This window comes from Chiloscyllium punctatum, chromosome 25 (genome assembly GCF_047496795.1).
Source record: "Chiloscyllium punctatum isolate Juve2018m chromosome 25, sChiPun1.3, whole genome shotgun sequence".
Classification (NCBI taxonomy): Eukaryota; Metazoa; Chordata; class Chondrichthyes; order Orectolobiformes; family Hemiscylliidae; genus Chiloscyllium; species Chiloscyllium punctatum.
The window spans coordinates 64,955,540-65,099,718 of record NC_092763.1 but is presented as its reverse complement, the minus strand read 5'-3'; the positions used below and the strand labels follow the sequence as shown (position 1 = coordinate 65,099,718).

The 144,179-nt window shown below is 40.9% G+C and overlaps 1 protein-coding gene and 1 non-coding gene across 3 annotated transcripts; one reads left to right on the top strand and one right to left on the bottom strand.

Moving 5' to 3' along the window:
• The first annotated feature begins 69,637 nt into the window (after positions 1–69,637).
• LOC140496014 (sestrin-1-like) lies at positions 69,638–125,883 on the top strand. 2 transcript variants are annotated; one of them, XM_072595442.1, is made up of 11 exons: positions 69,659–69,823; positions 106,758–106,820; positions 108,427–108,492; positions 110,344–110,544; positions 113,885–114,067; positions 114,855–115,088; positions 116,977–117,121; positions 118,774–118,892; positions 120,704–120,894; positions 122,314–122,458; positions 124,083–125,883. In XM_072595442.1, the coding sequence occupies exons 4-11, from the start codon at positions 110,353–110,355 to the stop codon at positions 124,170–124,172; spliced, it is 1,299 nt and encodes a 432-aa protein (XP_072451543.1). In that variant the 5' UTR covers positions 69,659–69,823; positions 106,758–106,820; positions 108,427–108,492; positions 110,344–110,352; the 3' UTR covers positions 124,173–125,883. The 2 variants fall into 2 exon arrangements, with proteins under 2 accessions (XP_072451542.1, XP_072451543.1); XM_072595441.1 differs by lacking the exon at positions 106,758–106,820 and having other exon boundaries at positions 69,638–69,823.
• trnas-uga (transfer RNA serine (anticodon UGA)) lies at positions 87,255–87,336 on the bottom strand. Its single transcript has one exon. It is a non-coding gene; the product is annotated as a tRNA-Ser (tRNA).
• Positions 125,884–144,179: the final 18,296 nt, after the last annotated feature.

Here is a 144,179-nt window from a genome sequence, read left to right as displayed (position 1 = left end):
AGGGGGGATAGGACAGTGTCGAGGTAGGTAGAGATGAGTTCAGTGGGGCAGGAGCATTCTGAGACAATGGGTCAGCCAGGGTGGTCAGGCTTGTGGATCTTGGGAAGGAGGTAGAACCGGGCAGTGCGGGGTTCCCGGACCGTGAGGTTAGAAGCTGTGGGTGGGAAATCTCCTGAGGTGATGAGCTTCTATATGGTCTGGAAGATGATGGTTTGGGTTTGGTGATGGGGGGGGGGGGGAAGGTGGGGTCATGGTCGAGGGAGCAGTAGGAAGAGGTGTCCCTGAGTTGGCGTCTGGCTTCAGCGGTGTAGAGGTCAGTGCGCCAGACTACCACTGCGTCCCCTTTATCTGCTGGCTTGATGGTGAGTTCGGGATTGGAGCAGAGGGAGTGGAGGGCAGCACGTTGTGAGGGTGAGAGGTTAGAGTGGGGGAGGGGGGGTAGACAGGTTGAGGCGGTTAATGTCCTGGCGGCAGTTGGAAATGAAGAGGTCGAGGGCAGGTAATAGGCCAGCGCGGGGTGTCCAGGTGGATGCAGTGTGTTGGAGGTTGGCGAAGGGGTCCTCGGAAGATAGACGGGAGTTCTGATTGTAAAAGCAAGCTCGGAGGCGGAGGCGGCAGAAGAAGTGTTCAACGTCACGGCCTGTATTAAATTCATTGATGTGTGGGTGGAGGGGGATGAAGGTGAGTCCTTTGCTGAGGACTGATTGTTCATCCTCAGTGAGGGGGAGGTCTGGGGAGATGATGAAAACTCGGCAGGGCTGGGAGCTGGGATCTAGTGTGGGTCTGAGAGTAGGGGCGGAGCCTGTAACTGGAATTGGTGTGGTGGTGGGGGGAATGGGGTGGAGTCATGAGCAGGGGTGGTGTTCCGCTCAGGGTTCTGGGGGGCGGGGATGGTGATAGTGGGGGGCATGTCAGCAGAATGCAGGTGAGTGGCGTTGGTGGGGACGGAAGTGGTGGCAAAGCTGTTGGCACATGGTGCAGGCGTGAGACTGACAGTGATTGACAGCATGGTGATGTGTGGCAACATCCCACCACCCCATTAACTGAAGACTGATGACAACCATGACAAGCTTCCTGGCTTTGAGTTTGTACGAAAGGTTAAATCAAGGCAGAGGTACTGTGTGTCTGTTTGCTCTTGCTGAGGGGACAAGATAGTAAAAAAATACAAGCCAGGACCAGATAGGAATGCTGCCTGTTTCCGGGTAGACACTAAGTGAGTGAGGGTTAAGACAGCAAGCAAGCAGCGTTGAGATGTAACTGACTCCAATCCATAAGGTTGGTTGTGTTCCTGCAGCAAAGTGTCCTTGCAGCATCATTCCAATAATAGTTATGAGTGTGCCCAAAAGTGCAGCACTGAAAGGCAAAAACATACAGTAGGTGGATCTGAGATGTGCCATGATGGTACAGAGAAGCTGGCATGTGTCAGATGCCAGTATCCATGGACTTAGGGTGCATGAGACTGCTGCCCATGGAGCGTGCCCTTATATGATGATAAATAGTGTCCAAGATGGCAGTCTGGAGGAGCAAGCAGGAAGTTGGAGTCTCCAGATACCTGCTCTGAATCCCATGTCAGGAATTGTCACTGTCTAGTTTCTATCTGGTGGGTGATGGAAAGGAGAGTGCACATTAATGAGGTGACATAAAGTAATAATGAGGATGGTAATAGGTGATAGCCCACATTAATAGATCTCACTGCTCACTAGTGAGAATCTCATCCAAACATCCACAATTTTTTTGGAAAATGCAACTTGCTGCTCCTGACCTTGAGATAGACCTCTCTCCACTTCTGCTGCAATTTCTTCCAAATTCTCACCGTATCGTATTTCATTCAGGATCTGGGAAAATAGCCTCCCTAGCTTGCCCTCAAAAGCTCTGTCAATAATGAATTTAAGAGCACAGCAGATGCTATGAACATTCTGCGGATCCTGTTGATTGGGCATCACCAGGTTGGCTCTGACACAGTGAATGAGGAGACGTTCCTTCACAGAATTGTTGAGTCAATTAACATTGGATTTCCAGCAGTAGCACTTAGTGTTGCCATTGCTATTATTGGGGCAGGCTGATGGAAAAAGTAAACTTGAGTAGGCAACAATTGGTCCAAGAGTCAGCAGCTCCTGTCATGATGTGGGTGATATGAATACCCTTGTGGAGGATACTCAAACAGGTGCCACTATCAGGGATAAGGGTGTTACCCTGAGATCATGTGTTTGCCCTTCTGACAAAATTGGGTATTTCTTAAGAAAGGGCTAGTTTGTGAGCAGTAATTCAGGGGGGCCCCACTGGTGTTTACCTTTCCTACGCCTTCTTTGTCATTCACATCTTTCCAGGTGTTGGTGTTCCTGCTACCACTGGCATCGAAATGACCGAGTAGACAGAACAGCAACTGCCCATGGCTGCAGTAGAACTCCTCTTTGAACTTATTTGTTGTGGCTAGGATTAAGTTGTATACAATGATGACCGGATATGCTGCTGATAAAAGAGTGCCTTCAGAATTCCTTATCCCAGGCATTACAGTAAGGATCAATAGGCATTAATTTATCCTTGGGAATGGTGGTTGCTGAATTGGCTGACTACTTTATTCTTTAGCTCCAACTCCATAGAGCTCTGCCATTGTTCAGACTTAAGCTTCCATTTTGTTCTTTGAGCTAACCTTCTCCTACTTATTCTATCTCACTCAAGGCAGTAATGTCAATGTTATGGGTGTTAGAATTCCCAAGCTATGATAGCACTACAATATTCAAGTCTGTTCTTGCTGTTATGACCAAGAGGGTCCTCATTTTCCAGGTTCCAACTTCCAATTATAATGGCTGGAAGAAAGCTGTGCACGGGATCTTTAATATGGAATGTCCATCACAATCTGAATACGACTGGTCCTGGTGGGGCAAGGTCTTTATCCAATGCCAAGAATGGCTGAGAGAATTAGAGACCAGGCTCTGCAGGTTGACAGGGGCTGACACACAGACTGACTGAGCTATCGGGAGAGGCTGAAAAGGCTGTGGCTGCTTTCCCTGAAGCGTCGGAGGCTGAGGGGTGACATTATAAAGGTTATAAAGTCATGAGGGGCATGGATAGGGTAAATAGACAAGATCTTTACCCTGGGGTGGAGGGGGGGAGTCTAGGACTAGAGGGCATAGGTTTAGGGTGAGAGGGGAAAAATTTATAAGGGACCTAAGGGGCAACTTTTTCACACAGAGGATGGTACGTGTATGGAATGAGCTGCCAGAGGAAGTGGTAGAAGCTTGTACAATTACAACATTTAAAAGGCATTGGATGGGTATATGAATAGGAAGGGTTTGGAGGGACATGGGCCAGGTGCTGGCAGGTGGGACTAGATTGGGTTGGGATATCTGGTTGGGATAGATGAGTTGGACTGAAAGCTCTGTTTCCGATCTGTACATCTCTATGACTCCATGACATGCACACGTCGTTGCCCTTAGCCACCAGCTCTCTGATCCCAGGACTCCACAATCCTCTTGCTTGTGGATTGGCAACAGAGAGTGTGCTGTGCATCAAGCAGCCCTTGTAAGATCAGGAAAGATTCAGTGCTACCACAACAGCAGGCTGCATGCTTCACAAATGGCTAATCAGTCTGTCCTACTGTGCAAACACCACTTTAATTCCTAATGTTACATTTCCACCTCTGAGCCTCCTCTCCCCTGCTGTTCTAACTGACCAGCTTTCCTCGCTGCTCCTGACTCTGAAGCAACTCCCCTCTGCTGCTTATTGCTTTAATAGGTTATATGAACAGAATAGTGACTGGCTGCTTTCAAGAGAATCCCCTGTCTCCTGTTTAAAATGGTAGACAACAATATGTCTTATGAACATTTTAAGTATTGTATCTGCTGAAATAACCAATAGTAATTTCTAGTTGATACAGAATAATAGATAAGAAATATCTACAAACTGGAACAAACTGAAAGGCTATCGCTTTTGGAGAAAATAGTAGATACTTCAGAAATTAAACACATAAATTCAGCTGTATTTTATAGTTAGAATAAAAATTTGGGGAATGATTTATAGGTTGGAATCCAAATTAAATAGATTATATTGAGAACAATGGCAGCGAACAGGAACTCCAGATTTAATGGATGGATTCAGATGATTTATGTTAAGAATTAATAGTCACTCTACAATTTACAGTATTTAAATAGTCTGTCCATTTCCCCATTGCCTGTGAACAGCCCTTATCTGTTATCAAGTGCATGACCAAAGCACAGGCCTGCAAGTGAACACTTATCTCTTTCCTGTGCCTGTAGACAGGCTTCAAGATGCCCTGTTTGTATGTAATAAAGTGCAATTAGTTTGGGAGGTGCTGTAAGCAGAACCCATTGGCCTTTTTGTTATTAAAGTAGGTTATTTCATGAAAACAAGTTCTTGAGGTTGGTTTAGGGGATGACAATAGTGATTAATTAGGCTGCATTTTGTAGCTTTTGTGAAAAAGCCTCTGTTTATGAGAAGAACCTTCCTTTTGCGTCATACATATAATTAACCTTTTTTGCACTGCAACTAGACAGTGTCAAAAGAATAGAAGTTTTCAAGTATTGCATGCATTATTATTGCAGTATGGATCATTACTCAACAGGGACAATCTCAGGAAAGCAGGAATGACAATGGAATTCTTCCACTTGACCTACACAGTCACCTACATTTTAGCAATCTGCATGTACAAGCACTCTTTTGGACAGAAGAAAGCACATGTTGAAATTATTTCTCACATTGAGCAAAACATGGACAATATTCAAGCTTAGGTGGGTACGTGGCAAGTAATATTGAGCCACAGAAATCTTAGGCAATGACCACCGTCGTGAAGGGATAATCTAGCTCCAGAAACTAATGCAACATACTGTGGATACTGGGAGTGTAAAATCACAAACAGAAACTCATCAGGTCCGACAGCAGCAATGAAAAGATGAAAAAAATTAAAAATAAATGAAAAGAGAAAAAAAAATGTAATATGATTATTCTTCAGAAATGAATACAATCTAGCTTTGGTATTCAATGCTGTTACCACTACTGAAACCTCCTCCATCAATTTCATGGAGGTTATATATGTAACATAAATATTGAGGCTACAATGTCAGATGCTGGAGATCCTGTGGTGAGTAACACAACTTCTCATTCCCCAAAGCCTGTCCACTATCTGCAAGGCATAAGTCAAAAGTGTGATGGAATATTCCCTACTTGCTTGGATGAGTGCAGTGACAACAGTACAAAAAAGCTTGGCACCATCTCGGATAAAACAGCCCACTTGATCCAGCACAGATAGTCATTCTCTCTTCGCCATCATAGCTGCAGTTTGCATCATCTACAAGCTGCACTGCAACAACTCATTAAGGTATCTTTGACAGCCTTTTCAAACCTGTGACCTCTACTATGTGGAAGAATAGGGTCAGCAGACTCAAAGGAATACTTATTTAGTGTCATAGACTCTCCAAAAGCCAGTCAGTTAGTCCCTCACCCCTTACCTTTACCTCTATCCCTGTAACCTTTTTCTCTTCAAATAATTATCCTATTTTCTTTGAAATCCACACTTGAATCTGTCTCTCCCACCCTTTCATGTAATGAATTTCAGATCATAATTTTCCTCACTGTGTAATGAGGTTTTGTGTTGTAGCTTTGCATTCTTTTTCCATTTACTTACATTAGTATCCAATGGGAATGCCCAAAAAATCTTTTCTCAATCTTTTCTTATTCCCAACTGTATCTCATAACTGAAGTTCCTTGGCACTGCCACCATTCTTGTAAGTAATTTTTGTACTCTCTCAAGTGCCTTCACTTTCTTCATCATATGTGGTGCCCAGAATTGAACACAACACTCCAGTTGAAAGTAAATCAGTGTTTTCTAAAGGTTTATCATAACTTCCCCACTTTTGTACTTTATAACTTTACCGATAATATTCATGAATTCATGTGCTTAAACTACCAATTGTCTTTGCCATTCTCAATAATTTGTGCACATATACTTCCAGGTCCTGCAGATTGTGCACATTCTTTAGAACTGTACCCTTTATTTATATTGTCCTTCCTTGCTCTTCCTCCCAAATGCATCATTTCACAATTCTCTGTAAATTCTCTGCAAGCTACATATCAATCTAACATGGAAAAATACTGCTATTCCTTCAAAATCCTGGAACTCCCTCCCTAACTGAACGCACCATACAGACTGCATTGGCTTGAGAATGCACCACTTTCTCAACGGGGATTAAAGAGGGCAATAATTCCAGTCTTGCTGGTGACATCCTTCTTTCATCAAAGACTGCAGAACAATGTATCCAATACAAGAACGTGGGATTTAAATGTAATGCATAAAGCCAGACATTGAGCTGTGCTATGGCTGTTGCATAACACTCTGGCAGTCAGCTATTCTGTACTACTTTGGCAGTAATGGACAAGTCCACAGCCTTAATTCCTCATGGAGTGAATTCTAAATCCCAGCAATCTAATTTGTGTGTGAGGTGTAATGACCAGTCCCTGGTTCCCCAATTTGTTACAGTTCCAGAAGGAAGTTCTCAAACTGTTAAATGCAATGTTAAAATAAGTATGAACTGGCTTCCCTTGGCTATTCATCCAGGATCTTGTTGGTTCCAACCAGGTTAATTTAAAAAGGGTCCTTTCCCTTGTGGATATCTTTCTCTCAAACCCAAATTGAATTATGTTTTTAATGGAGTCAATTTAACCAGGCTTTCTTGAATTAACAAAAAAAGTAGTATTAATTACGAAACGTGAGAAGTAGTCATGCAATACACATACACAAAGATTAGAAATAAGAAGTGACTCCGAAAGGATAAATTTTGAACAGAAGGAGACATATGGACCTGTCTCTGAATTGTTCATGAAGAATATACAGTTGAATACTGTGAATGTTGCAGTGCATAATGCCTGTAGAGTTCATTTGGTACAGTTGATTTTGCGATTCTTGGCTTTGTAAGTTGATTGAAACTTTTTCATCTTGATTCCTTTCGTCAGCGACTGATTGGCAGCACTCAGAATTCCTTTACCTGTACGGCAGGCATTTTTAGGTGGTCGTTCTCACAACTGTAAACCTTACAGTTACACTTATTCTCACACCAGGATATCAAGCCACTAGTACTCACAGATTAGTGTTGAATTTCAGTGTTTGTGTATTCCTGGAAGGCCAAAACATAAAAATTCTGCAGAAATGTGTGACTGAATGTAAATCTGCAGTCATTTTATGGTTGTAGCAGTCTTTGTTTAAAAACACCTTTTAGAAATAAAAGTCCACAATATCCATGGTATTTCTGCTCCTCCATCATGACAAAGGGTTGTCAAGATTCCCAGGAGAGGACAATGACAAACAGGCTGTCCTCTTGAATATGTCCCAATGGCTAGATACACATTGGTATATACAGAAGCTGAAGGCCAGTACCCAATCATCTTGTCCCAGACATACGGTGCATAGAATATCAAAGACCAGAAAAGCAAAGAACATAGTAAAGCTTTGTGCTTTCTGTAGCTCCATTTTCCCTTTACAATGCTGAATAATCCCCAAATTCTTTGAAAGGACATACATAGGTAGATAAGTCAATAAGTATGGAAAAATATAATACTGTAGATGCCAGAAATCTGAAATAAAATCAGAAGATGCTAAAAATATCCAGCAAGTCTGGCAGCATCTGTGGAGAGAAAAATAACGTTCATACTTTGGTTCATGATAACTGATCTGATGAGAGGCCATTAACTTAACAGATCTGCTGAGTTTCACCAACAATTCCTGTTTTTGGAATTAATTGAGAATTCAGTTGGATGAATAGTTAGCGTAATTCTGGTCCATAAGCTTTATTACAGTGGAATTGGCAAGATATTGAACTGCATCCTGAACTCCCCTTCTAAGCTTGATTCCATTCTCCTCTACCAGGACCACAAATGGCCACAGTTTCCCCTTGTCACATGTAAATGCCAAAGGGGCACAGATCATAAAGAAAATAAGGACAGGAGTAGGTCATTCAGTAAATCAAGCCTGTTCCATCATTTATTTAGAACATGACTGATCGTAGGATCCCTGCAGTGCAAGAAAAGGCTATTCTGCCAATTGAGTCCACAACAGCCCTCCAAAGATCACCAAACTCAGACCCTCACCATATCTCCATAACCCCATATTTACCAAGGCTAATCCATCTAGCCTGCACATCTGTGGATCGAGGGAGAAAACCAGAGTACCTGGAGGAAACCCACACAGACATGGGGAGAATGTGCAAACTCTGCACAGTCGCCCAAGGCTGGAATCAAACCTCAGTCCTTGGTGCTGTGAGATAGCAATGCTAACCATTGAGCCACCCTGAACCTCAACTCCATTTTCCCACTTTCCCTGCATATCCTCTAATACATTTATCTAACAATGACTAAGAAAGCTCAGCCTTGAAAATTTCAATCAACCAAGCCTTTTAGGGAAAGGTAGTTCTGGACTTTAGTATAAAAATATCATCTTTAATTTCACTGATAAGTAACCTAGCTCCAATTTTAAAGTTATTTTCCTTTGCATTAGATTCACCCAAAGACAAAATATTTTCTCTGTACCTAACTATCAACTCCTTTTGTCGTTTTAGCATCTCAGTTAGAACACTTCTCAGTATTTGAAGCACAAGGGAATGCAAAATACATTGAAAACATGATCCAGATTTAGCTTTTGATTATCCTTTGGCTTCATCAACAATTCTAATGCAGCAGCCTATTTATTAAAAAGTAGCCACAGAATATTGATTAAATCTCCAGTTATAAAATATAGCTATAACTCTGTCAAGTAGCATCAGCAGCAGCATTTAAAACCATGATGTCTTTATGAAATAACCACTTCCCACTCCAAACTGAACCTTGGTGGCAAATTCTGATGGAAATTCATTACCTCTCTCCTTTACAACACTTCTTGATTTAATCTTTTATTTTTCTAGCCTCACTGCCTTTATGAGATTCCCTCTTTGACTCCTTCAAAGCTACAAAACTTCATTTCTTTGCATTCTCTATCATCATTGCATTGGCATCAATGTCAAGTTTAAGACTCATTGATTCTTTCTTGGAACTCTTTGATGTCAATTAAAGTGTTGTGACTGCAGATTTGTGCAACACAAGTCTGCCATTCTACAAGACATAATTAAAACAGTAGACAAATAACAAGGAATTTTAGTAAGGGTGATCCAACAGTGGGAGCAATAGGAAGGACAGAAAAGCATGCAAAATTTATTTTAGTGTTGGCTGCAAAACCTAGAACCTAGAGTTTCTAGGTTTATCGGGTCCTTCTTCTAGTTGTATTAAAACCATATTAACAGAGCTGTTGATTAATCATAACTAGCAATTTCTGTCAATTATCTACAACAGCAGTAAGTAGAATGCATTTGGGACAGTTTTGGGGAATGGTGCTCAAGAGTTCTGCTTTTGTTTTGGATAGTTGCAGACATCAATCCATTATTTAAGACGTTGAAGGAGCGGGTGGGGTGAGGTAGGAAAATGTAGTATAATTGCAAAAGGAAAATGTTTCCTTTGTTGTAAGATGTTTTGTTGCCGTTCATATCAAATAAACATCCATTCAGATCAAATAAGCTTCAGTTGAGACATTTTGGTGCGGTTACGTGCAAAGCTGAAATATCATTGCAATGTGTGAGAGATCATTTGTGGACAGAGGGTTTAAGCATAGATATGGATTTGTTGGCCATTATTGCTGCCTGAAGCTCAATTTACAGGCAACTGCCACCTTTGCCCCAGAGAGTTACGTGAAGCTTCACTGTCCTTATAATAGAAACTACAGTGTGCAATCAAAGCCATACTGAGGCAGGTCCTGAAGAAGGGTTATACCCAAAATGTTGACTTCTCCATCTTCTGATGCTGCCTGGTTTGCTGTGTTTTTCCAGCCTCCTGCTTGTCTACTTTGGATTCCAGCATCTGTCATTGTTTTGGCTCATACTGAGGCAGGAACAAGGTGTAGGTTAGACACCTGGCTGGCAGAATAATGACCCATTTAATCAAATCAACCACCCCATCAGAAAATTGCAGAAAGGGAATTTAGGAAGTGGAATGCAGCCTGTCATCACAGGGAGTGAAGAGTTGGCTAGAAGATGGGAAATTGCCAGAGCCGTTTTAGAAAAGCAATCTGTCACAGGTTTCCTCTAACTGAGGTTACATTTAGAATGACCATGACGACAAGTAATCTAAACACAGGCTTATTACCTGAAGAAACATGTGAATGTTGCAGTTAATTGGATAAATATTGAGACGGTAGTAAATGTTGAGAGTTTTGCCACCAATACCTTCTGGGTATATGTTTCTCCAGGGCCCATATGGTCTAGCATGGATGAGGATAGCAATCTTCTGGTCTAACTAGAATAGTTTCCTGTACTATACATGCTATAATTTATTGCATACCTGCAATTATTTAGATGTTCCAAGGATATTGTATCTATTATTACTGAAAATGTTGGGAGGACCTGTTCTTAGTTCCGACTCCATAAAATCCTTGATTCCTCTTTCCATCAGCCCTCTCAATATCATCACAGCAGATGGTGCTTATGGCACTCAATCAATATTCATCCTTTCAGGCTTACATGCTACTGTAAAGAAATTGAAAGGCAGGTAGATCAGCTGTTAATGTTAATGTTAGAAGAGGACCATAGACCCTTCATGCAGGGCCGCAAGAGCAGTTTCTAAGTGAAAGTTTTGTCAAATAAACCAGCCTTTCTAGCTGTGCCTTGGCCTGACCCATTTTATGCTCCATCTTACACTGCTTCTCCTCAGATGCTTATCAGAATCACCGAGTTTCTGGCTAAAGAAATCCCTTGCTTAATTCATCACTGTACCAAAGATTGTCTGATTGGCAAATACTGCCCGTGATGAATTGAGATGCTTTCAGATGAATAAAGAACTTTTAATTTTCTTTTAATGGAATACCATTTATGGCTTTCATATTTACAGACCAGCCTAACCCATTACAAGATCTTTAGAATAGAGTGGTGCTTTCTCCACCCTGGATGCTCCCTGCCTCCATTCCTGATGAAGGGCTTTTGCCCGATTTTCCTGGTCCTCGGATGCTGCTTGACCTGCTGTGCTTTTCCAGCAGCACTCTAATCTAAACTCTGGTTTTCAGCATCTGCAGTCCTCACTTCTGCCCATTACAAGATCTTGTCTGCCTTTTGGAGTCCCCCAGTAAATGAAATAGCTCCTTCATGAAGCTGCATCATTCAAGGTAGGTTTCTTTTATTCATTCATGGGACACGGATGTCGCTGGCTGGCCAGCGTTTATTGCCTAACCTCAGTTGCCCTTGAGAAGGTGGTGGTGAGCTGCCTTCTTTAACCACTGCAGTCCATATGCTGTATGTAGACCCACAATTTCATTAGGGAGAGAATTCCAGGATTTTGACCCAGTGACAGTGAAGGAACTGTGACATATTTTCAAGTCAGGATGGTAATTAGTTTGGAGGAGAACTTGCAGGTGGTAGTGGCCTCAAGCATTTGCTGCCCTTGTCCTTCTAGATGGAAGTGGTTGTGGGTTTGGATCATGCTGTCTCAGGATCTTTGGTGAATTTCTGCAGGGCATCTTGTACATAGTACACACTGCTGCTATTGAGCATCAGTCGTGGAGAGAGTGGAAGCTTGGGGATGTGGTGCTGCCAAGCGTGCTGCCTTGTCCTGGACAGTGTCAAGCTTCTTGAGTATTTTTGGAGCAGCACCCATCTAGGTAAGTGGGAAGTATTCCATCACATTCCTGACTTAAGCCTTGTAGATGGTGGAGGAGTCAAGATGTGAGTTACTTGGTGCAGTATTCCCTGTCTCTGACATGCTGTTGTAGCCACTGGTTTTACGTGGCGAGCCCAGTTGAATTTATGATTAATGGTAACTCACAGACATTGACAATGGAAGATTCATTGATGGTAACATCATTGAATGTCAAGGAATCTTAGTTAGATTGTCTCTTATTGAAGATGGTCATTGCCTGGCATTTGTGTGGGGCAAATGTTACTTGCCACTTGTCAGCCCAAGTCAGGATATTGTGCAGATCTTGTTGCATTTGAACATGGACTGCTTTAGTATCTGAGGAGTCATGAATAGTGCTCAGCATTGTGCAATCATCAGTGAACATCAGCACCTCTGCTCTTATGATGGAGGGAAGATCATTGGAGCTGAAGATCATTGGGTCTAGGACACTACCCTGAGGAACTCCTGCAGAAAGTCCTGGAGCAGAGATGACTGACTGCCAACAAGCATCTTCTTATGTGCCAGTTTTGACTCCAACCAATGGAGAGTTTGCCCCTGATTCCCACTGATCTGTGTTTTGCTAAGGCTCCTTGATGCCACATTTGGTTATCGAGTCATAGAGTTGTACAGCATGGAAACAGACCCATTTGTCCAACTCATCCATGTGGACTAAATATAGTAAGTAATCTAGTCCCATTTGCCAGCATTTGGCTCATATCCCTCTAAACCCTTTGTATTCACGTGCTCACCCAGATATGTACCAATCCGCTGACACTATCACCTCCAGTCTGGAATTCAGCTCTCCCGTCCACATTTGAATTAAGGCTATAATTAAATCAAGAACTGAGTGGTCCTGAACTGGGAACCCAAACTGGGCTTCACAGAACAACGTTTTTCTGAGCAAGTACTGCTTGATAGCACTGTTGGTGACACCCTCCATCACTTTACTGATGGGCAGTAATTAACTGGGTTGCATAATAAAGCAGCATTATCCTTTAGTTAGGTAGTTGTCTTGGACAGATTCAATAAACCATCTGTTTTCTTTCTGGACCTCAACTTCACATTTATTTACTCCTTGATCACCATTCCTCCAAAATATACCCTTTGATTCTCTCATTAGATTACAGCCTGTAGCTCAATCTAATGTATTTATAATTCTACAGTAGAAATATTGAGGAAAACTCCAAGCATAGAAATTATCTGGGTCAGAGAGATGGTGGAGACAAGATTTTAACAGTAGTATGTCAATATAGGCTGTGTATAATCTCATCTCTCATCAAGACAGCACTTTTACTAAATTTATCCTCTATGCAATCTGCCAGGACTTCTCAATTAGAGTCTAGCAGGAGACTTGCTGCTAGGTTTCCATAAATCCATGTATAAACTTGGTAAGTTTTAATATTTTGGTTCTCAAAAGATTAAGTTACTTCCTGAAAATCCAGGAGCCTTTAATAGAGCAGGCTTAATCATGAATGAGCTACATCTATATTGTCTGCTTTGACTTGGAATTACCTGCCAGAACACAACCTGGAAGTTGCATTCCTAATCCCTGATCTTTCCTAAATCCATTCCACTGAAATCAATTAATGCTCACGTTTTCTTCTAATCTTAAAAATCACACAGGTTATAGTCCAACAGGTTTATTTGGAAGCAGCAGCTTTCGGAGCACTGCTCTGCAACCACCTGATGGAGCAGTGCTCCGAAAGCTAGTTTCAGTTATCCGTGGTTTACCGCAGCCCGCACATATTATAGGGAACCTTCCAGAACCAGGGGGCTGCCAGGAAGGTAAACTTTCCATTGAAATGAATAGGTTTGCACCTATCCGCGGTTTCAGGCTTCCACAGAATGTCTTGGAATGTATCCCCCGTGGATAAAGGAGGGACTACTGTACAAGAGCTACATATTATAGAAAAAAACTTCCCCGTATGTAAGTAGATCGCTATTCCTTCAGTGTCATTGGGTCAAAATCCTGGAAATCCACCAAAAGCCTCCTCCTCCTCCCCAAATAGTGGAGCAGATCAGTTAGCCCTGGTGACTGGATAGCTGGTGTGTAATGCAGAGTGAAGCTAACAACTTGGGTTCAATTCCCATACTGGCTGATGTCACCATGTCAGACTCTCCTTCTCAACCTCTCCCCTTATCTGAGTTATGGTGATCCTCAGATTGGACCATTAGCATTGTCTTTTGCTAAGAAAAAGGTAACCCTATGAGGACTTTACAAGAGTGATTAAAGAAGGCATCGCACCACTACCTTCTGAAGGGCAACTAGAAATGGGTAATAAATGCTAGCCCAGTCACCAACATCCACGAGTGAATAGAAAAATAAACATTTTCTCAGATTCTTGTGAAGGTCCTCTGAAGCTGCCAATAACAATCTGTTGGCGTGTTTACACATTTTCAGATAACGTCATACATCTATAAGAATTGCAATTGACCTTTACTCATAACACAAAGCATATTTTTGTGATAAAATAGTCTTTGAAACTAATGTTATCTCCTTGCCTCTTTTAGATTTTTGTTTTACGTGTGGGAATCCATATTTCCAAAAAAAGACGATCAAATTTATGCTCTGTCGTTTATACATACGAGAGGAAAGTATAGGCTTAAGAAGATTTTTTTAAAAATTAGTTTGCAAAAGTTGTCAGGCAGCGGAACTTCAAAAAACGAGTTCAACTTTTGCTGATTTTCGCACAGTCAGTTTGTGGCAATAGTGTTCAGTCTCCTTTTTGCGTATGCATGCACAACTTCTGGTTCCTGGCTCCTAGCTCTCTCATTGCTCAGGCGCTCACATCACACCACCTTGTTGCTGGGCAGAAGAAAAAAGCAACAACACAGAGCCAAAAATAACTGCAGAAGAAACATTTCCTTTTTTCAAAAAAAAACGCATTTTTCACACTTCCACAAAGACAATATACAAATGTGTCTTGTCACTAACTCCAGTTAACTATGATTTCTTCAATTCATCTTTTGAGCCTTCAATCATTCTGCATTCGGTAGCAGTAGTTAGATCAGATAGGAAAAAAAACCTGACCTCGAAACCCCACCCCCGCAGTGCTCTGATTGGTCCTAAGGTGTCTTTGTGTTTTTACCTCTGCTGTTTCAGCTCTGTTTATGATTTTTGGAGTCACACACGAACTGAACAGATTCACAATAACTACCCTTCTACCTTGCATGATAAAAGCAAAAGTGAGAAAAGGTTCTTTCAGCAGGGGGCTGAACTGAAAACCAATGGTGTTAATCTGTCAAGGCACACAATGTACCAATTTAGCATCTAGGTGAACTTGCACCATATCTGCAAGACTTCATCCAACTGCTAAATTCGTCGGACCACTTTTTCTGAGGCATACCGGGGCAGATCCCTAAAATAGGCACTATATGCTCAGTGGTTAACACAGCTGCTTCACAGTACCAGAGACTGGGGTGTGATTCCACCTTCCGGCGACTGACTGACTGGAGTTTGCACATTCGCCCTGTGTCTGTATGGCTTTCCTCCAACAGTCCAAAAATGTGCAGATTAGGTGCCCATAGTGTCCAAGCATGTGTAGGCTGGGTGGATTAGCTTTGGGGAATACAGGGTTACAGAGATTGTGTGTGTGTGTGTGTGTGGGGGGGGGGAGGGGGTAGTGGGGAGCTGTTTAAGTAGTAGCTCTTCAGAGGGTCCATATAGATTCAATGGGTCACATAGCCTGCTTCCACACGGTCGGGATTCTATATTATTTTGCTATATAAATTAGAGGCGCGGGTTGATGGATCCCTTCTTTGTTGACAGTGGGGTCAGTCCCACTTAGAATTCTTCAGCACCCTTAAAGTCCTCACCTGCAGGGAGTTACTTTACTTCTGAAAAGTAAGTTCCTCGAAAGTAGGAAGGCTTAGCCACTTTCACAGGAATCACAATCACTTCCAGGCCTCTGTCCTCACCCTGACCTCCATTGTAACTCACTTCCCTGCCAATCCCTTCCTTACCTGAGAGCTGCAGGAATTGGAAGGGTAACCAACACAGGTACCCTCTGCAAGTTACTGATCAGGACCAAAGATCAATTTCCATGCAAAGTGCACTGGTTAGTGCAGCATCAAATCTGGGGTCAAAATAGGCCCATTCTGAAAGCTAACCCCAGAAGTTTGTTATATTTCATTTTTGTTTCATTAGTCACCATCACACAAAAAAGAAAATCCGAGGTAGTAATGACGTTAAGAAACCAATTGTATACCACCTTCTCAAGAACAGTTAAGTATTGACATTAAACACAGGCTACCCCCAGCAAAGCTCACATCCCAAGAAAGAATTAAAAAATCATTTGTCCGTATTGCATTTACATTGATTTTATGTAAACCTGCACTATGCCTGTGTATTGGTGATTAATGGATAGGATCCAATTGTAACCAAACTTCCGTGCTAGGTTAGGACATGCTGTGAAATAGTTTATTCATAATGAGAAACTGAAAGACACTAAATATATCCCATGTTTTAGAAAGACCTAATACTTAAATTTGGAGAAAAACTGGTCTCTATTCCTCAGCAGTGTCTTGATGTAGTTGACACCATCCATGAGCAACAAGTGGTTGCTTGATGCAGTGGATACTGCAAATACTAAGAATTTGCAAGAGCTGTCCAGAGGTCATACGATAATTTTGGGGATCGTTCATTTTATGCTGTGAATCTCCCTGCAGTGAACTGATGACCAACTCAATCATGATATTCATGGTGATAGTCTTCCATTGTGTGAGACTATGGTTTGTGTCATGGGTGTTTAACTCTGTGTAGCTAGTTGGCCCCCACTCAGGTGCCCTACTCTGCCGTGGAAGTCTGCCATATTTGCTGCTGAGTCAGTCAGTAGGCTGAGAAGGTATACGGTGTACTGGTCTCTATTTTCTCTGACCCCTTTTCTTAGCCAAATGAGCTTTTTGCCTCATTTTTCCTCATCAGATGCCCTTCCTTACAGTCAGATTCAACAGGTCATGGCCAATAGCATCAGTCACCCTGTTGGCAGTCTGCCAAGGTGTACCAGTTTATATCTTGCTTACAGTTATCTTTTCCCAGGAGGCCATGATCCAGTGGCCAAGTCATGTACAAAAGTCATGCGGCCATAAACAATGTGGAGGAGTCAGTGCAGACACTATTAGCTGAGTCTCAATATTATGCTGATGGAATTAGCACTCCCCAGGACTCCTATTGTAGTGACCCTGTCCCACCAAGAGATACCAAGGCTCCAGAGAAAGTGGAAACTGTTCAGCTTTTACTCTCTCTGACATAGGTTGGCCAGATCTCACTACTGTGGAGGATTGCACTGAGGATACAAGTTTGATAGACTTGGAGTATTGTGTTCTCACTCAGCTTGTTGTTGTTCCACATTCACTCAGCTTGGACATAGCAGCTGCAACTGTGGTGATGCATGTGTTAATTTCAGCAGCAAGTCACAGATTGCTTGCGACCACGGTGCTTAGATATGTGAAGCTATCAATAACTTCCAGCATCACATCGTAAACCATGGCAACATTGTATCTTCCTGATGCTGATGATCAAGCTAAACTGGTGAGATATGACTAGCTTGTGGATCAGTTTAATACCAACAGCATGAGGTTTGATCTCCATTCTGGCTAAGGCAGACTTGAACCCTGCTTTCACATTAAGTGATTAATAACTGTCAAATGTACCACAATATGAGATCAGTAGTTTGCTAGTACGATAACTGTTATTCCTTGATGAGCAAATACAAATCTCCAAAGTCAAGTGATCACCTTCTCATTTCTTGAGCTAAAGGTGATTAGTCCACCACTTAATCTGTAGAAGGGACACTTCTTGGGAATGTGCAGTGTTGTTTGTGCCTCTTTACAAGTCCATAAGTGTTTTGTATTGGGCACGAATGGTGGAAATTGGCTGCACAGGGGCCATGGCTAGTCCTGAACCCATTGAGCAAGGACCACCCTTAATGTGGTAATGATATGCCTGCCGTTCAATAGATGGGATTTATTACAAGGCACTGACTGTGTATCACATTCCTTGATCCAGAGGATACATGCTGGTGAATCATGTTCCAGACTGTTGCTCCATGTGGAATACTGAGATGGACCGTAGATAAGTCAATCAGGTCATCGTAGAGTATTAAATGTAATGCAGTTTGGAGTGGTTTAGGCCAGATGTGGGCTTTCGTCAGTCTGCGGATGTGTGGGAGTGATGTTTGTGAGGACAGGAAGCCAGGGCAGTTGTGTTGAGCAGGGCCTCCCGTTATGATGCACATTTTTGTATTCGATTGAGATGTAAACAAGATGTGCACCTGCTGTCCTGTGTCGGATAGGTGCTTGGTACTCTGGTGCAGAATAGGTTAGTGCAAGTGATTACTGAATAATTCACAGATTCATTCTATTTAGTAAGTGGCCAATTAATTAATAGGAAAAGTATTTTAATGGTGCAGAGTAATTAATGTAGTGGAAAATAAAATGCTTTCACTTTTGAACAAGCAGCGGCAATGTTAAGTGGTCCCAATGGGTATTTGTGTGATGGCGAGTGGCATTGCTTCTAATGTCCAACAGGAGATTTGAGCTTAACCTCTATATAGGCATCCCCAATGCCATGAGTGTGTAAGTGGTGGTAGGGAGGAGGGGATGGGAATGGTAACTATCTTGTTAATCAGCCACTCCTCAAAAGAGTCTCCGAGTCAGATAACAAGTTTAATGCTGCTTTAGATGGCGATGATTAATATTTTGCAATGAACTCATCTCGATTGAGAGCTAGCTTTGGAATGCTCAATTTTATTTCATTTTATACTCTTAAAACTAATAGAGAGGAGGTTTGTCAACCCATCAGTCAATGATATACATGAATGCAAGTCTTAAAAATCTAGTCTGTTCTTCTGGTCTTTGCCAACTACTCAGTTAATGCTCATCATCCTCTTCTTCAGCAGCACCCTGGAAGGGAGAGGCAGAGAAAGCCATGAACAAACCTTACAACAGCTGTCAATGATCTGGTCTCTCACACTGCGCTAATGCCCTAGGATCGAGTTCCTTGGCAGTTCTGTCAATCTCGCACCATAAATCCAGCTGGAAAGCAAGGACTGATTAGGAATAGTCAACATGGCTTTGTGCGTGGGAAATCATGTCTCACAAACTTGATTGAGTTCTTTGAAGGAGTAGCAAAGAGGATTGATGAGGGCAGAACAGTAGATATGATCTATATGGACTTCAGTAGGGCGTTCGACAAAGTTCCCTATGGGAGACTGGTTAGCAAGGTTAGATCTCATGGAATGCAGGGAGAACTAGCCATTTGGATACAGAACTGGCTCAAAGGTAGAGGACAGAGGGTGGTGGTTGTTTTTCAGACTGGAGGCCTGTGACCAGTGGAGTGCCACAAAGATTAGTGTTGGGTCCATTACTTTTCGTCATTTATATAAATGATTTGGATGTGAGCATAAGAGGTATAGTTAGTAAGTTTGCAGATGACACCAAAATTGGAGGTGTTGTGGCATTGAAGAAGGTTACCTCAGATTACAATGGGATCTTGACCAGATGGGCCAATGGGCTGAGAAGTGGCAGATGGAGTTTAATTCAGATAAATGCGAGGTGCTGCATTTTGGGAAAGCAAATCTTAGCAGGACTTAATGGTAAGGTCCTGGGGAGTGTTGCTGAACAAAGAGACCTTGGAGTGCAGGTTCATAGCTCCTTGAAAGTGAAGTCGCAGGTAGACAGGATTGTGAAGAAGGCGTTTGGTATGATTTCCTTTATTGGTCAGAGTATTGAGTACAGGAGTTGGGAGTTCATGTTGTGGCTGTACAGGACATTGGTTAGGCCACTGTTGGAATATTGCATGCAATTCTAGTCTCTTTCCTATTGGAAAGATGTTGTGAAACTTGAAAGGGTTCAGAAAAGATTTACAAGTATGTTGCCAGGTTTGGAGGACTTGAGCTATAGGGAGAGGTTGAGTAGGCTAGGGGTATTTTCTCTGGAGCGTCAGAGGCTGAGGGGTGACCTTATAGAGGTTTATAAAATCATGAGGGGCATTGATAGGATAAATAGACAAAGTCTTTTACCTGGTGTTGAGGAGTCCAGAACTAGAGGGCATAGGTTTAAGGTGAGAGGGGAAAGATATAAAAGAGACTTAAGGGGCAACTTCTTCATGCAGAGGGTGGTACATGTATGAAATGAGCTGCCAGAGGAAGTGGTGGAGGCTGGTACAATTGCAACATTTAAAAGGCATCTGAATGGGTATATGATTAGGAAGATTTGGAGGGATTATGGGCCAGGTGCTGGTAGGTGGGACTAGATTGGGTTAGGATATCTGGTCGGCATGGACGAGTTGGACCGAAGGGTCTGTTTTCGTGCTGTACATCACTATAACTCTATGACTTTATAAACTGAGACGCTTGCTCCCTCATATGTCTGATTTGTTTTGTGGGGCCAGGAGTGAAGCTTCCATTCCATTGGTTCAGTAGGGACTCAACATACCTGTAGAGGCCAATGCTCCAAACAAGTTCATCTGCACTGAACTTGTTACACATGGGAGGAAATGAGCATATGATCAGGGTTGGTGAAGCCCACATTGCCGGCTTTCTAATTGTAGGGAGGCACTGAGTTCAGGGAATGGTCAAGTACCAGCAATGTACCTATAGTAGTGTTTACATCCACTGCTCCATCCAAAATAGGTGCTCACCCACTGACCCTGGAAACTGGTTGGACTATCACTGGAGTACAGCAGTGGATGCCATCCCCTGTAAGTAAGAAAGTAGGGATAATAGGTAGTTATTTAAGCTGGCTGGACATGACCAGTGGTGTCTCACAATGATCTGTTGGTGCCTCAATTATGCACATTATTTTTTGTTATTCATTCATGGGATGCGGGCATCTCTAGCTAATCCGGTATTTATTGTCCAGGGGACAGTTGAGAATCAACCACATTGCTGTAGATCTGGAGTCATATGTAGGCCAGATCAAGTAAGGATGTCAGATTTCCTACCCTCAAGGGCATTAGAGAACCAGACAGGTCTTTTTCCTGACAATCAGCAATGATTCATAATCATCATTAGATGACTTATTTCCCAGATTATTATTGAATTCAAATTCCGCCATTTGCCATGGCAGGATTTAAACCTGGATCCCCAGGACATTACCTGGGTCTCCGAATTAATAGTCTACCGATAATATCACTAAGCCATTCACTATCCTGATTGATGACTTGAAAAATGGCATAAAGTCATATAGGAGAAAGTGAGGACTGCAGATGCTGGAGATCAGAGCTGAAAAAGTGTTGCTGGAAAAGCGCAGCAGGTCAGGCAGCATCCAAGGAGCTGGAGAATCGACGTTTCGGGCATGAGCCCTTCTTCAGGAATGAGGAGAGTGTGCCAAGCGGGCTAAGATAAAAGGTAGTGAGGAGGGATTTAGGGTAGGGGCATTGGAAATGCAATAGGTGGAAGGAGGTTAGGGTGATAGGCTGGAGAGGGGTTGGGGGCGGAGAGGTCAGGAAGAAGATTGCAGGAAAGGAAGGTGGTGCTGAGTTCGAGGGTTGGGACTGAGACAAGGTGGGGGAGGGGAAATGAGGAAACTGGAGAAATCTGAGTTCATCCCTTGTGGTTGGAGGGTTCCTAGGCGGAAGATGAGGCGCTCTTCCTCCAGCCGTCATGTTGCTATGGTCTGGCGATGGAGGAGTCCAAGGACAAGCATGTCCTTGGTGGAGTGGGAGGGGGAGTTGAAGTGTTGAGCCACGGGGTGGCCCACCACTAGGGATATATTTCCCTCCCCTCCCCTATCAGCGTTCCGAAAAGACCACTCCCTCCGTGACTCCCTTGTCACGTCCACACCCCCCACCAACCCAACCTCCACTCCCAGCACCTTCCCCTGCAACCGCAAGAAATGCAAAACTTGCACCCACACCTCCCCCCTTACTTCCCTCCAAGGCCCCAAGGCCATACCCGCCATATCAGCCATCCATATCCATATCCGCCACAAATTCACCTGCATCTCCACACACATCATTTACTGCATCCGCTGCACCCGATGTGGCCTCCTGTATATTGGTGAGACAGGCCGCCTACTTGCGGAACATTTCAGAGAACACCTCTGGGACACCCAGACCAACCAACCCAACCACCCCATGGCTCAACACTTCAACTCCCCCTCCCACTCCACCAAGGACATGCTCTCACACTCCAGCCTATCATCCTCACCTTAACCTCCTTCCACCTATCGCATTTCTAATGCCCCTCCCCCAAGTCCCTCCTCCCTATCTTTTATCTTAGCCTGCTTGGCACACTCTCCTCATTCCTGAAGAAGGGCTCATGCCCGAAACGTCAATTCTCCTGCTCCTTGGATTCTGCCTGACCTGCTGTGCTTTTCCATAAAGTCATATATCCAAATTTGCTGATGACTCAAAGTGGAGACAGCATTGTAGACAGTGTAGATGATAGCTTAAAATGACAAAGAGATATTGATAAACTAAGTGAATGGACAAAACTGTGGCAGCTGGTATCTAACATGAGCAAGTGTGAGGTTATCCATTCTGGACAGGAAAAGAACAGATCAGGTTTCTTTCTAACTAATGAAGATAATTACAATGGATGTCCAAAGAGACTTGGGGCTTCAGGTGCATAGATCTTCTAAATGTCACAAACAGGTGCAGAAAATAATGAAGAAAGCTAATGGGATGCTGGCCTTTATATCGAGAGGACCAGAATACAAGGTTGCAGAAGTTATGCTGCAGTTATACTCCACCCCTATTTTCCAGAAATGGCATTGTCTGTAAAACCAGAATCTTATTGTCACCAATGTTTATGCATGTTGATCTAGACATTGGATTGTGGCAGCACAAAAATAGTAGTGGGGTATCCAATATGGCATGTGACAAACACATTAGAGAAAACAGCACATGCTAAGTTTGTAGGGGTCCCTCACAGCTGTCTGAAACACATGCCTGAAACCAGGGCTTGTTCAATTTCCTGAGTAAATCTCGTACATAACCTCCTTTTTGGGACTGGGATTGCAGCTGACAACAGCATGCAAGCTGTGAAGAATTTCTTCAACATAAAGCAACCCAACCTGCAACAGGAAGAATTTGCATTTATATAGCAACAACAAAATTCTGGTTAGATGCCACTTGGAGTACTGTGTGCAGATCTGGGCACCATCCCTTAGAAATGATGTAATGTAAAACATAGGTTTACAAGAATGATATCTGGACTTCAGAGATTAAGTTATGAGGAGAGTTTATACAAGTTAGACTTATTATCTGTAGAATTTAGAGAGTTAAGCAGTGATTTTATCAAAGTCTTCAATATAGTAACAGGAAAAAACAGGATAGATAAACTATTTCCACTGGTCGGTGATTCTAGAACTTGGGGGCATTGTCTGAGAATTAGGGACAAACTGATCAGGAGAGAGGTTAGAAGGCATTTCTACACACAAAGGAAAAGTCATTTGGAACTCCCTTCCATAAATGGAAGTAGATAATGGATCAGTTGTTAACTTTAAATCTAAGATATCTAAGATATACATTTGTATTAAGAAAAGTATGAGTCAAAGACAGATGTATGGAGTTAGGCCGCAAGTCAGCCATGATCTCATTGAATAGTAGAACATGCTCAAGGGACTGAATGGCCTACACCTTTCCAATGTGATCATGGCTCAAGAAATATTAGTTCTCTTTAACCGTTGTCATGGCTTAAGCGAAGAGCACACATCTTCTGGCAGAGAAGTTGGTCAAACTGACCCTGATCTAGACCTCTACTGTCGATTGTGCCCTTAATATACTCAGGCGAGAAGTTCAGATCTGTCTCCTCTTCCAAATGTTTTCTCTACACAGAGCAATCTCTTGCCAGGTAGCAACATAACCAAATCAAGAACTCACCATCAGAACTATTCGATATTGCATCCCTTAATGCAGCATGTTACCTTTATGAACTAACGAATGGTCAATTTAATACATCTGTCAAAGGATGATATCTAAGACTGGTGGTGAGATTTGATTACAATCTCTAATTGTTCAACTCGGTGAAGTTCTGCACAATAAAACTTGACTGATTCATGAAACTGTTGCTTATTTGATAAATTAACCCAGTGTTTCTGGAATTTTGTTTTCATTACTGCCAAAATTTAACGTAACAGTTTAATTAAAAAGGAATGGTCCTTCAGATTTCATGAAAAATTCTCCACAGAATATTCAAAATTTTCAACAGGCTTCTTCTCACCCTTTTCACCTTTCTGTCTGTCTGTCCGTCCGTCTGTCTGTCTATCCGTCCGTCTGTCTGTCTGTTTTTGTCTCTCTCAAAGCATTTGAAAAAAATTCTACCAACTATTTAGTGACATATAGCTCTTTCTACACCTGGCTTCAGACTTGATGATGTTTCTTACCATGAGAGTGATTTGTTGCATTTAAAGGAACAGAAACACCTAACAGAAATAGCGCAGAGTAAAACTGCTATTTTCATTTTCCTTTCTTGTAACTTTCCATTTTAGCAGCATAGCAACATCTGAGGGGAAAAGGCAAAGAAAGTAAAGTCTGAGGAAATTTCATTTCATTGAGTGAGTCACCCACTTTGTGACCTAACCTCCACAAGCAAAATGAACATAAATGACTTATTGAATCTTATTCGTGTTAATTGTGTCCTCACTAAGGCAATTTTCTTTTAATCAAAAACAGAGAAGTACTTAGTTCTAATGAAGAGTCTACAGTGTAAACATCATCTTTTTTTCTCTTTTAAGGTATTGATTGCCCATTGTTCCTGTGTTTACTGTCTCTGTTCCAGGTTTCCAACTATTTAATTGTTTTCTTCCCCCAGAGGAAAGCATCAATTTTTCTTCAAACAAATGCAGTCTTAAGAATCTCACATATAGGCTTGTCATTTATTATTATTTTAATTATAGAAAAACGTTCTTCCAATAATTCTCTATCTCTATGAGATGCCAATTTCCTTCCTCATATCTTTCTAGCTTAGAAGGCATTGATTTGTGTAAAGTTAAAAATCACACAACACCAGGTTATAGTCCAACGCCAGCATCTCCAAATCTTGACTTGTGTAGGCTCTGTAGTCATTGACATCCTCATGGTTCTGCATGCTATACACCATGCTTATTTTCCAGAAGTACTAATATCTGCAAAAATAGTGCCTAATGTTTATGCATGTTGATCTGGACATTGGATTGTGGTAGTGCAAAAACAGCAGTGAGTTATCCAATATGGCATGTGACAAACATGTCAGGGAAAGTAGCACATGATAAGTTTGTAGGATCCCTCATAGCTGTCTAGAACACATGCCTGAAACCAGTGCTAGTTCAATTTCCTGAGCGAATCTCATATCTAAGTTCCTTTCTGGTATTGGATCACAACTGACAACAGTATGCAAGCTGTGAAGAATTTCTTCAATATAAAGCAACCGAATCTGCAACAAAGACAATTTGCACTTAGATAGTAACAACAAAATTTCATAGGACCAATCATCAAACACAACCTGATAACAAGTGACTTTATATTGAATCAGGTGATCAATAATTTGGATAAAATGTTAAGTTTCGGGGAACATCGTTAAAAAGGAGATAGAGAGGTAATGACTTAGAAAGGGAATTCCAGGATTTAAGAACGAAGCAGTAGACTGTTTAGGTGGAATTGGTGGAGTGAGGAAAATTGGGTTGCGCCAGGTGGGGGGTTTGTGGGGCTGGAAGTGATGACAGGAAAAGGGTCTGACCCATGAAGGGATTTGAACACCAGAATAAGAATTTTTAAATTGAGATGTTGCCAGACCAAGGGTGAGCACAGAGGTCATGAGTGTGCAAGGTTTGCTGCAGTTTGAGTTTTGAAGAGTCTGTAAAATGTGAGATTACAATATCAAGTCGAGAGGTGAGAAAGTTACGGATGAGGGTTTCAGCAACAGATGTACAGAGGCAAAAGAAGTATGGCAATGTAATGCAGATTGAAGTAGGCATTCCTTATACTGTACCAAATATGCAGCATTGTGTGATTATGTGTGATTATGTGATTATGTACCACTACACAAAATAAAAGATATGGTCTAACAAAACTGACTTCAGTCTGGGATCTGACTGGTTTTGTAGTAGCATAAGCTCAGATCACAGCAGTTGTTGGAGTTGAAGGTGAAGGTGGCAAAGAAAAAGAAAATTTGTGGTGGAGAAGAGAAGCAGTCCTTAAAGGGACAACATGAAGCTTTCATGAGAAAGATATTAATTAAAGAATACAAGGACCTAACGGAAATAGAATACATTGATAGGTTGAGGCTGAAAATTGGCTAGTGGAGGATACAATGTTTATATTCTCAGGCACCAAAGTCCAACAAACCTACAGAGACCAGCATCTGACATTCAACCGTCTGGTCCAGGTGGTGGTGGGCCTGGAGGTGAAGTAGCAACTTAAGGCCTCCTTCTTGTCTTTGCCTGGATTAGCAGCGAGGCCTAAACTGAACACTCCTGCCCTGCCTTCATGTGCTCTATTAATGACCATTGAAGCACCAACTATAGGCCTATTTCTGGCTGGATCTCAGATCCTAGATCCAGGCTGTCTGAAAAAGAATGCAATGTGTACAACCAAGGGACTGCACATAGGTCGAGGAGGGAGAGTGGCAGGAGTCCGAACTGAGGGCCACCCATTGCCTTTGCTTCTGACTCCAGAGTGTGAATGTGTTCCCAACAACAGTCATGGCCTTTATCAAGGCTAGTTGAGTTTGATAGCTGCTGGCCATTGATTTCTCAGTCAAGATACTAGTCCTAGCCGTAAGGCCAACAGTGACCAATTAGATGTCTGATTGCAGGAGGTTTGGACAGGCCTTCAGAACCTAATAGACCATGATTGCTCCCAGCTAATCTCTCCCACTTTTGGATCTAGCCCATAATGCAAAAGAGAGGAGTGGCATAACGGAAGTTGGAAGATTTTGTAATTTACATAGGTGGTTGAATGAAAGGGGAAATGAAAAGATGTGGGAACAGATCAGGCTACTGAGATTCAGACAATTGCACATCAGAAGAACAAAAATAAACATGGGCTGCAAAATTTTGTTTTTGTGTTGCAATTTCTATGCCTCGTAACAACAGTCCACTTTGTCACTACAAATTTTTAAATCACATCCACATTAAAGAAATCAAAGATTACAGACTCAGGTTGCAGTGACTATAGTAGAAAGATTAAAGTTTACTATTTGATATAATGATTTTCAGACCTGTACCACATACTTTGATTAAAAATATGATGCCACTAACTCAGCTTACTGAACAGATGAGTCCAAATGGTCAAAGAACATAATGGTACGGTCCTGGGAAGTCTGTTGAACAAAGATAACTTAGAGTGCAGGGTTCATAGTTCCTTGAAAGTAGAGTCACAGGTGGATAGGATAGTGAAGAACGTGTCTGGTTATGATCAGTGTATTAAGTGTAGGAGTTGAGAGGACATGTTGTGACTGTACAGGACATTGGTTAGGCTGGTCTCCCTGCTATAGGAAGGATGTTGTGAAACTTGAAAGTGTTTAGAAAAGATTCATAAGGGTGTTGCCAGGTTTGGAAGGTTTGAGCTATAGGGAGAGGCTGAATAGAATGGGGCTATTTTCCCTGGAACGTCAGAGGCTGAGGGGTGACTTTATAGAGGTTTATAAAATCATGAGGGGCATGGATAGGATAAATAGACAAGATCTTTTCCCTGGTGTTGGGGAGTCCAAAACTAGAGGGCAGAGGTTTAAAGTGAGAGAGGAAAGATTTAAAAGGGACCTAAGGGACAACTGTTTCACAGTGAGGGTGGTGCATGTATGGAATGAGCTGCCAGAGAAAGTGATAGAGGCTGGTATAATTACAACATTTAAAAGACATCTGGATGGGTATATGAATAGAAGGGGTTTGGAGGGATATGGTCCAAGTGCTGGCAAATGGGACTAGGTTCATGTGGCATATGTGGTCAGCATGGACGAGTTGGACCGAAGGGTCTGACTCTTTTACTCTAATGTGTGAACCTGAAGCCATTCTTCATTAAGAAAAAGAATATGTCATCTGCAGGAGTTCAGCATTATGAGTTAATGAGCAAGAATTGTTAAAAAAAATGCCTCTAGCATTTTTATCATTTAGGGTCAATTGAACCATGTATCAGTTGCAATTTAAATGGAGGATAGGTATTGATACATGGATTTTAAATCCCATAAATTTAATAATTCCGAGCTTAATACAGACAAACAAATCTTACATTAAAAATTCAGCGTGTTAACAAAAGGTCACAGGACTTAGCTAGTGAGGGCAACCAGCTGTTATTTTGCAACCTAGTCTCAATGCAGAAACTTAATCCCTCAATCAGATACATGGCAACTTTATGCCAATCAAAATGGATGAAGATATTTATGAAGTCAGTTCGTTCTTGTACAACAGATATCTCCTACACAATTAAAACAAAATACTGAGGATGCTAGAAGTCTGAAGCAAACAAGAAGCTGTTGGTAAAACTCAACAGGTCTTCGGAGAGCGAAGCACTGTTCATGTTGACTCTGTTCCACACTGGACATGAAATGTTAACTCTGTGGCCTCATTTGCATGAGGCTAATCATCTTACGTGATTCTATCATGGCAACCATCAGAATACCTCTGCACAGTGCTGCTATATAAAATGCACATTGACCACAAGCCTGCAACACATTTAATAGTTATCCTACACTCCTTAATTATAATGTGGCAAGACTGTGGCTATTATCATTCAAATCAAAAAGAATTTTATAAATGTTTGCCCATTGGGAGGTTGGTTTGTTTCAGTATTTTCTTTCAGTATAGAATGACCTGATGCTATTCCAGTTAAGTAAGAGAGCCGCATAGAGTCTACATTCCTACTAGCCACTAGATAGTGGGCAAAACTGGTCAAGGCGATTATTTTTTCTCCTCACTTTCATGAGAACTACCTAACATCCTCTCACACCTGCTCCAGAACAATACCATGAAGGCCACAAATTCACAGAACAAACTGGGTGTGCTATATGCAATTTGCCAGCTGCAAATGCAGACTGAGGTGGGGACCATGCAGATTTTGCATGTGCATCTTGTGTGTATGACTGTAACCTTGGCCTGAACAGTTCCAGTGTTACTCACTGTCCTCCAAGCTTCTGAAATGAGGGGCAGTATTATTTACTAATGTGTCAGTCTGCACTTCTTAAAGACAGGTTGTATCTGAAAGGGAAGCTGGACAAAAACTTTGCTATGAGGTGATTTACTATAAAAGGAACACCATGGTAGACAAATCATATATGATCAAATACAGCTTGACTAAAAACAGGTCATAGGACTTTGTTGGTAAAGTGGGCGGCACGGTGGCACAGTGGTTAGCACTGCTGCCTCACAGCGCCGGAGACCCGGGTTCAATTCCCGCCTCAGGCGACTGACTGTGTGGAGTTTGCACGTTCTCCCCGTGTCTGCGTGGGTTTCCTCCGGGTGCTCTGGTTTCCTCCCACAATCCAAAAATATGCAGGTCAGGTGAATTGGCCATGCTAAATTGCCCGTAGCCTTAGGCAAGGGGTATATGTAGATGTACATGTAGGGGTATGGGTGGGTTACGCTTCGGCGGGGCGGTGTGGACTTGTTGGGCTGAAGGGCCTGTTTCCACACTGTAAGTAATCTAATCTAATATCGTGCAGTTATTTTGCAACCAGGCCTCAAGACAGAAGACTAGACTCAGTCACATACATGGCAAGTTGACGCTCATCAAAACTGGATCAAACTTCACCAAAAGATTTGGTTTAATTGATGTCAGTTTTATTTTTTGACTCAGCAATTCATTTTGTTCTTGTCAATGTTTGTCAACCACTTAAGACAACTTGCTCTTGCTAGTTATTGAACCGCAGGCCAGTTTCAAAATGGACTTCTTTATAGCTGCCATCAAGAGATCTCTGTTGGATGAGATGCTCTCAAGGGAAGGGTAGGCAAATGGTTCCAAAGTGCACAGTTGATGCAGTCTTGATAGTCTTGCAAGTGAACATGGGGGTCAACACCTCACACCTCATCCAGAGAACCTGACAGCAGATCCACAAGAAATCTAATGATCTCACGTAGTCGATCAAGGTCATTAAATGTATCTTCAACCTAGTGCTTCACCCAAGTCCATATTCTGCTCAATGTTCAACACTCCCATCACTCAATATACAGCACTGTCTAGCTGCAGGTCTTATGACTCATCACATTCTGTTTGCAATTCTATCCTAGACTCCAAGAGATGTGTTGTACCCACATTTGAGATTGTGCCTGCAAATGTCAGATCAAGTGATGCGGCCTCTATCCTGATGCTGCACAATGCAACCCATGCCAGTTAGGCTGTATGGCTATATGTTCAGTAGAATTTTGTGGCTTTTGAACTGTGAACTTGAGGGGAGGAACCAAAGCCACTTGTGAACAAACACATAATTTGCTGTAATCTGTATGATAATGAATTATCTTTGAATCTGAAGGATGGGAATGGGTTTGGGTGAGTTACTCTTCAGAGGGTCGGTGTGGACTTGATGGGCTGAAGGGCCTGTTTCCATATTGTAGGGAATCTAATCTAATCATAATAAAAATCCACTGGAGACATAACTAGTGAAAGAGCTGTACATGTGTCGTTATATCTATCCAATAAGCCATTGTGGTAGAAGGTGGAAAAACCAACAAAAATCTTTGCTAAAGTAAACCAGCTGATTTTTGCAATTATAAGAAAAGATAAATTGATTATGTATAAAAAGTTATCTGAAAAGCACCAAAGTATTCAAAACAATTGTTTGGATACTAAACCTTCTACAGTAAATATATGATTGTATGATATTAGCATTAGATTGTGCACTTGTAACTTTCTTTTGACAAAATTGCTCAGCATCTTTAATTTAAATCAAGGTGTGATATGAAGTGTTAATTGTTACCAAGAGCTAGAGGGAGAACTTAAAGAAACAAAGAATAATTTCCAATAGCTAAAAAATAATAGCCTGACAAGGCTTGTTGCTGGTTACCCCAATCATTTCTGAAAGTTTACGTGTTTCAAAGTTATGACAGAAATGAGAATTTAGGATTCATTCAGGAAAATGATCCAAGATATGAAGTTACAAATGAGAGATGAGGATGTTGCCAGGGTTGGAGGGTTTGAGCTATAGGGAGAGGCTGAATAGGCTGTGGCTGTTTTCCCAGGAGCATCAGAGGCTGAGGAGTGACTTTATAGAGGTTTATAAAATCATGAGGGGCATGAATAGGGTAATGACAAGGTCTTTTCCCTGGGGTGAGGGAGTCCAGAACAAGAGGTCATAGGTTTAGGGTGAGGGGGAAAGATTTAAAAGGGACCTGAGGGGCAACCTTTTCACACAGAGGGTGGTACGTGAATGGAATGAGCTGCCAGAGGAAGTAGTGGAGTCTGGTACAATTGTAACATTTAAAAGGTATCTGGATGGGTACATGAATAGAAAGGGTTTAGAGAGATATGGGCCAAGTGCTGGCAAATTGAACTAGATTAGGTTAGGATATCTGGGCGCATTGACGAGTTGGACTGAAGTGTCTGTTTCCGTGCTGTGCATCTCTATGACTCTACGACCCCATGAGTGTCTCTTGTAACTTAAACTAAGTCAGAATGGTTACAGACTTCCTCAAAAAATTTCAAGAAAGTAGCCTATAGCCTAAGTTTTCAAGTTGTTTTAAGCAGGTGTAAAGTGAATATTCCAGAAGAGATACAGGTGGCCCAACCACTTAGTGTCAAACAAAACAGAGTTTATTTGCAAGATTGCTGAATGAAACAAAAACAAAAGAGAACAGAATACAGAATAACTTAATTTATCCAAAAAACCACCAGATTATCCCAACTTAATGATGCTGTTCCAAATACATGCAACAATCCCCATAAATACCCCTTGGCAAAAAAAGATAAAATCAAACACAGGGAGAGGGGGGAATCAGTATGGATCTGCTTCTTTGGGTTCAGCAGCTTCTCAACTCTGCTTGCTAAAACCAAATCAAGCCAGAGAAAAGATGAGCTGGGAGAACTGGCCACTCCCCTTTCATTGTTTTTCAGTGTTTTCTTTTAAACTTAAAAGCTTCTTCAAGTAGATCAACCCCAGGCCTTTCGAAACCTGTGTCTTTGCGACCTCGTGAAAAGAAACAAGGACAACATAGACTTGTTAAAGGAGCAACCCCATCACAACAGTGAAAATAGGAGTTGGGGTAGGCCATTTGACCAATTGACTCTGGTCTGCCATTCAACATGTGGAGACTGGTACAATTGCAACATTTAAAAGACATCTGAATAAGAAGAGTTTGGAGGGATATGGGCCAGATATTGGCAGGTGGGACTAGATTGGGTTGGGATAGCTTGTTGGCATGGACGGGTTGGACCAACGGTCTGTTTCCATGCTGTACATCTCTATCATACTATAACTCTATGATCATGGCTGATCCACTACCTCAATGCCATACTCCTACTCTCTCCCCTTACTCTTAACATCTTTAGCCTCTCAAAATCCATTCTTTCCTTAAACATATCGAGGGGTTTCACCTCCACAGCATTCTCTGGTATAGGTTCATCATCCTCTAAATGAATATATTCCTCTTCATCTCAGTTCAAAACAGCCTATCACATTTTCCTGAGACCATGAACTCTTGTTCTAGATGTCCCTCCCACGTCCAGGACAGGTGAAACATCATCTCTGCATCCAGTCTGCCCAGCCTTGTCAGAATGTCAATCTTTTCATTGAGATCCTTTCTTTCTTCCAGATTGCAGTTAATAAAGGCCACATTGACCCAATCTCTCTTCATACGAGAAGCCTGGGAATTCAGTCTGGTCAAACTTTGCTGCACTTCCTTTGAAATGTCGATTTTCTTGAATGAAGGCACAAAAGCTCAGACCAATACACCAAATATGGTTTTAAGAAGGACCTGTACAATTTCTTGTTCCTATACTCAAACCCTTCTTGCAATAAAGGCCAACATATTATTTGCCTTCCTAATTGCTTGATGCACCTACAAGCTTGCTTTCAGTGACTGGTGTAAAGCACCTCTTGGATGCTGCCTGAACTGCTGTGCTCTTCCAGCACCACTAATCCAGAATAAAGCACCTCTTTGTATATCAACCTTTTCTAGCCTATTACCATTTAAATACTATGAGGAGGACATGCTGTTTCCCTACTGAAATGGAAAACTTCAAATTATCCGCATTGTATTACACCTGCCATGCATTGCCCTCTCACTCAATGTGTCAAACTCATCTTGAAGCCTCATCACCACTTGCAATCCCAAATTTGCCATCAACAAACTTGAAAATATTACATTTGATTGCCTCGTGCAAATCATTGCTTTTTATAGTGAATACTGGGGCACAGGCACTGATCCTGGTCACTCCCACTTTGTCATTATCTTCCACTCTAAAAAAGATCCATTTATTCTCAATTTGCTTCCTATCTGCTAATCACTTCTCAATCTATATCAGTATATAATCCACAATCACATGTATATTAACTTTGTGTAATAACATCTTATCTGGGAATCTATGAAACTCATGGGGAGACAATGGCTTTGTGGTATTATCACTAGATTCATTAATCCAGAAACTCAGCTAATGCTCAAAAATTCCCAGTGGGTTTCCGAAACACAATTTCTCTTTAATAAATCCATGTCAACTTTATGTAACTTTTTTTTAAACATCTGTGGATTTGGGCGTCACTGGCTGGGCCAACATTTATTGCCCATCTCTTGTTGCCCTGAGAATGTGGTAAGTGCATTGCTGTCTTAAACTGCTGCAGTCCACATACAGTAGGTAGACTCACAATAATGCGAGGGAAGGAGTTCCAGGATTTTGACCCTGAAACAATGAAGGAACAGTGATATATTTCCAAGGCACGATGCTGAGCGGCTGGAGATTTCCCATCAATCCTGATTGATTCTAATTTTGCTAGGGCACCCTGATATTTACACTCTCTCACATGAGGCCTGATGTCACTCTCACCTCATCTCTGGATTTCAGCTGATTTGTCCATGTTTGAATCAAGGTTGTAATGAGGTCAGGAACCAAGTGGCCCTGGTGGAACCCAAACTGGGCATCACTGAGTAGATTACTGCTGAGCAGGTGTCGCTTGATAGCACTGATGATGACACCTTCCATCGCTTCACTGATGATTGAGAGTAAATTGATGGTGTGGTAATTTGCCAAGTTGGATTTGTTCTGCTCTTTGTGTTCAGGACATTTCTGGATAATTTTCCACATTTTCAGGGAGATGCCAGTGTTGTAGCTGCATTGAAACAGCTTGGCTAGAGGAGCGGCAAGGTCTGGAGCACAAAGCTTTAGCACTATTGCCATTGATATTTAAGTGTCCTGTTTTCACATCCTTTATAAAGGACTCCAGCATTTTCCCTACTACTGTTTAGGCTGACAGGTCAATAATTCCTAGTTTTCTCCCTCCCTCCTTTTTTAAATAGTGGGTCTACATTTGTTACTCTATAATCTGCTGGACTTTTCCAGAATCTCAAAATTTGAAAATCAATGCATCCACTATTTGGGCGGCACGGTGGCACAGTGGTTAGCACTGCTGCCTCACAGCACCAGAGACCCGGGTTCAATTCCCGCCTCAGGCGACTGACTGTGTGGAGTTTGCACATTCTCCCCGTGTCTGCGTGGGTTTCCTCCGGGTGCTCCGGTTTCCTCCCACAGTCCAAAGATGTGCAGGTTAGGTGAATTGGCCATGCTAAATTGCCCGTAGTGTTAGGTAAGAGGTAGATGTAGGGGTATGGGTGGGTTGCGCTTCGGCGGGGCGGTGTGGACTTGTTGGGCCGAAGGGCCTGTTTCCACACTGTAAGTAATCTAATCTATTTCCATGACCACCTCCTTTAGTACCCGAGGATATAAGTTGGAGATAATAAATGCTTTCTCCTGGATGGATGCAGGGAGAGTCAAATGACAACACCAGGAGTAAATCTGACATACAGGGGTGAGGGAATTACATGGGGGTGCAATAGTGATGGATAATCCTGTCATAGGAAGAACAGTGCCCACAAACGTGACACCAGGAAAGTACCTGCCAGGGTCAAGGAATTCATGGGATTGGCTGCTGAAGATGGATGGAGAGTCAGCTAAAGGTTGTGGTCCATGTAAGTCCAATGGCAAGGCTAAAAAAGGAGATGATGTCCTACAAACAGGACATAGGAAACTAAGTAAACACATGTGTTATTTATTTATACATTAAAATTCCACATTCAGAAAGGCAACACCCACAAACAGATCACCATATAAACTATCGAGGGTAGCATTGTTTGTGAGATGAATATCAGTAGGATACCTGGTGCAATCTGTGGTCTTCAAATAACAGAATATAATTAAACCACATATGCAGGAGGCTTAATGTTTCATCTGAAAGGTAACGCCTAAGTGGAGGTAACACTTCCTCTGCTCTGAAGTATCAACCCTCATTTGGTCCATAGGGGCTGTGATCTCTTCCCTTTGAGGGCACTATCTGTTGAATCACATCGATACACAAGGACATATGAGTTGCCGTCCAGGTAACTGATCAACATTTACTATTCTACACCGCCACACTCCACACCTCACTCCCTTCAAGGTCACACACTTCCCTTACATCCTTCTCACATGACTCAGACTGAAAACTGAGAGGAGGTGAGAATCTTCACCATGAGCAGTAGTGGTTGGGTACTGAACTACATTGTTTTTTAATGTCCTGATTACGTAATTGGAGTAGTTTAATGCTGCATTTATCGGATCATGTCCCAATTCCACTGGCAATCCCACTTACACAATTGCTCACATCTGGTTGCTCAGAAGTCACAAAATACAACTTCCTAACCATGAACCTCTTTTGTTTAATGGACTGTTCACATAGACTGTTAATGTTGAAACCACAGACAGTTTGAAAACACAGCCTACCCATGCCAAGTGCAATTTGGAGATATCAAAGAGGGAGCTAATGATGTTTTTCCTTCCTTAGTTCACCAGGCTTGCACGAAGTATAAATCACCAGCAATGACCTGGTTGGAATAAATTTGATGTTATGACCCAGTTTAAGAGGTGGGTAAGAGTAGCAGCACTGACTTGTTTTTATTACTGTGCTCACACCAGAATTGGTAGCTAAACATAAATGCAGTCAAATTTGTTCCAACTTTTTCAGCTTGGGACCCTTTTCGATTCTCCTTTGTTAGAGCTAATGCAATCAAATCAAAAGATTCTGAAACAGCGAAAGAAAGCTTCGAAATATTATATGCAAAAAAATTGGACACAAGCGCAATGTAACAACAGGAATGAATGAGTAAAGTACTTGTCTGGGTTCTGGCACAGCAGGTGGCCTTTTTAGTTCCAACCTTCATCTTATCCCAAAACAACCCATGCTGTGCTAAAAGCTTTCTCTTGAATTACTGTTGCATTACAAACCAGTGCAGTGTAATAAAAAGTTTCTGTCTTGCAAGACTAATATTCCTGCCCACAACAGGAACTGTTCTGAACTGTTATCATGGACACTCATCTCTCACTTGTGGCAGAAGGATGGTGTTGCAATATCATACAATTTCACCTCCTAACTATATTAATGAGAGTCCACAAATATTTTAAAGAAAAGATTCAAATGTTTATAAGTTTCAGATGATTCTCAGGAGTTGAGGAATTTTATAAACTCGCAAATAAAGCATTTACTTCTTCTTCTGAGACCTTTGTTTGTTCTGTTACCTCAGTTCTGCGAAATTCATATTTGATTTTTACTTTAAGAGTAAGTACTTCTCTGATGTTGTTATCCTTTAACAGGTCAATGTCTAAATGGTCACACATTTCTTTCGCTTTGGTATTTTCAATTTCAACTTAATTTTTGGATTAAAAAACGACAATGATCTGAATGTATACATTTGCCAAGATCCATATAAATAACCTGCGTTTTGTAAACTTTTGCTTCACAATCATAAAACATCTGTTTGATTTCTATATACCTTGCTTGGATTTTTCCAAGTGAGCAGTCTTCTTTTTCATCACTTGAGGAAGATGCTTGACACTATTGTGTTATTTTCGAGACAAACTTGTATTTCTCCTCTTTCATTTCTCAATCCAAGGCCATTTTGACCAACATGAGGTTCTGGCGTTCCTTCACCAATGTTAGAACTTATGTACCCATTACAATTATGACATCTGGTGATTTGAGTTGATTGCGACATGACAGCAAGTTAACTTCCATTCTGTACTCATTTTGTTATTTTGCTTGGGCAACTTGTACAACAACCAAATCAAAATTTTTGAAGAAGTAACAAAGAGGATTGATGAGGGCAGAGTGGTGGACGTGATCTATGTGACTTCAGTAAGGTGTTCGACAAGATTGCTCATGACAGGCTGGTTAGCAAGGTTAAATCACATGGAATACAAGGAGAATTAGCCATTTGGATACAGAACTGGCTCAAAGGCAGAAGATAGAGGGTGGTGGAGAGTTGCTTTTCAGACTGGAGGCCTGTGACCAATGGTGTGCCACAAGAATCAATGCTTTTTGTCATTTATATAAAAGATTTGGATGAGAACAAAGGAGGTACAATTAGTAAGTTTGCATATGACACCAAAATTGGAGGTGTAGTGGACAGTGAGGAAGGTTACCTCACAGTACAACAGGATCTTGATCAGATGGGCCAATGGGCTGAGGAGTGGCAGATGGAGTTTAATTTAGATAGATCTGAGGTGCTGCATTTTGGAAAAGGAAATCAGAGCAGAACTTACACACTTAATGGTAAGATCCTGGGGAGTGTTGCTGAACAAAGAGACCTTGGAGTGCAGGTTCATAGCTCCTTGAAAATGGAGTCTCTTAGGATAGTGAAGAAGGCATTTGGTATGCTTCCTTTATTGATCAGAGCATTGAGTATAGAAGTTAGGAGGTCATGTTGCAGCTGTACAGGACATTGGTTAGGTCAATTTTGGAATATTGTGTGCAATTCTGGTCTCCCTCCTATGGGAAGGATTTTGTAAAACTTGAAAGGATTCAGAAAATATTTACAAAGATGCTGCCAGGATTGGAGGCTTTGGGTTATAGGGAGAGGCTGGATAAGATGGTGCTGTTTTCCCTGGAGTGTTGGACGGTGAGGGGTGACCTTATAGAGGTTGTAAAATTATGAGGGGCATAGATTAGATAAATAGAAAAGGTCTTTTTCCTGGGGTGGGGAGCCCAGAATTAGAGGGCATAGGTTTAGGGTGAGAGGGGAAAGATTGAAAAGGGACCCAAGGGGCAATCTTTTCACACAGAAGGTGGTACGTGTATGGAATGAGCTGCCAGGGGAAGTGACGGAGGCTGGTACAATTACAACATTAAAAGGTGTCTGGATGGGTATATGAATAGGAAGGGTTTATGGGCTGGTCATTGGCAGGTGGGACTAGATTAATTTAGGATATCTGGGACAAATTGAACTGAAGGGCTTGTTTCCATGCTATACATCTCAATGACTCTCTGACTCTGTGAAAGGCTTTTCCTTTAATCTTAAACATGCTAACTCTTCCTGATAGAACAAAGAACAAAGAATGTTACAACACAGGAGCAGGCCCTTTGGCTCTCCAAGCCTGCACCGACCCAGATTCTCTATCTAAACCTGCTGCCTATTTTTTAAGGGTCTGTCTCCCTTTGCTCCCTGCCCATTCATGTATCTTTCCAGATACAAATTAAATGATGTTATTGTGTCCACTTCTACACCTCCACTGGCAACGTGTTCCAGGTACCCACCACTCTCTGCGTAAAGAACTTTCCACGCATATCTCCCATAAACCTTTGCCCTCTCACCTTGAATTTGTGGCCCCCAGTAATTGGGTTCCACACTCTGGGAAAAAGCTTCTTGCTATTTACCCTGTCCATACCTCTCATGATTTTGTACAACCTCAACCTCTGTCTTTCTAATGAAAATAATCCTAATCTATTCAACCTGTCTTCATAGCTAGTACTCTCCATACCATGTAACATCCTGGTGAACCTCCTCTGCACCCTCTCCAAAGCATCCACATCCTTTTGGTAATATGGCGACCAGAACTGTACGCGGTATTCCAAATGCAGCCAAACCAAAGTCCTATATGACTGTGTAACATGACCTGCCAACTCTTCTACTCAATACCCATCCAATGAAGGAAAACATGTTGTAAGCCTTCTTGACCACTTTACTGACCTGCGTTGCCACCTTTAGGGAACAAAGGACCTGAACACTCAGATCTCTCTGTACATGAATCTTCCCCAGGACTTTTACATTTACTGTACAGTTCACTCTTGAATTGGATCTTCCAAAATGCATCACCTCACATTTGTCAGGTTGAACTCCATCTGCCATTTTTCTGCCCAACTCTACAATTTATCTATATTCTGCTGTATTCTCTGACAGTCCCCATCACTATTTGCTACTCCACCAGTCTTGTTGTCATCTGCAAACTTGCTAATTCGGCAACCAATGCTTTCCTCCAAATCATTTACATATATCACAAACAACAGTGATCCCAGCACAGATCCCTGTGGAACACCACTGGTCATAGGGCTCCATTTTGAGAAACTCCCTTCCACTACTACTCTCTGTCTCCTGTTGCCCAGCCAGTTCCCTACCCATCTAGCTAGAACACCCTAGATCCCGTGCGACTTCACCTTCTCCATCAGCCTAGTGTGGGGAACCTTATCAAACGCCTTACTAAAGTCCATGTATATGAGATCTACAGCCCTTCCCTCATCAATCAACTTTGCCACCTCCTCAAATAATTCTATAAGGTTTGTAAGACATGACCTTCCCTGCACAAAACCATACTGCCTATTACTGATAAGCCCATTTTCTTCCAAATGGGAATAGATCCTATCCCTCAGAATCTTCTCTAACAGCTTCCCTACCACTGACATCAGGCTCACTAGTCTATAATTATCTGGAATATCCCTGCTATCCTCCTTAAACAAGGGGACAACATTACCAATTCTCCAGGAACCTTGCATATCATTCTTGTATCTTGTATTTACTAGATTCCTACTCCATTCCTGTTTTTCCTACTTCCTGAGAAATAAAACACATAATTCTTCTTTTCAGTCTCACCTAAACCATTTTATTTCTGTATGTCTGAGCGAGTCAATGCAGTCTCAAGAAGCTCCTTTTCCCATTGAGTGCATTTAAGTCAACTTTTATCATAAATTTGTTAGTTATTTTGTTGTTCAAAGGATCCTCCATTCTTCCAGTTATTTACAACATCTTATGCTCATCCCGTTCTTTGACCATAACTTTGAGGCTTATCCCATATTCCTCAAGGGTGACTGGTCACATTGCCTTACTTAGTCTCACAACTATGGCCTTAGATGCATCAGTCACACATCTTGTTGATCTCCACCAGCTAAGCCATTGTCTTGTGAATCTGTTAGGATCCTTGTGCCTTCCAGCATTACCAGACCTTGTGCACTTTAGAAAGGGTAACCACACCAGCTGAAGATCAAAAAGTCCAAAGCAAGTGGAATAACATGAAAGAGAGTGTACAACATACTGTAAAAGATATTACTTGTTAACATCACAGTTGATGGCAATACTGGACAAATCAATTCTCATGATTATACCTGGCTTAATGGACCACGTTTTTTTCACAGTTTGATTACTGTGGTGATCAGTCACTGAACATATTCACATAAAACAACAACAATTCTTTAAACAGAAGAACAAAATTTATTACACAAAAGAAAATATACATATGATAACTTAGAAAGATCTTAACATAATCAGCGACATTAGAAAAAACTTTTTCCCAGCAATATCTTTTACAGTCACTCAATTATAGTGAAACTTCAATCCTATCTTAACTGTAGATTTCTTACCCAACTGGTTCTTTCTAGTTCTGTTTTCCTGGAGATTTCTTTGTAGCTTTGGGTGACCTCGATCTGTTCACATTTCCGACAATGTCTACAAACTGTCCAACCAGGAGATTTCTGCATATCAAAAACTGCCCTGCTTCTAGGTGACTTCTCTTGTTCTTCCAGACAAAACGTACAAGTGGCTCCTGACCATCTATTTCCATGTGGGTCAAAAAAGCTCAACTTTGTAAACATTCAGCAATTAACTTTGGGTCGCTAATTAAGTCATTTAGCTTAAGTCAAGTCCTTTCATGGAAAATCTCTTTTAGTTCGTTGTTCAAAAATGACTTCCTATATCTTTTATAAAAGAAAAAGGCTTTTCTCACAAAACTAAAAATACAACCCATTTTCTTGTACTTCAAAATCAATTCCCAAATGATAATAATATGATATAAACCTTTATCACGTACATAAATGGTAAAGAATATGATAGATGAGATACTAGCAATGACAATAGAAAGAGGGAAATAGAAATGTGTGGATGTGATGAAATTGAAAAGAAACTAAATGATACATGCAGGCAGGCATAGAGAAATGGTGTAATGGGATATGCAATGAAGAACTGGAATTGGAAGGTAAAAGAATAATCACAAAGTGAGAGTTATGCATCCAGGAGTGAAATCTTGGACAGACAGAAAGTAACCAATAACAATAGATAATGGATATGTAAAAGAAAACAAAGATAGTAAAATATTATTTGCAAGGGATTCAAGAGCAAATGAATGGATAGAATATAGAAACGAGATGTACAGTCATCAAAATTGCGGGTGTCCTCAAGATATCAAAGCAAACAATGGAAGAAACATTATGATATCAGAAGTACAGAATGTTTTTAAATGAGTGAGTGCAGGAAAAGCTCCAGGCATCGATAAGTAACAGGAGAAATCCAAAAACCCTTGGAGACACAGAATTAGAAAAGATAGCAGGAATTTGTGATCAAATACATTAAAAATATATAAAGGATACGTTCCAAGTGACTTGCAACATTCATTATTCATTAACTTGTCTAAGAAATCTATTCTAATTGAGTACAATCATTTTAGATTTATGTGCATCTTGAGTCATCTCATTAAAATGATCTTGAAAGTTGTTATAGAAAGAAGTAAAGGAAGAAACTGAATTGGTGAAACCAATTCTAGATTTAGACATGAAGCAGTAACCAGAAAGGGAGTATTTAACCTCCGCACAATGTTCAATAAATATCTAGAATAAGCAAGAATATTTGCATATGCTTCATAAACCAGGCAAAAAGCATGGATTAAGTTTGTTATCAAAAGTTAATGGATGGGTGTTGAAATGCAGCATTGACAGTAAATGTGTGAAATTGATCCAGAACTGGTATTGGGACCAGAGACTAGCATTAAGCATTAATTTGATGTTTCAAGAAAGTAGTAAAAAAGAACTGTGCCAATATTATTCAATCTGTACACACAGCAAATACTCAGACAATTAGATTTACTTCTGTGGGTAAAAGTCTGAGGCAAGGGCATGGCAAACACATGCAACTTGCAGAATCAGAAGAGGCCCAGCAAAATATCATAGGTATCCAGTAACAATCACCAAGTTTAGAATACGCATTAGGTATGAATACAGGACAATGGTGGTTGGAAAGAATATATTATCAGAATCTCAACAGTGAATATTGAAATGGATGATGTCACACTGGACCTGCTGTGCTTTTCCAGCTCCACATTCTCAACTCTGATCTCGAGCATCTGCAGTCCTCATTTTCTCCTCGCTAGGTTAATAGTCTAGTGATATTCTAGTCTAGTCTAGGCTGGTACAATTGCAACATTTAAGAGGCATTTGGATGGGTATATGAATAGGAAGGGTTTGGAGGGGTATGGGCCCGGTGCTGGCAAGTGGGACTAGATTGGGTTGGGATATCTGGTCAGCATGGACGAGTTGGATCGAAGGATCTGTTTCCATGCTGTACATCTCTATGGCTCTATGACTCTATGACCTCACAGATTCCTCTTGGTCAAGTTCCTGAAATAAAATATCTGCGGTACCGGTGTCGAAACTTGTGTATATGAATGTCAGTCCAAATGGTAGTTCTTTTTAATCAGACAGCTGCTGTTGCTCCTATCCTTCAGAGGAAGGCTGCACTGTCTGGTCAGAAGGCAGGTCTTGTATCTCTGTCAGTAAACATACAGAAATGTAGAACTGGGGGTGGGAAGGGTGTGGTTGGAAATTAGGAGGTACACATTACACTATCTGCAGCTTGTACATCACACCAGCACGAGGGTTTAAGAAGATATATCAGGCAGGAACATACTGTCATCATGTGGATGGTTTCATTTATGCTTCCTACAGAGTTCGAGTCACTGCTTTTTGGATAATTTGGACCATGTCTTTGTCAACAGGTCTTAGAAAATGCATTACTGCCTATTCCCCAGATAGTTCTCTGTGGGTTTTTTTCCATTATGTACTCGCTTGTCCTTCGACAGCCAGGGAAGAGTGTCAATGAGTTTTTGGATGATGTGCCTGCTGTATGAATATTTGGAGTTAAGGGAATGTGAGGCTCACAGCCAAGCTAAACATGTGAGGCTGAGGTGCTTCACCTGAATGTTAGGCACAAGTCTGGATTACTACAGCTTGCTATTGATTGGTGTGGATTAAACAAAATCAATAAAGATTACAATACATACAATATGTAGGAACAATAACAAAAACTGGTGGTTGCACAGTTGCCAGATGGCAATAGAAAGTGCATTCACAGACCTTAACTACCCATGTGAGGTCATTACATTTCTGGCAGCACTGCAAAAAGATCATCAGGAACAGACTATTTGCATTGGCCACTATTGGGCTACCTGTTCTTATTCCCTTGGCAATGGATGCTTTAAATGTCACCTGGTATTCTGCAGAAACATGATGTCTGTCCTCCAGCCCTGCAGTGAAGAACTTGGGAACCCCCCTCTCTGGCCTGTTGTGCTATTTATCATCTTCTTTGTGACCAAAACTTTCTGATACAGTTGGAACATTTGTTGCCCAAATGCACTACCCCTTCAAGATATGTAAGCTGCTTTTAAGAATTGTAAGCTTGCTTTGATTTGGGCTAGCGGTGAATGAACCTGGAAGAAAGTGCGGACTGCAGATGCTGGAGATCAGAGTCAGAAAGCATGGTGCTGGAAAAGCACAGCAGGTCAGGCAGCATCCGAGGAACAAGAGAGTCAACGTTTTGGGCAAAAGCCTTACATTAGGAATGATGAAGGCATTCCTGATGAAGAGATTATGCTCAAAACACCGACTCTCCTGCTTCCCGGAAGCTGCCTGACCTGTTGTGGTTTCCAGCACCACATCTTTTGACTCTGAATGAACCTGGTCATTTGCATATTGTTAGGCAAATAACCAATCAGCAGTGTGTTTAAATTGGGTTGCACTCTGCAGTCATGGAGTTGAGGGGGTTACATGAAGTTTGCATACTATCTGCATCATCTCTACCAGCTGCAGAGCTATCTTATACTGTCAGTCTAGTGCACACAAACATGCATGTTGAAACTTTTTTAGCCCCAAGATTTTAAAGAAAATCAAATTGAAATGGTAGCTGTGAATGGTACTCATGCTAACAGGAAAGAAAGAAATTTGTCCAACCTATTATATTTCTGTACAATTTTATTCTGATTTTTCAAGCCACTAGGCATCAATCGACAGTGAAATTTTTTTTGTATCTAACATCAAGTGCACACATCTATGCTGAAGTGGACCAGAAAAATAGACCCAGTGACCAACAATCAATAGAATCTTTTAAAGAATATACCACCCCAGCTATTTGAGAGCAGCCTACAACCTTGGAGTGGAGAAGAAAGGAGTAAAATTTCATTTTTCTCTAAGCGGTTATTATCAAGGGCTGGTTGTCCACAGAGGACCAACCCTGCACAACTTAAATTCTATTGAAATCGGTGAAATATAAACTGAGTAGGTCGTGTATAGAGCAAGAGATCCTAGGCCCGAAAAACTTGAGAAAGTTCCAGAAGGAGGGCTAACTCTTGCAAAACAGCATCAAAATATGACAGAATTGCCAGCTGGTCTCTATATGCAAATGAACAATATATATGGTTTATGAATATTGGTATAAGTTGTTAAATATGTCCATGATAAATTATATTAATTAGTTATAGTTATGGTAGACAATTTTATGAATTCGTACCAGACAAATTAGTCCTCAAGCGGAAGTAAAGGCATATATTTCTGAAGTTGAAAGTGGAAATTGTTCTATGTTTATGCAATAAGCATTTTTCTTATAGAGAAATATTCAGACAGATAGTATAATTTTAATTAATAGCTCAATGCAAATCACATCATATTTGCAGGAAAGGAGAAGTAATGGATAGTTGGGAGTATTTTAAATCATAATATAAAGGCAATTGCTTAGGTTAAAGGTCAAACTCATACAGAAAACCATGGAGCAGTCCACCTTAACAGGAGAAGCTTCTAATTGTCCAATACCTGTGCACTGTAGGGAAGAGGAATTCTGGAAAGTTACAGTCTTTTAAAGATTGAAAGGATGAATGACTGCCTGGCTGATACATCACATTAATCCTCCATTTTACATCTTTACTGTTAACATAAGAAACAGAAGGAAGGGGAGGCCATTCAATCTTTCACACGTGTGCTGGATTTAATCTGACCATGGTGTGATCGATTTCAGATTCACCTTCCCACATAATCCCCATAATTCCCTTCATATCTGTAGCTCTCAAGGGTAGAGAATACCAAATAATTTATGAAGTAAGAACACAGTTATGTAGAATTTACAGAACACAAAAAGACCATTTGGAATCCCCAGATTTTAACCTGCTGATTGGCCATTCGTCAGTTCTCAGAATTCAGAGCTCAGTGAGTGTGTTTTTACAAGTCATGAACAGGTTTTCAGCCCCACACCCACGCCTGTACAGAGAAAGGATGACCTTTTTAGGATTGCAGTTTAATGTTGAGTGTGAAACAAGGCATATTGAAATAGATCGGTCATGACCTGGAATGGTACAGCAGATTGGTGAAGCTGTATGGTCTACTCCTGCTCCTATGTTCCTAAATTTGAATGTTCCAACAGTACACAGCAAAATATTACACAATGTAGTCACTGCATTCCACGACTGCTTCAGAGAATTGAAAGACCCAACATTTAAGAATCAATCAGGGTTAGGTTGACACTTTTGACAAATAGTAATTCAAAAAACCATTGGAGATTCTTGAGGACCTCATGCAGGTTCCAGTGCTGAGATAAATTAGTGGCCATGTTAGGGTGATGTTCTCAGCAGTAGAAGGCAAGAAAATGCTGAAGAACAGCTAAGTGGTAAATGTGTCACTTACAGCTTTTGGGCACCACTAGTCCTGTACAAGTGGCTTCAGACATTAGCTAATGATTGCATAGCAAGCTAAGAAATGTGCAGTAACAGCCTTAAAGTAAATGCATTAGAATTAAATGAAGGTGCAAGTAGTGTACTGAATCACAGGCAACTTACTGCTTGCTCGGCAGTAATCAGTTTCAACAGGGGAAGCACTTAGGAGCAAGGCCCACACACAAGCAATTTGCACAGAACTACATGATTCACAGGGGCATAGCACAATAAAGAAACACTTGGAAGAGTTAAACTACCAACATTTTTTGTTTTATAAAATAATTTTACTTTTGATGTACATTATAGTCTGATATCCTTTTATAATGTAAAAACAAATGCTCTTCTTTGAAAACAAAGTGGCCCAAACATAGGCAAGCTGTAACTAAAGGAGCCAGCAGTTCCCTATCTGTAAATGTGTCCAAGGTAAAATTATAATGACTTACTGTGGCTGCTGGTTGCAACAGGAAATGTATGCATGTGGGTGCATAATGAAATACGACTTGCGTTGTTACTGTTATGGTGCAGTGAACAGCAAATCAACTGGCTCCTTGAATGACCCTATGTGTACCAGAAAGGTGTTAGTGGCTTAAAATCCGAAGGTAGATGTGCCCTTTATTGCCACAGGAGTGTAGCGGAGGTCATCATCAATCAAGTGCCTTACTGAGTCACATCTTGCCTGCTGAACCTGAGCACTATGCCCTGTCGTCCTATGATGTTGATGTAAACAAAACTGACTTGGGTAGTTATGTTTCCTATAGTAATTTCTGGAGTGTGTACCTCCTTTACTCTATCTGCTCCCAGATCATTCTTGATGCTCCTATTCTGAGATGTTTGGTAATGGTTGTCACAGCCCTGAGTTGGAAAGAAAACGTCACAGTTTCATTCTGCACTGCCAGCCCTTCAAACTTAACAGCCTTTCCTTTACTTGATACATCTGACATCTGAATTTGAGTTCAGAATTTCAACTTTGTCATATTCACCACACATCCCCTTGGGTGGAATAAAATAGAAAATAAAGCTAAATTAGCCAGGAAGCAGCTGTAGAGTGAATCACATTTAAAGTATCACGTTGATCATCATTCAGCTATATATCCAGCATTTTCTGGTTTTATTTCAGATTTCCAGCATCTGGAGTATTTTGGTTTCATTACAACAAATGCCTCCACTGAAAAGGTTCAGATTGCTATAACCTTTTAAGTAGTTAAGTGGAGTTGAAGACGTGAAGATTATTCAAAGTGCAATTGAATGACAGAGTAGATGAAATACTAGAAATATAAAATGCATCGCCATTTTTGACCTTGACATTTTTTTTTAATGTTTCTCAGGCGTTAGCAATCTTTCCCAAGTATATTTGCTAATATTTTCTTTAACACTGAAGCAAGATTTGATGCATTGATAAAGAAATTACTTAGACTATTTTCAAAAGTCTTCCAATAAATTTAACATACACATGCAAGCATAGACTTAAAGCAAAAATCCTAGTAAATTGATTTTGTATGGTTAAAAGTAATTTCTGTCCCAATATTAATGAAGCAAACCTAACACTGTTTTATAAATCCTAAGGAAAGATCTTACAGTACATATTTCTCAGTCAGTTTATGCACTGTCTTGAAGCAATCTCTAAGAGGTTTATAGCAAAACCAGAAGCAGCCGGAAAAGCTCAGCAGGTCTGGCAGCATCTGTGCAGAGAAGTCAGAATTAATGTTTCGGTTCCAGTGACCCATCCTGAGAACACTTCTGAGGAACAGTCACCGGACCCAAAACGTTAATTCTGATTTCTCTTCATGGATGCTGCCAGACCTGCTGAGCTTTTCCAGTAGCTTCTGTTTTTATTGATAGAGGCAGCATGGTGGCTCAGTGGTTAGCACTGCTGCCTCACAATTCCAGCCTTGCGCAATTGTCTGTGTGGAGTTTGCACATTCTCCCCGTGTCTGCGTGGGTGTCCTCCTGGTGCTCCGGTTTCCTCCCACAGTCCAAAGATGTGCAGGTTAGGTGAATTGGCCACGTGGAATTGCCCATAGTGTTAGGTGCATTAGTCAGGGGTAAATGTAGGGGAATGGATCTGGGTGGGTTACTCTTTGGAGGGCCAGTATGGACTTGTTGGGCCGAAGGGCCTGTTTCCACACTGTAGGGATTCTAATCTAATCTATTTCTGATTTACAGCATCCACAGTTCTTTCATTGGTTTCCGAAGAGGTTTGCATCGACTGGGGAGGTCTCCCTAGTCCTCCTTCACGAAAAGGAGCTAAGAGTATTAAATCAGCCAAACAGTCATGAAGGCTTTGTTCCTGAATTACACACCACAGTTCAGGCCCTCCTTTCTGTGGAGAAAGTCTCCTGTTTACCAGCAGTTAAAGTGATATATGATCTGTCACAATTTGGAAGAAACTAAATTATTTTGATATTGTTGAAAAAAAGACATATTTTGGCAAAGCATCTCATCTTTACATTCATCGGGACAATGTCAAGAATATCAAGTTGAAGGGAAGGAAAAAACAACATTTGTACTGCATGACAGCAGAGTGCTGATTGATGGACAAGTGGACCCTGACTGCTAGAGACATTGCCATGGAGAATCCATGGTTAAAGGTGATTAATAATTAACTGCCAGAATTTTCTACCATTTTAAACCAGGCGTTTTGACTCTGATTGGTAACGATATTGCCCTGAGAAATAATCCAGGAAATTACTGTCACCTATTTTGTTGAGTTGAAACAGACAATTTCCATCCACAAAGGAGAAGGCCCCATGCATTAACATATATAGCTTCCACAAGTGTGCCAGCCCTAAGGCCTAGATTGGGTTTCATAATCATAGAACCATAAAATAATTGTTTGCTTACTCAGGATTTGCCAGCAAGTGTTGACCAATTACAGAATATTAGAACTAGGAGCAGAAGTAGGCAATTCAACCCTTTGAGCCTACTTTGCCATTCAGTACGATCATGGCTAGTATCAGCTCAGCCTCAACTCTACTTTCCTGCCCACTCTCCTAACCCTTCAACCTATTACTAATTAAAAATCTGTCTATCTCCTCCTTGAATGTACTCAATGGCCCAGCATCCACCACAGTCTGGAATAGTGAATTCCATAGATTCTTGTCAGAAGTAATTTCTCCTCATTTCTGTTTTAAACCTGATGCTTCTTATCCTGAAATGATGACCTGTGAGTCTATGTTAGTCAGTGGGCGACTTTGCAATCCAGGCTGTATATTTCCAAATGCACAGACGCTGCCATTACATCATAAACATTAGAGGGATTCGGCCAATAGCCTGCATGAAATGGTCAGGAGTCTCTGGGTCAAGGAGTTGGACTATACACAGTGGGCTAATGCCAAAGGGCCACAGCGGATGTTGTGCTTGCAAGTAAGTTTCACTTTCTCAGTCTGAGTATGGGTTCTGCTCTTCGAAGGCCCCCATATAGCTTTACGTTGCACTCCCCCACTTCCCTTCACAGATGGCAGCACTGAATCTCCACACACCAGGCATGATCGCAGGTAGTTTCATTTCCATTGTGCACTTATGACTTCTGGGACAACAGAAGGTAATGGCTACCATTCCTCATGCTATAAGTTCCAGACTCTGCCTCGTTGTTGACCCACAGTTATCAACATCTTCTTCCTAGTGGTCCACCCCAATATCCCACTGGCAACATACTTTCTCAAATCCACAACGAATTAACCTGTCTGAGTTTGCACCTACCAACCTTTCCATCCCAGCCCCAGGCACGTTAAGTCGTTGTGTCAGGTCTGTTAGCTCATCGTTCGAGGCAAGGTGCTGCTAATTGTCCACAACCCTACTCCAGCATGATCCCTTACCCATGCACTGTCTTCTACCCTATTAGATATTGACTTGACTCCCTTTCACTATTCCCAGCATCCCAGCATTCTGCTCTACTCCCCAACATTAGATTCCCTGTCTTCCTTATCATAGCATCAGGCTCCTTGTTGCCCTTTCCCTTGAGGGTGGCACGGTGGCTCAAATTTAGCACTGCTGCCTCACAGCACCAGGGTCCCAGGTTCAATTCCAGCCTCGGATGACTGTCTATGTGGAGTTTGCACATTCTCCCTGTGATTGTGATGGTTTCTTCCAGGTGCTCTGGTTTCCTCCCACAGTCCAAAGATGTGTAGGCCAGGTGAATTGGCCACGCTAAATTGCCCATAGTGTTAGGTGCATTAGTCAGAGGGAAATGGGTCTGGGTGGGTTACTCTTCGGAGGGTCAGTGTGGACTTGTTGGGCCGAAGGGCCTGTTTCCATACTGTAGGGAATCTAATCTAAAGTTTAGTGGATGGAACCCCTAAATGACTGTGGTTCACCTCTATGAACAATTTAGCAGGGCAACCAGGCAACTATCTTGCAGCTCTCAACTCTGTTCCTTTGAGATCCCCTAGGACTGGCAATTCTGGACCTACAAAACTGACCATGACCCATTCACTGAACTGAAGAGATGGGGACCCCTTGACCACAACTGTCCTGAATGTATGGCCAAATGTTCATCCCAAGACCCAGGGCAGATATTAGAAGCTACCCTTGATTCAGAGAGCCAGGAGCTGCTGACTGATGAGTGTTTCTCTGGACATAAGTGTGGAGTATTCCACTAAAAATCTTTGACACGGCCATTTGCTTGAAGTACATACAGTGTGGTTAAATGCATTTGCAGCCGTGACAATGTAGCAATGTGCTATACAGCAACATATTCACCTCCTTTAGTTGTAGACTGATAACAACTAAGCTTCATGTTGGCACTAAACAGCAAGGCAATGTAGTAAAACTATGACCTTAAAACCACAAGATAGAGGAACAGAATTAGGCCATTTGGCCCATTTTGTGTCTGCTCTGCCTTTCAATCATGACTAATATATTTCTCAATCCCATTATCCTGCCTTCTACCTGTGCCACTTAAACCCCTTCCTAATCAAGACCCGATCTATCTCAGTATTAAAGACATTAAATGACTTGGCCTCCACAGACATGGCAAGGAGTTCCACAGAGTCACACCCTCTGGCTAAAGGAATTCCTCCTCATCCCTTCACTCTGAGGCTTTGCCCTCAGGTTCTAGTCTCTCCTACTAGTGGAAACAGCTACTCCAAAAACAGTCTATCCAGGTCTCTCAATATTCTGTAAATTTCAATCAAATCCCCCCCTCACCCTTCTAAATTCAGGGGTACAGACTCAAAGTCCTCAACTGCTCCTCATAATTTAAGCCCTTCATCACTTATTTGTATGAAGGGATCATTTTTGTAAACCTCCTCTGGATTCCTTCCAAAACCAGCACATTCTCCCTTAAATGTGGCCCAAAACTGCTCACAACATTCCAAATGCAGTCTGACCAGAGCCTTATACAGCTTCAGCAGTGCATCCCTGCTGTTGTATTCTAGTCATTCTTGACACGAATGCTAACATTGCATTTGCCTTCCTAAGTGCCAACTGAACCTGCATGTTAACCTTAAAAGAGTTCTGAACTGGGACTCCCTTTATGCTTCAGATTTCTGAAGCCTATTCCATTTACAAAATATCTCTAATCTACCTGCCAAAAAGCATAACCTCACACTTTCCCACATTTTAGTTTACCTGCCACATCCTTCCCCACACTCCAAGCCTTCTGCAGCCTCCCCACTTCCTCAACACAACCTTTCCCTCCAGCTACCTTTGTGTTTTCTGAAAACTTAGCAATAATGCCCTTAGTTCCTTTGTCCAGATCGTTAATGTATGATGTCAATAGTTGTGGTCCCAACATGACCCCTGTGAAAATCCACTAGTTACTGGCTGGCAACCTGAAAAAGACTCCTTCATCCCTACTCTCTGCCTTCTGCCAATCAGCCAATCTTATATTCATGCCAGCACCTTGCCCCTAACACCATGGGTTCTTGTCTTATTTAGCAGCCTCCTGCGTGGTACCTTGCCAAAGGCATTCTGAAGATCCAAAGAGATCACATCCATTGGCTCTCTGTTATCTCTCTTGCCCATTACTTGGGTACTGTTTTGTAAATGCAGGCCATTTTGATGTGCCCTACATTAGCATTGAGCTTGCATGGTGAACAAATATCTCAGGCCCTATTGACAATATTACTGATAAGACTAATGTTAGAGCACATAGGACTGTAGGAATCCCAACCTGTATACTGACCAATGAAGGTAGGTGTGTAGCAGGCAATAGTAGAGAAACCCTGGCCACTTTCACAAATGATTTGCCAACCAATCAGCATTCTCCTTTCATACACTATAAATGATGGCTTTTCCCTTAAATTGGCACTCTTGTGAATTGTCCTGATGATTGAAAGATGAAAAGCTTTGACAAAATGTGTGTTTTTCTACCAAATGACTATACTGATATTGTTAGACCGAGGATAATTGTAACAAGCGTGTTTTTCTAACACTGTATCCCTTCCAATGATTAAAACATTTGAAGAAGGAGTGGCAGATAGAGTTTAGTTTGGATAAATGTGAGGTATTGCATTTGGTAAAACAAACAAGGACAGGACTTATACAATTAATGTTCGGGCCCTGGAGAATATTGTGGAACTGAGAGAACTAGGGGTTCAGGTACATAATTCATTGCAATTTGTATCACAGGTAGACAGGGTGGTTAGGAAGGTGTTTAGTATGCTTGTCTTCATTGCTCAGACCTTTGTGTATAGGAATTAGAGCATCATGTTGAGGTTATACAGGACATTGATAAGGCCTCTTCTGGAGTACTGACAGCAGTTCTGGTCATCCTGTTATAGGAAAGATATTAAGGATTATTAAACTGGAGAGGGTTCAGACGCGATTTACCAGGATGTTGCCGGGAATGGAGGGGTTGTGACATAAAAACAAACTGGAAAGATTGGGACTGTGTTGGAGTGTAAAAGATTGAGTGTAAACCTTATTGAGGTTTAAAATATCATGAGGGGCATAAATACGGTGAGTGACAAGGGTCTTTCCCTAGGGTGAGGGAGTTCAAAGCCAGGGGCCATAATTTTAAGGGGAAAGGAAAAAGGTTTAAAAAGGACATGAGGGGCAACGTTTTTACACAGAGATTGGTTCATATGCAAAATGAACTGCCAGAGAAAGTGCTGGATACAGGTACTGTTACAACATTTAAAAGACATTTGGATAAGTACATGAATAGGAAAGGTTTGGAGGCAGGTGGGAGAAGTTTAGTTTGGGAACATGGTCAACATGGACTAGTTGGACCATGCTATACAGCTCTATGACTCTCTCAGTGATGGCTGTAAATGTATCATGGCAGATTCATATTAAGTGAAAACTATACAAAATTGTGAGAAGCATACTTGCACATACACATACTTTCAATCTGACTCAGTGAGTGTTAACTGTGGAATTAAAGATAGGATGTTGGTCTGGTAAAAAGACAGATTGAGTGGTCATTAAATCAGACTAGTGAAGATAATTCCTATCAGTAGCAACTTAGCACAATCAGACTTGATGACATAGTTCGTGTTTAGAACTGATCACGCAATATTAATTATAATATCTGAATCAACACTTTAAAAATGCACAATGATGCACCATACTATCATCAAGCGATTACCACTGTGTTAAAATTTATTGTCTATTATATCTTTTGAAAAAAAAACAAGATCAGTGACAATGGTTTTGCTTCAGGAATAGTTGAGGGAAATATAGCAGCAGTGAGCACAATCGGGGAGGATTTATATCTCTCCATTTTGTTCAGTAATATTTGAAATTGAGTTTTACAAATTGGCATTTGCTTGATGAGATACTGTAGCTTTGATTTTAAGCAATGTCAAAGGACATTTCTTTCTCACGTGCTGACCAAAGTGAATGGAGAGTTGGACAGATATGCGACTGTTCCTGGTGAATGTGTCTTCATGTAAGATTGAATTGGTTTGCTGCCGGCTGGCAGAAAGCACAAGTACTGATATTAGCTGACTAATGCCCAACAGGCACAGGCCGTGACTCATCGCTAAAGCTTTCATTGTGGTCATATTGTACTTCAGTGGTTGAAGAAGCACTTTCTACCCCCTCATCATTTTTATAGGTTACACAGAGTAATGCTTTTTTCCCCAGAATCATACCTCAGCTCCTATTCAGATGAGCCAGCATTTCAACAACAGTAAAATCCACTTTTTTTTTCTCTCCACACCGAGGATCTATATGACATATTTGAATATATTAGCCAATTGTACAATAGAGCGTTGTTTAGTGTTGAGACCCAAGCACAACAGGAACTATTACTGCAACTAGGATGGCTACATCTAACAAAGAAAACAGACATATCCATTTTATAATGTTTAAGTCAAATCAAGTATTTTTTTGAACAAGCATTTGCTGCTTTTCAAATTTTTCTGCCAATACCCCTTACATAATATCAGAAATTGGACAGGCTCAAATTAAATTTGTGACTTGTGCGTAGAAACTTTTTCTCTTTTTTTGTTTATTCTGGTCCCCAGTTTTCATCTCCTCTCCTCTCACCAATGTTCTCATCTTCTCTCTTTCACTTCCCTTTTTTTTCTCTCATTTTGTTTCCTGTCCTCTTTCATTCTCTCCTTTCATTTCTCCACTCATTTGTCATGTCAGTGTTTCAATATTGCTGATATTGTGTGGCTTCTAATAAAATTATGGTTATGAAAGCCTTTGATAATAGAGCCTGAATTTTAACTCAAGGTGAATGGTTGGAAACTTCTATGAGAGGGTTCAGTGTGAGGCCCAGGTCACTCTATCCTCTGGGATTTGATTGGAATATGAAGCAGTGTTTCTCTTACAAAATCTACTGGTTTACAGTTACAATTGATGGATTGGAATGTGAAAGTAGGTATGAGGCCAGTGACATCACTGGGAACCTAATAGTGTTTCGAAGCCAAAGGTAGGCCTGAGCTGGAAAGGCCCAAGCATCTCTTGTGAGACCCTGAGGAAATCACAACTAAATCTTTTAAAGGAAACTCATTTGGAACTATCCTTACCAATGTTGTAAATGTGTCTGAGAGGTTTAATACTGAGGAGTGCCAAAACCACTCACTCCCAAAATGACAAACAAAAAGAGAAATTGCTGGAAAAGCTCAGCAGATCCTACAGCTGTGGAGGAAAATCAGAGTTAACATTTTGGGTCAAGTGACCCTTCTTCAGAATGGGTCACTGGATCTGAAATGTTAACTCTGATTTCTCTCCACATTGCAGCTGGATTTGCTGAGCTTTCCCAGCAATCTTTCTTTTTGTGTCTGATTTACGGCACCCACAGTTCTTTTGGTTCTTATCCCACTACGACAATGTGGACAAAACAGCTTTTCATCTCAAAAGTTTGTTTAGAGATGTAATTCCAAACCTCTGGAGCAGGTAGGACTTGAATATGGGCCTCATAGTCATGGGACACTATCACTGTGCCAATAGAGCCTTTCAAACACTCTCTAACACTGTGTATCATATCAATTTAACCGGTGACTATTTGCTCGAGTAGAATAAATTAAGTCTCACTAATTACAAGAGAGTTTTTATGCAAGACCAGGAAGTAGTTTTCCTTTACCACAGTAAATCAAGCAGGTCCTGTAGTAGTGACAACAATCTTCAACATAAGCAGCAGCTCATACAGTGTTGTGAGTTGGCCTGCCCACACTACATTTACAACCTCTGCAGTCACACACAGCTCTCTCCCAAGAGGCAACCTGGTTTCAGCAAGAAAATTTGCTTTATGGTACCAATCACATCACTGGGCTATGGTTTCTGAATCTAAAATAAACACATGCCTGGTTGGGACAGATTGCTGCCAAATAAATAAGGTGTGGGATATCAATACATTCTTAACAGGATGTCAAATCCCTGTCAGCAATTTAAACTGCCTACACACCTCATCTGTCTGTTTATAACAGTGTGGCGAGCTTTCCCCATCACCTTCACCATGATCTTCGGGAGCAACCTCTAATGTAGATTGTTTCTGAAGAAGAGTCAGATCAGTCTCAAAGTGTTGGAGGTAGTGAGGACTGCAGGTGCTGGAAAGTCAGAGTGGATAAAATGTGGAGCTGGAAAAAGCCCAGCAGGTCAAGCAACATCAGAAGAGCAAAAGAGTCAGTGTTTCAGTCAGGACCCTTCATTAGGACCGATGAAGGATCCTGCCTGAAATATCAACTTTTCTGGTCCTGCTTGACCTGCTCTGCTTTCTTCAGCTCCACATTTTATTGACTCTGTCTCAAAGCATTAACTCTGTTTCTTTCTCCACAAATGCTGTATGAGTTTCTCTTTATTTTCAGATTTCCAGCACCTGCAGATTTTGTTCCGATATATCTTATGCTGATTGGTATGTTTTAAAATTCTCATGCACTTTTTCCTGGGAAAACTCCAATACATAAATGAGACACAGAGAGTTTGGAGTTAATCTAAAGGTGCTCATACTTTATTTTAATAGATGAAGGACTGGTCTTGCGTGAATAATAGTTGTCGAGAGTGGGGTGCTGGTAAAGTACAGTTAGTCAGGCAGCATCCAAGGAGCAGGAGAATTGACGTTTCAGGCAAGAGCCCTTAATCTGGAATCATGCCTGAAATGTCAATTCTCCTGCTCCAGAGATGCTGCCTGACCTGCTGTGCTTTTCCAGCACCCCACTCTCAACTCTGAGCTCCGGCATCTGTAGTCCTTGCTTTCTCCTGAATAATAGTTGTTTCAATACAAGTTCTTAAAAAGGAGAATGAGCCAGCAAATTTTACTGGACTGAGACAAATGGATGTCAAGAGCATTTAAATGATTACAGCACACACTCATACCTTGTGTGTTGAAATAATTACCTTGCTTGTGATCTTAGCAGGAGTTAATGTAATGTAGTAGCTTGCTTAATTGGCAACACTATTAAAACATTCAAATGAAGACTGAGTTCTAATTTTTTATTTCCTACCAACAATGGAATGACATTGGAAACACGTGGTTCAGGAGCCATTGGCAAATCTACTGTGAGATGCACATCATAGCCAATGAACTTCAAGAAAAGAGGAAGTCTAGCCCAGATTGAGACTTGTTCTGATCTAGAGAAAGCGTTAACCAAAATAATATATTAATTGTCTTACCAATAATGACTGTGTGGCATGTTTTAATAATTTTGTTATATTAAGGAGAAAGTCAAATTAGGTTTAAAATTTTTGATTTGTTTGACTGGTAGTAAACTAAAACAGTTTAATAATCTAATCTCATCTTGTTTTAGGATTAGTGTTAATCAATCTGTTTTTGGAAGATGAGTGAATTGCACATCTGGGATGTTTGTGAATTAGAATAGAAGAGAATCCCTACAGTGTGGAAGCAGTCCTCCGAACCCTCGGAAGAGCATCCCATCCAGACCCATCCCCTACATTAACCGAGTAACCCTGTACTTCACATGGCTAATCCACCTAGCTTGCACATCCCTCGACAGAATTGGGCAATTTAGCATGGCCAATTCATCTAACCTGCACTTCTTTGACAGTGGGAGGAAACCAGAGCACCCTAAGGACTCCCATGCAAAGGTGGGGAGAATGTGCAAACTTCACACAGACAGCAGCCCAAGGGTGGAATTGAACCCAGGCCCCTCGCACTATGAGGCAGCAGTGCTAACCACTGAATCCATCGTGCCATCCAAAGAGAAATAGAGTCAGCATCTAATAGAATTCCCACAGAGTGAAAAGAGTACCACCCAGGAGCCAATGTTGCAGATCCAAAAAGACTCAAAGCAACAATGAGGCGCGATACGTAGGGCACCAATTAGAGAGCGAAGAGTGAGTCTTGACTGGGATCAGAGGTAAATACATGTAAAAAGTTCCCTCTGAGTAGGATCAGAAACACTACTCAGATACTTCAAGGTAAAACACTACAAGTAGAGGACAACCCAGAAAATCTAGTAGTATAAACTTGCAGCACCAACAACAAAACAGACCATTACCATCAGTTGGAAAAGAATGGAGCAGAACTAATCTCCATTGGAGAGGACTACTTTGCTACACACTGGAGAGTTCCAGGTCACAGAAAAAAAACCCAACATCTTACTAATCATCTCTCCCAATAACTCACCCAGGTTGTGGTACATTCACTGCGCATTTCAGTCTCAGCTGAGTTGATCTAACCAGCCTTTCAAAAACTCCAATCTAGCAAGGTTTCACGGCTGACGTTTTATTTGGTTCAATTTCTAATGTCTCTCCAACTGCAATTCTTTTGTGACATTTTCAAGGTTCAGCACAATAATTTACAAGATTACTTTTTAGCGATTAAAACTCCATTGTTGATCAAGAAGGCATTTTTTTTCAAGACTTCAATCTTTTTAAAAATAATTTATGGGATTTGGTTGTTGCCTATCCTGGTTGTCCTGAGATGGTGGTGTTGAGCTTCTTTCACCACTGCTGTCCATGTGCTGTAGGTAGACAATGCTATTAAGGAGGAAGTTGCAAGAATTTAACCTGGTGACATTGAAGGAAAAGTAATACTTTTTCCAGTCAGCGTGGTGAGTGGCTTGGAAGGGAATGTGAAGGCTGTGGTGTTGCCATATATCTGCTATCCATGTCCTTCTAGATGCTAGTGGTCGTGAGTTTGGAAGGTGCTGTCTAAGAAGCCTTAGATCTTTTCTGCAGTCTGTGTTGTAGATGTTACACACTACTGTTCCTAAGTGTCAGTGATGAAGGGATGTTTGTGGATGTGGAGTCAATCAAGTGGGTTGCTTTGTCCTGATCCATGTCAAACTTCTTGAGTATTGTTGGAAAGGCACTCAACCAGGCAAGTGGAGAGTATTCCATCGCAGTCCTGACATATACCTTGTAGTTGGTGGACAGGCATAGGGGAAACAGGAGGTGAGTTACTCGCTGTAGGATTTCTGGTCTCTCACCTGCTTGTGACTACAGTACTTGTATGGCTGGTCCAGTTTAGTTTCTGGTCAATGGTAACCCCCAAGATGTTGATAACGGAGGTTTCAGTAGTGTTAATGCAATTCAATGCCACGGGGCAATGGTCATATTCTCTCTTGTTGTTGATGGTCATTATCTGACACTTGTGTGGCATGAATGTTGCTTGCCACTTTCCAGCCAAGCCTGTATTATTGTCTAGTTCCTGTTGTATTTGGACATAGACTGCATCAGTATCTGAGGAGTTGTGAATGGTGCTGAACATTGTGCAATCATTGGCGGACATCCCTACTTCTCACCTCAGGATGGATGGAAGGTCATTGATGAAGCAGCTGAAGCTGATTTTACCTAGGACACCACCCTGAGGAATTTCTGCAAAAATGTCCTAGAGCTAAAATGACTACCTCCAACACCCTCAACCCTCTTCCTATCTGCCAAGTCTGACTCCAAACAGTGGAGAGAATTTCCTAATACACATTGACTTCAATTTTACTAGGGTTCTTTGATGCCTTAATATCAATGACAATCACTCTTATGTCACCTTTGAAATCCAGGTTTCTGTCCAAGCTTGAACTAGGCTTGTAATGAGGTCAGAAGCCAAATGGGCAGGGCAGAACCCAAACTGTGCGTCATTGTGCAAGTTATTGCTAAGCAAATGCTGCTTGAATTCACTATTGATGATTCCTTCCATCATTTTACTGATCATTGAGAGTAGACTGATGGGGCAGTAATTGGCTGGATTGTATTTGTCCTGCTCTCTGTGTACAGGACATACTTGGGCAATTCTCTACATTGTCAGGTAAATGTCACCATTGTAAATGTACTGCAGCAGCTTGGCTAGGGACATGGCAAGTTCTGGAGCACAATTCTTCAGTAGTATTGCGAGCATGTTGTCAGGTCCCCATAGCTTTTGCAGTATCCAGTGCCTCCAATTGTTTCTTGATATCACATGTGTGTATGAAATTAGCTGAAGACTGGTATCTGTAATATTGGGAACCATTGGAAGAGACAGAAATGAATCATCCACCCAAAACTCTTAACTGAAGATTGCTGCAAATGCTTCAACCTTATCTTTTGTACTGATGTGGTTGCCTCCTCCAACATTGAGGATGGAGATATTTCTGGAGCCTTCTCATCCAGTGAGTTGATTAATTGTCTACCACCATTTATGACAGGATATGGCAGGACTGCAGAGCTTAACTCTGATCCATTGCCTTAGCTCTGTCTATCACATGCTGCTTATAGCATGCAAATAGTTCTGCTTTATAGCTTCAACAGATTGACACCTCATTTTTAAGTATGCCTAGTGCTGCGGTTGGCATGCCCTCCTGAACTCTCCATTGAACAGGGTTGATCTCCTGGGTTGATGGCAATGGTTGAATGGGAAATATGCTGGGTAATAAAGTTGCAGATTGTGCTGATGTACAATTCTGCTGCTGTTCATGGCCCACAGTGCCTCATAAATGCCTAATCTTGAATTGCCAAATCTGTTCAAAGTGTCCCATTTAGCTTGGTGATGGAGGATATTCTCAATGTGAAGTCACAAAGGAGAATATTCTCAATGTAAAGACAGGACTCTTCTCCCCAAGGACTGAGCAGTGGTGACTACCAATACTGCCATGGACAGACACACTTTGAGCAGGCACATTAGTAAGGATGAGGTTAAGTATGTTTTTCCCTCTTGTTTGTTCCCTCATCACTTGTCACAGACCTTGCCTTGCAGTTATATTCTTCGGAACAACCTGCACAATCACTAATGGTGAGGCCAGGCCATTATTGATAGGGAACATAGAAGTCTCTCACTTTTAATTCCAGAATTTTTTTGGATTCATATTGCACAATATGCAATAGTGGGATTTCTAGGTTATCTGTGTTTCAGGATTACTAACGCAGAGACAAGACCACCAGATTGTCACCTTTCCCATGTGCAACCCTGAAAAGGCAGCATATCCGTGGTAAATCAAATTTTTAAGGGGACTATTTAGTGTAAATATTACTGGATTCATGAACTTTCTAGTATGTATGGTAATGATTTCTTCACTGATTAAGAGACATTAAATGTTCACTGTGGTAGAAGTTTGGGCTACTTATGTTCACAGGAAGCATACATACCTACAATTTCATTAACATAGTGACAATAACAAAGTCCAATGAGTTTTACTATTCTTTTTCCAATGAAGTTATTCAAATGAATGGACATAGTCAGAAATCTGTAGCCCAAAAGTAGAAGATCATGTAGAAGGACAAATTGACTTGCGTATCTCCAAGTCCTGACATGGTGATGCCTCATCCCCAATACACCTGACACATTACAGTGAACACACAGTGAGCACAGGGCTTTATATTATAAGTTAACAAAATAAGAGTGAAGAATAGTACCTTGAAACTCTTGTTCTCATATTCTATGTGACCGGTGGTTGTATCTTCTAAATGATTTCGACATAGTCTGTAATAAAACCTTCTTTAAACTTTTTATTTACAGCTAGTACAACCAAGAACGCACTGTAATCAACACATCTACTCCATTCTAAGTGACACCCCTTCTATCCAACCTGCTCTGTTTTTATCACCTCTTACATTCATTAGCATAAACAATAATCCTAATTTCTGTACATACAACTCCGCCCATCAACAATCTCCAATGAAACAATATTGAAAGCAACATGTGAGGGTGGGGCATATTTCATCTAAACACAAGCATTTTCTGAAATCATCAATTTGGAAAGTTTAAAATTATATTGAAGGCTTTGTATTGATCAAGATTAATTCAAGTGATAGTGACTGCTGTTGACATCAAAACAGCACTTGATTGAGTCTGGTATCAGCCTGAGCAAAAAATGAAAATTCTCTCTGGATAGAATCAAATCTGGCACAAAAGAAGATGGTTCTGACTGTTGGAGTTCATCATCTCAGCCTTACACTATCACTCCAGGAGATCATCAGGATAATGTTCTAGGCTCCATCACCTTTGGTTGCTTCATCAGTGACTTTCCCTCCATCATAAGGTCAGAAATGGAAATACTCATTGATGACTGCACAATATTCAACATCGTTCACAACACAATGCTGAAACGGTCCATGTCTACAGAGCAACCTCGATTATCCAAACAACACAGGCTGGGAGATTTTTGTTTGGATAATTGAATGTCCTGATAACACAGTTTAGCCAAGCATTGGGACCTTGCGATCTTGTCCGGATAATCCAAAATTCAGATAATCGAATGCCAGATAATTGAGGTTCCTCTCTATATGCAGCAAGACCTGGACTACATCCAGGTTTAGACTGATAGTTGGCAAGTAACAATTGTCCCACACACGTTCCACACAGTGACCATGTTCAACAAGAGAGAATCTAATTATCGTCACTTGACGTTCAATGGCATTACCATCACTGAATCCCCCACTACCAGCAGCCTGGGATTACCATTGACAAGAAGCTGAACTGAAACTATCATATAAATACTATGGCTACAAGACAAGGACAGAGACTCGGCGTTCTGGAATGTATACCTCACTTTCCACCAGTCATACACCTGCCTACCATCTACAAAGCAGAAATCAGGTGTGTGAGGTAATAATCTCCACTTACCTGGAGAAGTGCAACTCCAAAAACACTCAAGAAGCTTGACTACTATCAAGACAAGTCAGCCTGAATGATTCCTACTCTATCCATCGCCTTCAATGTTCAATCCCTTCATCTCTGACATATATGGCAGCAGAGTATACTATCTACAAGTGCATTCAGTCACTTTTTAAGGCTCTTCCAACAGCACCTTTCAAACCTGTAATTTTGACCACTTTAAAAAGGTCAAGGCCAACAGATGCATGGGAACTCCAACAAATGAAAGTTCCCCTCCAAGTCACAAATTATCCTGACTTGGATCTATGTTATCATGTTACTGTAAAACTCACTCCTCCTTTCTACCATTTTTTTGCCTCTTTCAATTCTGAAGAATGTTGGACTTGAAACATTAACTTTGTCTCTCTCTCTCTCTCTCTCTCGACAGATGCTGCCAGACCTGCTGAGATTCTCCAGCATTTTCTGTTTTTATTTATACTTCCAGCAGTCATAGTCTTTTATTTTAATTTTGCTGAAACTTTCTCACAGTTCCTTTGCTGCCACTTGGTCAAATTCCTGGAACTCCCTTTCTAACATGTTTCTATGCCCAAGGACTACAGTTAAGAAGAAAGCTCACCATTATCTTCTCCAGGACAATTAGGGATGGACATTAGATACCTGGCAAGCAACTCTCACATCCCATGAACAAATAAAACAAAAATTTGTGCCTAAATGGAAATCATTGTATCTCCAGTTCAAGTCCAGAGATTTCTCCTTTGTAAAATATCTGACTTTGATCTCAGTGAACATAATTAAACCCCTGTCAAGGATCTTTCAGCAAATCTATGGTAAATCTACCTCCCCCTGCCAAATCCTGACAACATACATGATCGCTCTTTTGGTTAATTTTAAGTTCAGCATTTACACATCTTTCAAAATGTGATGAGTCAGGGAAACAATTACCAATAATGATCAAATGCTAGTGTAATCATTTACAGCATCATCTCATAGAACCCTTACAGTGTGGAAACTGGCCATTTGGCCCAACACTTCCACACCGGCCCTCTGAAAACCAGACCCATTACCCTATCCTGTATTTAGCCATGGCTAATGCACCTAACCTACTCATCTCTGAACATAGGGACAATTTAGCATGGCCACTTTATCAAACCTGCATATCTTTGAAATGTGGGTGGAAACCAGAGGACTCGGAGGAAACCAAAGCAGACAAGGGGACAATATGCAAACTCCACACAGACAGTCAACCGAGGCTGGAATCGAACCCAGGTCCCTGGCACTGTGAGGCAGAAGTGCTAACCAGTTAGTCACCATACTGCCCCCTAAAAGGCAGAACCAAAACACAAAATTATCATCTGTCATAATGATGGTGCTAAACCCAACAAGTGGCTCTAAGTCAAATGTTCTTCCCTGTTCTTGTGTATTTCCATAAATCCTTTGTTAGGCTGGTTGTACAAGAATAGAGGAACAATTAAGTTAAAATACCGCCCCTACTAATCCCCATTCTATTATCTCCACAGAATACCATCATTTTACAGGTTTTCCAGTGGAAGAATGATTAATTGATTTCTGTGATCCCCAGGATTACCAGTTTCTGAAAATGTGAAAACAGACTACAGAAGAGAATTTTTTCTTTGCATTTGCACTTTGTCTTGGTGGCTGGAGATTTGCACAACTGAAAAGGATCTGTAGGAAAAGAATCGCAAAAGAACTGAACAAATGAAGGAATTTGAGATTAGACCTAATAGGAAAAGTATAAAAACATATCGGATAAATTTCAGTGACCCTACGTTTTTAACTTTAATGAATTCAGTGATTTTTCTTTATGTAGAAGAAAAGAAAGGCAAAACATCTAATATAGTACAGAAAAGCACTGAAGGCTTTTGATCTGTTTATGATGAATGATTCACAAATTTGTTCTCCCTTTAAAAGTGTTGACTAGCTTACTATGTAATTTCATCATTTATATGTTTTAAATATTTGGTATTCTAATTCTGTTCCTTAACACAATACATTAAACATTGAATTCAGCAATGTCAAACCTTCATTGTCTTCTATATTTTCCTACTGGTATTATCCCATTGTTCTTCGTGCTTTGTTGTTTTTTCCAGTAGCTATTGAGCTATTTCTGACTGTACATTTCCAACGCTGTTGTCTTTCAATAGTTTGCATGTCCAGTCCTTGTTGGGAAGTTTACTTTGTACAGTTTACACATGGTTAGAAATTATTAACAAGATATTTTAAAAAGCTGGGTTTTTTAAAGTAGGCAGTAGATTTGAATTTACTAGCCTTTTCACTTTTTAATTTATTGGACATGCCCAGGCCTGCTTGTCAACCCTAGCTCAGGAGCCTCTACAACCTGACTGCTGGTTTTGATAAAGGCTTACAGCGAAAATGTTAGGAAAACAACTTGCCTCATTTTGTACAGCTGCTAGCCCTGGCTCAGAAGATATGGTTTTAAGTCCACTCCAGACAGGACTTAAGCATTTAATCTAGGTTGACACCTCAGTGCAGCACACAGGGAGTTTTTCAGTGTGAGAGTTTGTTTTCTTTACGTGAAATGACAACCCTTATTCTGGTTGTGCCAATAATTAATGCAGATGTGAAAGATCTCACCATCATCATTATGGTACAAGCAGAAGTTCTCCTGCAGAGGCATTTTCCCCTTGACCAATCACAAATGAATTAGTCCTTCATCTCATTACAGTTTATGGGATCTTTTTGAGTGCAAGGTGATTGTCATATTTGTCTGCCAAATGAGAAACACAATGTTTCAAATGATTTAATTACATCCAAAGTTAGTTTATGTGTTTCTTTATAAGACTGACTTTCAGCAGCTGAGGAATTAGTTTCTGCCTGAATGAAATTGCATAAAATAATATCATAAAGGTAATCTTTTGACTTCAGACAAGAGCATAAAATGCAAGCTGCTGGCTTAGCCACCTTTAAAAATCTCTGCTGACTTTCACTTCCACTGTAGTTTTTACCAAGGTAATTTTTTTGTTGTTACTTTCTCAATCTTTTTGCTGTTCCTTTTCAATTCTTCTGAAGCTGTTGACTTCTTACAATCCAGAGTTGGTGCCCAGCTTGCTTTGACCATTTCTCATGATCTATCTCAGTTAAGTGTATACCATTCATCTATAAAAACACAGTTAACCCATTCCAATTCTAAACTAGTACCTCCACAGGGAGCAAGGGGGCCATGTTCTTGCCCTGAGTCAGAAAGTTGTGCATTTAAGTTTCACTCAGGAGGCTTACACTTTTATCTATGCTGATGCCTCAGTGCAGTGCAGAAGGACTGTCTTTCAGTTTTTCAGGAAGATATGATTGATCCCATGACCATCAATCTGGCTTGTTTGAGATAGACTTCAGTAAAGCCTTTGACAAGGTCTTACATGGCACTCTGGTTGCATAGCTCATGGAATTTGGAACAATTTGGCAAACTGCATCCAGAATTGGCTTAATGGTGGGAAGCAGAGGGTGATGGTCAAATGGTGTTTTTGTAGCTGAAAGCCTGTGTCCAATACTTTCGGTGACCACAGTGTTTGGTATTGGATCCCAAGCTGTTTGTTGTTACATTAATGATCTAGATATGAACGTGGGAGATGTAAGACCATGAGACATAACAGCAGAGTAGACTTTTCAACAATCAAATCTGCTCCGCCATTCAGTGAGATTAATTCTACTCTCCTGCCTTTTTTCCATAACCCTTGATTCTCTTATTGATTAAAAATCTGTCTGTGTCAGCCTTGAATGTATTTAATGACCCAACCTTGACAGTCCTCTGCAATTAAATATTCCACAGATTCAGAAGATGTTCCTCCTCATCTCTGTATTAAATGTGCAATCCCTTATACTGAAATTGCGCTCTCTGATCCTAGCCTCTCCCACATGAGGAAACAAGCTCTTTGCATCTCCCCTGTCAAGTCCCTCAAGTATCTTGCGTGTTTCAATTAAGTCACCTCCCCATCTGCCAAATTCTAATGAGTACAGGTTCAATCTACTCAATCTCTCCTCAAAGGCAGTCCCTCCATAACTGGTAAGAGCCTTTCTCTGGACTGCCTCCAATGCTAATATGTCTTTCCTTACTTAATGATTCTAAAACTATTCACAGTATAGTATGAACAAGGCCTTGCTACCTTTATACTCAATTCCCTTCAAAATAAAGTCCATTTCCACTCCTTATTACCCAATGAACTTGGATGCTTGCTTTCTGCATGAGGATTCCCAAATCCCTGTTCTGTAGCTTTCTGCAGTCTTTCTCAATTTAAGTCATATTCAGCTCCTATATTCTTCCTGCCAAAGCTCATAACCTCACATTTTCCCACATTATATTCTTTCTGCCAAGTTTTTGCCTACTTGCTTAAACTGTCTAAATCTCTCTGATGACTCTTTGTATCATCCTCACCATTGCCTGAACACCTACTTTTTGTGTCACCTACAAACTAGGCTATTGTTCAATCACATTCCTCATCCAAGTCATTAATATTAATATAAATAATTTTGACCTCAGCACTGATCCCTGTGACACTCTCCTAAATATGGTTGTCATCTTGAAACTGTACCCCATATACCAATTCCCTCTGACAGTCAGTAAATTTGCAGATGACACAAAAATTGGTGGTGTAGTAAATATCAAGAAGGAAAGATTTGTACAACATAATGATATAGATAGGCTGGTCAAATGGGTTGAAAGATGGCAAATTTAACTTAATCTTGAAAAATGTGAGGTGATGCATTTTGGGAGGATTAACAAGGCAAGGGAAGTACATGACTGGTAGACTCTAGGATGTACAGAGGATCAGGGGACGTTAGTGGTGCATATCTTTATATATCCTTGAAGACAGCAGGACAGGTAGCTAGGATAGTTAAGAATGCATATGGGATACTTGCCTTTATTAGTCAAGGCATTGAATACAAGAGCAAGGAGGTTATGATGAAATTGTGTGTAACTTTAGTTAGGTCATGTATGGAGGGCTGTTTGCAGTTCTGGTCTCCATACTATAGATGTGATTGCACTAGAGAGAATTCAGAGGAGCTTCACCAGGATGTTGCTTGTACTGGAGAAATTCAGTTATGAAGAGACACTAGATAGGCTGGGGTTGTTTTTCACAGAACAGAGAATTTTGAGGTGGGACCCAATCAAGTTGCACAGAGTTATGTGGTGCATAGATAGAGTAGATAGGGAGAAAGGTTTCGCCTTTAAGATTCTATCTTTATGTCAGAGAAAGTGGATCAAAAATTGTGGAGAGAAAGCAGGGCAATGGGGTTGAGAAACATATCAGACATGAACGAATGGCAAAGTGGACTTGATGAGCCTAATTCTGCTCCAATATCTTGTGGTTTATGGTCTATAGTCTTTGGAGGCATAGATTTACGATAAAGGGTAAGAAATTTAGCAAGGATTTGAGGATTTTTTTTCACTAATGGGTGGTGAGTATCTGAAACTCACTGCCTAAAAGAGTAGTAGAGGCGGGAACCCTCAAGATACTTAAGAAGTATTTAGTTGAGCACTTGAAATGCCCCAGCAAATGAGGCATATGCCAAGTGCTGGAAAATGTTATTAGGAAGGAAGATACTAGATGTACCAAATGATTGGAAAACTGCAATCATTGAGTCTTCATTAGTTCTGGAGAAAAGTTCTGTTTAGACAAAATGTTAACTCTGCTTTTTCTCCACCAATGCTGCCAAATCCTTTGAGTTTCTCCATCACTTTCTGGTTCTGAGTGGAGATAAGGGATTCTTTTTCAAGTTGGCAATCTGTTACCAGTAGGGTTTGAATAGGATCTGTTTACAACTGTTTGCAATATACGTTCATAAATTGAAGGAAGGTAGGGAATTCTATAGACAAATTTGCAGATGACACAAAACTAGGTGGAAAGACAGATTGTGAGATGGATGCAAACTGGTTAGAGAGAGAAATCGATGGGTTAAGTAGGTGAGCAGAAAGCTGGCAAATGGAGATGGATAATGTGGAAAAGTGAGAAGTTGTTTGTTTTGGAAGATGGAACTAAAGAAAATATTATGTAAAGGGAGAAATTATGCAATAAGTTGTAACACAAAGGGGCATGGGGGTACTTGTGCACAAAACACAGAAAGCCAGCACACAAGTACAGCAGGTAATTAGGAAAGCCATGGAGTGTTGGCTCTCATTTCAAGGTGAATTGTGCACAGAATAGCAAAATCTTGCTGCAACTGTAAAAAGTGCTGGTGAGATTACATCTGGAGCAGTTTTAGTCCCCTTCTTTAACAAAATATATTATTTAATGGGAGGCAGTTCAGAGAATATTCACTAGGATGATCCTTGGTATGAAGGTATTGTCGTATGAGAATAAGTTAAGCATGTTGGAACTTATTGGAATTTAGCAGAAAGTGTGGCGATCTCATTAAAACATAATGAAAGGATTCTCAAGGGGTTTGACAAGATAAATGTGATTTTTCTTTCTCTCATTGGAGAGTCTAGGATTAGAGAGAATAGTCTGAGAATAAAGGGGTGTCAATGTAAGAAGATGTGAAGGAATTTCTTCTCCAGGAGGGTTGTGAATCTTTGGAACTCCTTGCCACAAGGAGTGGTGGGGGCAGAGATCTGTATATTTAAGGCTGTGATAGATTATTGATCGGTAGGGAAATCTAGGGGTACGGGAAAGGGCAGTAAAGTGAACGTGAAGAGAGTTAGATCAGACATGATCCTATTGAATGGGCGAGCAGGCTCGTAGGGCTGAGTATCCTGCGGCTGCTACTATTTTTTATACTTGATGACCCTTGTGGACATGATCAGTCGAAGGATCTCTTAAGCTGCTGTTATGACTTCATGACATCGTGAAAGATGCTCTGCAAATGCAAGTCTTTCTCTCAAACCTGCACTTCAAAATTGCTGGGGTGCTTTAAACACCAATTTATTTTTTGCAGCAGTTCTTTGTTGCATCATATAGTCACACATCGGCGAACAAGTAAGCTTTGCAAACTATGCTTTAGAGCAGGTACTGCCTCTTCTAGCAGCTTGGCGAATCGAGAGGTACCAGAGCAAGGCTCTTCGCCCCACCATGATAAATATGTTTTTTCTCTCTCTTTTCCCCCTCGATGCTGCTGCAACTTGATCACAGCCATTCGATTCTCATGAAACCCCCATCGCTGATTGGGCCGCCGGCCTCCAGCTGCCTGCGCCCCCATTGGACGGCCGTCCGCCTTCCTCTTGGATACAGAGGCGACCCCGCTGATTGGCCGTCGGTGACGCGCGCGGAGCCGGGCGTGCTCTGATTGGTCGCGGTGGGCGGGGCCGGGCGACACAGGCCACACCCGCGGGGGGGGTGGGAGTGGGCGGTGATTGGCTCGCGGCCGCTTTGAGTGACAGCTCGGTGCTTCCACCCCCGCCCCCAAGGAGATTGTGTCCTGACTTGTTGGGGAGGAAGAGACCGGCTTTGCGGGACAAAGCCCCGTCTGCAGCCAGAGGGAGGGAGGGAGAGAGAGGGAGGCGGGGGGGAAGGAAGGAAGGAAGGAGAGAGAAAGAAACAGAGTGAGGAGATCAGCAACGTCGGGAAAAGCTCAATGCAAAGAAAATGATCATCAGCATCAGTGAAGAAAACGACAGGAACCCAGAGAACATGGCAGCGGGGGAATATTTAAACCGCTGTCAGAGGATCTCCAGACAGGTAACCGTGCAAAAAAGACCCCTATGTAGATGTGAACAATAGGAATAGAGGAGACAGAGAGAGAAATGACTCCCTGTACATTTAAATAACCCAGTATCTTTCAGATTAGGGTCAGTGACAGGCTGGCGACTAGCCACCTCTCACATTCCAGTCTGATCTATTTTATTACATTTTTTAAAATAAAAAATCTCGTCTGTTCTTGCAGATCTTTCATTTGCACTGTCGAGTCCGGCGACTTGCAGATGGGGTTCATTGAAACTTATTTTGTCCAGTTGCATTGGCGTTAGTTTTCGTTTTTCTTCTTTTCTTGATCCTTAATTCCCAAGTTAGACATTTGTCTTCCTCGTAATGCAGTGTTTCTTATTACCGACCTTCCTCCCCCTCCCCTTTCTCTTAAAAAAATCGTGTTTGTGAATCTCAGTCGTAACGATACAATGAAAAAATGTTGCAATTTCATCTGAGTCGGTAATTCCATTGAGTTATGAGATGAAGGTTTGTTGCAGGAGATTGAAAACTTTGCAAGAAAATGATTTTCTTAACAAGGTATTGTAACTGTTTTTTTCTCTTACCTCTTCCAACTCTTCCCACCTCTCTCTCTCTTCCCCCCCCCCCCCCCCAACACACACCTTCTGGTCGGCATTGTTAGAAATTTGCAAAATCTTTCCTCGATTGCATTTCACCAATTAAAGATGTGATTGCAAAACGTAAAAATAGTCATTCTAAAATTACAGCACTGCAAATTCCACTGCATCGAAGTGTTAACTACTCCTCCGAGATAGCAAACATGTCTAATGTGTTGCTTATTTTAAATGTTCCAATTCCATTTTAGTTCATGGATACGATCCCTGTTGTATTGCAGTCGTCCAATATGAATCGATTAAAAGACAATCTGTTTGCATCATCTTTCCGTTTTTTTTCTCTCCTTTTACATCTTTTTTGTCTTGCTGTAAAGAAAGCATTTGGCCAACATCGATGCCAATCAAAGTTGTTTTTCTCTTTCAGCCTTGCCCGCAGTATGCGTTCATCCAGGGCAGGGGGAGCTCTGGGAGAGATTTGCTTGTTTACATCATTGCTGGAATTATTCCAGACCCTTTTGTGATTTCATTTAAAGCTGCAGATATCCCCTTTCAACCTGCCAAATTCTGCAGTTCACCCACTAACATGCTTGTGCATTCAGATTGATGTGTTAAGACAGACAAATAGATTTATTGTTGCAATACAATTGCATTTTTTTTTGCAAAGAGGAAAAATTCCTGGAATGAAATTTAGGCTGGAGAGCAGTGACATCAGTGAGACAAAGCCTTTTTTTTGCTCTATTTGTAATCAGACTGGGGAGGAAACAAAATCACCAGTGGCAATTTAACTTAAATGCATTGGTGTCTGTAGTGTTTTATCAATATTTGGCATTCTGCAATTGCTTCTCCCTATTTCTTGTTCATTTTCTCATCCTTTGTGCTCTCTCTTTGATTTATCCGTAATTTTTCCTGTCCATTGAATCCAGAGTTTAAGAAATACATTGGACTGGTTTCTTATTGAGTTACATCTCTGACATTTGGTATTGAATCCATTACATTTTTTTGAGTTACTGTTTCTGTGTTTTAATTAAAGGCCTGGTGCAGAAATATTAGGAATTTGGGCTGGAACAAAGCTGTTGTAGAGTGCTGAAGTCTTGTTGCCTGTTTACCAACTGATGCTGATTACGATTGCCACCAGCCTTGCTTTAATCTGGACAGTCCAGTTTATGAGCTGACTAGTCCAATTTCTAAACTGGAAACAGGATGTCTAAAAATCTGTTCCTTATAAAAACATCAATTTCCCACTTATTTATTTTTCTTAGAACTTCGGAATATTAATTATTAAGGTCACTAAAGTTTCCAAGGAAGTTTCATCATAATAGCCACCCACCATACTACCCCTCAATCAGTGCTGGACTGCAGGCTTTTCATAATCATAGCAGTGCTTTCAGGTTTTTAGATTTTGATAATTTCAAAACGACGAAAAGACCAGAGGAGAAATCAGACTCTATAATGATGGGTGGGCATTACAGACCTGGACCCATTGCAATAAGACTGGGGTTTGAACAGTGTTGATTCTGTTTGGAGATCAGGTTGTGAAATCGATAGGAATGTGACGTTCTCTGGATTAACTGTTGTAATTAATGGAAGCAGCTTATGCACACCTTAGCCATCAACAGAACAGCATCACTCTTGTTTTTGACTGTCCTTTCAGAAAATCTTCATCATTCTCCACTGACCTATACCAATAAGTATCTTTTAGGGAACAAACTCAGTGCCCAGTTTTCTTTTAAAGGTGCTGACTCATTCTGGCCTATGTTTTATGGTCTCTTGAACTATCCAGTACCTCACGCAAATGAGTATTCTTCGTATGTGAGTTTTGATACTACTAACAGGGTTTTTACACAATGGATCTCATCATAAGCAACCCCAGTCTAGTCCTAGTCCTGCATTCACATACTCTGTGTAAACAATCCAGCAGCATATCTGTGAATGTGAATGGGGAGTATGAAATCTGGATAATTTCTCACTGTGCCTAGTTTAACGGCACTCCCTGAGAACTCTTACAGCCATGCCAACTGAGATCATCTAACTCAATACAAGAAGAGAACCAAATCTTGGAATTCACAGACTTATGTGGCTTAGCTGTACAATTGGCAGTACATTTGTACACCAAGCTATTGTGAGGCCTTTGGCACTAGCATCATCATCATCACTATGACCATGATCTGAGGGATTACATCACTACTCTTTTGTATTCAAGGCTATGCCTATAGTCAATATGATTTTCAAATCCAAATAATTTAATTATGCATTATTATTTGTCAAATGAGAATATGAATAGGTTTTCTAAATGTTTTGGTTGGGCTCTTCCAGGTCTTCTGGCATTAATCTTGCCAAAGTAGTAAGGAAATACTGATCAAATATAGCTAACACCAAACTGTTTGAATGGAGCAACACATTACTTAATCATAATTACCACTTATGTTCAAGACAATGCATTAGAAATGTACAAAGTGGAGGGTAGATTCTGTACTGAGAGATTTAGAGGACTATAGTGTCAAAAGTTAGTGGGATGAATGGCCTAATCTTATTCAATACTTTTCTTACTCATTCTAATGTAAAACATGCATTTGACAGTTATTAAAATAATTTAAACAACTTAATGACTAGGAGTGACCCATGAAAGTCAGAAATTGATCCCCATCGAAGGTCAATGTTGGAAACTGCTATGGGAAAGCAAATGTCCAGCCATGTTGTGTGGGAGAGAAGCTTCTGTGTATGAGTAATAGAATAAAAAGGGAAAAACAGCTTTTTTTTTTAAAACAATACCCAGTCAAAGTAGATCAAATCAAGTTAATTCAAAGCAAATTGTATAAATAGAAAGTCATCTCAATGACCTTCAAAACAAGCCTTTCATAAAGGTTTATGAAAAATGGTGGAAATACTTCATGAGTGCTTGAGTGGAGTGTTGGGAAGAACTGATTCCGGTGAAGAAAGATGAGGCAGTAATGGGCAAGAGAACACAACTTAACCAGTACAGCTTCCAATTCTGGTAAGTTTTCTTACAAATTATTCTACCATGTAGTTCACTATCCAAACTATGCAATTATGTGTAGTCCAGGTTACCGTGATTTGAGAAATAGTCAGGAAAGGATGTTAATATATTTATAATAGTTGTCAACATTTGTCTCTCTTTCATGACATTTGATTATGTAAAAGAGCGAGGTATGCAAGATTTCAAACTTTTTAAAAAATTAACTTGACCCTGAAATCCCAGTCAGATTGCATATTCATTAGTCATAAGTTCATATCGACAGAGGTCATCTACATTACAGAACTCATTCACTCGGAGTACTGTGAACGTTTTGACTGTTGTGTGGAGTCTGTGCTAACCCCTTTGCTGCATTACCTAATTACATTACTTTATAAATGCTTGCAAATTGGCAAGGAGACAACTAGCTGAATAGAACGAGCTTTGGATGGTCTCTTGACAGCGCCAGCCTGCATTAGGTGGCCTAATTTGTCCAGCTGACAAATACCATCATTCAGAACCCCTTGAAGTCCACTGATGTTCAGTGTGCCTGGACTGTAGAGGAACCTCTGAATTCAATTTTGGATGATGTACAACTCCACGTAAGCCATCTTTGTATTCACATCCCTCCTTCCAGTGTTGTTTATCATGTAATTTGCAACAATGATTACTCATAACAAAGTTGGCCACCAACTTCTTAATGTTACATAAAGTATCCTTTTCTAGCTGACTTAAATTGTTCATTGAAGTCATTAAATAAATTATTGTCGCTGGTAGGTTTGGCCTACTTAGTAAGAAAACTATATATCAAACCAAACTGGAAATGCACTGTTGGGATGAAGGATGCAAAGTAGAAAATAAGTACTCTAGGGATTTCCTTTCAGCTATATTATCTGTTGGAAAAGATTATTAATTCTCTCTTTTCCAACTCCCTCAAAGGCATAACAGATAAATGCATTTCTAGGTGGAGTTGTCAGTAACTTAGCTCTGAGTCGAAAAGTGTGGCGCTGGAAAAGCACAGCAGGTCAGGCAGCATCCAAGGAGCAGGAGAATCGACGTTTCGGGCATATGTCCAAAACATAGAATCTCCTGCTCCTTGGATGCTGCTTGACCTGCTGTGCTTTTCCAACACCACGCTTCTCGACTCTGAGTCTCCAGCATCTGCAGCCCTCACTTTCTCCTAGTGACATAGCTCAGCAAGTCCCAGGCCAAATTCTCAGTCTCTGTTCATGATAGGCAGGGAAATGATCCTCCAAACCTCCGTGTTGATGAAGAAAATAGATGTCATTCATTGGCTCCTGATGAATTGTGACTGCAACATCCTCCAATAATCTGACAGCGTCCTAATGTTGAGTCTAAACCCAGGTGTGAAGAATTGCCATTTGGGGTGATAGCCAAGAAGGCAGTTAAAAGAATTAGCACCTTCAGGACAGTGGAGGAGGGATGCAGATGCCAGGGAAGGAATCTTTCTTCAGCAAGGAAGTCCTTGTATTGTAACTGACCAAAAGAAAACTTGTACAAGGTAATTGTTGAAAAGAGAGCCATATTACAAAAGTAGAAATCAGTATGCTCCATCAGTACAAATTCAATAATGTCAAATTTCATAATAATCACAGTGATATATACGACAGGAGAAAAAGGGGTGTTGAAATGCCTCCTGTTAGATATTCTTCTGTGATTTGGCTGTACTTACTAAATAACCCTGAGTGTGCTAATCATTACACTGACAACTAATTTAAGAGAATCAGTTGAGCCCATTGTGTCACTTATTTACACTTGCTAGAAGCAACATCGTGTAATCTACTGAGTCTGATTCTTTATGATTAAAAGGAATATATTCAAACACTGCACCTTTTTGGAATTACATGGAAATGCAGAGAGCTTGTATTTCCCTGTTGGTTTCTTCTTGACTTGCCAACCGATCAGTAAAGCTTTTTCTCCTACAGTATAATTCATTGGGATTGTTTGAAATTTGCAATTTTTACATTTGTCCTCGCGAGTACAAGGGGAAATGCTTGAGCAATATATATTTATTTTCAGCAATGTGCAGAGAATTATTTGGTTGATTATCCCAAATCCTTTGGCTGATTTTGAGAAAAGTCTGTTTTGACATGTTCCTGTCTCCTTTACGTTGGTGTTAAAACACAAGTCTAATTGGGACTGTTTTACAGCTGGTTATTGAGCGTGTATCTGGATGAGGAAGAATGGCCGTTTTGGCAGTAACACCCCAGTTGGGTAGCCATTGGTCAAATTGCTCATCAAATTACATAAAAGATTTTGAATCCAGATGGAAATCTTCGGGGTCATTACAAGTATTTTTTTCCCCGACCTTGCCTTGCTTAGTCTCGTCAAAGTCACGACTTTTTAAAAGAAAAATTTATGATTTATGAAGTTCTGATTTTGGTTTCTGAAGTGTTTTCACTAATGTGTTGTGTCTTTGATGTGGTTCTTCGTTTCCTGACTATACATCTAAGTTGTCTCACTGGAATGGTGAGTTTATATGGGAAAACTGAGCAAGTCTGGCAGCATTTGTGTAGAGAAAATATTTTTGGTCCAATGACCCTTCTTCAGACCCATTCTGAAGAAAGATCACTGGACCCGAAACACTAGCTATGCTTTCTCTCCACTGGTGCTTCCAGATCTGGTGAGTTCAGTCAGCAATTTTTTTTTGTTTTGGATTTCCAGCATCTGCAGCTCTTTAGTTTATTTTTGATTAGTTTAAATGTTTGGCCATGTACAGTGCACATATTAATTATATAGTATTTCATAAAGCCCTATGATGACCCTTCCACAATAGTTTTGAAATGTTTATCTCTATTCTACTTTCAGATAGCTTTTATAGTTGTATTATTGTTTGTCAGTGAACCCAAATCATTTTGTAAATCTCAGCCATTTTATAGACATTGAACATATTAAGTCTGGTTTATCTAATGTTGGTCTGATGAGGGGAATATTACATCCAGTCGTTGCCTGATGTGCTGAGTACTTCCAGTTCCACTTCTGCCTGTTAACTCATGGGGTTAAAAAAAAGCAAAAAGAAATGGCAGTTTGCCTTATCTTCAGTAAAATCTGCTGCTTAGTCACTGACCTAGCCACTGTTCAGGAATCTGTTAACTGCTTAATTCAGTGCATGCTGTAAGTAGTGTGCACCAAAATAGCAGTATTGGCACTGAAGCAAATTGAATGCATCGTTAGGGTTTTGAAACACTGTAATTAATCCGTGTTTCCGAATTCTCAGAAATCGGTTAGTGGAAATAATTTGATGTAGTGACAAATTTTCACTCCCAAGATGCCTTTTGTAAATGGAGACTATTACAGTTTCCCACTTTAAATCTACCAAGAGACTTTGTTAGCAGAGACCCTCAGTAGTTCAGAACAGGTACTTCCCCTACTACCTTCTCTGACTATTTGTCATGCTATAAATGCAGATCTATTGCTCCGCGGATGCTGCCTGACCTGCTGTGCTTTTCCAGCACCACTCTGATCTAAACTCTGGTTTCCAGCATCTGCAGTCCTCACTTTTGCCAGAAATAAGTGCAGATCTGTCAACCTCACAAATATAAACGAACACCCCTGATATGTTTGGATGATTATCCTGGTAAATTTGCAGGAATGGTTTGTCATTTGCACAGGATAGCTGAACACAAGTGTACCTTTGACTGTCGTTCTGCCTTGACCCATGCTGCTGGAAATTCCAAAGCCAGTCTGCAAGCTGGAGAGTTACTCAGGCCCCTTAACCTCAGCAGGAGAATCAAAAGTAAAATACTGCAGCCTCTGGCTGTCTGACATTAAAGAAACATATACTCAGCAGGCCAGGCAGCATCTATGGAGAGAATGTTTCTGGCTTATGACATTTCATCAGAATCCCTTAACCTGGGCTCTTTTACATTCAGCCAGCTGCCTGGTCTTCAAAATATTCTTCAGGGATCCTTCCTGCTTGCAGCAAGTCCCACCTAAAGCTCAATCATAGAATTGATACAGTGTGGAAACAGGCCATTCAGCCCATCAAGTCCACACCACTCCTCCAACGAACATTGCACCCAGACCCAGTTCCCCACCCAATCCAAATAACCCCACATTAACCATGGCTAATCCACCTAACTTGCACATACCAGTGCACTTTAGCATGGTCAATTCACCTGACCTGCACATCTCTGGACTGTGGGAAGAAACCAGAGCACCCAGAGGAAACCCACACAGGCACAGGGAGAATGGGCATTCTCCACACAGACAATCGCCTGAAAGTAGAATTGAACCCAGGTACCTGGCACTGGAAGGCAGCAGTGCTAACCACTGAGCCACCATGCCACCCACAGCACCTTTCCTGGCATAATTGCATCTGCCCTGTATAAGAAAATGCATATATCAGGGTAGTAAATTACTAAGTCAGGAGCTCTGTTATATTTAATAACTGAACCGCCTCAAGCCTCATAGGTTCCAGAATGACATTAGTGAGCCAGTTATGATTTTGACAGCATTTCTTCAGTTTCCATTGTCCTGTTTCTTCATACCACTTTTGCACATTAACTGGATATGCTAAACTTAATTTCACAATCTGTTGCAGTAAGATTTGAACTCACAGCCTCTAGATTGTCAGTCTATACCCAATTACTACACTCTTGTTAAACTCCTGAAAGCCAGTTGGTGAAGGACAAAACCAGTACCGATCTTCACTTGATTTGATTTATTCAGATAATGGTTCAAGGAAAAATCCTCCGAGCTTGACTCATACTCACTATTAGTAAGTGTTTCTCCAAGGACCTTGAATAAAACTATGGAAGACTGGTCTGTAATAAACCCTTCATTGCTTGCTGCATAGACTCGTTAGTAGAAGAGTCTCTTTATGATCTTTTGAAATAACTAATAAAACAAAAGAACCAAATTGGACTAATATATTCAAGTTAAAAGATGAACATGTTTTAAAGGTATACTATGACAAAAATCAACTGTTGAAAGGAAATTTAAGGTTAATTGGTGTTTTGGGTGCAGGTAATGCACTCTAGCACTGTGCACCCTCCCCTCAGTGGTCACAATGTCCCAATTGAGTCAGTGGGAATCACACTTCCTGTCTAAGGATATCCAGTTGGAGAAATAACCATGGAGAAGTAGTGGAGAGTTGGATATAATGACCTTTATATGTGCTCAAGCAACCATCTAATCATTGTGCTCTATCTGCATGTCCTTAACCTCGATTGATACGATTAACAACTCTCATTGCTAAATGACTAAATGATTTGACTTATGTTTATCTAAATGCTATGTTAGTTCACCACTTGATAATTAGATGAAATAAGAATGTTTGCATGAATTTTGTAATGGGAAACAATTGAAATATGTAAACAAAGTGCAATGGTGTACAGATTACATGTCATGGGGAGATTGGACTTGATGGTGTTGGATCTGGCTCTAGATTGACATGATCAAAGTTGGGTTTCAGATCTTTTAGCTGGAGGTTACTGAATAAGGACATAAAAATAGGAACTGAACACGCCTTTAACTTTACCCCCTTTAAAGTTGTAGAGAAGTTTTTAAAATGAGACAATAGTTGGAGAGAACAAAATATTCGCAGGTGAGGAAGGGAGTGATGACAGTAATTCTGAAAGATTGGAAGTGGTACGACATAAGAGAAAGACAGTTCATAGTATTGAAAAATTTGAGGATGAGGAATTGAGTGGATATTGGGATACATGGACCAAGTCATTCAGTTAGTTTTGGTCTTCTCGTTTAAGGAAGAATACATTTGTTTTGGCTGGAGTGCCGTTGGGATAGAGAATCAAGCAAAATGTAGACAGGCAGAAGGCTCTGTATGTGAAAGGATGTTAAGAAAAGCTTGGAGAAACCATGGTAGTAACCTGATCATGTGGAAGGTGCAATTAGAGAGTTGAAATGTGTGCGTAACCTGATGCAGGGGATGAAATTGAGGGAGACGAGCACGTCATTGAGAAATTAAAGGATGGATCCAAGTGAGGGTTGAAATGATCACGGTTGAGGAATCAATTGGCTTAAAAGATAGTTGAACAAGTCAGTGCAATTTCAGGGCAGTGCTAGGAGCCCGAAGCGAAGTAATTGAAATGGATGATCAGAATCTAGCAGGAAATGTACGATGTGCAGGACATGAAGAGGCATTAAACTGAGTCATCAAAATGGTTGGCATGTCAGAGCAGATCATTACAGATCCTTCCACTCTCCTGTAAACTGGTACCTGATAAGTAATGAGAAATCTGAGGTTCTGGTTGAAGCTACTGGAAAATAGCAAGGCTAATGCCACTTTATTATGGTCAAGAGGACAGTGCAATACATTACCATAGTTTGTAGTGAATCACTTTCCAGATCATTTAAGAAGAACTGCTTTTGCACGTTGATCATGCGTATAAAAGCTCAAATACCAGTTGTCTCGCAATCAACCAATTGCAGTCCTTTGGAACGTGAGGGTGATTGACAGGGTCCAGTTGATTATAAGGTGGCAAATTTAACACTGGAAAGTAGGAATTAATGTGGGTTTGTGTGGCAGACTTGGTCTGAGCAATAACTGGACATCATCCAAGATTTCATTTAATGATTGATACCTAGTCTAATCCATTGTCTTGTCCTGGAGGGGGGGTGATACCTCCAAGTCACCTGCAGGTAACTTGAAAGTCAATGTCTTAATGGGTAATGTTGTTTAAATGGATGAGCACCGTGAAGCTTACTGGTTTTCTGTGCTAGATTTAGCTAAGTAAACCAGAAAAATCCCTAAATTCATTACAACTTGAACCAACCTGCACTTGAGTACTCTACTGTACCTTTTCCAACAGTATTTGCATTTCTCTGCTTGGAAAGCACTTTAAGATTGCTGACGATTATGAGAAGCGCTATATATTTTTTTCTCTTTGACCCTGTACTTGGGTTAATAGGATGTTTCTGGGCTATAAGTGCATTCTAAATTACGCAAGTAGGATCTAGTTGTAGCTGCCTTTCCCTCCTTCTCTCTCTGTTCCTCTCTCTCTTGGTAAAAAATTTAAATAGCCTCGATTTTCACATGTATCGGAGACCTGCAGGACAAAAAAAAACTCACCAGAGAAATCTCAGTCAATCAAGCAGAAAAAGAAAGTTAAGTGTAAGGCATGAAATCAAAAGTGAAGCCATTTGACCAGTGAAGTCCATTCTCTTCATATAATCAAACTATCCAACCATTTAATCTGTTACAGGAGAAATTTCTGTATAAATGCAATGCAGAGTAGCACTATAGCACAAGGCTTAGATAACATTGCTTGAATGTTTTACAGTCTTGTGAAACATGTATAATGTTTCCCGATATTACAACTGTGTCTACATTTCAAAAGTAATTCATTGGCTGCAAATTACTTTCGGATGTCCAAAGGTCATGAATGATACTCTATAAATGCCAGAACTTTCTTGTGTTATTCTGCATGTAAGCCCTGGTCGTCACTACAGCAATCTCTGTGCAGTGTACAGTATACACAGGGCAGAATGTAATTCTCTTCCCCCATGCCATGTTTGGTGGTGTGTAGGGCTTTTGACCAGGTGGAAGGTGATGGTTGTCGTCCCCACCACCCTCCTCTTCCACCTCCGTGACGTTTGTGGAAGGAAGGTCATGTACAGCTAATTGAATTCCTTCAGTGGTCAGTTAATGTCCACAGAGTCCTCAGCCTTAATAATTGGGTAAGCTCAGTGTATAGGAGAACCTAACAAGCAGACACATACAAATGCACATCCCCTTCAAGTATACATTGAATGCTAAATATTTTAAAGAAATTGCAATGTTTCAGTCTGAATAACATTTATGACCCACTTGGTCTTTGATTTTGTACATTTTTGGACTTCTTCAACACATTTTGTCAAACTGCCATCTTCGTCCAGTTTAATGGAAGGTTTCTCACTGCGAGGCTTTGCCAATTTTCTAGTATCATTCCTGACACGCCCTATGGCACCCCTCTTATCCCATGCTCATTCAGTTTCCCCCACTCGCCATTGCTGGAAGCTCTTACCACTGGCAGCATATACCAGGAGACACCATTATCCCTTATGTGGATGCCATCTTGGAACTCCAGCCATGCACCCAGTCAAGTGTTGGCAAACAGGAATTTGCCTTTCACTGTCACCATAACGACTCAGCAGCTGCAAACCAATGCTGCTCATGTACAGAGGTGGCGTAGCTTACACTTCCTTGCACATATATAAATACACGTTCCTATACTTATGCTGTTTAAGCACCAAGCCATACAACTCACCTGCCATTACCCATAACCCATCTGACATACTTCTCTAAGTCCCTGTTACTCTCTCTGAACATTCCCGCTGTCTGAGTTCTCTCATTGTGGGCCCATCACTGTCAGACATCTTGAATTCTTCAAAACTTTCATTTTTGTTCACAAAATCAAACAAACAGGAGTTATGCTTGCCTCTTGGAACAAAAAGCTGCTTGCATGTATGTCAAGCACCAACAGTTTTACAGACAATGAGTAATCCTTGCACTCAGCTGTTATCCACAAGAGTCGGATGTGATTGAAGTTCTGATTGGCTTGGAGCACCTGATGTTGCTACACTGTGAATGAACAAGGTGATGTTTCCCCTGGTGAAAAGCCTCATCCTCAGAAGACTGTTCCCGCTCTCATGGTTTGTCAGTGTCCATTACTCATCTGAAATCTGCTTGCTCCAGCTGTTTAGAAAACAACCTGCTAGGTTTATGCAGATCCTCTCCTTCAGCAGGCCTATCATCTACTCCACCAGCATGTTGCATGTTGCTGGTATATTGATGCAATGACACCTTTTTGTTGTTGCATCGAGAGGGCCATTTCACAACACGTGGTATAGTCTATCAGAGCCTTCACCTGGAGGGAATGCAGCAATGTTACTGAATCCCATTGCTTCAGGCTGCAGCACTAACCTCATCCTAGGGAAATGAGAGGAAGCGGTTTGATCTGACATGAATGACATTGATCACTTGGTGCATTTGTGGATGGGCGATCGAGAGATCCCACACAGGACACCTTGGAAGGAGGCAATCACATACAAATTCAATGTAGCTGCCACCAGGACAGGATGACTACCATTCCCACTCCTTCAGGTCACAGTTCCTGTGGTATAATTCTGTGACAGCATCACAAAACGTCCAAAGCCAGCGCTGTCACTGAGCCTTTTTCATCTGGAGGAAAAGGCAACAAGGGTGAAAAACTCTGGCCCTTCTATGTACATTCTGAGGTCTCTTTCAGCAGTGTCCTCTACACGTGGATGCACTGGAGGCTGCTACTGGTTCCGAGCTTGCTGATTCATCGATTTCTCCTCCATTTCTTGCACCACAGCAACAGCGATGACAACTCATAATGAACCTGCGTGGGGAGAAAAGAAGCAGAATAGGTGACTATTAACTTGGGGAGTCAGCATTCACATCAAATACAAAAGAAAGCTTTACCAACTCCACTATACAATGGGACATGGACCATTTAGACAAAGGGTCAGTGGAATGACTCATCGTGGCATTCTGCCAGTTCAGGTTGAGAAGGAATCAATTCTGTGCCCCTGCTGACTCGGGAGGTCTTGCTTTGTGGCCACAGGTGCCCCTTTTAAGATCGTCTGAGATTATGTCTGCTTCCCTGTGATGTCTGCCTTCAGTTTGCAATGACCAGTAAGACAGTCAACATTGCACATGCTGGTTGCAAGCACCCCACACACAATTGTACATTAACTGTATTTCACATGCACAATAATATCATTCCAAACAATGACAACTTGCAGTCTGTAAGTGTTTGATTGAAACAATTGCCCACTAGGGGCTTGCCATCAGTCAAAAGTGGAACCTGTAGTTTTCATCAACAAGCAACCACTGACTCTGCCAATTCCAGGCAAGGTCACAGCTAATTTCCATTGGTAGGTCGCAGCAGATGGTGGAAGGCACTGCAGGTCACTCTTGACAACATGAGGACTAAGTTCGGTCTGGTCATCAGCACCTCAAGCCCTGAATCTCTATGTCCCTTCTAACTAATACTGCCTGGGCAATTCATCTCTACTGAATGCCTACATGTTCCCACACCCCAACCTCGAACTGCGACTTTAATGCTCAGCATTACCCCCAAGGCCCATTCACTCCTAGTGTCAAGCTGCACTGCACTACCCCACTCTTCCTCCATTGAGGCAGTGATGATGGTGACTCGCAGCACCCCCATTCCCCCCCACCCAGGGTCCTAAGAGCTCTGATGCACTACCTGATTTCACCTCCCCACCCCCCCCACCAACCCAAACACCTACACTGCATTTTCACGTTCTACATCTCAGGTTGCTGCCTTCAATTCCAGATTTGAGTCCCGTACCTCAGTACAGGGACCTCCGATACCTATACCTGAAATCCATTCTGCTGACCACCAGACAGTGCTCCAACTCCTAGACTGATGATTGTGCAGACCCCTGACTGATCTCCATGCATATCCCCTGTTGATGATGGACTAACCTCCTGACCAGTTGCACTAAACCTGCAGGACCAACTATGGTTCATTCTATGGGTTGTAGTGAAGTGGAACCTCCAATTCTCTGAGTGAATGTCTGAGTGTGCCCAAGCCTCAGGACTGGTCAAGGATACTGATTGGGTGTGCAGACACTGCACCTGGAGAACTCCCTGAGACCTTGGTGCTGGGTATCCGTAATGGAAATTCAGATTAAAGGATGAAAATAGATAAGTCCCCTGGGCCTGACAGCATTTATCCTAGGATCCTCTGGGAAGCTAGGGAGGAGATAGCGGAGCCATTGGCCTTGATTTTTATGTCATCGTTGTCTACGGGAATAGTGCCAGAAGACTGGAGGATAGCGAATGTGGTCCCCTTGTTCAAGAAGGGGAGCAGGGATAGCCCGAGTAACTATAGGCCAGTGAGTCTCACTTCTGTTGTGGGCAAAGTCTTAGAGAGAATTGTAAGGGATAGGATTTATGAACATCTGGATAGGAATAATGTGATCAAGGATAGTCAGCATGGTTTGGTGAAGGGCAGGTCGTGCCTCACAAACCTTATTGAATTCTTTGAGAAGGTGACCAAGGAAGTGGACGAGGGTAAAGCAGTAGATGTGGTGTACATGGATTTTAGCAAGGCGTTCGATAAGGTACCCCATGGCCGGCTAATGCAAAAACTACGGAGGTATGGCATTGAGGGTGCATTAGAGGTTTGGATTAGGAATTGGCTGGCTGGAAGGAGACAGAGGGTAGTAGTTGATGGTATAGGTTCATCTTGGAGCGCAGTTACTAGCGGTGTTCCACAAGGATCTGTTTTGGGACCATTGCTGTTTGTCATTTTTATAAATGACCTGGAGGAGGGGCTTGAAGGCTGGGTGAGCAAGTTTGCGGATGACACGAAAGTCGGTGGAGTTGTGGACAGCGAAGAAGGATGTGGCAGGTTACAGCGCGATATAGGTAAGTTGCAGAGCTGGGCAGTAAGGTGGCAAATGGAATTCAATGTAGCTAAGTGTGAAGTCATTCACTTTGGTAGGAGTAACAAGAAGATGGATTACTGGGCTAATGGTAGACTACTTGGTAGTGTGGATGAGCAGAGGGATCTTGGTGTCCATGTACACAGATCTTTGAAAGTTGCCACCCAGGTAAATAGTGCTGTGAAGAAGGCATATGGTGTACTGGGCTTTATTGGTAGAGGAATTGAGTTCCGGAGCCCTGAGGTCATGTTGCAGTTGTATAAGACTCTGGTGCGGCCTCATCTGGAGTATTGTGTGCAGTTTTGGTCGCCATACTATAGGAAGGATGTGGAGGCATTGGAACGAGTGCAGAGGAGGTTTACCAGGATGTTGCCTGGTATGGTAGGAAGATCGTATGAGGAAAGGCTGAGGCACTTGGGGCTGTTTTCATTGGAGAAAAGAAGGTTTAGGGGAGATTTGATAGAGGTGTACAAGATGATTAGGGGTTTAGATAGGGTTGACAGTGAGAACCTTTTTCCGCGTATGGAGTCAGCTGTTACTAGGGGACACAGCTTTAAATTAAGGGGTGATAGGTATAGGACAGATGTTAGGGGTAGATTCTTTACTCAGCGAGTCGTGAGTTCATGGAATGCCCTGCCAGTAGCAGTGGTGGACTCTCCCTCTTTATGGTCATTTAAGCAGGCATTGGACAAGCATATGGAGGTTATTGGGCTAGTGTAGGTTAGGTAGACTTCGGTCGGCGCAACATCGAGGGCCGAAGGGCCTGTACTGCGCTGTATTTTTCTATGTTCTATGTTCTATGAGCAAACAGCGAACTGGAGTTGCCAGCTACCTGCTCTGGGAATTCTCAGGATCTTGTTTCTCACTAGCTAGGTGTAGAAAGGAGAGTGCATATTAGCAGAGATACGTATTGTCACATGAACTTATGTATAGGAATAGAGTGAAAAGTTTTACAGTATCACCTGTTATGGCACCATCTTAGGTGCAAGTTGCTAGGTACAAATCTTAGATACAAAAGAGGAGTAAAAAAGGAAAGCAGTTGCATTACTTTACAGGTTGAAAGAATAAGTTCAAAATAAGGCATAGTTAAAGGATTGAACATTCTGCCCATTGTTATTTTAACATTTTTGAACATTTACACCATAAGAAAACTTGGACTTTGTGTGACAGTCTGAATTTATTATCTCAAAATGCTTCCAACCTCGTCACTACAACTGATAACCCTGTAACCATCAATAATTTACCTGGTGTTTCACAGCCTAACATATGTACTATTCAGACATAATCCAAACTGGAAGAACACTAGGGATGCAGAGAAAGTACAGAGTTAACTAATGAAGGCATTGGCTTCAGGGTCAGTAAACACATCCCATGTAATATCTGGATACTCTGGTATTCACATGGACAGTGTAAGATTTCAGTCAGCAGATCGCACTGAATATAGCATCTAAGTGAGTAGACTGTGTCTGGTGCAATTCTTAAAACCAGGCATGTTTCCTTGTTGTGCTATCGCTGATCTTGCATTTTTGAGTATCAACGAAGGGATGAGTTCATTTTCCACAGCCATGGACGGCAGTGAAATGTTTCTGTGCACCAGAAGTGTGTTTCTGAGCCATATTTCTTTCTCAAGTTTCAGTTTGGAACAGGTAACAATAAAACAAAAGTGTAGATAAATTATTCACAGAACTTCTGTTTGCGGAAGAAATGTGGGCAGGTGCTGGAGAAAGGTTGGAGTAGTAAAGAAAATCTGCCCTGAATTGGTGCTTTCTTCTGATGACACTGCTTTGTTGCCAGATGACTGTGTTGCTCGGGGGAATTGTGAGTTGGAAAATGCCACGCTAGTTAAACCTTTCAGTGCTCCCATTGGTTGGAATCCCTGAGTGCCTGAACAGCAATGAGGAGAAAAGGTGCAGCTCAAATATAAACTACTCAGACTTCAGATTGCCTATTGTTATTTGTCCGTTGTGTAGTCCATTGTAGACTGGCTAAGAGAGATTAAACAAACAATCGAAACAAAAGAAGTTGGGGTATTTTACAAACACAAGACTTCTTTTGGATACAAGAGGAAAGAGCTGCTTGAGTTAAAGTCATTAGATTACTTACAGTGTGGAAACAGGCCCTTCGGCCCAACAAGTCCACACCGCCGCGCCGAAGCGCAACCCACCCATACCCTGACATTTACCCCTCACCTAACACTACGGGCAATTTAGCATGGCCAATTTACCTGACCTGCACATTTTTGGACTGTGGGAGGAAACCGGAGCACCCGGAGGAAACCCACGCAGACACGGGGAGAACGTGCAAACTCCACACAGTTAGTCGCCTGAGGCGGGAATTGAACCCGGATCTCTGGCGCTGTGAGGCAGCAGTGCTAACCACTGTGCCACCGTGCCGCCCAAATGCAAAGCTCAAGCTCCACGAAATCCAAGTTCTGCAAAGGAATTAATGACTTTTTTTAAAAGACTTATTGTGCCACCGTGAGCAGGACTTGAACCTGCGCAGGGAGACCCCAGGGAATTTCAAATCCAACGCCTTAACCTCTCGGCCATCACAGCTGCAGTCATGTTGGTTCCACTTAACGTACAATATCCTCTGTAATGATCTCTATCCAGTCCATTTAATTTCCTGAGGGAAGGCAATTCCTCCAGATATCGATTTAAACTTAACACTCTACATTGTTCCTTAAAGGGTAATATATGTGTAACTCGAGCAGCTGGTAATGTATCATGTCCCATGTACAGAGGAATCTCGATTATCTGAAGGACACGGGTGGGGAGTGTTTCATGTTTCGATCAGTTGATCAAATGCTGGATAATCGAATGCCGGATAACATAGTTTAGCCGAACATCCGTACCTTGTGACCTTGCTGGATAATCCGAAATTTGGATAATCAAATGCTGGATAATCAAGGTTCCTCTGTAGTCATTGATCATTTTTGTCTGCATTGATCCTGTCAACTGTTAGATGTATTCTGAAACAATCTTTCTCAGATGACATTCAAATAAACTAATCAACGTAGTATCAGCTGTATTAACTGAGATCCTGTGCAATGATCATTCTTCTGTGGGCAAGAACATTTCTCTCTCTCTCGCTTTAGTTGAGGATTTTTAATTTTATGTTGACGTATTTGAATTCAGTGTTCAGCATTCAGATGTTTACTGCTCTGAACTACATGGAATCTGGTGTAAATCATGAGAAGTTGTATCTCACCAAAGGAATGACCTCAGTTGAATGAAAGCGAGCAAGTCTATCCTCAAATATCATCATTAAAGTGGAAATATCTGACTTCAATGTCTATATTGTTGTAATTGCAGGAAGTTAGTTCATTCAGATCTTGGATCAAACTATTCCTGAGCCATCATTATTAGCAACTGGGGAAAAGAGGGAACATTTCTATTCCGTAGTTGCTCCAGTACGGTTTATTACAATGTGTTCATGAATGGAACTTTTTAACTTACTTTTATTTACCCCTAAAATGTTGCCAATGAAGTTTTAAATGTCTTAAAGATAGAAGAGGAAGACTGTTTGTGTAATCTTTTTAATGACTATAGACATTGCAAAGCACTTTAAATAGATGCAGCATTATTTAAAGAAACCACTGTTGTAGTGGACGGAACATAGCAGCCAGTTCATGCACAGCAACTTCCCACAATCAGTGTGAGAGTGGTTTGAGAACCTGTATTTTGGATGTTGGTTGAGAGATAAATAATAGCTAAAAGACTTATCCTGCTCCTTTTCAAAGTAGTGCCTTAGAATCTCTCTTTTTATCTATTCTGAGAGGTCAGATGGTCCTTGGTTTCTCACCTTAACCCTTTAGTACTCTGGCACTTCTATCTAACACTCTTATCTCTGAGTCAGAAGCATAGGATAGAGGAACAGGCTACTTGGCCTTTCAAGACTACTTCATCATTCAATACGATCGTGGCTGATCATCCAACTCAGGACTCTATTCCCACTTTCTCCTTCCATCCTTTAATCCCTGTAGTCCCAAGAACTATATCAACATCTTTCTTGAAAGTCTTCAGTGTTTTGGCTTCAATGGTTTCCTGTGGTGGAGAATTCCACAAGCTCACCATTCTCAGGTGAAGATGTTTCTCGTCATCTATCTCCTTATCCTTAGACCGTATCTCCTGGATCTGGACTCCCTGGTTATCAGGAGTATCCTTCCTGCATCTGTCCTGTCTAATTCAGTTAGAATTCTATAGGTTTCTTTGAAATCTCCCCAGCCCCTCATAATTCTTCTAAACTCTAACAAATACAAACCTGACTGATATAGTATTTCTCTGTAGTTGGTCCCGCCATCTCAGGATTCAGTCTAGTAAACCTTCTTTGGGCTCTCTTCATAGCCAGAACATCCTTCTTCTGATAAGGAGACCAAAACTGCACATAATTCGCTGGTGTGGTCTTACCAAGGCCCTGTACAGTTGCAGCAGGAAACCCTGCTCTTGGATTCGAATCCTCTCAAGGCCAACATACGAGTTTACCTCTTGACTGCCTACTGCATCTGCAGGCATACTCTCAGTGACTGGTGCATGAGTTACCAACAGAGCCATGGCCTCAATCAGATTGCCTTTGATGGTTGCAGGCTATTCATTATCGTGTAGAATAGCTGAGCATATTCTTGTTCTCCCAGTTCTCCATGGACATCACCCAGGGCAGTTGCTAGACTGGTTGCAGCTTGAATGCTGAACTGTGTACCAGCAGGGGAGGGGGGGGGTTGGTCAGTAACATACTAGCCTCCAAATCCCCAAATTTACAGGGCTTTAGCATAAAATCAAGGCTTATGCTATTGCGCCATGCTGAGGGAGCACTCTACTGCAGGAAGCTCTATTCGTCAGACGAGACTTAAACTGAGGCCTCATTGGCTTGCTCGGGTGAATATAATATGGCACTATTTCAGAGAAGAGCAGCTGTGTTTTCCCTGGTATCATTGCCAATATTAATGCCTCAATCAACATCACACAAAAAGATCTGGCTATATTTGTTATTCATGGGAGTTTGCTCAGTCCATAATGGCTGCCACTATTTCTGTGTTGCCACAGTGATTACACCTCAAAAAGTATTTCATGGACTATAAAGTGCTTTGATGCATCCAGTGGTCATTTAAAAAACTTAAATCTTCCTTTTATTTCTTTGCCTGGCTGATTTTCTGCCGTACGCTGTCCAAGCGCATTGAAACCAATTGTAGCCCCGGGAGGAGGCACAAATCTCTGGGATTTTCTGGACAGTGAACTTATTCGTCAGGCCATTGGGGAGCCTGACTTCATATTCTTCAAGAAACTCCAGGGAAGTGGTGGTTTACAACAAGAATGATTGAACAATTTAACTGATTTACAGCAGAAATTGACAGCAGTATTCTCACACCAATGCAGCCGTCAGTTTTAGCAGGACAGCACTGCCCTTTGGCAATGTAACATTACAGTCTCTGGAGCAAGGATTTTGTGGGGGTGCAGAGCACAGGCAGTGCACATATAAACAGTACGCCTGAGATGCAGACCTCTTGACACCATCACTCAAAAATTTTGGTTCTGTTGCAAGTCAGTCTCAGCCATCCAGATGAAATACCACAAGTAGATCTTTGTACGTGACTCCTGGACATGGAGTAATATAGCTTGGTAGTCTGTCTCTTTAGGAAATCCCTTGCTGAACCATCCTTGCCACAGCACACAGTTTGTGGAAGGGTGCAAATTGTTGCCTCACCATTTCTCTGGGTCATTTTGTGCTCCCAATAGTCCACAAAGGAAACAGTTCCCCTAGTTGCAGCTGTTTTTCTGTCTATCAATGACACTCTGAGCTGAGTTTCCCGATGATTCAGGACTCTCTACTTCACTGTAAATAATACCATTCAATCAGCCAAGATAGAATCAGGAGAATTTAAATTCTAATGCTTTCTAGTAAAATTGGTGCCAAGCAAACAACACTCAAACAGGAAAAAAAACTTCCCACCTCATTTTCTTTATTGATTCTTGGTCCAATCATTCCCCTTCCCTTGAGTGGCATGGTGTCTCAGTGGTTAGCGCTGCTGCCTCACAGTGCCTTGGTTGATTCCACTCTCGGGTGACTCTCTGTCTGTGTGGAGTTTGCATGTTCTTCCTATGTCTTCATGAGTTTCCTCCAGATGCTCTGGTTTCTTGGCACAGTCCAAGGAGGTGCAGGTGGATTGGCCATGCTAAATTGCCCATAGTGTCCAGGGATGTGCAGGCTAGGTGGTTTAGTCATGGGAAAACCTTACAGGGATAGTGTAGGGCATTGGGTCAGGGTGGGATGCTCTTCGGAGGGTCGGTGTAAAATTGACGGGCCAAATGGCCTGCTTCCACGCTGTAGGGATTCTATGATTCTTCCACACTTTGCAGTTTGCACCCTTGGCATCTCCTTGAAGTGGGACTTGTACTCCTTGTCCCTCCCATTACCTAGTTCTTTCTCCGTCCATGTACAGTACAAAGAACTCTTGACAGTTGTTGGGAGGGGAACTGTGACCTTCTCGAGAGCTCAGTAGCTGATTACAGCCCATCCCATTGAAACTATCTCTTGATAGGAGTCACAGAGGCTTCCTGTTCTGTAATCGGTGCCAACTTTTAAAGGGTTTTTCCTTTTGTACAAAAGCATTTGCTTGTTTTTTTTGTTGGGATCTGCAATCGCACTACAATAGTATTGAGAATTAACATTTTTTTGCCTTATTTTAATTATGTGTGTCCCCATGGGAACTGCACCATAGCAGTGCTAGTTATGACTTGTAATCAGAAATCTGCACTTAATGGAAAGTAAATACTGTAGAAGGATTAAAGGCACATTATTACCCCCCCAGCCTACAAGTGCCTGTGGGATAGCTCTGGGAGAGTTGGTGAAAAACCAGCACTAAAGCCCACTCTGAAGTCATCCTCTAACCAAATCCTTCAAATCCACCTGCTTGGATCTGAAAATGATCTATTTGTTTACTTTTTTTTGTTTTGCAAATGAATTTGTTTGGAAATAGTCCAGTTTCCACACCCGAGAGAACGTGTTCACTTTTCAGCAGGGACTGAATGGAACAGGAACTTTCTTGCAATGCTTTTCCTTTTGCCATCCCTTGCACATCGGATAAAGGCATCTTTTTCCCAATGCGATTCCTGATTGTGTGGACTCTGATTCCACCAACTGCAAAATGATATCTGCATGTTTCTCACTCATGAGTCCTGTGGCAGATGACAGACTGACTGTGGAACGTGTTGTAGCAAAGCCAAGTATTGTCCACAGTGTGAGGTGTTGCATTTTGGTAAGGCAATCCAGGGCAGGACTTATACAGTTAAATGGAGAGCCTTGGGGAGTGTTGCCAAAGAAAGGGACTGAGAGTGCAAGTGCATGGTCCCTTGAAAGTGGAGTCGCAGGTAGACAGGGTAGTGAAGAAGGTGTTTGGCACGCTTGCCTTCACTGGTCATGACTTTGAGTGTAGGAGTTCAGATGTCATGTTACGGCTGTACAGGACATTGTTGAGACCACTTCTGGAATATTGTGTTCAGTTCTGGTCTCCCTGCTTTAGGAAAGATGTCATTAAACTTGAAAAGTTTTTAGGAAAGGACTTACAAGGATGTGGCTGGGATTGGAGGGTTTGAACCATAGGGAGAGGCTGAATATGCTGGGGCTTCTCTCCCTGGAGTGCCGGAGGCTGAGTGGTGACCTCATAGAGGTTTATAAAATCATGTTGGACATGGATAGGGTGAATAGCCAAGGTCTTTTTCCCAGGGTCAAGGAGTCCAAAACTGGAGGGCATAGGTTGAAGGTGAGCGGGGAAAGATTTAAAAAGGACCAGAGAGCAGGTTTTTCCCAAGAGGGTGGTGGTGTTGAACAAGCTGCCAGTGGAGGTGGTGGGGCCGGTACAATTACAACATTTAAAAGGCACCTGGTTAGGTATATGAATAGGAAGGGTTTAGAGGGATGTGGGCCAAATGCTGGCAAATGGGACTAGATTAATTTAAGATGTCTGGTCAGATTGGACTAGTTGGACCAAAGGGTCTGTTTCCATGCTGTGTGACTCTGTGTGCATTCAGGTACACGCATGTTCTGTCTTTCTAGCTAGAGTAAGTGAAATGGGAAGCTAGGCTGATTTTTCTCATCCTTAGCCCATTAGCGCCAAAGCTACGAACTATTTGGCTGAGGTCACCCAGCTCATCTCAGACACGAATTGAAGGGAACCTGAATGCCATAAATTACTGAGTAAATTGGAAATTTGGTTAAAAATGCAGGTGGCTGATGACCTTTGTAAGGACTTATCAAGAAGAAAGCACCTGCAATTTCCTGGCTCAGGATTTATCATAGAAGGGACAATGTTTTAGGAGGCGCTTGTGGTGCAGTGAAAATGTCCCTCCCTGTGGTCCAAAAGTTCTAGGTTCAAATCCTACCTGTGTCATAATATGTCTTTGGACATTATATTGTCCATCTTGCTAGACTGTTATTCCAGCAACATAGGTAATGTTCTGGGGACCCAGGTTCACATTCTGCCATGGCAGATGGTGGAATTTGAATTCAGTAAAAATCTGGAATTAAAAACCTATCTGGTTCACCGTACCCATCAGGGAAGGAAACTGCCCTACCTGGTCTGGCCTAGATACAAATCCAGACCTGCTACAACATGGTTGACTCTTAACTGTCCTCTGGGCAATTAGTGATGGGCAATAAATGCTGCCTAGCTAACGACTCCCTCATCCTGTTACAAAATAAAGGAAAACAAAGAGGATGCAAGAACAGTGACTTGAGATGCAAGTACACAAATCTTTGACAGTCTGAAAAGACTTGTGAAGGCATATGGGATCCTTAGCGTTACAAATAGAAACTAATTCAGCAGCTGCTGACTCTTTTATAAGGTCTCAGTGGAGTACTATACAGTGTTCAATTCTGGGCACTACAATCAAGGAAGGATGTCAAAGCCTTGGAGAGTGTGCAGTGGACATTTGCTGGAATGGGTCTTGGAACATGTCATTATAGATACATGAAATTAAGATTGTTTTCTTGATCATAAGGGTTGTACAGCATGGAAACAGACCCTTCGGTCCAACTCATCCATTGTCAATCATGCCAATCAATTAATCCAATCTCCTTTGTCAGCATTTGGTCCATATCTCTCAAAACCCTTCCGATTCATCTACTCATCCAGATGCCTTTTAAAGATTGTAATAGTTAATAGAGGATTTGGTAGAGGAATTCAAACTCATTGAAAGTTTTGATGGGGCAAACAGGGAGGAATTGTTTCCAGTGGTGATAAGGTCAGTAAGCTGATGGGTTTACTGACAGAAGAATAAGACCTTATTTTGTCAGAGAGGAGGAGGCATGATCATATGGTGTGTTTCTTCTGGCCTGTAATGAGCTGCCTGAAAGCATACGGGAAGCAGACTTACCCCCTGTCAAAAGGAAATTGGATAAATACTACATTCAAAAAGGAAATAAAGTGACAACTTGTGTGGAAAAAACAAGGAACTAATGGGATAGTTATTGTTAAAGAACTGGTATGGCCACAATGGGACCAATGGGGGTTCCTTGTTCGTGACATTGGTCGGAAAGGTACTCCACATGCCCACCTGGTGGTCAGAAACTGAAATTACGTTGTGACTAGAAAATAGCAAAGTTGTGTAGATAGTGCACCTTTCCTTGTTTCATCCTAAATAATCCTCTCTTTCCTTCTCCCTCATATCCCTGTCTAACTTCTCCTTAAATGCATCTATACTATTCACTTCAGTCACTTCATGAGGGAATAAGTTTCACATTCTCATCACTCTTTGTGTAAAGACATTTCTTGTGAATTCGCTTTTGGGTTTCTTGATGGTCCCCGTAACAGAAAACATTCTTCCTCTGCCCACTCTATAAGAACTTCTCATAATTTTAAATTTACCTCTTAGATCATCCCTTATCATTTTTTTTCCAAGGAATTTTTTAAAAAGAACCTGTCTAACTGTTCTTTCCTGAAAAGAATACCCATGAATTTCTTATCACTCTTGTCTCTGCACCCTCTCCAGTATGTTATATCCTTCTTCTAATATTGTGATCAGTATTGCAGTCTTACGTGCAGTCTAGCCAAGATATGATAAATGTTTAGCACAACTGCCTCTTTTCAATTCTATCTCTCTGGAAATTATTTCTCATTGAACTGCATCTGCCACATATCTGCCAAGACCTGCTGTCTTTCACCAATATTGAATCAAAATGTCAATATTCTAATCTGAAGTACAAATATTTATGTATACTGTATGAAATAAATACAATCTGCCTTAATATGGATCCACCTCAACTCAATCCAACTTTCCAGTGCAAGAATTTTCTTTTTATCCCTACTCATTTAGTTCTGTTTTTGAACCACATCTGTATAAATCTGGCTACATCTCCTTTAATGTTGTATCACACTGCCATACTTGGTTACTGTCTATTGGAGGGACATGGGCACTGGGCTAAGTGCCCACACAACACTGCTCTGTGTCATTCATCAGTTAGGTGCTTGAATAAACTGTGGTTTTAAGACAGGTGATGACCCAACAATCTTAGTGTGACAGAATCAAAGCCATTGTCTAAAATGCTGAACCTCTGATCATCTCACAATGCAGAAACCACTTGAAAAAGAATTTAGCACTCTTCCAAGTCATTACCAAAAACAATTGAATTTGTGAAACATTAAAGTAGGAAATCCAGATTTTATGGAACTGCTGTGGAAAAGATTAATTTTCCCCTAGCTTTCACTTTGTTTTCATGATCCTAGTGAAGGCTGGGGGGATTCAGTTAAGTTGGACCTAATGTGTGAGGCATTGTGGTACTGTCCATATCTCTGGAAAGAGGCCTAAGTTCAAGTCCCAACTCTGCTGCTGTACCATCTCTGATTTTAAAAAAACTATAAAAACGTGTACAGGCCCTTATGATCCAAGGCTGCAAGTTGTATTTTTTAATCCATTTGAGGTTGGAATCTACAGGTAAAGAAATAACAACAAGCTCCTTTAAGAGAATTGAGAAGAAAATTATTTATCTACTAGTTATCTCCAGATAGTTGGTTAAAAGTTATTGATGACCAGTGGGAGTTTCATTTGGGGCCACTCTGAAGGATAGGATGGTTGGGTAATCCAATACATTATCAGCCCAAGTCAGTGACAGACGAGGCTTCCCATGGGTGAGCAGCTGTTATGTCTGTCAGTGGTACAGTCACTAGGTGGAGGTGGTCACATTTCAGTGCTGACAAGGATTGGCAATCGTTGAATAAGATATCCTGAGTCTGTTAACCCACTCTTCATTGCATTTATGCCTTTTTATCACCGTAAACAATCAGCAGCTCATTAAATATGCTGACCTTCTATCAGGTAGTGTCCCAAATCAGTAACACATGTTTGAAAGTAAGGGCTAAATTTGGTCATACATCTGGAGATACAGTCACTTCAAAACTGCATTCAGGCAGTTCATGCTGCCTAAGGTTTACTGAATCAAATTTATTGACCAAACAGAAACTATCACAAAACAATTTTGAAGATTTGGTCCAACAATGTTTATCTTAGTCCTCTGCCATCCTACTTGTGAGAATTCTGCCAGTTGTTTGAAGAAACAGTGCTTTTCATTCTCCTGAGGTCAAAGGTCTTTGAGCCAGGCACACCTCAGTGAGACCGTGTCTAAGCCTTGATCTCTGCTGAGTTATCTTTTCTCATTCAGGGCAACAAAGGAGGCTCCACTACCAGCTGCAGTTTGGTGAGATTGGGTTCAGATGGCCATGGTTTCTGCATGGTAACCCTACTGGAAGATGCCTCCTTACAGATGCCAGCTGAGAATACAAACAGGCTCAGCTGTGTCTGGTATACTCCCAGGGCTTGCTGACAAAGTTCACCCATGACTTCTCTTTAGTACCAGAATTCTTCATATTCACACTGTATTGTGTGTAGGGAAAAATAAGTAGAATGCTCTGCGAGAAGGTCAAATAAGAAGTAAGTAGAAAAGGTGATTGAATTGAAAGCACCACTGAGGAGGGGTTGTTTTAAAAGCCTCTGAAGGAAACAAGAACAATAGCAAGTTTTGGAGGCTTAGGCAAACCTTTGCTCCCTGAATGTGTTTTTCTGTATAGCATTTAGTTCCATGAAGTGACGAATATCTGTAAAAAGATTTACCTCCTGAGATCCAACCTAGTTCTGTGTTTGCGTAATTTATATTCGCATGTTGAAGTCCTCTCTCATCAAACTAAATCAAATAGCATGTCCACCTAGACCAAATCAAATCATTTCACTACGTAAAGACCCCAATCAAACCTCCATAAAGTCTGTCCTTCAGTTTTAAATAAAAACTCTTCAAGCCTATTCAGGCAATCAAAGACCTTTGAGGCTGGCTGATCCTTTTCTACATTGCCTACAACATGAACAGGATGCTGACTGAGATCTAACCACAGCTTTATGCAGAGTAAAGGGTACATTCACTTCTGTTCTTACTTTTAAAAATGTATCACTTCGTTCTCCTCCACGTTCAACTTTATACAAATGAACTTCAAACCATATACCAGCTTATCAGACTAGTCTACCTGTGATCTCCCACAATATTGCATTATTTTGATACTCTGTTCTTAAGTCCACTTCATTTTGCTTCATCAAACTGTGTTCGTATTACAATATTATATCTCCAAATGCGAATTCTTTCCTTCCATCCTCACAATCACACTGGGGAGGACAAAATAACTTGAAATGGGCCCAGCCACTCAGTAGCACTGCTGTCAACTTGATCCACCTTATGGCATTCTGGGCCCGTTGTTGTAGGAGTTTGTTCTTTATAGCCTGCACATATTGTTTCATTTTGCCTTTCTGTGCGATTGTGTGTTGTTGCAGCTTAGTTTCTGATGAATTATCACGTGTATAAACTGGGTAAGGTCATGCATTTCTTTGTGGAGATGGTTTCAGTCTTGTTTTACCATGAGCTGGATTTCACTCACTTTCTGCTTCCCAACCCAGACCTCTTATCCCTTCCCTAGAAGGTAAGAGGAAGGTAAATAAAGATAAATCAGTGAGGAAAGTGGTGGACTGCTCTCTCTTCAGAGGCCAATCAAGTCACGTAAGTGGCCATTTAAGAGCCTCTTGTGGCCACTCATAGTATTCTACCACGGTGGGTCGGCCCTGTGCCAATGAGGAGACTGCCTGATAAATTCTTGGTCCTAATTGGGCATTCAGGGCAATGGCTGCTGCCTTGTCAACCCTCCAACCCATTTGCTGGGGGCTGCTTGACTGGCTCTGATGCCCCAAGACCCCACTTAGCTAGTTGGGAGCAATGACCTGCTCCCTTTGTGTCCCGTCTATTATGTGCATTCCCAACAGTGGCCTCTGGTAGCTATGGCGCTGCTGAACGGAAAGCCCTCTTGATTGGTCTTGGAAATGGGCTCTGGCTCTTTAAAGGGACGGAAGCTCCATTGGCAACTAATTAATTCCCGGATAGTTTTGAAAAATATGGCAACAGATCCCACCCACAACCAAAATAGTTGCCTAACCTTTGCTTTTGCACTTGCTGCCCTAACAGAATTTCAGCCTTCATGTCTGTTTTAAAGCTAGGAACTTATGAAAAAAAGTGATTTAAGTATAAGTGTTGCTGCAAAGTTATCAAGAAAAGCAAAAACCAAAATAGAAACTGTGCAGTAGGGAGAAATGGCTGCTTTCATAGATAAAGGAACGAAAGAACATTTTCAAATTCAGAAAAAAAGTCTTCTGGTGGTTACAGCAAGAACAATGTAAAGTTTTATCATCATTTTCACAATTGAAAACGTTGGAGTATTAAAATAGGTCAACATTGATGTGGATAAGAGGAGGACATCAAGCTTTGGTTTAACTTCAGAATCTAACATAGTGGTGTCCCCTCTTCTGTAGCAGCCACTCATTTAAACGTGACAGAGAATATGTCACGTTTACATCCTCTAATACTTTCCCTTTTTTGTGTGTGATAATATCAGTGTTGTACCAAAACAACATATCCTCCAAGCTATCAGTAATGTCACACAAAATCTCTTGCAATTCAAACACATCTGTCACACTCCAGACACAATGGTACACACTGTTATTTTCTTTAAAAGGTGTCGATCACCCGCAAAGATGGAGAAGCTGGGTGTTTCAAAATGGTAGTTCTGGTCTTGAGATGGACACAACAAGTGGCTAAAGTTCTTCTTTCAGATAATAGCTTAAGCTGAGGACCACTATGTCAGATGACTGCAGAAGATCTTATGACACTGTTTTGAAGAGCAGGCACATCATCACTGTATCCAGGCCAAACCCAATTCTTTACTCGGCCTCATTAAATAGATTATCTAGTAATTAAGACACTGCTGTTTGTGGAATTTGCTGTGCACAAATTAGCTGCTGTGTTTCCTACATTACAGCAGTGACTCCCTGTCAGAAGTGCTTCATTGATTGCAAACCATTTTTGGGGTGACCTGAGGCCTACCTAAATGTGCTATCTAAATTCAGGTCTTTTCATGTTAGCAAGGTCATTGCAGAAAAAGAGAATTATGTTTAAACCATGCTGGTTTAACCACTGGACATCACTTTATAGACAGCAGAGTACTTTCGAAATGTAGTCACTCCTGGAATGTAGGAAATAGGGCAGGAAGTATAAAGCAAGATTCCACAAATAGCCATATGGTAATAACCAGATAATCTCATCTTTTTGTATATGTGAGACATTGATTGAGGGATAAATATTGGCCAGGACACCAGAGATAACTTAACTGTTCTTTAAAACAGGGCCATGTTATTTTTAATGGCCACATTAAACAAGCAAATATGGCCTCACTTTAATGTCTTATGCAAAAGTCAGTACTTTCTCACTACATTGTTATGGATTGCCAGCCATGTTTCTTGTTTGCATTCAAGGGGCCTAGAACCAAGACCTTCATGATTCAGAGGCAAAATCTCTACCAAATATAACCACAGCAGGTACTCTCAAGGAGCCATTGATCAGTCATGCAAAGAGGTCAGGCTAGCTTATCAGCTAAAAATATCTCAACTGTCGACTAGTGAGCAATGCCATGGAAAACATTCATGTGAAGAATCGATTATAACTCGGGTAGGTTTCTGCTGTAATTTGATTTGAAGAATTTAGATGACATAAATATCAGATGATGCATTCCTAAGAGTAAATGATGTTTCCTCATTTGGGTCGGTCCAGAACAAGGGAGCATTGGTTTAAAATTAGGAGTCGTCCTTCCAGGACAGAGACAAGGAAATTTTTCAGAGGGCTGTGTGACTTTGGAACTGTGCCTTAGAAGGCAGTGGAGGTAAGGTCATTGAATACTTTGAAGACAGAGACATATTCTTGTCAGGCAAGCTAATCAAGGGATAGAATTTGAAACACGAAATAAAATCAGCCATAATCTTATCAAATGGCAGAACAGCATCGAGGGGATGAATGGTCTGCTGGTGCTCATATTTTGTATATTTGTATGAAATACAAACCAGAATCTAATCAAGGTGTTTTGATGCTTTTTTAAATTAAAGCTTGATGTTATGTTTTGTGGGAAGCTAATGAAAGGAATATGGGGAAAAGTAGCCCTGAAGCTTGAGTTACCTAGTTTGTACGGCTGCAGTTTCTGAAACCTAGCCACTTCTTTATGCCCTGGTCTGGGGTTGGGATTCCTGAGTGGAAATTAGCTTCCTATTTCTGGTGAACCCATTCACATGAATAAAGATTTTATGCAACCTGGTGCTACCTCTGACATAACTGGAGGAAACATCCATTCACTCCATTTACAGCAGTACATGTACTGATATGCAAGATGCTCTGCAGAAGTTCACCAAGTCTCCTTCGACTGCACCTTCCAACCCATGACCACTCCCACTTAAAAGGACAAGGGCAGTAGATACATGGGAACACCACCACCACCTGCAATTTGACCTCCATGCCACACACCATCCCAGCTTGGAAATATATCGCTGATCCTTCAGTATCACTGGGTCAAAATCTTGGAACTGTCTCCTTGACAGCACTGAAGGTGTCCCTATGTAGGTTTATGACCAAACGCCTCTAAGTCAGAATCCCACCGCTGCCACCAAATGTTAGGTTCTTTACCCGAGGTTTCACACACGAGATGCAGTTCGCACACACTAACTTCTGCGAACAGTTAAAGTTTATTAAAGCTTATCCAAGCTAGATGACCCCCTTTGGAACTCTTCGCAGGCAGGCGAAGTCGGGTCAAAGTGAGGCCCTGAACAACGAAAACACATCCCCTTTATACAGGTCAGTTAGCCACGCCTACAGATGCTCTGGCCACTCCCCCACAGTCACATGCCACTCAAGACCACTCCCAATTACTCATAGTCAGATGTTGGTAAAAACAATGACTGCAGCTGCTGGAAACCAGATTCTGGATTAGTGGTGCTGGAAGAGCACAGCAGTTCAGGCAGCATCCAAGGAGCAGCATAGTCACATGTTACCCACGGTACAGTGGCAGGATGAGATCATCCTCAAAGATAATGCTAATGCCCTAATCCTGGGGAATTGTTATGCAGATGATTTTCAGACTCCATGATTCCTCAAGACAATGCATGTGCGACATACCTCTGACCAGAAAGCATTTCTGGATGCAAGAGAGTTTAACTTGACAATAGCAGGGGAGTAATAGCAAATGACTGTCTAGATGAAGTATAAATTACAATGGATAGTCATCCACATTCTTTCATGATTGTCGTACCCACCCAAAGACAGTGCAGTTTAACCCTTTAATATTACATTGGTGTCCAAAGAGATATTTCCATTTAATCTTTTAACATCAAACCTCCACCAAATGGCCATCGGTGGTTGAAGAAGGCAGCTCAAAACCACCTTCTCCATTGGGGATAAGCACTAACTGCTAGTATAGCCAGTGGTGGCCATGTCCCTGAATGAATACAAACAATGGACACTGAGCAGAACCGAATCCCCCGCATCAACTCCATTATCCTTGGGTGGCACCCATCACTCTTGTGCTTTTCATTAATGTAGCTGCAGGAATAGGAAAGAAAAACAAATTAATCTCAAAATTCTGCTGAAGGATAACCCCTTCATCAGAAGTACATTTTTACAGATGTTGAAGTGTGTGATGTGAGTCTGTCCTTCACCAATGAGGTATATTTGCACAGAAAAAATCCGGGCGGATGGTCCAGAGTAGAACCTTCCCTTTAAGGAAATTTAAGGAGCCGTGAGAACTGAAAGGATGACTAAGACCTTTCCCTGGTGGTGTGAACAAGTTTGGCTAGTGCTTCTACAAATAGAAATGTCTTGCAAAAACTAAACAAGGTACTAATCAGAGCACAACTGGAATACAGTGAATAGTCTTGGTGTTCTTATCTAAGGAAAGATATATTGGTATTGAGCAAGTTCAGGCAAGATACGCCGGATTTATTTCCAGGTATGGAAGGATTTTGTAACGAAGGGAGGTTAAGTAGGTTGACCTTGCACCTTTTGGAATTTAGAAGAATGAGGGTGATCTTAATGAAACATGCAAGATTCTAGGGGACTTGCTTCTCCTTGTGGGAGAGGGTAGGACTAGAGGGCATAATCTCAAAGTGAGGTTTCACCAGCCAAGCCAGATGAGGAGGAATTTCTTCTTGGATGGTAGTGAGTCAGTGAAATTCTTTATCACAGAGGCTGGTCATTAAGTATGTTCAAGGCAGAAATAGGCAAATTTTTAATCACTGAGGGAATCGAGAGCTATGAAGAAAAGGCAGGAAAGTGTAACTGAGAATTATCAGATCAGCCACAGTCTCATTGAATAGTGGAGCAGACTCAATGGGCTGAATCTGTTCATATGTCTTAGGACCTCTTAGTGTTCTATTGACTGGGTACAGAGACCACCTTCTAGAAAGTTTGTGATCTGAATTTAAATTGTACCTGTTGGGCTTTCTTCAAGAGGGACTACATATATGTTTCATTAAGTGTTGCATCAGAAGATGACGATGTGATTCCAGCAAAATCTAACACGTGTGAAATTTTCATACTGTGCCACTGAACTGTAACAATAGCATCTGCTTGCGATTTGGACCAGCCATTAATGTCTTTTTGCATGTGTTGAATAAACCTCCTTGGCAGATTGAGTTTGCCAGTAGGTGAGAAGAGGTTTTAGTTAAGATGCTAAGCTGCTTTTATTTTGCAGAATATTGAACATACAGAGAAACAGTTAATTACACAATTTAATTGGTAAAACTTTATACAATGAATAGAAATAATAAATGTGCGCCACTATCTCACTTTTCCAGCTTGTTTGACTTGAAGCTGGCTTTCTAAGTCACCTCTCCTATGTTTAGCACTTCACTGTATGTTTTCCAACAAAACTTTCTCAGGCTGCTCCCATTTGGGCTTTTTTATTATAGAATCCATATTTAGCCCATTTAGTCCCCCGCGCCACCCCCCATCTCCACAACCACCACAGCCAAACCACCAATCCTGTATATACCTGGACAATACAAGGCAATTGAGCATGGCCAATCCATCTGACCTGCAAATCTTTGGATTGTTGGAGAAAACAGGAGCACCTGGTGGAAGCCCACACAGACACTGAGAGAACATAGAAACAGTCACCCAAGGCTGGAATCGAACCCAGGTCTGGCAGCAATGCTAACCACCGTGCCACCTATGTCCCTGCAGAAAGTTGGGACTTGTTTCCTGACCTCTGGGACTGGCCAGAACGACTGCTAATCAAGATTATTACCACACCTCTTTTTGTGTAAAGCTCAGTCAGGGTTAACTGGCTCAGTAACTATCATCCTGCTTCTTGATTCAGAAGATGCAAGGGATCAGTCCTACAGCAGAAACATAAGTAACATCATCACGGCTCACATTTGAGCATGACAATGAGTGAAGGTCTTGCTGTTAAGAGTACTGTCTTTCACCTGAGCCAGAATCCCAGAACTGATACAGTGCAGAAGGAAGCCATTGTGCCTGCACTGGATCTTGCATGTTGTAACTGTGTGCCAATCGCTTGGCCTTTCCCTGTAACCCTGCTCATTGCTTCTATTTAAATAGTTATCTGATGCCCTATTGTCTGCCTTAGCTGAACCTGCCTCCACACAGTTACAGGCAGTGCATTCTGGACCCTAACCACTCACTGCTTGAAAGAAGTTTTTTTTGCCTCGCCTCGCCTGTTTCATTTGCATAACGCTTGAAAATTGTGCCTTCTGGTCCTCGCTCTGTTAATGAGAGGGAACAATTTCTCCCGATCCACTCTGTCCATACCCCTCGTAGTTTTGAAAACATCAATCAAATCTCCTCTTAGCCTTCTCCTCAGCAAGAAAAGTAGTCCCAATTTTTCCAATCACTCCTCATAATTAAAGTGCTTCATCATGGAACCATTAGTGCAAGGCTCCATATGCTGTCTCAGGTTGATGAAAATTATCCCATAGAACTATTCAGAGAAGAACAGGGAGTTCTCCTTGCAAATATTTCTCCCTCGGCTGGGATAATTTAAAAGAAGTAAATTAATCTGCCATTTTTCATAGAACTATCTATATATGGGACCGTGTTATTTACAAGATTACAACATTGCGTGTTCTTCAATAATGATTGTAAAGTACTTTGAGACATCCTAAGGTTGTAAAAGGTACTGTGTAGATGCAAGTTCTTTATTTGACAAGCAATAACATTCCATTCGCCTTTCTGTTCGCCCACAGTATGAATATTTATTGGGAGCCCTTGGGATGAGATAACAATTTCCCTATTGTTTCCGTTAGTCCTTGATAATGCTGTTAGTGTCCAACTTCAGTACACATCTGGAAAGTTTCTATGGCCCTCCTTAAACAGTGGAAATCCACTTTTGTTTTGCAAAACCCAATTTTTTTTTTTAGCCTATCCTTTGAATGGGATGATGCTTTGAAAAGAAACAAATCATGAAATTAGACCGTGTGTTTCAAGCGTTGGAGAGTGTGTTCCACATCTTGCAGCCAGATCGAAATATCAGGGTGGGGGAGGTCAGAAGGAAGCACTGCATAAGAATTTACTTTGTAGAGGAAGGAGTTTGAAAACAGTGTATGGTTTTCTATGTTCTTGGTGGGAAAGAAGGAGTTAACTTTTCTTCCTCTATGACAGGAGAAAGTTTTAATATTTAAAGAAAACTCCTCAATAGAAGAACCCGAAACCAGCTTCCTCTCAAATTGTTGAAGGAGTGTAAGGAAACTGCCAGCTGCAGTCTGAAAACTTGGTTCCAGGCCAAGGTGATGAACTGTTTAATGCTGACATGGGCTATATTTCATCATCCAGCATTGCTCTTTGTGAAGTACCTTATTGTACTGTAGCATTAAGTAAACATTGCTTCAGTGAGACTAGACCACTATAACACTATGACGTTGGTATCAGCTTTTCAACCAGTTGCATTGGATTGGACACTTGTGAAAGAAGTTTTGCAGCGGAATTTTGAACAACGCTTTTCTAAATTTATTCTCTGTAGAACGTTTCCGTGCTTATTAAGTAGGGGATGTCAGTGCTGGGGAAATGGAACACTTTGCCATTTCATGCACCTTAGAACTTAGGCAACTGCCTGTGTCAGTTATAGTACACCTCCGATGTAGCAGGAACGAAGCATTGAACCTCAGAAGAGTAACTCCTACTCAAACTTCTGCCATGAGATTGCTAATGTGTCAAAAGTACAGATTGTTTTATTCTGAAGTCTTGTTTGCTTGGACTGCTGGGATAAAGGTCTGCACTTCATACTGAGGAAAGGCCTCTAATGGAACCCGAAGTGCACATGGGCATGAGCCCACAGCACAAAGCTATCTGCCAAATTATACAAAATTAACAGCTTTACTTTGACTTCAGAGATGGATGGTGTGGGAAGATGAAAGACTAGTCACAGTGCTGTCGTGTGATTTACGTATCTGCAGCTAGAAATAAGGTACTGTATTTTGGGTCAGAGATTTGAACCTGACCTGAATTAGACCACATTTTTCAGACTGTACATAGGTACCAGTTTGGTGGGTGGGCAGGCAGGGTGTGCACATACAGCTGGAAATGTGATGCCTACCACATTGGTAAGGACAAAGGAGAAGTGTTCTTTATCCATTTTCTAACTTTATTGCCATCATTTTTCACAACATTGAGACATCTTGTTGAAGGTACTTCTGCATCTAACTGTGATGAAACTGACTGGAAAGTCGATGTTGCTGAAGTTGGGTTCTTGAAATTGGAAATTGTTCCAGTACTCAACAATTTATTGAGGAATATGGTTGGGAGTTTGTGTAAGGAGGGTGAGTTAAAAGCTCGTTTAGGATATATTGGAGTGGAATGGGGATTCTGAGTGTGTCATGGCTACATTAAGTGCTGTTTCAGTCAGGCCAAGTGTCAATAGTTTTTGTGCTAAATGGTCATTTATGTAAGTTTGCAATATGAACCAGGGACTTCAGAGTCTGAAGTCATGCATTAACATGGTGGATCTTGTAGCATTTATAGACATAAACAAGTACGGTATATTTGATTGTTAGAGTCATACTGTAAATTATTTTCAAAGCATTCTTCTTGTGGCCAACTTGTTAGAGCAGTGCTTTCCAAACTTGTTCCCACTGTGGCTCCATTTCAAGGCTCAAGAACTGCTGTGACCTCTGTGAGAGCAAAGGCCTGTTAGAGTGGGAATGTGGCTGTTGTAACTTTATCCAAACTCCAGAGCAACCATTACTGCCTCTGATGAGCACAACTCTCTGAACCATAACCCCAATTGGTGAACCTCTGTTTGGGAAGCCCTGCCTTCCAGCCTTCACTGGAGTTTATCAAAACTGTGTTGATACTTTTGAGGCAGTTGTTGTGCATGCTTTCAGTGGATATAATACAGGCAGCAAGCACTTAAACTACACCAAACTTCTTCAAAATGTTGCCCTGATGTTTTCCAATGTGTGTTGATATTTGACCTTTGACCATTAATAATCAACTTGTGACCATCATTTCTTGTCACTTTCTTTGACTTCATTTTATTGTTTGATTTCCCTCTTTCCCTGTAACACTACTTGCATATTTACAACTGTTTTTCCATTTTTCTCTCTACCTTTCATTTTTCTTTTTCTAGCCGTGAATATCAACCCCTCATTCCGTTGTTTCCTGCCTTCCTAAGAGACCATAAGACTGCAAGGTATGGGTACAGGAGAAGACTATTCTGCACCTTAAGCCTGTTCTGCCATTCAATAGGGACGTGGCTGATCCAATATTCCCTCACATCCACTTGCCTGCCCTTTCCTGTAGCCCTTGTTTTCCCATACTGATCAGAATCTATCTCATCCCATGTTCTGTTTGCCTTCTTTCTCTTCATGTTTTTCTACACTGATACTTATTTCTCTCTAACTCTGTCTCTCTGCTTCTCAGTGTTTTGTTTTCCCCTGTTCTCTGCCTTTGTTTCTCCCTCTGCTACTGTAGTTTGCTCTCTCGGCTTGTATGTTTTTTTTCTGACTTTTGTGCTTCTCTGCCCAGCCACACCATCATGTAATGTGATAAATGAGATTCAGAATACACAGATTATCATTTCAGTGTTGTGTTGACACGACCTAGATACGAGCAGTACTGCTGTTCCACATTTCACTTCACAGGCACATATTTGAAGAACCTTACAGTATGAGATGGACGTGCATTTCTGTGTTCTGGGTTATATGAAACCCCCTCGTCAGTCTTGTGTTTACTGTATAGCTTCTTGGTGCCAGAATTTTTGCAGCTTTGCCTGCTGCACAGTTGTTAGACTGATTGATTTGTTTACAGGCGCGGTCTCCTATAGGGGTAAGGTTCCAGAGTAGATGACCACCCATCAGTACATCATTCTTATTGTTAATTAAAACTGACTTTCGTGATTTGGCAATGATTTATTGTAGAACCTGATCCTGTCACCATGAATCTAACAAACTGCATTTATACAGCAACTTTAATGTAGTGAAATGTCCTAAGTTACTTCACAGCAGTGTAATGAATCAAACCACAAAAAGATATTAGGACAGGTGGCCAAATGTTTGGTGGAAGAGGTAGGTTTTAAGGATGACTTTTCTTTGTTTTTGAATTCTCACATCTCTCCTGGTTTTGTCCCTGTTTTATCTTAAGTTTGTGTAGTGGAAAAGTATAAGTTAAATTTCTGTAATAAGATGCCCCTTTAAACCGATTCTCATTGAAAGCAAACGATTCAAAATCCATCTACAAGCAGTGAGGTCCCAGTCAGTGTTTTCAGAGATATCGATTCCATGCAACGTCTCCTGGGACCTTTGTGTGTCTCTTGCAAAATTCCTACTTTTTAAAAAATGTTTAATGTTTGTGAGTTAGTGCTGAATTGGATTTATCTCTCTCTTGCTTCAAAGTCTCCCCATCTCACCACGGTGAGTTCCCCACTTCACTACAGCCACATGCTGCTAAAATCATATCTGCCTGGTGCTTTAACTAAACCAGCCCCAGCATCTATAAACCTTTCAACTCTCATTTCTCTCTCTTCCCTCCCAGAGTTTCGAAGGGGTTTAAAGCTAAAATTGGCTTTGTGATGGTTACTTGCTAACTTACCTCCCCCGTTCCTTGTTCCTTACACCACGTTAATATTGTGTCCATTGGACCTTGAAGTTTCAACCAAGTCTGTAAATATACTACAATAAGATGCAAGAGCGAATCAACCGAGACTTCCCTGGCTGTAAGAGGCACTTTGAAAGGTAATTGAATCATACATCAATCCAGTGTAGCCTTTAGTAACGTGTCTTCTTCTGATTCTCTTCCAGGAGTGGGCAGGCAGGGTCGCTAGACCTTGTACCAATGGACAAAATCCATTGATACCAGAGCATGAGGTATTGTTCAAATTAATTGTTTGCTGGAAATAAGTTTTGGAAATGAGCCAGTTGAATGTAAAAAAAGGTTGCATGGATTCATTTAAAGTCATAGAGATGTACAGCATAGAAACAGACTCTTCAGTCCAACCTGTCCATGCCGACCGGATACCCCAACCCAATCTAGTCCCACCTGCCAGCACCCGGCCCATATCCCTCCAAACCCTTCCTATTCATATACCCACCCAAATGCCTCTTCAATGTTGCAATTGTACCAGTCTCCACTACTTCCTCTGGCAGTTCATTCCATACACGTATCACCCTCTGTGTGAAAAAGTTGCCCCTTAGGTCTCTTTTATATCTTTCCCCTCTCACCGTAAACCTAAGCCCTCTATTTCTGCCACACCCCAGGGAAAAGACTTTGTCTATTTATCCTATCCATGCCCCTCGTGATTTTATAAACCTCTATAAGGTCACCCCTCAGCCTCCGACGCTGCAGGGAAAACAGCCCCAGCCTGTTCAGCCTCTCCCTGTAGCTCAAATCCTACAACTCTGGCAACATCCTTGTAAATCTTTTCTGAATCCTTTCAAGTTTCACAACATCTTTCCGATGGGAAGATGACCAGAAATGCACATAATATTCCAACGGTGGCCTAACCAATGTCCTGTACACCCGCAACATGACCTCCCAACCTCTGTACTCAATACCCTGACCAATAAAAGAAAGCATACCAAACACCACCTTCACTATCCTATCTACCTGCGACTCCACTTCCAAGGAGCTACGAACCTGCACTCCAAGGTCTCTTTGTTCAGCAACACTCCCTAGGACCTTACCATTAAGTGTATATTTAAGGATGCACGCTGTACCTCAGTGACTAGAGTGTACAATGGGGAAACCTTGTGGGCCTGTAATGTTCCTTTACTCTTACACTGTCACATATCCACTGATTAGACTGTGATTATAACATTGAGTCCATAACAATTTACCTGTTTCATTCCTTCCAGTTACCTCTGATTCCCTTCCGCAAGGGCAGCTTAATACGGAAGGACAGTTCCACAGAGGACATCTGCCCCTCCGAAATCTTGACCACTGTCATATTGCACATGTGAATTGAGATGAACTGCACTGTGTGCTCAAACAGAGGGACACGGTGGCAACCCCTGTCAACCCAGTTCTATCATCCTGAGGTCCAGTAGGTCACCAGTTAAAAATCAGCAATAGGACTCCTGCCTGATTAATTTTCCAACTCCCAAGATCAATTGCAAATACAATGACCCATATTGCTATCCCAGCCTAGAAACAACCTGGGGCTTTTATAGTTTGCTTAGCTCAGTTTACTCTTGAGAAGTTTTGAAAAGAGGTTTCTAGAGCAGTCAGTTATTTGCAAGATTTTAAGTTTCTTCTCAGAGCGCTTCTTTGATTGTAGGCGTTTTTAATTTATTTTTCAGCGGGACCGGACATGGACATTAACCAAGAGTAAATGCATGGTCTTCCTCTTAGATAATTTTGCCTGTGCTACTTTACAACTAGTTGTCAGGATAGTGACAGCAAAATAAGTGACTGTTCTTTCCAACTCCTCCCAGCCCTGGGGAAGTAACTGTTTCTCCACTTGGTGCTTTCCACCAATGTTGGTACCTATTCTCGCTCAGCAGGCAAAACTAACCAGTCATCTGTGACATGGGGATGATGGCAGAGTGGGGGTGGGGTACTTAAAAAGCTGAATTCACATGAGAGCAGGATGGTGTACATGGAGCTACAGAAGGAACCTTTTAGTTTAATAAACTTAATAGCTAGCCAACCTTTTTTGAGGTAAATGGATTTTAAGGAATTTGACTGACTTTTCTGTTTTGTGTTGCTTTTAATATCAGATCAACAAGATGGGTGCAGACAATGAGCGGACTCACCTGCTGTTTGTGAAAGCGCTGGGCAGTAGGAGCTGTCTGGACGGAGTCGTGCAACTCATGGGATGCCACCCTCAGTACTTGGAGTCATTCCTGAAAACCCAACACTACCTGCTGCATATGGACGGACCTCTTCCCTTCCACTACAGACACTACATCGCCATTATGGTAATGTCACTGTGCCTTTTCTGCCAGCCTTTAGAAATGTGGCTTTAATGCAAGGGGTGCAGCACAACAAGTTTCAGATTTTGACCTTGCCACGCAGGAGAGAAGGGTATTCAGGAAAGCTGCCACTAGTGAGGCATGTCTCCCCACCATAACTTTTTTGGTAAAACAAACAAGGACAGGACTTGTACATTTAATGGTAGGGCCCTGGCTGGTATTGTAAAACAGAGACTTAAGGGTTCAGATACATAATTCTTTGAAATTTGCGTACAGGTAGACAGGATAGTTAAGAAGTGTTTAGATTAGAGTGGCGCTGGAAAAGCACAGCAGGTCAGGCAGCATCCGAGGATGGTTAAGAAGGCAGTTAGCTTGCCTTCGTTGCTCAGACCTTTTGAGTAAAATAGTTGAAATGTGATGTTGAGGTGTACAGGATGTTGGTGAGGCCTGTGCAAGAGTCTGAATAGAGTTCTGTTATAGAAAGGATATTATTAAACTGGAGAGGGTTCAGAAAATATTTACCAGGATGGAGAGTTTGAGCTATAAGGAGAGACTGGATAGGCTGGGGCTTTTTGCACTGGAGTGTATGAGGTTGAAGGGTGACTTTGTGGAGGTTTATAAAATCATGAGTGGCATAGATAAGGTGACTAGCAAAGGTCTTTTCTTTGGGGTGGGGGAGTTCAAAACTAGGGGCATGTTTTTAAGTTGAGAGGAGAAAGATTTGAAAAGGACATGAGGGGTAACTTTTTTTTAAACAGTGGTTAGAGTGAACTGCCAGAGGAAGTGGTGGATACAGGTAAAGTTAGACCATTTAAAAGGTATTTGGATAAGTACATGAATAGGAATGATTTGGATGGATATGAGCCAAACGCAGGCAGGTGGATGAGATAGTTTAGTTTGGGAATATGGTCAGGTCCGTGTGGACTAGTTGAACGGAAGGGTCTATTTGCATACTGTATGAATTTGACCCTATAGCTACTGTTGGAGCAAATTGCCTGTTCAGCTTGACTGTCACTGACTCATATGGACACTTGAAAAGGCAGTATACCCGCCTTTGTTGGAAGCGAACCTATCTTAAGGAGGATAAGACTGATGGTTTATGATTTGCTTTCACCTTTTTTGACATTTCGCTACATTATATCTGCACATATTCAACCTTTAATACTCAGCAGGAACAGCTCATGCATTTATACAACTATCCCTAATATAGTTAAACATCTCTGGGCATTTCACAGAATTATTTCCAAACATAGTTTCACTCTAAGATCTTTGGTCAGGTGTTGTTGTTCCTGCATTTCCAGACGGGAGAGAGGGGGAGGCTTAGTGATGTGCTTCAAAAGCCTGTGACAGCTGACATTTGTCAGTGATGGCGTAATTAAAACTGAGGATAAGCAAGAGACTAGTTTTGGAGGAACACCAATTTCTAAGAGGGTAATAGGATTGGAAGAGATATGGAAATTGGGAAGGGGCAAGGACAAGATTAGATTAGATTAGATTCCCTACAGTGTGGAAACAAGCCCTTCGGCCCAACTGTCCACACCAACCCTCTGAAGAGTAACCCGCCCAGACCCATTTCCCTCTGACTAATGCACCTAACACTGTGGGCAATTTAACATGGCCAGTTCACCTGACCTGCACATCTTTGGACTGTGGGAGGAAACCGGAGCACCCGGAGGAAACCCACGCATACACGGGGAGAATGTGCAAACTCCACACAGATAGTAACCCAAGGCTGGAATTGAACCTGGGACCCTGGTGCTGTGAAGCAGCAGTGCTAACCACTGTGCCACCATGCTGCCCCCAAAGGAAGTATCTGAACACAAAAATGAGAATTTTGAGGTTTAGGCATCCTCTACAGCAGGTGTTTGTTGTGCTATAGCAGACAATTCTCTCAATCATCTCCAGGACAAAAATGGACATTTCAAAACAGAATGCTCACTGAAGCAGCAACGAGCCCTTGTGATTATCTAGTCATGACATGCATCAGCTACTGTCTGAGCTGGAGTAGAACAATAATCCAGTGCAGCAAGGTGCACATACACTTGCTTAATCAAATCAAGACCACCATTCACTATCTTTGTCACAGACCTTTCATTGAACTCTTGTGTCCATGTCTCTCTGTCTGAACTCCCTGAAAAGTGGAACTGCTAGATGTTAGCTGCACTACTCATTGCAGACTGAACATCACACGAAAGTGACAATATCTTCCTGTAGCCTTTATTTCTGCCTTAAGGGGTTTAAGGGAATTTTTGTCTGTGCTATTTCCTTCTATCCTGCACATCGCATTCATGCAACTTCCAGGCTAAGAGGGGCTTTTTTCTTCATTTGGGAAATCTTTGTCACTTCTAATTAATATTTTGATTATTTTCATTAAAGTCTGCTTATGGACTGCAGCGGATCAAAGTAACAGTTTGCCGGAGCTAAATGAATGAGAGACATTACAACCATCTCCATGGGGGATGTCTTCCCCCATTTTTTTGTGCCAGCTCCCTCTTTATGTTCACTTCAGTAGCTTAACCCAGCCAGCTTTGTGTTGATAACTGAAATGACAAGTAATCTCTGCTGATGACTACACCTACACCACCATCGACTCCTTTGTGAAGTTAGCCTCACTTCAGTCGGCCTCAACAAAAATCTTCATGGATATTAATCCAGCTCCTGCATTCTCCATTTTTACAAAATGCTCATAGATTGAATACAAAAAAAAATTACTAATTGTTTAAAAGGCTTGGTGTGAATGCCTCTCATTATTCATTTTTCAATTAATTTTGTCTTTGCTTTAAAGACAGAAAACTTGACTAAATTCCAGGAGTTACATTATCTCAAACTAAATGCTGTCTGTTCCATTGCGTAGAGTCATAGAGATGTACAGCATGGAAACAGACCCTTCGGTCCAACACGTCCATGCCGTGTAAAGAAGTCGTTGAGTATAGTATCTGTTACAACCTGTTCTTTCATTCTTCTGTGACATGGTCAGTTTGAGAATTGGATTTCCTCAAGATTTAATCTCCTCCTATCCTGAGTTCAGTTACTCTTGCTGGAGTTCCATTTGGTGATGCCAGCAACCTTCAGATAGTTCACACAAGTGGTTGGGGACCCACATGAAGTTCAAATATCTTTTGATCAAAAGGTCAACTACAATGCCATTGAACAATCAAGCAGACTAGAGGGGCTAAATGGCCTATTCCTGCTCCTATTCATTGCCCTTCTTTTGCCTTAGTAGCGCCTAATGTAGTGCAATAACCCAAAAGAGGATTGTTGTTCAGTTTGACTTCAGAGTCTAATTTTGAATTTTTTTTTGTTAAACCTTTCTCTCTCTCTCTCTCTCACACGCACACCATTCTAGGCGGCAGCTCGACACCAGTCCTCTTACTTGGTGGAAGTTCACATTAATCAGTTTTTGCAGGTGGGTGGTGACCCACAGTGGTTACAGGGGCTTGACTGTATCCCTCAGAGACTGAGGAACCTCAATGAGATCAACAAGATCCTGGCACACAGGCCCTGGCTCATCACCAAGCAACACATTGAGGTGAGGTACATCCTTCTATGAACCCTACATACCATCTGGCTGAATTACCGTTCAACCACATCCTAAATGTTTGGATTTCCCCAGTGACCTGCTAATTTTGACACGAATAAAGTGGTAAACTTAAAACAGCAAAGACATTTTGATCGGTTTTTACTTTGATTATTTCAGTTCAGTTGTGTTTTGTTTTAACTGAGTCATTCAATGCAGAAAAGAGACTGTTCAGCCCATGAGTCTGTGCTAGCTCTTTGAAAGAGCTGTCCAATCAGACCCACAACACCGCTCTTTTCCGAAACCTTGCTCGTTTGTTGTTATTTTCAAGTTTAGTTTCCTTTTAAAAGTTATGATTGAATCTGCATCTGCCCTGCTTTCAAGCAGTGCATTCAATACCAAACATACAACTCTATAAGAAACAAAACACCTCATTTCCCTGATTTTTGTTTTTCCCAGTTATTATTTGAGATTGTGTCCTCTGGTTGCTGAATCTCATACTCGAGAAAACTTTTTCTTCTTTCTCACTCTGTCAAAACCCCCCTCATGTAGGGAGGACCAACCAAACGTTTCGGTCCAAAGCAGATCTGATCAAAAATCTATGCCGAAATGTCTCTTACCCAGCCTTTTTGGGTCGGTTCAGAATAATGTTAGCATAGGGCTGGGAGTTGATCCCTCCAAAGGCACAAAGAAACAGAACAGGTATGCAATGAAATACATAAAGTAAGGGAAGCAATCAAATCAAAATAATATTATTCACCAACTTCTTTTTAAAACTTTACATTTTCTATCCACCTAGAATTTGCTGAAAACTGGAGAGCATTGCTGGTCACTGGCAGAGCTGGTGCATGGCGTTGTGCTGCTGGCTCATTACCACTCGCTGGCGAGTTTTGTATTTGGCTGTGGAATAAGTGCTGAGGGAGGACATGAGGGTGGCCATGTCTTAAGGCCATCATCAATTAACAACCAAGGAGACACAACGAATGGAAATGGTAACATCCCAGACCCATCACTGGCGCATCGCAGGCGAAGGGTAAGCAATGTCTCGTTGGTGTGTTTGGCGGGTCGGTGGAATGGTAGTGTTAGGTTGCATAGTAAGCTACCATACTGTTACAGAGAGCCCTGTTTAACTTCATACAAGAAGATACTCTGAGACAATAGTGAATTGCAGTTATATCCCTTTATAGTAGAGGACCATTTCAGAAGCACTTTTTTTTAAAAAGTGGACTCTGATTAAACCATGAGCTTTGTGCAGGGAGTGGTTGTATGCATAATATTTTACAAAGCCATTGAGCTCCTACTGGCTTAAGTGGATGGAGCTACCTTCTTTCACTGCTAGTGCAGTAGCTAATTGTCAGTGCATGCTCGAACCATTTTGAAAAATTGAGTTACATTCATTGGTGTATGCATATCTGGATGGAAAGCAGCAATAATCCTAAACAGAACAATTATGTTGTTGTTCTCTGGATACTGACTTTTGCTGGAGTAAATTTCTAATGGTATCACATCCAAATGATCAACAGTGCATGTAAAAAGGGCGGTACATTAATGTTGAGTGACTTTAATCTTCATGTGGAGTGGGAAAGTCAAATTGGCAGAGGAAGCCATGAGAAAGAATTCATAATGTATTCAAGGTAGTTTCCTAGGCCAACCAGGGATCAAATCTTTTGGATTTGGCAATGTTTAGAGGCAGGTTTAATAAATTATCTCAGAGTAAAAGAGAAAATGGTGATTTTCAAATTGAATGTTAAATTCTACTTTGTTACAGAGACAAACTTGGGTCAAAGACAACTGAGAAACTTAAATTAGGGTAGTTACAATAGAATGATAGCGGAGCTAATTAGAGTGGATCAAGAAAGGGGTTAGCAGTGAAGACAGTTGAGGAGCAACTACAGTTGATTAAGTAAATAGTTCACAGCTCAGAATAGATATTTTCCACAGAGAAAGAAAGAAGGGGATAAACCAGCCAGGAAGTTAAAACTAGTGTCCTGCTGAAAGAAAAACATACAATGCAACAAAGATTGGTGGCAAGCCAGATGACTGGGCAAGTTTTAAAACCAACAACAGATGACGAAAAAGAACTAATACAGAGAGAGTAAATAAATTCTGAGGATAAACTTGTAAGTAATACCAAGACAGTCAGTAAGAGCTTCTTTAAATATCTAAAAAGGAAGAGAAAAGCCAAAGTGAAATAGGTCCCTTGGAGAACAAGGGTAGGGAAATCATAATGGGGAATCTGGAAATGGCAGTGGAGTTCAGGAAGTCCCCTGGACCTGATGAGATGCAACAGACTGGTAATAATCTTGCAAGAATCCTTAGATTCTGGAGAAGTCCCGAAGGATTGGAAAATTGCTGAAATCTCCTGGTTCAAAGATAGAGACACTATGATGGTGCCGCAAGCATCCTGCCCCATTCATTATGTATATAAACTCATTTATTCTCAACACTTGGAAGATTAAACCCAGATTAGTGCTTTGGATTGAATCTACATAAATGAATGATTCAGTTCAAGGGAGAAATGTAAATATTGGTTAGTTTGTGGGAATTGGGAAGTAGGAAAATAAAAGATTTTGTTTTCTGGCTTTGGTAGCTGGACTTGCTGCATGTCTAGTGGGGCTTTGTAGCTCAGTACCATATCGGAGTTGAGAGGGATTTGAAAATTTTGGTTTCTCTTTTGTCAAGTTGTTAGGGGAGAGTTGGATTCTGAGTGTCTTAATCTCACTGCATAAGGAGGACTTCAATTCAAATAGGTGTGAATCAAGTGGGATGTTCTTGGGGGAGGGCCAATGAAAGACCAAGACTAATAAAAACCCAAGATATCAGCCGATCTGGTAGCATCTGTGGAGAACTAAACGGAATTAACATTTCAGAGCAATTACCTTCTATCCAGTGCTAAGCCACTTTTTTTTAAATTTCTTCAGTCAGTGGATTATTCCAGTGATTCCGAATATTTGGCAGACAGGATTCAGAAATTTCAAGCTGAGAAAGAGAATGAAGAAGAGATGCTGCGGGATGAAATATGGATGGGACTAGAGACAGAAAAAGACACAAGTCCACCAACCAGAGGTAAGCAGAATTTCCTTCAACTGGCTTTTTAGTTGTATAATTAAAGGATCGGTTTAGCTCAGTTGGTTGGTTGGTTGGTTTGCAAAGCAGCGTGATACCGATAAGTGGGTTCATTTCCCATCACCGGCTGAGATGACCATGAAAGATTCTCCTCCTCAACTTGTGTGTGTGTGTGTGTATACAAAATTTCAAATTAATTTATTTAATTCACTCTGGTTTATATTTCATTCAGACAATAGTTTCCTACCTCAAAGTATGTGTATCTGCCAAAAGTTGTCTCCATAAGGATGTGCATTCCTTACATGATGTGGAATAATTGGTGTGGAATGCAAAAATGACTTGAAAAGCCAGAGTACAGGATCACAAAATGGTGGTATCTCCAAGCACTCTCTGAATGGGCTTCATACTTCAACCCCTCTGAAGCTGTTATAACAGAAGGGTTAAAAATCACACAACACCAGGTTGGAAACACACTAGCTTCGGAGCGCTGTAATGTACAATGTAACTCGGCAAGTACAAATTCACCCCACAAACGTATATGTATATGTGTCCATGCGGGTCCTTGTATACGTGTGTGTACATGAGTGTAGTGTGTCTTAAATCTATGAGGGGGTGCATGTGTCTGGGGTGGGGGGGGGTTGTGTGTGTCTGTGAGAGGAGTGTATATGTGTGTGCGTGAGTGTAGAGTGGTCTAAGTCTCTGAGAGGATGCATGTGTGAGCCTGTAAGTGTGTGTGAGTGTCTGTGTATATGTGTGTCCGTGTTTATGTGTGTGTCCAGGAGTGCCTGCATGTATGTGTAGGACCTTGGGTTCATGGCACACTACAGGTGACCACCATTGTGCGCGCGCACACACACACACACACACACAACTCCCCAACACAGACAGACACACACACAGACCCACATGCACACACATACATATATGTTTGTGGGGCGAATTTGTACTTGCAGAGTTACATTGTACTTTGCTCAAAAACTGCATGAGTTCATATAAAACTCCATAATTTTACTTTTTAGATTAGAATCAATCTAAACATCATGGCAGAGACAGAGAACACAGGGGGCTAACACCTTCAACATATTGTCTAGCTAACACCAATTGTTACAGTTAACCTGAGAATGCAACTTTTGAAAAAAGGTTTTGTGATTTACACATGAAAGAAGTGAAACTATCATGGTATTCGAACAGATGAAAGACTCAACAGACAATCAAGGTATTTTTCAATGTATAATTTCAGTTACATCAGACTGTAAACCTTTGCTATAAATTCTGTGCCTTACAATTTTGTCCTCCACAACCACCTGATGAAGGAGCAGCGCTCTAAAAGCTAGTGTGCTTCCAATTAAACCTGTTGGACTATAACCTAGTGTTGTGTGATTTTTAACTTTTGTACACCCCAGTCCAATACTGGCATCTCTAAATCATAACAGAAGGGGGAATCCATGGGCGAAATGTGATGGAGCAGCCCAGCAATGTCGCATAAGCATTCAATAGAAGAGCAGGGATGGCAAAAGCCTTGGGACAAGTGACACTGTTACTCATTTCCAGAATTAGTGGAAAACCAAAATGTAATGAAAGGGAGCAAGTTGTTCCTTTTTATGATGAGTTTTAATCTCCTCTCTCTGACATTTTAACCTTTGATTACACAGCTCTGGAGGATAAACCTGTCACAATGCCTGACTTGTCCTGTTATGTAGAAGACCCTGAGTTTGGTTACCCTGAGTTCGCCAGAAGAAGTGGAGAGCAGCTACCCGTTTTCCGGGCTCAGGTACAATCTCTTCAGTAGAATGTGGCAAAAGGATGTGTGTATGTTCGGATGTGGGTACCCATGTGGGAAACCTGAAATTAAAGCAGCCTGCACCGTGGGGAGATAGAGGCATTCTTAAAATTAAGGTGGTAGGAGGAGAAATTCCCCTGTCCAGCCTTAACATTGAGGCTGCCTTAGTCAACCTCTGCTGCAGAATTGCAATTATGTCTGAATTACAAAATTGAGAGGGAGAGAGGTCAGAGAGATCTGACACTGAAGTTAGCTCAGTTCATTTCTGTGCTTGCTTATATTTTGTTCTTCACTTGTTATACTTCCCCAATGATCAACATGAGCTGGTAGAATGGGATAGTCTCAGGGACTGATTAACACAATAGATTGGTTACTGGATCTGAGGGTCAAAACTAAAACTAAGACCATGGCAGCAGGAGGAGGCAACCTTAACCCTGACCTTGTCACCGGTTGGAGTCATACCTGGTATTTAGGAAGATGGTTGTTGGAGGTCAATCATCTTAGCTCCAGGATATCTCTGCAGGAATTCCTCAGGGTCATGTCCTAGGCCCAATCATCTTCAGCTGCTTCACCAACAACCTTCCCTCCATATGATTGCACAACGTTCAGCACCATTTGCGACTCCTCAGATATTGAGTGCAGCGGGAGCTGGACAATACCCAGGCTTGGGCTTGCAGGTGGCAAGTAACATGTGTGTGCACAAATGCCAAGCGATGACCATCTCCAATAAGAGAAAATCTAACCACCTCACTGTGAAATTGTGGTTTTAGCATCACTGAATCCCCCACTATCAACATCCTCTGGCTTACCATTGGCCAGAATCTAAACTGGCCTCGCCACATAAACACAGTGGCAACAAGAGCAGTTCAGAGGTTAGGAATACTGTGAATCCCCAAAATGTCCATAGGAAAAAAGCACAAGTCACGAGTGTGATGGAAGACTGTCCACTTGCCTGGATGTGTGCAACTCCAATAACTCTCAAGAAGTTTAACACCAAACAGGACAAAGCAGTCTGCTTGATTGGCACCACATCCACAGGCATCCATTCCCTCCACCATGGATGCTTAATAGTAGCTGTGTATACTATCTACAAGATGCACTGTAGAAATTCAGAAACTCAGGCTTTGCATCTTGTTCACTTTCCCATCTTTATTTCAATGGCATTATCTACTTAGTTGGCCAATCCTAGTTAAAGTAATTAAAGTCTCAGCACTGATCCTTCCATCAGTCCATGTGTTAGATTTTTTTCAGCATGAGGGAGATCCATTTATCTTGATCCTCTGTTTCCTGCTTGAGAGCCAATCCTTGATCCACCCCAGTATATCTCACCTAACACCCTGACCTCTTGTGTAGTGAACTTTTATGTGACTAACTTTAACTAAAGCCATCAAGCATAGGATTCAGATTTGCTAAAATTGTCAATGTCAATGACCTGGTTTGATGATAATGTGTTGCATAATTAAAGAAGGAACCCGTGTTCTAGCTATGACTCTTAGTTGCTTACAAAAGAAAACAAATTCCGACGAGGTGTAGAGCTGACATTGACAATGAGGGAAGAATATCTCAAAATAAGACTCATAACGCATAACAGCCACGGTGTAGCAATGAATGCTCATGACTTAGTATAACATCTCCATGATAAACTCGAGGGCATTTCACGCAATGAGAAAGCCTGTTTAAAAGCTTGGTGATGAAAACTAACCAATCTCACTCCCTTTGTCCCTCTCCTTAACCTCCCTTTTTGTCAGCTAGGCTCAATGAACTGTTAAAAAGACTGGCTTCATTTCCTGTTCCCTCTATAGGACTATTCCTGGGAAGACCATGGCTTCTCGCTCGTGAACCGGCTGTATTCAGACATTGGCCACCTTCTGGACGAAAAGTTCCGCACTGTGTACAGCCTGAAGAACGGCAACATGGCCAAACAGCGGGGCTGCGACTTCTCAGCACTCAAAAGGGGCATTTGGAACTACATCCATTGCATGTTTGGTATTAGGTAACTCTGACTCATTTGTACAACACTTTTCAATAAAAAGGTGTACGTTTATCAGGAAAGTTTAAAAACTCTCAGTGAAACTAAAGAATGAATTCCTTTTAGTGCATTTGAAAAATAAGCCAGAACATTTTCTTAGTGTTGATTTTAAAATCACAGTAGATTTCTTTGATCACAGGGTGGCACAATGACCTAGTAGTTAGGGGGCGGCGTGGTGGCTCAGTGCTTAGCACTACTGCCTCGCAGCGCCAGGGACCCAGGTTAGCTTCCAGCCTTGGGTGATTGTCTGTGTGGAGTTTACCCTGTGTCTGTATGGGTTTCCTCCCATAGTCCAAAGATGTTTAGTGGTTTAGTGCATTGACCGTGCTATAATTACCCTGTACTGTCCAGGGATGTTCAGATTAAAATAGATTAGCCATGCTAAATGCAGGGTTAGTGTAGTGGTTGGATCTAGGTAGTTTTGCTCCTTGGAGATTTTGTGCAGACTTGAATGCTGAATGGTCTTTTTTTACACTGTAGGAATTCTATGATTCATTCTCTTTCTGTGATCATAATTCATAAAACAGTGTAATTAGCTGAAATATTTTCTCTTTTCAAAATACTGATCTACAGTGGAATACATTTCACAAGTGTTAGCCCCTTTCCCACCAGCCATTCTTTGCAAGTAATTTTCAGCATCCACATGATTATTACAGTTGCATAGTGATAGTCACTCAATTCTTAGCAGAGTCAAGAATCATGTTTGATTACCCACTTTGCCATCTGTGTATCATAGTTCTACAGGATTTGAGACCACCCTTCAAAATAGAGAAAGGACCAAACTCAAAACCTTCATGCCTAGGGTTAGTACCACACCCAGGGTGGGAATTTATCCCTAGTCCACTATGGACCTTGTCTATGCTGTCACTGTTTAAACTCCATTCATAAACTCTTGCAAAGGAGTTGAGAGCACTATAATGGTTACAGCACAGAAGGAGGCCATTTGGCCTTCTGTATTTGTACTGGCATTCTCATTGTCTTGCCTTCTCCCCAGTATCCTGCATATTTTTCCCCTCACAGAATAATCAAATTCCTTAGAGCGCCTTGATTAAACCTGTACCCATTACACATTTCCAGGCAGAACACTTCAGATTCTAACTGTTCATTACATGAAAACCTTTTTCCTTGTCTGCCATTCCTTCTTTTGCCAATTACCATAAATCTGTACCATCTTTTTCTTTCTTGAATAGGAGCGCAGTTCTTCCTTACCTGCTCTACCCAGGCCCCATATGAATTTAAATATTTCCATCAAATCTAACAAAACTAATAAAACATTATAGTGCAGGAGAAAAACAACTGTGAGTCAGTATAAATCCAGAAATACAGATGCATTGGAGATTATTGACTGTAATCAGTGAAAAGGTTTTCTCTTCCAACTACTAGGTACGATGATTATGATTACGGTGAGGTGAATCTTTTCTTGGAGAGGAACCTGAAGGTTTACTTAAAGACTGTGACTTGCTACCCAGAAAAAACAAAGCCTCAGATGTTTGAGAGATACTGGAGGCAGTTTAAATATTCAGAAAAGGTAAGTATGAATGCAGAAAAGCAGTGTGTAACAAATACTCAACAGGATAACAAAGAGAATGGAACCTCTAATTAATTAGTAATTTAGTAATTAATTGTTAAATCCCATAGCTACACATATCACTGCATTCATTCAGATTTCAATATTAGTGCAGCACGTTTCAGCTTCAGATCATTACGCTCTTTATATGTAACAGAAGATGTAATATATGTACTCACATGGACTATGATTGGACACTATTCTGCTGGTGTGGGGAGATGTATATATTTTCCAATTCATTCTCAGGATATGAGTTTTGCTGATAAAGTCACTTTTAATACCCATTCATGGTTGCCCTCAGAAGGTGGTGCTGGACCTTTTTTTTTGAACCTTGGTTATGGAGTTTATATAACTGCAAGGCTTGCTTGACGATTTTGGTTTTTATGGATGCTAGCCTTCTATTTCCAGATTTTCCCTTTAATTCAAGTTTTCAGAAAACTGTGCTGGGAGTTAAAATCACGCCCACTATTCAACTATAACCATTTCTATTCACATATGTGCCTGTGTAACATAGAAAGATTTACGTCACATCAAATTTATAGTTAGGATACAGGCCATTAGGCTCAGCTGGTTTCTGCCAACATTTATGCTTCAAAATGAGATTCCTTTAACTTCTTTTTATCTCAGCATATCTTATTCCTATGTACTTATCCATATTCTCCCCTAAAATGCATCTACTCTATCTGCAACATCTACCCGTTGTAATAGCAAGCTGTTTGGGGAATAAAGTTTCAAATGAATTCCTTGCGTCTTATGCTTTCGAACTTGAGTTTTGATTTCACCCACAAGTTGAAATATTTTCTCAATGTCTACCCTATCAAACCCTTTCATAATAAAAAAAACCTCTATCAAATTTCACCTTAGCTTTCTCTTTGCTAGGCCGAAGAGCTGCAACCTGATCAGTCTTTTTATATTGATGTTTTTATCAGAAATTTGTAATAGTAAATTGAATGCAAGTTATGAATCACATTGATCCCAGTACCAATCCCTCTGGAAGACTACTGCCTGCTTTTTATAGTCTTGGACAAGCATTACTCATTAATTGTTGGACACAACATGCAGTGATTTTACTAATGTACAAATCCAGCAAGTTCTGAAAGATGATGGGATAGCTAAGGGTGAGATGTTGTTCGGGTAAATCAAGTTCTAGAGATTCACAAGTCATAGCATAGCTCTTAATCCACTGAGTCTGCTGGCTGATTGCAGAGGGTGTTTTTACGATATCATTTTATCAATGTTTTCTAGTCCAATAACTATACAATAGTTACAACAGCAAACCATACTCAACACCAGGAAGGGAAGGAAGGTTTATGGTTTGAGTTGAGATTGGGAGAAAGTCAACAGAACCCCATCAGTTCTACTGAGCAGTTTATACTTTTTGTAGTTTTTTTTTAGCTGCTGACTACCCTGCTGTGCTTTTCCAACATCTTGTATGCTGCAAATTGAAAGTAAAATCCAAGTGTGGTTGTACTTTTCAATTCAGTGACCAACTGTTTTTGACTTGAGACTCTCTTTGCCTCAAGTGAGAAGCTATTACATTGCTACTTAGACTTGTTTGTGTCTCTCTCTCTCTTTCTCTTTCTAGGTTCGTGTGAATCTGTTGATCCTGGAAGCTCGGATGCAGGCAGAGCTTCTTTATGCACTGCATGCAATAACCCACTATATGATCTCTTAAGAAGATCATAAAGAAGGATCTCCTCACCTGCAGAGGACTTTTTTTTTAAAAGTAAAGACTGAACATAAGCTTAAAGACTTGAACGTCTTCTTGGATGGAGGCATCGTAGGGCAGCTGGTACCATGCCGTAGTGTCTGCGGCAGTTAATGTGCAATTATTGACAGTGACACAATCGAGCATTGTGACTGTGTGTACAGAGAATGATGTAATTTCACAAAAGTGTTTCATGCCTCAACACCAAGTATTCACTTGAGGATTTTCAACCTCTCGACAAGTTTTCAGAAGTCAAAAGGCTATCACATCAGTGGTTTGCGTAACTACCATCAACGTACAGAATATTTTCAAGCCTTGATGTTGGGACAGATGAGCCCCCTTTTTTTTGGAAAAGAAAGACTTATTTTTGCTATGAATAGTAATAACAGATACTATGTTTGACACGTGTTGAGTCTGTTTCATATTGGAATGGCGTTTCCAAATCCTTGCCATATTACTTTTGGTTTTATGACTTATCCAAAGCCTTGTGTGCGTGTGTGTGTGTGGGTGGGGAGGGGGGGGGGAGATTAACTGTGCCAATGAGCTGTGAATTTCGTAAGTCTTGGGTGACTAAATAGGCGAGGAGAGGAAGGACAGTGAGCCAAAAAGACTCAACATTTCTTGAACTTGCCCAAAAAAGGCACAAATGAATCATGTGAATTTTCTTCCCTATCCTAGTGAGTGGTTACAGAAGGATACACTGTAGTAATGCAGTGTGCCAACTAAGCATGGTTGACTTACCTAGTCCTACTGAACATTCAGTGACAGGATCCTAAATATGTTGGTCAATGGTTGGGGACAAAAATGCACCTCTCATGGGTCTCAGACAGGTCTCAAACTTGGCAAGCATGGAAGCTGTTGGATTGGTCACCCTAACTTAACTGGAGTTGGATCACTGTTGAACTGTACTTTATTTAATTATTTTTAACATGTTATCCAGTAACAGTGTTACATTTGCAGGAAGGAGAACAAAATGAGAAAACAAAGTATATCATTTGTAATTGGCTTGTACAATTCCAACTGTAGCTGGTGCTCACTCTGCATGTAATGTGGTCCTTGCCACTACAAGCGACAGCAGGAAAACCATTATTTTCCATTTACTGTCAGATGGAGAAACATGGGATATGCCAGCATCTTGTGGGAGTAGTCGCTGTGTCAAACTACAATTTGATGTTAGGCTCCAGATGAAATCTGGTTTCTCTGCTTGTTATCATGCAACCAAACACACCCCTCCCCAATTTAAAAAAAAAAGAAAAAAAAATTGTTGATGCTGGTCTATCATTAGGTATAACCAGTTTAAAAATACTAAAATAACACTTTCTTTCTTCCTTTTTAGCAGTATAAATGTGACTGTGTTTAAAAAAAAAGAGGAATATATTGTAAATGGACACCATTTTGGAACAAATGGTCCTGTGGCGGATGATGTATGGAACAAGACAGTCCTGTTATAATCACGATCTAGATCGTCACCTTCATCGTGATTAGAATTCTTTTACATGGTGTGTTCTAATTGTGCAATATGTTTACGTGGGAACTATGGTTTAGCGATTGACTCTCGTTCCAAAATGGAGTGGCATCCAGTCATCAATCTCACAAGCCTCATGTGCTTTTCTGTTCTTTTTAAAGGATTTACTTAGGAATCCAAGAATAAAGAAAAGCTCTGAGCAATTGCAACATATCTGTCGCTGCTGTCATTGTCTTTGATGTAACCTGAGAGTTTCAAAGCTCTGCAGTAGCATTTTATTTGCACCAAAATAAAAAGAAACTTTTTTAAGCTGTGAGGAGAAGGGCTGTCAGTTATGCAATTCTCTCGAGCTTTTCAGATTTCTGAGTTCATACGTTAATTTTCTGACTCCTACACACCCTCCAGCAACAACCTCTGAACACAGATATTCTACCCTAAGTGAAAGATGCTTTCAGAGATCTCAGAATTTTACACTTCTGTTTTAAAGTGAGGTGGTTCAATCTGGTGTAGCGTGTTACATTTGAAGATGATCAATTATGAAAGCATGAGGCACAAGTTGGCTGAATTGGGTTTGGGAAAATACAGTGAGTGTACGTCGGAAAGGGACAGCTTTAAAGACCTACCACAGCACTTGCAATATCTATATATTTCTTCAAGGTATAAACATTTTTTTTCCAAAGTCAGTCAACTGAAATTGATGAAGGTGATTGAATAGGATTAAAAGCAAAAGTTTAGAAAATGGTCAAAAATAGTTAAAAAAAAAGTGGGAAGTTTATATAATACAGCGCAGGAAAGGAAAAATTGAACTTTAATGCAATCTAGCATATATGGACTGTATGAGTTCCTACAGGCATAGGAAGTTTCCAATAGAAACATTCAACCAAAATGAATGTGGATCCATTAAAACTAGTCATGGGGAATAGAGGAATAGGAGCGATGCTAAATGTGTCTGCTTTCATTGAGGAACGTGCAAGAAATCTAGATTTACAGATCCAAGTGACTAGGAAGAATGAGGACTTGAAGGAAATTAGTACTGTATATGTAAACAGGTTATCCTGGAGAAATTATTGGGGCTGAAAGTTGATAAGTTCCCAGAATTTAATCATCTACATCCCACAGTGTTAAAGGAGGTGAATACAGAGATAATGGATGCAATGATAATCATATTCCAAAATACCATTGATCCTGGAATGATTCCTGCATTTTGGAAACTTACAAATGCCACCCCACTATTTAAGGAAGGAGCAAAAGAGAAAACAGACCTGTCAGCTTAATATCAGTAGTGGGGAAAAATGCTGGAATTTATCAAGGATGGGAGAAATCAACAGTTGGATTTTTAAAAAAAATATTCTGACTGGGTAGAATCAGCGTGGTTTTGTGAAGGGAAAATCATCTTTGACAAACTTGAGATTACTAGCAAAATCGATAGAGAAATTTGATGGATACGGTATATTCTGATTCTTGGCAGGGTTTTCATAGGGTCTCCCACAAGAATCAGTAAAATTAAAACATGTAGCTAGTGGGTTACCACTAGGATTAAAAATTGAGCCTCAACTGTTCACAATATATATCAATGATTTGGATATGAGCTCCAAATGTAAAATTTCCAAATTTGCAGTAACACAAAAGTTCAGCAGAAAGGTGGTATGGGGAAAATAAAGCATTTTCAGGAGGATTTGGACAAATGTAGGAATTGAGCAAAATATGGTAGATGGAATATAATATAGAAAATTGCGATGTTATCCATCTGGTAAGAAGAACAGATTTTCAGAGTATTTCAGAAAAGTGTAGTTGGAAATTGTAGATGTACAAAAGAGTCTTAGTTGTCCTTGTCAATAAGTCACTGAAGGCTAACACAAGGTGAAGCAAGCTATTAGGAAGGTTATAGAACGTTAGCGTTCCATGCAAGAGGATTTAAGTTCAGGAGTAGTGAAACATTGCTTCCATTGTATATGAGCTTGCTTAAACTATTCCTGGAGTACTGTGGCAGTTTTGGTTTCCCTATCTCAGGAAAGATATTAATGACATCAAGGAAGTGCATCAGAAGTTCATCAGACTAGTTCCTCCGATGGCAAGACTGTCCTATGCAGAGAGATTGGGTAAAACTGGGCATGTCTAGAGTTTTGAAAAATGAGAGGTGATCTCATTGAAACCTACCCTTAAAAGAATAGACGGGGTTAGTGCAGATAAGATGCATTAAGGAGACTACAATCGGGGACACAATTTTAAAATAAGGATGATGCTAATTAGGACCAAAGTGAGGAGAGTTATCTTTACTCAGGTGTTGAGCCTTAGAATTTTCTATTCTAGAAGCTCAGTCTTTGAGTACATTTCAAATAGAAGTTGATAAATGTTTGGTTATCAATGGCACAAAGGGTATTGAGGTAAGGGTCAAAAGCATTAGTGTTCAGTCAGCCATGATCCATATTGAATAGTAGAGCAGGCACAATGGACTGAATAGCCAACTCCTGTACCTATGCTGGGATAGGATTGTAGGCCATTCAACCCATTGACTTTGCTGTCATTCAATACAACCATCACTGATCATTCTCTCAAGTATCTTTTCCCTCACTCACCCCATTCCCTTTTGTTACTGGTGTTACAAGATCTTGTAGTGTCTCTAACCATATTCAATGACTGACCTTCCATAACTATATGGGATAGAAAATTCCAAAAATTCACAATCCTTTAAGTAAAAGAATTGCTCCTCATCAAAGTTCTAAGTGGCTTCCTGTTATTTTGAAATACGTTTCTTGTTTCTGCAATCCCCAGCCAGGAGAAATCACTTACCTGCACCTACCTTGTCTATCCCGAAGTATTTAAATGCATTGAGGGTTTCCATCTACAAAGTCAAGGTGTCTTCTGGACATGCATTACACTGGGAACAAAAACATTTTCCTTGTGTCCCCTCTAATCCTTCTACCAATCATCGTAAATCTGTGCCCCCAGAAATTGACCTTTCCACGAGGGGGCTACTCTATCCAAACCCCTCATTAGTTTGTACATCTCAATGTAGTTACCCTTCTGCCTTCCAAAGAAAACCTCCATTGGCTATCTAATCTTGCCTCATAACTGCAACTCTCACATTCTACCAAAATTGTTTTAAGTCTCCTCTGTACTTTCTTAACAGTAATTATATCCTTCCAGTAAGTGTAGCAACCAACTGTATGCAATGCTCCAACTGTGCCCTAAGTGGTACCTTTCATATTTCCAGTATTGTACCCTCCTTTTGTAGTCAAATGAAGGAAAGCATCCCATAGGCTTCTTCACCATTTTAGCAACTGCCTTGCCATCTTCAGGGACCTGTGAACATACATTCCAAACTCTCTCACTTCCTCTACTTCATTAACCACCTCATTTAAAACCCTTGGATGAAGTTCATCAGGATCCAGAGACTGAGTAATACTTGGCTCAACCAGTTTGTTCAGTAATGCTTTTCCAGTGATTACAATTTCATGGAATTTCTCTCTTCCTTCAACCTCCTGATTTATTGTTAATACTGGGATTTGTTTTGTATCCTCTAGCATTTATTCATTGCATCTGCCATTTCTCTATTATCAAATATTAACTCCAGTTACTCACCCTCTAGAGAATCTACATTCACCTCACCTCTTTTCCTTTTTAAATACCTATAGAAACTCTTGCTATCTGATTTTAACAGTTCTAGCTGGGCTGCTATCGTACAGTAATTTATTTATCCTGATGGACCTTTTAGTCATTCTGTTATTCTTTATATTCTGACCAATCATCTGACCTCCCAATTGTTTTTGAACAATTCTATGATTTCTCTATGGTAGATGTTCCTTTAAGCTCTTCAGTCCAATTTGCATGATTGATCCTCCCTTTAGAATTTTTGTTTACAGTACAAATGTACTTATTCTGAGTATTTTAAAACATCCTGTTCGATCAGTGGCAGTGGCAGATATCTATCTCTACACTCTATTTCCGAGTCTACTTCATCTAGTTCAGCTTTCATGGCCACATACTTGTCATGATTTAAATTCAAAATACAAGTCCTAGACCACCTCTTCTCCCTTTCAAACGTGATGTAGAATTCAAAGGTATTACTGCTATTATTGCGTAGAGGTGTCTTTACTCCAAGGTCATTTATTAAGCCTGCCACATCATGCAATAACATATCTAATATGACATATCTCTGGAATATTCCAGAAAATAGCTCTCTAAAAACTACTTTGAAAACTCTTTGAGGTACTGATTATGATTTTTCCACTTTACATGTAGAATAAAATTACCTATGATTATTGCCACCCATTTATCACAAGCACACAGTATTTCTTTGGCTATACTTATTCCTACACCATGGTTATTGTTCAAGAACCTGTTGATTATTGCATATGTGACTTCTTCGCCAACTATTCCTGATCTCCAACCAAAGCAATTCCACAACCAGATCTCCTGAACTATGGTCACCTCTAACAACTTTTGATTAGGAGTGCAGTGGTACACCTTTACCAAGTTTCCTATTCTTTCTGAACACCATTAGTCCTTCAATATTCAGAACTGAATGCTTGTCATCTTTGGCCACGTGCCTTGCATGTGGACAATTGATTTGTTTGTTTTGTTATGAATGTTACCTCCAATCAAGTACAGAGGACCTTAATTTTCTTTTTTTTTGTTTTCTTTGTAAAACCTAGTCTTGAATGCTGGTACATTCTTAGGTTTCTCTTCTCTGACCTTTATTTTCCATGTGAGTATTTTCTTCTTCTGCCTCCATTCTATCCCTTGATTCATTACCTTTAACTCCCACCCCACCCCATTTAACACAATATTTACTTCCTTAGGTATGCAGCACGTGAGAATATTAGTCGCAGTATAGTCCAGGAATTAACCTATCCCATTAGTACAGATCCCTCTTTTACTAGTATTAGTGTCAGTACTCCATGAAGAACACACTGCTTTACCCACGCTTTCAGCTATGTATTCATCTCTCTAATCTTATTCATTCAATGTCAATTTGCATATGGCATGGGTAGTAATCCAGAGGTTATTACCTTTGAGGTTCTGATTTTTAATTTAGCACCTAAAAGAGTCATACTTCTTCAACACAACCTCTTTCCTAGTCCTAACACTGTTAATGCTGACTTACATCCTTCTCCTGAACAGGTGTTCCAAGCCCTGGCACAGGGCAGACATATAGCTATCTGGAGGCACCCTCTTTGCTGCACAGTCCCCTACTACCACATCGCCATCTTACTCCTCCCCTCTTAGATGGCTCTGTGTACCATAGTCTTTTTGCTCAACCATCTTGCAGCCCTCACTCTCATCCCATTCAAACAACCTGTGAAAATCTCAAACCTTTATGACAACTGCAAAGGCTCCTGCCCTCTGGGTCCCCTCACCTGACCACTAACTAAATCAGAAGATTCTACCCTAAGAGATGGGACTGCCTCCTTAGACAATATTCCACTTCCCTATTGTACAACAGTGCTTGCACCTCCAGCTTAATCACTTTGAGCCAATGTTTCTGCAGCTGCAAACACTTACTGCAAAGAGAACAAGCTAATATTTCAAGTCTAGATGACTCTTCAATAGAGCTGAAGTGAAGTGTGGAGGAGATAGCATTGATGCTATAGTTTGGGGATGGGGAGGGAATGGGGTGTGGGGGGTACTGGGTATAGCGTGCTGGTGGAGAAAAGATGTTGATAGTTCAGATTAAGTGATCGGAATGTGAGAATGGCAGAAAAGTGGTGTGTCTAAACTGCCAGACTGGAAAGGACAGTAACTGGAAGTGGGGAGGGGAGGACACGGTGACAAGTTAAAATAAAGGGAAGGAATCTGATCGGCACGGATGAGTTGGACTGAAGGGTCTGTTTCTGCGCTGTACATCACTATGAATCTAAGACTCTAAATAGTTCACAATTTAAAGGTGTTAGACTCAATATTAAGACCAGAAGGCTGTGAAGTGCTTCGTCTGAAGATAAGATATTGTTTCTCCAGTTTGCACTGTGTTTCACTGCAACATGCCAAGGAAATACATGTGGGGGGATGCAAGCAGTACTCTGTACTAAAACGACCAGTTACAGGAAGGTCAGGGGCTTGCACGCAGACCAGAGGTGTTCCGCAAAGCAGTCATCCAATCTGCATTTGGTTTCTCCAATGTAGAGTAGATCCCATTGGGTGCAGCGAATACAGTACACAAGGTTGGAGGAAACACACCTGGAAAGTGTGTTTCGGCCCTTGGATGGTGAACAGGGGGAGGTGAAGGGACAGGTGTTGCACCTTCTGTAATTACATGGGAAGGTGCCATGGAGAGGGGAGGGTGGTGTTGGTGGTTGTGGAATGGACTAGGGTGTCCCGGAGGGAACGATCCCTGTGACAAGCAGACGGGGGAGTAAGGTGGGGGGGGGGGGTGGCGGAGGTGTTGGGAAATGTGTCTAGTGGTGGTATTCTGCTGGAGTTGTCTGAAATGGTAGAAAATTATCCTTTGAAAGCAGAGGCCGGTGGGGATGAAGTGTGAGGACACGGAAACCCGATCACACTGTTGTGAGCAATGGGAAGGGGCAAGAGCAGAAGCACGATAATTTGTTTTTAATTACTGCTGAAGTGTTTTCCCTAGATCACACTGGTATCTAGAAGTTCCCACATTCTGCAATCATCTACATTACCTGCCCTGCCATGTCTAATATTAATTAATTAATTAATTAATCACTGTTCCTACAGTTTCAAATAATAAGTCACTGATTTCACTATCTTCAGTGCTGTGCAACATTGAAAATCAATTGCTTGAAGCTAAAAAAAAAGCACTTTTTTTTGTCCTTCTTGAACTCGCCACTCAGCACATTTTACTTCTTGTATATTTTTCTTAAAGCAGCTTTCCCCATTGCCTGAATTCCCCCATGAACCAAGTTCCCAAATGTACTCACGCGGTCACGGTTTCATTCAAATGAAGTCTCCTTAACACTGACTGTACGCCCTTTCAAAGCCTATTTCATTGCTCATGGGTACTGTGAATTGGCCATATGGGGTCTAATTGCATCATTTCTTATTGAGATCAATAGGAATACAAATATGGCCATAATAGTCCTTTTGCATGTTAAATTACATTGTGCAGAGTCTGTTCGCTTGCATTATAGAGTAAACTTGGCAACAAAAAGGAACTGTTCATGTCTGCTGGTCTACCAGGTCAGACACAATAACTGTTGATGTTTACTGTCTATATGACTCTTCCACATTGAACAGGGAACTCACTGGGTAAACCTGTGCAATAGGTTTGTCTTTGATGGAGTTCTCCAGTCCATACCACACAAGATGTTGCAGTACTGTTTGCATGAATCATACTGAATCTTTCTTTCTTTGTCCTCTTGACTCCCACTTTTATTACCATTGCAAAATACACACAGGGGTGTGTGTTTCTTTTTCACGAAGATTTTAATTGCCATGTTGTATTATTGCATAGATCCCAAACCAGACAGGCACTGTACCTTTAAGACAATTTGAAATATAACATTGTGATGCCTTCTTAGTTTAAAAATAAGGGGGCAGCATCTAAAACAGAGATAAGGCATCATATTATCTCTCAGAAGGTTGAGTATCTTTGGAATCCCTTTTCTCAATCTGCAGTGGATGCATAATTTTTAAACATTTTTAAGGCAGGGGTAGATAGATTCTTGATAACCAAGGGGATGAAAGATGATTGGGGATATGCAGGACTGTACAATTGAGGTTAAAATCAAATCAGCTATGATATCGTTGAATGGTTGAGTAGACTGTAAGGGCCAAGTGACTTACCCCTGTTCCTTGTTTGTATATTCAATAATCTGTGATATTCCAGTAACCACCTCTCGTTCAGTTGCTGTAGAAGTCGTAATATCGCAACCTGCTCCAGTTACTGCATCTTGATTCGATGTAGCCATTAGGCACAGCACTCAGACTATATGTAAACCTGCAATCTTACAACAGTGTAAATAGCTAATGTAGTTAATAAACTTCAAGATATCTGTCTCAACAGAAATGTAGTTTGTGGTGTGTGCTACATAGGGAACACTCAAACTGGCAATGTAGTTTTACCTAGAAATAATCAAGAAATACTTATAATTGTTTTGTTCTCTCTTATAAATTAGCAACAACTTTAATTCTTCAGTTGTCTTCTAATTTTATTTTTAAACTGAGCAGTATTATTCAATATTATTGATCATCGCTTGATTAATTGCTTTATGGAAGGGGGCATAAGGCAATGCATACAAAATGCAACAGCACCCTTCACTGGCGAAAGGTTTGTATTACATCCCTGGTCAGTTCTCCATCTACAAATGGCACCATACAATATTTGGTATGGAGACTGAGCTTCATCTCCACAATCTACCAGCTGTCATGTTGATTAGGAGTAAAGTAGGTCATAAATTGTTTTTTAAAAATCTATACTTTCTTGCTTAATTTTAAAATGAGCTCACTGGACTAAAGTGGTTGTTGCAGATCACATACCTAACAAATTAGTTTCTACTCTAGAAACAAAGCTAAACAGATTAATCCCAGTGACGTTTCTGGTAACCACATGGATACTAGAAACACAGAGATAGAGAGAGAGTGAGCATCAGATAATCTATCTCCAAACCTGGACTGATAACAAAGGAGATATATCAAACTCATTATGATGGCAAAGGTATAAACAACTATGACCTGACTCTTCAAGTGTTCAATGGATTTTAACCAGAGAGCCAGATAATTTGTTAAGCAAAATGACTCAACAATGGAAATCACATCAACTTTTGAACTTCCACATTTCTGAACACACGAGTCAGCTTTTAAATGTTGGAATAGGGAATAAAGAAGCACCATGAACGACAACAGCTAAATCTTCAAGTCCAAGGCTTTTTGAAACTTACTCAGGAAGGGGAACAAGATGGACCCTATTTGGAATTTGATTCTTATGACAAGTACTTTCCTAGTTAAACATAGATTGAGAATCAGAACTCTCTTTTTATTCCCACTGGTGTTGCCAGATTTGCTGAGTTTCTCCAGCATGTTTTGTTCTAATTCAGCATGTGACAACAATCTTCAAGTGAGTTAAATAGCCTTGTTGAACAGGGAGCTGCCTGGTACTGGCAGTTATCCAGCCATAAACTGAAAGTAGGTAGTTCAATTTAGTGTTGATCATGATAGAAGGAATTTAAACTGGCTACTAACTCAGCCATTCGCTATAAAGAGATAATCCTGTATAATCAGGGTTAGGATTAGCAAGGTGTAGATGGATTGCAGAATTAGAAAATGTTCATGGGAGGTTGGTGCAGGAGACAAAGATGATTCATCTTGAATTTTGTTTATTTATCTCCAGTGATTGGTGAGGTTTTCTTTCACACAAAACTGAAGAACTAGCAGCAGGAGTACTGTGTCCAGTTATGGTTTCCTATCTTTTATCTTCCCTTCTATAATATTAATTTGATAAAACCCCCGATTAAGATTTACCAAAAATTCAAGTTTTCAAAACCAGCTGTCGAATCTTCCTGTGCATCATCTTTTCTTCTTTGGGATTATGCTTCACAGGACACTGATCAATAATGGTACCATTAAGGGAGCTATTTTGTGGGTAATCTCTACATGCTGGTGGTGTGGCAGTTCTCCTCCCAACTGTTCAACTTTCCCCAGACTTATACCCTCAAAGCATCAAATTATGTAATTGGCTTTTGAGATTACCAATATACTAAATTCAACCTTGATTGGAATTTAGTATTTTTCGAGGCATAATTTAAACTGATTGGCCTAGTTTGAACCTGTTTTTATCTCCAGGCAACCAGCTCCCCTAACTATGGTACAGAGCTAGAAAGAGAGAGAGAGAGAGAAAGAGCGCGAGAGAGAGCGGAGAGAGAGCAGAGAGAGAGAGAGCGGAGAGAGCACGGGGGGGGGGTGGGAAGAGAGAGAGAGAGGGAGAGGGAGGGAGAGGGAGAGGGAAGGAGGGAGGGAGGGAGAGAGAGGGAGCACAAGAGTGAGAGCGAGAGCACTAGAGAGAGAGATGTATATTGGAACTGTAGAAATCATTAATTTGGCCACAATGACCTTTCTTCCAAACTGAGTTCTGAAGAAAATGCCTTCTTTCTCCACAGATGCTGCCAGACCTGCTCAGCTTCTCCAGCAATTTCTGTTTTTGTGCATTACAGATCTCTACCATCCGCAGTTCTTTGCTTTATATTAATATGCATGAACTTTTATATCATTCATTTATAGTGTTCAAAAACTACCTTCAATTGAAATATGATATACCCCTGCTGTAAAACTGAGTTTGCCTCTTGTCATTTTAAATTGATGTCACTGAAATAAAAAAAGGGTTTGCAAACAAATTACAGCCTATTCAAAATAAAGCACTCTACTTACAGACAGATGATAATGAATACAGTATAGCAAATTTTGTCTCTATTCCCCAGTATATATAATGCAATACCAGCTTGGGGGGGGGGGGGGGGGGAAGGTGGTGGGAGAGACAGATTCAGCTGGTTTCTTTCCATGGTTGGGTCTGTCACTATCTGATTCCAAAATTCAACTTCACATTTTTCTGTGTTGGCACAGGGAACAATGTAGATATTTAGTAATCAATTCAGTAATCAATTTACTGCTCCTCGTATGCTGCCTGAACTGCTGTGCTCTTCCAGCACCACTAATCCAGAATCAGGTTTCCAGCATCTGCAGTCATTGTTTTTACCTAATTTCGTAACACAGCCAAGTGAAATAAAAATTGGTTTTAGACTTCCTTAGTCACTCTGCTTTTGTATTTGCTTGTAGTTCTCTTTTTCGGTATTCTCCCATTTATTACGGAACGATTATCTGGGCAGAACAGGAATGAGTGCCAAATAGTCAGATGCAGGTTAATGGAGGAAAACTGAATAGCTTTCAGTCACTGACCATTCAGCTAATTACTGTGCAGCTAAGGGTAATTAAACACTTTGAATATTAACATAGGCTTTCAAGTTCAATTCTTGCTTCAAACACTGTTTAAAGCTCCTATATATGATTGAGACTACCTATTGTACTGAAATTATCCAAAATTTTTTGCATTCATCTCATTAGCTAGATTTATACTCGAGCGCCAAGGCAAAAGGATGATATACTCTCTTTTAAGTTCCTTTAACAGTTCACAAGTTAGTTTGTCACAATAAGAAGCTCCATTATTCCCTCCAGCCTCAGAATTACTGAAGAAGTATAATAGCTACGATTCCTACTGAATTATTACAAGCCAATATGAATTTTATTGGAGAACGAACTTGAACATTAAATGAATATGGAGATAGTCAACTGCACCCATCAAACATACCACATACAGTAAATTAGGCAAAACGTCTGGAATTTATCCTAGCATGAATTCGGGCAAGGAGGCACAAGAACCTACTACTGTTATCCTTGAGCCTGTTCTGTCATTCCATGAGATTGTGACTGATCTAAACTGATGTTACTAGACATGGTTAGATCCCTAAATGAAATCTGCCTCGGCAGATCATATTTAGTTTAACATGGTAGTCTTTCACTGAAACATAAACACACAAGACTGGAGATTTGATTCTAACAATAAAACAAGTTTATTACTTTTTTTATAAAAAAAGAAAGCTATCTCAATATATCATAGTTTGAAAATTTTATAACACAAAGCAAAATGAAGTCCTGTCTACTCATTAATGCCATCACTAATTACTCAAATTCCACAGAAATTTTCCTTCCTCATCAAATAGTAAATTGGCTTGTGTTTCTTTTCAATTCCAATCACGTGGCTGGGAAACTTTTTCTCTTAACTCACACAGCTGAAATCTTAGACTTTCTCAGCTTTGCATAACCAGTCCAGATTTCCAAGTAAGTACTCCTGTTCTGGATGCTTTCACAATTTGAATCCTTTACATTTAGTCCCTGTGTCGCCCTGTTTCACTATCTCCATATCAGTCGAAGCAAACACTCAGAGACACAGTATGGCTTTACTTCCTTCATCTTTATTCTGGGCCTTGAGGGAGAGACATCGATCAAGCATGCGCACAGAGACATGAGTTCTCGGTCTTCTCTTGAACAGCAGATTCTGAAGGAACTATACAGTCACTTTTAGGGAGCAGCATCCAAATAAAGCAACATCTCTATTGATTGGGTGACCATTACAATCAGCGAGCATCAGCAGTAAAGATTAAGCCATCTGGCATTATACGATGAATATTCTTAATCTTGTTAACTGGCATTACACAATGGATGCTTTTCACCTCGTTAATCCACTATCCTTGCCTTCAGCACCTCATTGTTTACTGCAAGTTCTTATCTGGTCTTAGCTGAGCATTTGTCACACAACCCAAAACTTTGCTCTTTCCCTACCTGCTCATACCTTATACACTTTCTCACTTGAACAAACTCCTTTATCTTGAAGAAACCATTCTTACATCAGAGTTCATTCAGGTCGTCTTCAAATTGAATTCAGATGTTTTTATTTCTAAAAAACCTTGCTTATTCTGGCTTAATGTGTTTTCCCCCTCATAACATTTCTCCATTAACGCTTCAAAAGGCCAACAATCACCTGCTCGCTGATGTTAAACCTTACTGGTTTATAAAGTAATTTCAAAAAGACTGATCTAGTAAACTAATAAAACCTTCTCCACAAACAAAAAGATCAGCACCCATATGCCAATAATTTGAAATCCAAATGCTTAAAAATATTTATATTTAAATCTCACCTTTCATTACACTTCAACCCTTCTCTTTGGTTAAGGAGAATCTTGTCTAGCTTGGACAGAAACTATTGAGTTCCAAATACCGAGTACCCTTTTGTATATAAAAATTCTCTTTTCCTCCTGAAAAATTTAATGCAAAGTTTTAGACTACAATCAATTGAACTAATTTCTCTTTATCCATCCTAATTTCTTAGACTTTGATTAAGTCACCTTTTTCTTCCAGGAACTATAACTCTAGTTTGCAATCATCAAGTTAATTTCATTGTTTAATTCTTAGTCCAGACATAATTCTAGTTGTATACACTGAACAGCACTGCTGCCAATGGAAACATATCATTCCCAAAGCATGATGTCCAGAACTGCTCATAGTTCTCCCAAGTGTGCTATAAATAAGGCTTCTTTCACATTCTCTTGCTATGCAGGCATTCCATTGATTATTTTCTGCAACTCTTTATGACTTGTTGTTATGATCCTAGATGATGTTATTATTGGACAAGTCAGAGCTCAGACTGAACTCTGACTTGATAGACTTTTTTTATTCTAGCTAAGTAGTCTTTCACTGAAACACAACACACAATGCTGCAGGTATGTTTAAACAATGAAACAGTTTATCATGCAAAAAAGGAGATAAAAATAGAATGACCCAAGCTACTTAGAGACAACACTAATTTAAAGATGTTGAAATGGTAAAATGCAATCTCCTTTATCTCGAAAGCACTCCTTTACAGTACTCATTCCAGAGAGAATACTTTGGCAATTTAACTCCGGCTTCAATACCCCGTTCTAGGATCTGGGGATCTTTTCCTCGAGCTTCAATTAATACTTTCAGGGTTTTAACTAAACACTTCTGGTCTGGAACATTTAAACTAAACTCCTCACACTGAGAAACTTTAAGAATCCTAAATTACCTCCCTTTTTCAGGAGGAACTGTTTAATTTATCTTCCTCAGCCAAAGCTGCAGCAAATGACCCCAAACTAAACTTTTTCCAGGCTATGGGAGTCTCCTCTAACCCTCACTCTTCTATCTGAAAACCTAATGCATTGTTAACTGTTTGCTTCTAAACTCTCCCAATTTAAACAATTCCCCATTACTCACAAGAAAGTCTCTAATAGTGTTTTAAAAGAAATCATTGCTAGAGAAATACCTATAAATTAATCGTTAAACCTTTTCACCCATAGAAAACATACAAACCACTAGTTCAAAACTCTAAAGTAGAAAAATGAATAATATAAAAATTTACATAAAACACACCATACAATACATTTTCAAAGGCCTACATACCCAAATCCTAATCACTTTGGACTGTTTCTAGCTTTTTGCTATGTTAAAAAGTATTCTTTTCTACCTTTTGCCTAGTTACTTACTCTATCAACATTTCTTTAATACAGTTTTCCATCTACACTTCAATAAGGCTGAGCTTTGCATTATGGTAAAATTTGAATATGTGGTTTTCTATCCCATCATTGAAACCATTAATTAATAGATGAATGTTGAAAGTGTAAAACAAAATCCTGTAAGACACCAGTCATCGCACAAAAGCAAAACACTAATAACATTACAAATCTGAAATAAAAATAAACGTTTAAGAAACTCAGCATTTGCTCAACAACTAATGTTGAACCTGATGTGAGCAGTCTTCAGAACAGCCTTTCTTTCAGTTGTTGCCAGACCTGAACTTTTGTTTTAATCCCACTAATTAAATGCTGCCTATCAGAATATCTGCCACATTAACCCTACTCTGTATCCTGCTGCTCAGCCAATTTTCTATCCAATCCAGTAATTTGTTTTCAATTCCATGACCTTCAACTTTAATCAGCAACTGTTGTTGGGAGATATGCACAAATTGTCTGGAAGCACTCGATTTATGGATGTTCTCCTGTCCACTACCTCAGTAATCTTTTGGAATATTTAATATGACCTCCCCTTTTTTATATCCATGTGCTCTCTCTCGCTCTAATAGAAAATCTTCAAGATTTTCAGTTACTTTATCCTTCATTATAGGCACTGGTGTTCTTCCAACAGAAAATGTTTGCTCTCAGGTCTGAGTCCCTAGTTTTCCTCATCTCCTTTCTTAAGTAGCAGAGACATGCACAATTTTTCAATCTAAAAGGAACAGTTATCAAATAGAGAAAACTGAGTTTTTTTAAAAAACTTCAGTCATGGAATTTGGCTTTGCTGGTTGAACTAATATTTATTACCCATTCCTAGTTGTTCTGGAGAAGTTGGTGAGGAGCTGCCTTGATAAAACCACTGCATTTTATGTACAGTACGTAAAACCACAATATATTTCAAGAGGGAGCTCCAGGACATTGACACATGACAGTGAAGGAATGGCGATCTATTTCCAAAACTGAACAGCGAGTGGCGTAGTGGGAATTTGAAGGTGGTGGTGTTTGCATGTATCAGCTGTTTTTGTCCTTCTATATGGCAGTAGTTGTGGATTTAGAAGATACATTGCAGATGCCTTGTTTGTTAGTTCTAGTTTCAGTTATTACTAAATATATAGGTAACAATTTAACTGTTAGCTAACAATCTGTTCACCCGATTAAATTTATCAACTTTATCGTGACTTATTGAAGTCAGTTTTCAATGTAAAGAATTTTGGCAATTGTTTCACACATCTTTCAAACATTATATTCAAGTGAATAGTAGTGATGACTATCAAATAAGTATTCACACCATTAAAAGAAATCCTGTTCATTTCTCATTTCTTAATATGACCCTCTTACTTATTCAAGGATATCTGTTTTATAATCAACCTGTTCAGAGATGTTATTACATGCCTCTGGAGTAGATGGGAATTAAGACACAGATCTCTTGGCCCAATGGAGGGACACTGCCACTATGCTACATGAATCGCCTTTATTCAATGATATAATGATGCAGAAAATTATTTTCATGTGAGCATGCAATGCCAACCACTACTATCATGTTATTGGGTATATTGCTACCACCATCGCCCTTTTCTGACTTAGTCTATGAAGTCTACGTGATCCAAACAGACTAGGAATATTTCTAGTTAATCCAACAAGAGGAGGTTCTTGTCCTAAATGCGATGAAATTTATTGTTATAATAAAAATCACATTCTTACATTAATAAGAGAGCTTGAAAAGGCTGGGGCTATTTTCACTGGAGTGTCGGAGGGTGAGGGGTGACCTTACACAAAGTTATAAAATCATAAAGAGCATGGATAAGGTGAATAGCCAAAGTCTTTTCTACAGGGTAGGGGAGACCAAAACTAGAGGGCACAGGTTTATAAGGTGAGAGGGGAAAAGATTTAAAAAGGACCTGAGAGGCAACTTTTTCACACAGCTGGTGGTACATGTATGGAATGAGCTGCCTGAAGTGGTGGTAGAGGCTTGTACAATTATAAAATTTAGAAAAGCATCCAAGTGGGTATATGAATAGGAAGGGTTTAGAGGGATATGGGCCAATTGCTGGCAAATGGGATGAGATCAGTTTAGGACATCTGGTCGGTGTGAATACGTTGGACAGACAGACAGACAGACAGACAGACAGACAGACAGTCTGTTTCTGTGCTGTAAAAATCTATGGACTATGAATATGACAAAGCTCCTAGGAGACCTAGGATAATAAGTCCTTTCCTTTCAAGATCCTAAGATGTTCTGCTCTTCCTCACCCAATTCTTTATGGCACCATCAGAATGAATGGAGTCTTTTATCTTAGCTTTTCAGAGTCATTCAGAACCATAGAGATATATTTGAGAAATTCATACCTTACTACAGGTAATGGGTTAATCAGATCATCTCTATGAAAGCTAAAATCCCCCACTAAGATCTAGTCTTTACTGTGCACCTATTAAACCCATGCATTTATACAATCTACCAATTCACAGCTGTTCCCAGCAGCCCGATACACAAGTCCTAGAAAGTCTTGTATGCTTTTCTGTTTCTTAATTTTACCCATAAATTCTCCATTACCTGTTACTCCCTACCCACTGAAGTATTTTCATCCTGAATCACGACAGCTATTTTTTGCCCTTCTACCGTTTTCCATATCTTTACAATCCTTTCCCACTTGCTAACTGACAAAGAAGCAGCGCTCAGAGAGCTTGTACTTACAAACCTGTTGGGTCTATAACCCAGTGTTGTTTGATTTTTTTACTCTCCTGTAGGTGTTATAGCTGCCTCGGTTATGGCTCAGTGCTAACCTCCTTGCTGCCATGGCATACACTTAACTTTGTCCCTGTAATTTACTTGATTTGGTCTTTCTTCTATGCATGTGCATGTGCATAATTAATACATTTTCTTCTTAGATTTATTTTTGAAATATTGTCTAAACTGCAATTTCCACACAAACCCTCCCCCTTACTTGCTTGTTTAAAGTTCTTATGACCACCTTACGTATCCACCAAGATGCAGATTACAGCCAGGTTCAGGTGGAACCCGTCACAACGGCATAATTCTTTCTGTCCCAGTACCAATGCTAGCGGCCGATGAAATGGAATCTCTATTTGCTGCACCATTCTTTCCATGATGGTTACCTTCCTAATCTTAACCTTGCGTCCATTTGCAGATGACTGAAGTATTCATTTGGAGATTACACTAAATTAGGCCCTGTTCTCTAAATCAGCTTCAAATTCCTCTCACTCCCCAGCAGGTCCTCTCACGTATCATTCATTAAATGGATCACAACAATTAGACCTGTCCAGCCTCTCCTCTCAAGCCAGTACAAAAACAGAACTGAATAGTGCTCACAGTATGACATTTTTACCCACTTGAGTCTCCATCTTTTGAATCATAATCGATTCACCTTCCATGGTCATACTTTATCAGTTTAATGTACTGTTTGTGGGGCCTGGCCTCTTCATCCCAGTTTTTGTTTAGATAATCTCTTCATGTGCAAGCATGTCTCAAACTTACATTCAACTTAATGACTCAGGTGCAGACACTTCAGAGGCAACTACATTAGATACATTCAATCAATCAGTCATCTCCCACACACTACCATCCAAACACACAAATCTATTCTGTCCTATCCTACATTATTTTATTTCCTTTTTGTAAAAACAATTGAGCCTTTCCCACACTGTTTCATCCCTCCAGGAAGCAATAAAAATACTTAAATATTGATTGGCTCAACCTTCTTAAATTACTTCAATAATGGGGGCAAAAAGTAGTATCACTTCCCTCATCTAAATCCCAATTTTTGATCTCTTCATAAAATCTTTTCAGGACCATTTCCTTCTTGTTGTGGAAGCGGGGTGAGCATTAACGCTACTTCATTATTTAATGAAAATGTAATTTCACTTGTAGCTTCACCAAAACGAACTCCTACACCAGTTGCAACTTGATCCACATCAGTTGTGCTTAGCAACTGTTTTCTTTTAAGAATATTAATTGGCTATTTCTGGAACAGAGTACATGTTTGCAACAAAACTAATTATCTAAAACCCATTATTTGGTTTTCAACCTTAAAAAAACTATTTGCTAAAGGAACTTATGATCCCATTCAGATCTTGTCAAATGTCCCAAAAGTATACAAGAATTTGACTTAAGACTTTATAACTTTCTGCAATGAACCAATTCTTATTCATCCACCTCATTAAAGTAGGGCCTGGTTTTCACAATAGACTATTTACGACAGAACCAGCTGAACGGGCAATCATTTGCCATTTTCAGTTTTTTTTAGTGCAATTGTAATATCGCATGAATAATTTGTCAGCCATTTTTCTTCATCAGACTAGATGTCCTGGGCAGGTGATCTGCTAAGATCGTTATTTGCCCCAGTATGTAAATGATTAGTACTGGGATTGCTATTCCGTATTGAATTGTAGGTGGCAACACTAACATGCTGGCTCTGCAGCTCACTTATTTAAAATTAAATGTCTCAAAATCATTGA

Bases quoted from the DNA above. Each gene is read 5' to 3' on its own strand.
- LOC140496014 (XM_072595441.1), top strand. From the start codon at position 69,731: ATGATCATCAGCATCAGTGAAGAAAACGACAGGAACCCAGAGAACATG. The intron at 110,545-113,884 runs GTAATGTCACTG...ACACCATTCTAG, and splicing joins GACACTACATCGCCATTATG to GCGGCAGCTCGACACCAGTC. The intron at 118,893-120,703 runs GTACAATCTCTT...TTCCCTCTATAG, and splicing joins TACCCGTTTTCCGGGCTCAG to GACTATTCCTGGGAAGACCA.